Source organism: Erithacus rubecula (genome assembly GCF_903797595.1).
Source record: "Erithacus rubecula genome assembly, chromosome: 1".
Lineage (NCBI taxonomy): Eukaryota > Metazoa > Chordata > Aves > Passeriformes > Muscicapidae > Erithacus > Erithacus rubecula.
The window spans coordinates 36,470,314-36,614,492 of NC_136658.1; the positions used below are offsets into that span (position 1 = coordinate 36,470,314).

Sequence of the window (144,179 nt, forward strand, 5' to 3'; positions counted from 1 at the left end):
GCTACCTGTTACCTCATCACACACAAGTCGAAGTAAACTTGATGACTCAGTGTAGACTTTAATGAGAAACGTGCTGTTCATTTCTTGTGACCCTGTACAATGTTATTAATTCTTCTGTCCTCACAGCGGTTCAGTAATATGCATATGGATTTGAGATATGTGCACTGAATGTGAAAGCAACATTGTTTTCAGATGGAGTACAGTTGTGGGGATATTCAACAGGAACAGGCTGCTCCAAGCAGAAAACATACTGAAAGAATCAGCTCTAAAACCAATATGAGACAGAAAAGTGCGTCTTAATATAAAGAGACATTGTTTATAATTTGTATGGCTAAAAAGAGAATGGAAAGCAACATCTGTGTCCTCTTTGCTAATTTGGTTTTACAAATGTACTCCAGCAGCACACACCACAAAAGGGTCTTGTGGAATAAGAACTGGTGCAGATTAAAAGAAGAATAGATAAACACTCTTCCATAATTGCAAGATAGAAAGAAGGTAAAGATGAAAGTTCTTCCCTATAATTATCCCTTTCTGTCACTCCAACAAAGCTATTTATTGCTGATATACATGTTATTTACACAGAAAAAGGAAGGATTAAGGCATCAGATATTGTGAGAGACTAGATCGTTAATGGCTCACACAATCAGCAGGGTGCTTTGCTAGCACACACCCACCACCAGAGGCTACAGATGGGTGTTGAAAAAGATAAGGGAAGAGGCAAATCCTGCAAAGTGAGGTAGTGCTTTTCATCATGACTAAATCCTTACACAAGTGGCTCAGCTGTGAAAACTCCTCTCCAGAGAAGGACCAGGACATTCATCCTGAAGGTGTTCGTCTCTTCTGGTGGGCCAAAATTGACTCAGTGTGACAGGCAGCTGTAGTGCCTTGGAAGGTGTCAAAGGCTCCTGAAGTGTCCTGTGAGCCACAGCATTACTTCATCCAGTATAAAAACCCCTAGAGGAGGTAACTGGGCATTCCCACTGAGCCTGAACATAGTATAAAGCCACCAGATCTGGTGTTTTGTGGGATTCCTCCATACCCTGCTGGATCAAGACTTGGCACTAGCTGTATTTTGTTCATGAAAATGAATCTCAAAGAGTTGCTGTCAACCTTGGTAGCCTGGAAGAACCAAGATAGTATAGGGGCCTTATATCCCCAAGGCTTGGAGTTCTGGAATTTGTTTTTCTGCCTAGGGAAAGGCCATAGATTCCTGATGAACCAAGACCATAATTTCAACCAATGCTGTCTGGTTGTGTGGTCCACAGGTGGTGACTATGTACCTTTGCACTCTTACCCTTTCTTTCTTTCTTTTCTTAAGTGCTTTTATTTTTTTTTTTTTTCTGGTGCTTTTATACTGTTGTATTTCTAACCAAAAATGGTAACATTTTAAAATTTGCCAAGAACCTTGTTCTACCTTAATGTTTTAAAGTTTGTAAGTAAATTTTAACGTTCCTCCTGCTCCCTGGCACTCCTGGACACTCCTCTGCTGATACACTTCACCCAAGGCTGGTGACTCCTCTGACCTTAAATCTGCAGTCCAGAGAGCCAGCCCAGGGTGGAGCCTGAGGCAGCAGCTGCCCCTGACTCTGCTCAGTGCCCTGGGCTGAGCCATCCCCTCTCCTGAGCTGGCTGAAGGATGGGCATCCTGGTCTGCCATGCTCTGGTTGTAGGGAATTGAGTGCTGTGTTGGCACAAACTCCAAGAGCATAGAAATGAGATCTGAACACCATGGTCACCTTTATTGACTTCTCTTTATATTTAAAATGTGTTAGTGATGTGCTTAACTGGAAGCCATAGTACTTCTCCCTCCCTCCTCCCCAGAATCAACAAATAGCTCATGGCATTGGGGTTAAACAAAAGCATTGCCTTTGCTTTCCCTGTTGCTGCAGTAAATCCTGCTGTCACATTGCCATAGAAACAGCAGCTATCACAAATATCACTACAAGGTGGCATCACAGCAGCTCCAACAGCCAGGTCTTCACTCTGGGGCAGTGCTCTTATCTCTCATCCAGCCCTGTGTTTCCAGCTCTTCATGACATGCTGCAATTTTTGATGGACAAAGGGAAAATTAAGTTTTATTCTTGGGAGGAGAGAGTTTTATCAAGAGGATTAATTGTAAAACCCCACACTCATTAACTCTCAAATACTCAGGCAGAATTGGACAAGAGACAATGGAGAGTTGAGACTTTGGTGATGTAAATCCTTATGTTTACTCACATTCAAAAGACAGTGAAGAGAAAACTAATTAATCACAAGTTGATTTGAAATAACATGTAAACAACTTTGGCAGAAAGGACAGAGGTTTTTTCCCTCAATATTTATGAACCTAGAGGTACAGATGGGTAGTGGGTGAGATCTTTAAAAGACACACTATGTTAATTTTTATTCATCAGGGATTTTTGCATTCTCTGTAGCATAATTGGAAAGCATTTAATATTTCCCTTCAATCCTCCAGCTCCCCTATGGGCAAATATGTGTCACTTTCATTGAAAATCCGTTATAACTTCAGTATTGCCCAAATAAAGGACATTGAGCTGTGTTTAAACTAAAATGAGCAGGTTGCTCTGCTCTAGTGTAATGAAGAATATCTGTTGGGATAGGTTTGAAATCTCACCACTTTTCACTTACAAGAAAGTCTTGCAGTCACATCAGTACGTGTTTCATGCACTGAGTAGAAAGGACAACTCTAATTTTTTTTTTTTTTCCCAGGGAAAAGTAACATGAGTTTTCAAAGACACTGGCGTTTTTATTATCAAAATGCCTGTCTTTTATTTCATTTATTCTGCTTTTGCTAGCCACATGGTTAAAGTTAGGAAAACAAACAGCAGATACTTTCCAGTGAGGAATGTTTACATTAGGTCTAGCTTATCTGTGCAAAGAATAATCTATGAACTCTCCCTGGCCTTTTGGATAAGCAAACATAAACCTCATTTCCCTTTATTGTCCACTCCACGTAATAGCTAGCCTTTCCAGAGGGCTTCACAGAGGTTATTCAGTCCAGGATGGCTCCTGGGGATTTCCTTTAATCACTAAGGGGATCACTGTGTGCATTATTGAGCAGTGATATTGCAGTTGTGATGGTCTAAGGATAAAGCACACAAGTTTGTAGGGAGGGGTATCATATTGTACCAAGACTAATCAATATAGCTGGAAAAAGAGAAGTCTTCAAGAATGAGTCTTTCCTTATACCTCTGGAGGTAAAATGATGTGCTCCACAGGTTCATGCCTCCAACCCCACAATCCCAGCTCTTTTATTGTGAGCATTCATACAAATCCTCTGTGAGATAAGCCAGCTCAGGAAACTGGTAGAGAATTAGCCAACAAAGACAGTGGATTTTTTTGGGGTGGGTCAACAATCTGATTTGGCTCCTTGCAGAGTGACACTCAGTGCCATAGGTACAGAAGTAAGGGAGAAGATGAAAAAAAGAGACAGGACACCATTTTTGGTGACCATGAGATGTATAATTGTTGCAGCTGTCTCATTTCATGGAGGCAAGGCTCTGGTTTGGACATTCCAAAGGCCTTCTTTAACTCTGCTCATATGACATTCTCCAAAAAAACAGCAGTCAGCCCAACCAGCAGAAGGGTACACTTAAGCCTTCAGCAGCAGCCAGAAGGTGGATGATGCTGTTAACATCTCTCACCAGAGCCTTTGCAGCACTTCCCCCAGCCCCTGCTCCTTCTGGCATGTAGGCACTGGGATTGTGCCTTTCTCAGGGCACTCACAGAGCTGGTGCCAACACCAGCCTGGGTAAGATTCCTTCTTGCTGATTGTGCTTTATCTCTATGAAGACATGCAAGATGAAATAGCTTGAGCATTGTATTCTTAGTGTGAGGGTCTCTTCCCTAGAACACCAACGTTACTGAAATTGCTCACACTAATTTAAGTGAGATTTGGATCTGTTCTCACACAGGTTGGCATTCAGAGCATGCTGAGGAATCTTGTTCTGCTGTAAATGTTATAGGATGTACAATTTTGATACAAAAAGAACAAGGATGAAGTATTCACCACACTTATTTACTTCCAGTTATTTACTCAAACTATAAAAAAATTATCAATTCCTTCTTAAATTTATGCAGACTGGTAATGTATATCCTGACAAAGCCAGATAATAATTGTGTAGTTTTAAGAAGAAATATTTTTGAGGGTAATAAAGTTATGAACTAAGAGGCTTAGAGCCTGTGTATAGCTCTGAAGCCTCCTGTTCCATTCAATCCATAAAACTGCACTATGCTTTATAGTCTCCCACATGAACACGAGCTGACTGGGCTGAGGTGCTTGACTGTGTTATGAGCATGAAATGCCTCACTCTTATCTCATTTTTGGCTGCTTTCACATGCTGCAAACTTCATGGTGGTTCCTTTGAAAACTGCTCTGTTCCAGTGACTCATTTGGAAATTATGGGGGGCTAAATGTTCTGTTATGAAAGAGGGAAAAATAAAGATGCTTCACCCTTCTCTAATTTAAATAGGTTTGCACAGCTATTATCAGCAGTCAAGATTGTTTTTCAGCAAAGGCATGACTCCAGGATTTCACCTTCATATTTCTCTGTCAGAAAACTTCCAGAGAAATATCTTCCTTAGGAAATATTTATTTTGCTCACTCAGGTTTCCAGTGTGGGTTTTGTACTATAGAGAGACAGTCTGCTGTCTTCTTGGGCAAGAAGAAGTGATGGAGATATTCAGGGAGAAGCAGCACAAATTTCTTGTGTAGCCTTGAACGGGTCAGTCCTGCAGCCAGTTCTGGAATTCAGGTCTCTGTGATGGGTCTTTCATGGGTATAATCACACCCAGACCACACAGCCCCATCAGTCACAGATGCTGTGTGCTCCCATGCTGCAAGCCACACTGTAAGCCATGGAGCAAGCCATTGCCACCAAATTTTAGCCCTAGTGAAAGACCAGGTCTTGCTGGCCAGAGTGAGGCAGTAGGAGAAACTAATGGTGTACTCCTCCAAAGGCAGGGGTGTGTTGCATAAAAACCAGGCCAGTTCTTCTAAGCAAACAGTACCTCATACTATAGAGGAAGGCAACTCTTCTCCCCTGAGTCACTCACAATCTCAGGTGAAAGCAAATTTCTCATTCCAAATCATAATATTGGAGAAGTAGGTAAATTAGCAAAACCAGGTTTCTGAGATACAACAGAATACCTGCACTGAAACACAGCACCAAAGCATCACCAATCTCCAAGGGATGAAAACCCTGCTCCCTACTCTTCACTCTTCCTGCAGACAAATTTTGTAAATAGAGTGAAATATTCTCCTTGATCCCCATCTTTCTTATAGGCCACCCTTAAGTATTGAAAGGGTCCAATTTTTCTCTCCCTGGAACCTTCCATTCTCCAGGTTGAACAAACCAAACTCTCTCAGCCTGTCCTCACAGGAGAGGTGTTCCAGCCCTCTGGCCTTCAGATGCCCAGAGTCAAACCAGGTCAATCAGGGGATGCAGACTGATTATCTTGCCTTGGCCCCAACTCATTATCATACTCAATTTTTCGACCTTTCGGAATTTTTTCTGATTCACCCTGGGAAACTGAACTGCATCATGTCCTTGGAAAAGTCTGTATTGGGTCAATGGTCTGGAGAGAGATTGTAGCAGTGGGGTGCTCTGTGCATCCTGAAGAAAAGAGCACAGTTTTCCAACTTGAGTGAGTCAGCATGACAGTTTCTGATACAGACCTCCCCAGCACTCCTAAATCTGTACCCAGTATGGAGGAGGTTGGATGTCACCTCAGAGGACCCCTCAGAATTAGCACCCTTGTATGAGACAATTTAAAATATACATTTTCCTAGATTTCATCCCAAATTCTGTACCTTTGCTGAACTTTACAATTTAATCTTCTCTTGCACATCTCTTTCACCATTTCTGTGACCAAAAGCTGCTTAGTTACCTCTGCTGCAGGAGCTTTCGCACCTGATTTCCTCACATTTCCTACCAAAAAAAAAAAAAAAAATTTAAAGACTCTTAAGGAAAACTGATGCTTCCTAGATAATAAAATCTAGACATCCAGTGGTTTATTTCTTGTCCACAGATTCCTTTTAGGTTCTGCAGGACTTATAACAGCAAGAGACTCATTGCACTGCCTGCTGTAAATGTGTTACCAGCACTTCCACCTCTCCTACCACACCACCATATATTGCTCTAGGCAATCACCACCATGGAAGAGTACCTGCTAGGATTCAGGCCTGTATGGTGACATAATTCCTTTTTTTCTCCTGCATTTGAAGTTTGCACTTGCTTGCCTTAGTTTGTATGCCCAGGGATCCCCTTTTCCATCGGATATTCTGGGGAAGATAATATTCTCAGTGACACTGCACTACTTTCCTTCTGTTGATTTCTTTCCCATGCACTGAGGAGAATGTAATCTTGAGATGAGCATTTTACACATGCCCTTCATTTAAAGCATTGTTGGAGCAAAGAATGATGAAAACATCCATGTTCCTGTGCAGGGCACTGGAGCAGTGCAGAGGTGTGAGCTAGAGGAATGGTCCCAGACACAGCTGTGGCACAAGGCTCTTCACAGGGCACAACTGACTCTGACTTCTCCCTTGGCCCACAACTGGTAAGTAGCAGCCAGTCCAGATTGAAGAGAGTTAGGTGCCTGCTCTTTACCATTGCTTTGTTCTGTGGGCTGGTTCATGGAAAAAAAGGAGGAAGCATCATCAATATTCTCACGTGGATGTGAATTCAGCAGGAGCAGGGCTCGAGTGAAGATCCAGCTTTTCATCAAGAGCACAACACTCCCACCAGCTTAACCCCACAGGTAAAGTATGCAAGGGGAAAAAATGGAAATTTCATCTCACTTTCTTCCTAAATAAGTGGATAAAATTAATTTCTCTCTTTTCCTGCAGTATCATGTGATGGAAATACTTGCATTTTAAAAGTCTTTGCTTTGTTCAGTTTGGACTCCAAAATTCTAAAAAGTGTTACTTGGATTCTCCTCAGTCACAGAGGTTTGGCACTGGCTATGCTGGAGTGATGTCAATCAAAGTGGAAAAGTCATCTCACTTTATCATTGCTCCCTCCTTGATTGTCTTTCTCTGCAGTTTACTCATTTGCAATTACATAGAGATCTGCCACATGACTATTAGCTAGCATAACTAAGTTCAGCAGTTAATAATCACTTAAATTTCCTTGTTATGAAATTCCATGCAAAAAAAAAGAGAAGGTATAGCAAAAATTTATTTGGAAAAGCAAATGTTCCAGGTTGGTATATTCATTAACGACTGTCTAATAGTCAAATTCTTGGCACATTATTGTTGTAATTTTTCCCAGCAAGACACAGAAATTGGCAAAGCAATCATCAAAGCACACGAGCATATGTCTTAAGTAGATGTTTTGAGTTAATCATATGGCCAAGTACTTTGCAGAACTGGGAACTCTACATTACACAGTGACTACTTCCAGAGGTCTGGCCCACAGACAAGAAGGGCTGACAAAAGGAAAAGCAAACTTGAAATTATATGATAACTACTTCTGCTTCAGATATTATACTGCCTTAGCAATGTAATGAAACATGAATTTAAATAAAAAATAAAATTATTTTACTATTCAAGACCTATCCACAGACTTGTACTCAGCCCATAACCATGGAAGGACATCCATGAAAAACAGGCAGAGGCCACCTGGATAGAAAGAGTGTAGGAACAGGCAAAGGTGATTTCTGGGAGATGAGGACAAATGACATGTCAAGGCTGATGCCACTGGCAAACCATGAAGGGTGGCTGCTGTAAGAAGATGAGAGGCATGGATGAAGCAGAAGTACAATACTGGTAGAAGGAGAAGCTTTAAGCAACACAGAGGGGAAGAGTAAACATGAACAATTAACTACATGCAACCCTTCTGATTTGTCTTGCTATAAGCATGGCTTGGCTGAAATATGTTGTCATACTAGCAGTGATTGAGAGCACTCTGCCTCCATCCTCTTGCACAGCTCACCTAATCAGCATAATCTTCTCCACACCATTTGTGAGCACATATGAAGAGGCATTTTGCTCCATTTCCAGACACAGGGATACTTTTAAATTCTGGTCTTCTACCTATTGTTCCAAACTCATTATTTAGCCTATCAACCCAGACTGTGATGCTATTACCACAAGAGTTTTTGAAATGTTTTTCCAAATAAAAGACAGGCATGGACTTTTAAAAAACACTTGAAGGACTGTAGTTCCATGAAAGCTGGAGTCTCAAGATAACAGAGAGATAAGGCAATGATTGGAAGATTCTTCTGCTCTTTCTGATAGGAGTGTCAGGAAGACAGAAATTAGGCCTAAAATGGCTCTAATAACAATGTACTTTTCCAAGGAAACAAACATCATTTTCCACACCAAATTCGGGGTGTGCAGGTTTATAGTGGAAGTCAACTTTTTTTCATATGCAAACAAAGTATTCAGTAAATATCAGCATCTAATCATGCTATCTTGCAATAACAAAGTTCTTTCTATTATGGCTCCTATGGCAGACATGCATGATGAGAAAGAAATAAATTTGAAACAAATAATCACATCTAAAAAATATAATAGAAAGAGCGAGGACTGCTTCTGTTCAAATGTATTTTCTGTTTTGGGATGTATGAATTATGAATCATCACTGTACAGGGAAGTGACTTCTTCCACTCCAATAAAAAAAGAAGACTAAATTTAGAACAAAGTGGGCCCAGATTCTTATCCTAAACACACAAATTTAAGAGGAGAGTGTCTCCTCTGCCTTCAGCATAGTCTTTCTGCATTTAAGCAGATATTAATGAGATCAGCATGCCTTTGAGATACCTACAAGGAAAACATTCAAATAACAGAACATAATTTCCACACAGTTCCAGTAAGTGCATTATGTTGATAATTTAATGACTAATTGCAGAATCTATTATCTTGGAGATGAAAAGATTTTGGAAGATTTAAGATCAGATTTCAAGTTTAAGAGAAGCAAGAAACAAAAAAGAACAATAAACTAAATACTGGAAAACACATGCATGACTCAAAGTCTTGCAATAGAAACTACTGTAACTTCCATACACATTAACATGATTAAAAACAATGACATGATATGTGGGAAAGTTGAGCTCTGTATCAAATATGAATTAGAAAATTTCAGAGAAAACTGAAAATAAAAAGATAAAGAAGCACAAACTTTGTTTTGCCAAAACTGAACAGCAAATGCCTAGGAGACCACAGCAGTAACACAAGGAAAAAAGCAACATCTGGACAAGGCTTGGGAGGCCACCAGCTTCCAAAACCATCCATCAGAACTGCCAGGGGTGCAGAGTGTCTCAGGCACTCAAGTGTCTGAGGCAACCTACTCAGCAGCACACAGGTAAAGGAGCAGGGGGACAACAACCCAGGAGAACACGGAGAGTAAACTATTATGTTAGAGGTGGAAGAGCTTATAAACATTGTTATGGGGACCTGGCTTTGTGAGAAACCCATGGCTGCACAGTGGGACGAGGCAGTGGCTCTTGTTGGGTAAAATCTGCCTCTGAAGAAAAGGCCAGTTTGTTTGGAAGACTTGACTCAGGCACAAATAATGGAAAAGCCTTATAATGGCTTCCCTCAATGGACTGGATTTAGCCTCCTGTGCCTAGCCTAATGACTGGAAGCAGAAATAGAATATTTGGGCAAGAAATAGCATGCTGAGTTAATTTAGAGCTGTTTTTCAAATAAGCTTCTGGGCCAAAGGCTGGTTTTGGACTTGATCATCCTTGTGGGCTGCTTCCAGCTCAGGGTATTCTATGATTCTTGGTTTCATGCACATTTTGGTAAGTTTGGAATATTTTCCCTGTCTTTTATCTCAGTGTCTGAAATGTAAATGATCTTTCATTTTCCAGATTGTACATAATATCTTCAGGTGCCCAGGAGGCATAGAATCATGCAAATCCTTGGTTTATCTGTCAAAAAGAGTGTCCTGAGAGTAGTCACTGAAATGCTGGAAACTATGAGCCATTGGTGGTATTGGCATAGATACGCATAATGTAAACTGACAGCACAGACTCAAAACATTAATACCCAAACAAAATTAACACTGCACACTTGTAAGTACAAAGAAATGCCAAATAACTGCTTTGCAAATAATGATAAAATATTATGAGATAGAGAAAAGCAGATGATAAACACTTTAAAGAAAAGAAAAGTTGTGTTGATGCCTCTATTTCCTTCTCATCTTGTTGATGTGCACATCACTCTTCTGGTGATGTACACATCTTGTGCACACAGCTTATGGGCACAGCTTATTCCTTGTAATACATCAGAGTGTTAAATGGTGCCAGTGCTTTGGAATCAGGAAATCAAGGATGGTGGCAGACCTGTTGTGCAATGCTCACAAAGGAAGGACAGACACCAGCTAATTCAAAAGACCACAGAAGACTAGCACAGAGAAAGTGCATTTCATTTGAAATGAAGTTAGCATGCCCTTACCCAGTGGGACATGAAGGAGATTCCAGAATACTCTTACTACACCACCACCATTTTGTATAAGACCAACATTTACACATAGATAATAAGAACAGGAAAGGTTTTCTATACATGCAAATCTTGCCTCTGTCCCAGACTCCAGGGCATGATGTTAGTCATCCCTGCAGAAAACTCTAAACATTTAGGGCTATAATTAGACAAACAGGCAAAGGTGGGCCAAATGTGCCTTTTAAGAAAATCAATCTGTCATTCAGGTCAACCTGAGGCAGGATGGGAGGCACTGGAAGGGCAGAAGTGAGATCATAGGACAGAGGAGCACTGTGAAATCTGTGCAGAAAGGGAGACTGGGGGACCCTCAATACTCCCCACTCCTACAGAGACACTGACATGCTGGAAAGCACAAGATTCCTTCTGCTGCTTCTCTTCTTTCTACCCCAGCTCCTTTGTAGCCATTGATCCTTCCCACAGCCATGATCCTGCCTCCACAGGACCTTTCAGCCAGCACCTACTATCCTGCTCCTAGAGGCTGCTTGGAAACATCTGCTCCACAATCCACCCTGGGAAAGGAGAGGAAAAGCATCCTACTGTTACTGTCCACAATGAACAGGAGAAAAACAAAAGGAAAAGGAGAATATGAAAAAGTGTGAACATCTATAGTCTAAACTGTTGAGGAAGACAAAAAGAGCATGGGAAAATTAATCTGAATTCCATCTGCAAATGAGAAACTAAAAGCAGAGGTGAAGTCCCAAGAAAGCTGGTGGAGGAACCAGAAAAGCAATCCATCTGTCCTAGAAGTGATGCAGTATCCAGGTCAAATACTATTTTCTAGCATTTTATATTTAATACAAAGGAATTAAGAATGTATCTAATAACCAGCATTCAGCAGCTAGTTGTCAGGTTTTAAAAGCCTCTCTAATTTCCTTCTTTCATCAGATTTCCTACATCTAATGTTAGGAATTTACTGAGATCTGTTTTCCTTCCTATGCATCTCAGGCCATTTAGCTATCAAGTATAAGGACCTGTATTTTACTAAAATACCTGTAGTTACTGGGGCTTTTTTCCAATATTGTCTATTGTCTTTGTCTTATCCTTGTGCTTTTCTGTTCTCACTATGTGGAAGCAAAACCAAAATTAATATCCACAGCCAAATTGAGGTGCAATTCATGAAATACAAACCTAGAGAAGGATAAGCAGAAACTCCCTCTGCTGTCATGCATAGCACTAATTTCTCTGTTAAATAAGGCCTCTTTTCCCTGAGGATTGCTTTGTCCATTGATAATTTCTCAAAACAGCTCATTATTTTATCCAATGGATTATATTGTTGCTTTATAAAAGGCATTTATTATTTTTCATCTTAAGAATTATTTTTACAGCCTCAGTATAGAGACAAAATGTTTTGTTCTTGTTCTTCCTGAAGGGCTTGTATTTTAATCAATTCATGACATAATTATAGTGTTTTATATAAATACCAACACAAAATCTAGATCTTAACTAAAACATTCTCCATTTATGCAGTTGCTGCTTGTGCCAGCACCAGCTCCAACACAGTGCAGCCAGCCAGGCTCACCAGCCCCTGAATTACAGCTGCTTTTCCCTGGGCATCAGGCCACATATCTCTGCCTGGCAAACCCTTTTGTCACATAAAGCATGGATGGGGTTTTGAGCAGTCTGGTCTACTCAAAGGTGTCCCTCCCTGCCCATGACAGGGACCTGGAACTAGATGATCTTTATGGTCCCCTCCTACCCAAGTGATTCTATGAAAACAGCTTCTAAAATTCTGTCTTGTGAAGTGGTTGTAATTTGACAAGAATTCATTTTTTTTCCTATAGAATTTAGTTCAGCCTGCAAGATGTGGCATGCAGTAATATTGCTCCTCTAGAAGGATGCATGATGCTCTCCTGGAGAAGTCTGCCAAATCGTTTTGGATATTGGCAGCAAGCCAGATCTTTCTCCCAGTGCCAGGATGTAGATAAACAGGAACAGCAAGCAGCAATAGATCTCCTCTTTGCCATGAACAGGTACTATAAATTCTTAATCAGGTTACTAAGCCTCTTTACACTCTGGCAGAACCAATTGTGGACTTGGCTGTTTATTCTATTGCCAGAAGCAGGAAAGAGGAGCAAGATTCCACAGCAGTGATCTCATGATGCTCCCTCAGGATGCCCCAGGACAGCAGTTCTGATTGTGTAGCTGGCACTTTGGCCCTCTGCAATCTCAGCCCTACAGGAATGGGACTGGAAGAGCTTATCAGCAACACAGATTGAAATGTCAGGAAGAGTTCAGCTATTCTAAAATGGCATGGGTTGGAAAAATATAGAAATTATAAAATATAATTCAGGGTGAAAGGAAGTTCTTTTAAAAAGCTTCATGCTATCAAATTGTAAGAGAGAAAAGATCCTTAAATCCTTAAGATGGTCTGCAGCCTGACATTTTTCACTGCTCTGGGATTTCCAGATAGTTGTGATTAAAAATACCTTGGCTACCAGTATCTGGTTCCTCTTCTGGGATCCTGTCTTAGCAGAAAGTAAGACAACCTTCCAAGACATATTCTACCTGCCCAAATACAATTAATTTTTCTTAGAAGACTAACATCATCTGCATTTCATGCCTGCTTCAGGATAAGACTGCCCACTTCTAGGTGTTGGTTGGAATCCCAGGAGATATGGGAATTGTTCAGGAGATACAGGTTTCCCAAAGTACACCAACCTGTCATTTAGTTCCATCCCAGACTCAGAGACAAGGTAACAACAGACAACCAATTTGGGTTCCAGCTGCTGATATCAGGGAAAGGTTAATTTCACCTTTGAGTACTTCTTGATTTTGATAAGTATTAACTTACCAATAGCATGAGGGGTCATTTAAGATATATTAAAACCACTGGGGAATTAGAAGAGTTATTAAATTCTGTTGGTTTAGAGTATACCTGTGGTGTAATTTTAGCTTTAGCAGTAATAAATTTGGTATTTGTTTTTCATACTAAGATGTTTCCATTTACTTGGCAAAAGTGATGACAACACAAGTTCTGTCAAAATCTGTCACTGGATCACATGAGAAAGTAAATACTTACAATAATGATCTGGTTAAATTATCTCCTATCTCCTCCTTGGAGGTAATTTAGGATTAGTGAGTTCTAGTATTGTCAGAAAGAGCCTTTGTAGATTACCATATGGCTAAAAACATAATGAGCCTTACTAAAGTTCAGCAGAAGGTGTGTGTTTGTATGCAGTGACTAAGCATATGCAAGTAGGAGGCAATTACAGATGGCTGGAAATATGCTACTACTGCAGAACACATATGATGTTTTGTATTGCAGAGCAGAAAGCAGAAATGCTCTCAAGTACCAAGCTTGGCTACTGGTTAATACTGTGATTCTGAATTTGTGTTATTTAGGACCACAGCATCACACTCAGCAGCTGCAGATCAGCAACAAAAGGTTGCTCACTTCTGTTTCTTAGATTCAAAACAAGTTAATGAAATCATGGAAAGTATGCAGAAGTAAGGAGAATAGACAGAGAGGAAAACAGTGTGATACATCCAGTAAAAGCCCCATTAAAAACAAAGGTAGGAGTTAACTGTGGCACAGCCATGCTTGGAGCACTTAGGAAATGAAATCTCTTTACTACCTGTGCCAGAGTGGTTAACCTGCATTCTCTCCTCCATTTTGGGGTTGCTTTATTGATTTTTTGCTGTGCTACAGCTCCGAGATTGGTTTGGGCTGCTGCTGTAAAATGTTCATTTGAGGAGTGCTCATTCTCTTAGCTAAAGTATTTGTCCCCTTACCTAAGCAGTCACTGGTGCATTGAGATATCAGCCCTCACAGGATTTGCCAATTTTCACCCTAACTGGAGATGGAGGTGTCCTGGAGAGGCTTATCAAGGGATTACTTTGGAAGTGCTGAGTGGAAACTGTCATAAATGTGAGGTTTGTTGGAGAGGTCAGAGAAATAAACAGGTTGTAGTCCCTTCCCACCCACGCTAAGGAACAGAGATCTGGCATTGGATGACAGGTTTGTGTTTGGAAAAGAGGTATTTACAAAATAAACCCAAAACAACAACTTCAAAACCAAACCACAAACCACTCCCTATTCCACCCATTTATGTTTCAAACCAAAGAACAATCCTACTGATGTCTACCAACTGATTCAAGGTGGGCTGAAGGGAAAGAAACACCCTGATTTTAAGGGAAAATAGGTCCATAAAAGGAGAGAAGGCATGACTAGGACCCACGCTACTGATCCCATCAGCTTTGCACTAGGCAAGAGAAAAGACAAGTAACAAGGTGTTTTATAGATATGAAAATATATTTATATTCTAAATTTAAAAGTATTATACAATACATTGTATTGTATAATATTACAGTTTATTACACATAATTATGTTTTATATACGTGACATATGTAATTTATATAAATTAGAACTACTCATTTCTTCTTTCTTTATTTTTCCCTCTAAGGTCTGTTTAGCAATATTATTGTAGGGTCAGCAAAGCATAGAATTCTGCCTTTAAGCCTCAAAATTGCATCAATGAGTGCAATTGCACCTCAAAAGTCTGGGAGAATGAAAAGAAGCAAGCGTTTTCCACTTGGATACAGGAGCTGAGATACATTAGCATACTCTGGCCAGAATCTGCATGTGCAGCAAGACCCTAAGAAATAAGTAAAACAGAGGCTTCTTTAGGAAAAGTTACTCTAAAAGAGTTCACACTTCCTCTGTTAGCAAGTTAAGACCCATATACAGTGATGTAAAAGAGGCTCCTTTTTTCCTCCTCAGAGGAGGAAAATGAAAACTCATTTTTTGGTCCAAGTTGCTCTCTGGTGACTTGATGGGAAGCCTGGACTGCCTGTCCTCCTCATGGGCAGTGTGGATGGCCCCAAGAGCCAGAGATGTTTATTCTGGTGGAACTGCTCGTTGAAAACCTCTCAGCTTGATCTTAAACCAGCTAACAAAGGTGTAATTTGAGCAAGTTCTGGTCTACTCCTCAGGGGTCCATCATCTGCATTGCCTCTTCCTTCTCCAGTGAGCCTCAGGTATTTTCTTTCTCAAGGCTTCCATCTTCTGACTGTTGGTAACAATTAGCACTAGAACAACAGCTGGAAATGCATTTTACATCAAGGAGCTGATGGTCCCTTTTTCCCCCACGCCAGATCTATGGTGACTAAATTATTGACTCCTGGAAGAACAAATCTTACTGTGAAGAGGAAAAGTCAATGGTGCTAATTAGCAACAAAGTGGTATAATTGAATAAAAATGCTGGGAGAACTTTTGAATACACTGACCCTTGAGGCCAGAGTCACAGTCTTTAAATCCTAAGCAAATGAATGCATTAAAGAAGAATCACAGAAATTGTGATGAAATGGATCCATTTATGGACCTTTTTGCAAGGAAACTACAGTTACAATGCTAGTAAGATTTAAGAAACAGAAATTAAGATAGAGGAAACTTCCAATGGGCTTAGAAAGAAAACTTAACTCTTAAGAAATAATTTTCTATCAACTTCCAGAAAAATTCTTTCATGTTCTACTGAAGAAGCAGAGATACTTTTTAGACTGCATAAATTACTGTTTTTGTAAGCTCGATTCTATTTTGGTAAATAATATATCAATATCTGTGTTCCTAACTATAGCTGAAGAATGAAAAGCATGTTTTTGTTTTGTTTTCTAAAGCATCTCATTTTTTGTCTTTATAAGATAAAGCATGTTTATCAGCCTGATAGCAATCTTGACATTAGAATAAAGTTTATAAAAAATTTTATAACATTCATATTTACTGCTTTTTAAAATTATCTCAATTGCTTATAGTTTTTTTCCCACACTATCACTCAGTTTACTCAACTTAAAATGTTAACTATGACAGATTTATGAATGGATTAAGGTGGTATCTGATTTTTGCTATGATTTCTGTTTGCCTCAGGAACAATACTCAGTGAGTTGTTGCAAAGATACTTTTCAGGAAAATAAATACACCTGTCCTTATGATAGCAAGACAAGAAGAAAGTTACATTTCTTATTCAAATGGAGGACTATTCTCCTGACAGAAGAAAAGGTGTGAAGAGCTACTCTGTACTGTGAGTTTGCTTTTTGAACTGAATTAATAAACTAAAAATATGTAATAATATAAATATTGTGCAAAAATCAGTGGATAAAGGGAAAGGAGCACTACACATATTCTTGAGGTCCTACATGCTTCACACCAAACTTAGAACACTAAACATAAAACAAAACAGTGCAAAAGGGCTTTAGATGTCTGGACAGCAAGATAAGTATTCTTGGGAACTTTACTGTTTTCAAACTGACTTATTCCTGACTTTGCATAGTATAAGAATTATATCATGTTGGCAACAGATTAACAGGAAAGAAATAGATGGGAAGCTACTTTTCCTTGCTTTGTTTACTAGAAATTTGCTACCAAAAATAACTTTTAGAAATGTTTCTTCATGCAAAGCACTTTCTTTTACAAGTTCAGCAAACTATCTTGATGGTTATGTAACAATCATACTTATAATTTAATGTTTCCCTGGTGCAGCACTCTGCCTAGCAGGTGAATGGCTATTACAAAAAATGTTGGGTTTTTTTTCCCTTCTATTCAAATGAACTGAACACTGTGAGGGAAAAAATTAACACATCAAAACATTGCTTAGCTATTTTTTTTCATTAAAAATAACATATTTTAATAGATTGGGGAAAAAATTATTGCCCTGTTTAGGTGTCAGGGTTACAGGGCAGTTGAGGTTGGGAGTATCTTCTGGATGTCATCTGGTCCAACCCTGTTTCTCATGCAAGGCCACCTGAAGCCAGTTGCCCAGAACCATGACTGGGCAGCTTTTGAGCATCTCCATGAATGGAGACTTTACCATCAGGTGGGCAAATTGTTCCACTGCACAGCCATCCTCACATAGAAAAAGCATTCCAATGTAGCATATCCAGCATTTAGCACATTCTCATTTTAGCCTCAGTGCTGCTGCACAGAAAGCAGAACCATACACTGTGGGGTTTAAGCAGCATCTAGTGGCTAATCTTAGGTAGGCAGCCATCCTTCTTAGCTCTGTTTTCCCTTAATACATTTAGCATCACTACCTTTGAGCAAACGAAGAGAAAAAATCCACTGTACTAATCGTACCCTAAAAAACTGGAGCAAATTTTTCACTGGAGAAAGGCTAAAGTATCTTCAGTGAAAGAATAAAGGAATAATTTTCAAATGCATCTTACAAGGCAATTTGGTTTTTTATGCAAAATAGCATCATGCCATTCCAGTAAGAGGAGGTATCAAGTGCTCGCCCCACTTTTGCAGATGTTGTAAGATAGTTGGAGGCTGCCTTGTGCAGAGCAATCAAGAAATGTAGCTGAGTGTTGGGAAAGGTCATGGAGCAGATCATCCTGTGTGCATCATGAGGCACATGCAGGGCAAGCAGAGGATCAGGCCCAACAAGCATGGATTTAGGGAAGGCAGGTCCTGCTGGACCAACCTGATCTCCTTATATGCTGACCCACTAAGTAGATAAGGGAAAGGCTGTGGATATTGTCTGTCTGGGTTTTAATAAAGCCTTTGACACCATTTCCCACAGCATTCTCCTGGACAAGCTGGTTGCTCATGGCTTGGATAGGTGCAATGCTCCCTGGATAAAAACTGGCTGGATGGCCAAGGTCAGAGAGTGGTGATGGATGCAGTTACATCCAGCTGGCAGCTGGTCACAAGTGAGGTTCTCCAGGGGTCAGTACTGGGGCCATTCCTGTTTAGCATCTTGATCAGTGATGTGGGGAAAAATGCATTGAGTGCCCTCAGTCAGCTTGCAGGGGGCACCGAGTGTGGCTGTTGATCTGCTGGAGCACAGGAAGGGCCCGCAGAGGGAGCTGAACCAACTGGATTGATGGGTTGAGGCCAATTATACAAGGTTCAACGAGGCCAGGTGCTGGGTGCTGCACTTGGGTCACAGCTGAAAAGGCCCTGGAGGTGCTGGCAAACAGCAGCTGAATATGATCCAGAGTGTGCCCAGGTGTCCAAGAAGGCCAGTGGCACCCTGGCCTGTGTCAGCAGTGTGTGGCAGCAGGAGCAGGGCAGGGATTGTCCCCCTGCCCTGGGCACTGCTGAGAACACAGCTCCAATGCTGTGCTCAGCTCTGGCCCCTCACTGCCAGAAAGACACTGAGGGGCTGGAGCGTGTCCAGAGAAGGGACACGGAGCTGGGGAAGGGTCTGAGCAAAAAACTGATGGGGAGTGACTGAGGGAGCTGGGGGTGTTTAGCCTGGAGACAAGGACTGGTGGGAAAATATTTCTCTCTACAGCCACTTGAAAGGAGGTTATAGTGACTTGAGAGAATTTTTTCTCTCCCAGATAACAAGTAGTAGGACAAAAGGAAATAGCCTCCAATTGCACTAGGGAGGTTTATATTGGTTATTAAGAAACAGTTCCTCATGGGAAGGGCTGTCAAGCACTGGAACTGGCAACCCAGGCAAGTGATGGAATCACCATCCCTGAAAGTGTTCAGAAAATGTGTAGATTCTGTACTTAGGGACATGGATCACGGGTGGCCATGGCTGGGTCAATGGCTAGAGCTCCATGATCTTTTGCAGCTTAAACTCCATGATTGTATGATTAGGCAAAACGCCTTTTAGTAACTTTACTAAATGCTGCACCCTGTCAGGTAAGTGACCAGCAAGCAAATCCTTGTAGATCTTGAGGGAATGATTGAAATTACTGTTCTTGGTTGTGTTTTGTAACGTGCTGCAACTACAGCACTGCAACAGTTTCTATGAACAGCACTAGACTGCTTCAGTGGAGTCAGCTTGAATTTATGTGTTTGCCTTTCAGCAGTGATTTAAGTTATTCCAGCAAATACAGCCTTACAACTCTTCCCCTTTTTGGAAGGTTGTAAAAAGTTTCCCAAGGAACCTCTATAAATAAAACTGAAGACATGAACTGATGCATCTGATGAAGGACAAATTGCAAATGCTCTACACCTTTTATTGAAATAAAGCAAAACACATTTATCTGTTGATTCAAATAGGGGAAAACATCTTAGGGTTTTCAGCACTCAGTTCAAAATAAATTGTTCTAAGGTACTGAAAAAGTGGGAGAGGTGTTACAACAGGAGGTAAAAGTCAATTTGGGAAAAATCAATTTGCAAATTCTAATACCCATAGAAGCCACAGGAAGAATACATCACATTTCTCTGACCCAAACCATAATAAGATTGCCTGGGTCTGAACTCTCTCCTATTTGTTAGTCCAATCTTATTTTGTTTGTTCACACACCTTCTGCAGTGAAAAGAAGACCCTATGAAAGTAGTTTTCAGCTTAGACCTCCAATACTGACCTTTTGTATGTGAAGGTGATGTGGGTTAACTTTAGCCTTCAGTATTTTCCAGAAGCTGGAATGCCCGTTTTCCAATTCACAATTAAAAATTAATGTACTTACCCAAGTACTCCAGTCAGAAACCCTTAGCAGAAGGAAAATGCATACTTCACAAACAAATCTCAATTTTCCCCTGGCTTGCCTAGCACATCAGCATCCATGGCACTTAAACCTCCTTCAGTCAAAATGCAAAATTATCTTTACCCATCAGGAGATATACTGAAGAGAAATTGCCAGGAGCAACAAGGTCAGTTAGAACAGCGCTGGTGTACTACAACCAACATTTTCAAAGGCAAACAGAAAAACCCAGACTTGTTTTCTGTTTAGGTGCAAGCAAGGGAAAATGTCAATGATTCATGTGCTGCTGAGTGACATACCTTCAAGGACAGTTTCTGTCTAATGTGTAAGAACAGTCACTTGGAGCCATACAGTGGAACTTGCACCATTTCCCAGCTGGGGTTACAGTATGCAGTCTGTTGTAGTTTTACCTGGTTTTTTCGACTTACACAGTTTTGACTGTTTATAAGGTGGATGTTACATTGTACATCTTTTGTATTTCAATTTAACCAAGAGGTTTATTCTCTTAATTTCTAAAATCTGTACTCTAGTATTGCTAAAAAAAAAAACACAACCCCCAACAAAATCAAAAATCTCCCTTAAGCAATGCTGTATTTTACAGATATAGAAAATACATATCCCTTAAAAAAACCCAGCTGTGTGACTCAGTACATTGCATAAACAAGTAACATGGCACCTCAGAGGTCTCTCCTCCCCATTAGCCCTGACACCTCCATTACACTCCTTTCTCACACCACAAACATCTCCTTCCAACCTCAATAATCCCCTTGTCTGATACCCCCTACTTCTTCTGTAGTATTCAACAGAATTTCATATATCAGTACCTCTTCCATGAGAAAAGCTAAAGCAATTGTACATAATATATCAGAAAGTGTATCTTTTATTGTAGTACTAATATTTTAGTCATAATTTGAATGAATAAAAATAACATGAAAAGCTTCTACTCCATTTCAATAGCTATAGTTTATAGTCATAAACATCAGTGTTTCCATAAAAATCAGTGTGGATTCTGAACTTTTGGAGGTACTAAAGACCTGCCTGAATGCCTGTACACAGGTCATATAAATTTAAATATTCCTTAAGGAAATTTGGTTCAAATGACGCCAATCTCTTTCCAGGAGTCAGTTGGTGACATGGCCAGTTACATACATTTTGCATGTGTCACGTGGAAGCCACACCTAAAATAAGTACATCACACTGAGTATTGACTTGCTCTCAGCTTTAAAAATAAATGGCTTCAAAGCTGCTGTTGCAAGTTTGCATTAAAATGAGACTGAGTGCAATCCAGTGTTAGGTATAGTAATGAACAATATGCAATTCTAACACAAAGTATCAACTGTTTCGAGATGCTGTGAAACTCATAGATTCTCCCCGTCTCTGCAATTGCCTTGACCAGAATCTTAACTCTCTTGTAATGAAAGCATGAAAGATTAACAACAATATGGATTTTTGAATAAATTCTAAAGGACAGAGAAATGTTTTGACAAGATTTTATTGTGAAACATTGGATTTAGAAAAGGTACAAAATGTCAACGGTCAGATGTGTGCCAGTACAGCATTTCAATAATCTATACATGTGGACAGCTGAACAGCTTCACTGCAGAACGTGGATTTGGACAAACTACCTAAAAGGGGGTTGCAATATTCACAGGCTTAAAATACATAAATAACTTGAGCCAAAATGGCCATTACTGGTCAATGCTAATCAACATCTGGAAACAGGCTAAAAAGCACAATACATACAACAATCTCCTCTCAGATCCACGTTTAAAGAACATCAGTTTATTATGTCAATAATCTACAGCTCCAGGACACAATTCTCAGGACTGGGATTCAGTTGGCTAGTTAAGAACTTTAAAAAACTCATGTTAAAAATGAGATCATGTAAGAAAACCCACAGGTATTTAATTGGAACTAAACATCAGAAAACCCCTAAAAATTATTTTGACTGGGATTCATAAAGTCAGTTAATTCTAATACAGAATTTCTGTTTGTTTCTTTAAAATATCCTGATTGCGGCTTGAACTGATATCATTAAGTAATCTCAATTCCAATATTCCATTTTGCTATTTTAAAACTCATTTCACTGAATATGAGTCACCATCAAACTGTAAAAAAAAATGACCCAAATACTAATTCTGAATTAATAAAAGTCATAAATTTGTATACTAAAAAAATTAGTAACAACCCCAAAGATAGCAGCATTCTCTACCCTAGTTTAACACATTTAAAGATGAGCTTTTATAAACTTACAAAGTTGATTTTAGGGTATAAAAATACACATATGATATGAAACAAGATAGCTCAAGTTTTTCATATTTTTCAGTAGTCTGTTGCTGCTGGAACTCCTTTGAACTATTGAGAAGGTGCTCATAGTTCAGTACCTGGGTGAACAGCCAAGGGTCTAGAGACTTTTGTTCTTTAATTAAAAATGCATAGCTGTTTCTACACAAGCTTGCTGAAATATCAACAGCTACCCTGTTACCAGTCAGTATCCAGAGCTGACTTAAACCTTTACCCATGTAAATCTACTTCCTTTTATGCTGATTCATGACTTACCTTCATGAATAGATACCTTGGAGTATATTAAATTATTGTTTAATAGAAATTTCTGAATGTGACTAATGTCCATTAGGAGCAGAGCTAAACTTAAACTGATGTAATTTAGAATGAAAATCCACCCAGAACATTATAACACACCTTATGACATCACATCCATTCCCTTACTTAATTTCAAGACCATTGGCTACTCTTTTCTCAGTGTGCATCTTCAGTGGGGGATGTGAATGTTGAAAATCATTAAGAAGAATCACCATAAGTTACAACCAAGTACATTAAATCAGACAATGGGGAATAAAAGTACTTAAAACTTCGTGTGTATCACTAGATAGGGATGTAACATTGGAGTACAATGTCTGCTATGGAATTAAAATTAGTGCTGTGCCAAATGGGAAAAATGTATAAACAAACCACAAAACTCCAGCGTGGCAAAAAAAATATTTTGTTTTTTTTTGTTCAGGACGTGTTTGGCATGAGCAGCACTAATAAAATTCTACACCTCACAGACACAAGCTACAAAGGTTATTTAAAGCCAATACTCACTGTCCATCAATCAGCTAGCCAGCTCTTAATGCTGCCTTGAGCACTGCACTAGCCACTTTGATCTTTGTTTCAGATTCCTCTGTACACACATTTATATTTACATAAAACATTTATTAAACATGATTTTAAAACATAAAAACCTTATGTACAAAATACCAACATCCCTATAAATAAACAGTTGGAGAAAGGCACTTGCAAGAAAAGTCTACAGTAAATCTTACAAAAACCACACTGCCTCTGTTACTGTACAATAGATAATCTTTCAGTCAGTCCCTATCACAAGAATGTAAAACACTAATTACTTGTTATAACTAAGAATATAACCGTTACAGTTGTATTTACACATACATATATGCCTCTTTTTAGTTCCACTTGAGAGCACCATGATTTCCATTCCAAATTTATATTTTCATACAAAGTAAAAGAACAGTTGCCAGAAACCAGTGTTCAGTGTCACTGCAGATTCATAAACTTTTGGCTGACATCAGTGTAGTTTAAAAGACTCAGCTGCTACTTTGTAAAAAGTACACCTAGTTTGTTATTGCATGTTGTCCTATCAGAGAGAGCATTGCTATGTTCTCTATGCAATTGTTTAATACTATTGCTGGCAAAAGGTTTCCAATATCAAAAAAATAAAAACATTCTTCAAGCCAGTTGAAGTATTTCATCTGAACAGTAACTAAAAAAAGCTGCATATTAATTATAAAAACATGTAGGAAACATGCCAACTAATCTGGTGTGCAAAAATATTTTTTCCACTACACAGGATTTTAAGGGCTTCACAGAATTACTCAAATGTACATTGAGTAGCAAACCCCACGAAGAATCAGTTCCTCAAGGAGATGTGAGGATACTCCCACTTTTATCAAACTTTTTACCCTTTGACAATGCTGCAACCTGTTTGAGCAGTTCTCTGTTTTTGGCCTGCAATACAGATTAAAAAAGGTATGTTACTGAAATAGTATAATACTGAAATTTGCCTTTATGAACAAACTCTCAAAAATCACATGCTAAGAACATTCAGAGAAGGTAATGATCACTTTTCCAAGTACTGTATATGGTTTTTGATATGTGTGTTCTGTCTTCAACAGAGAAAGGAACCACACCCATATTGCAAAACTTAACATACCCACTATTGCATTGGGTGTCTCTTCAGTCTGTGATTTACCAGGCAAGTAATTCAGGATTTCTTCCTGATAAAGAATGCTTTAACAAGAGACATCTAGCTGCCAATGTATTAATGCTAAGTCCTTAAATCAGATTCATAGCCCATGACAACTCAAAAATTGTTGGAGAACAGACACAAAACACAAACTTTGAGAAAGCATGTGAGGCAAGGCTTTACCTTTTATAGCTAAAAGAGTGAGTTTAACTCATATGGAAACTGTCTGTTGACTGCAGAGCTGCTGTACAATACATCCAAAGTTAGGCATGGCAATGACCACTCATGAACTGGTATTACTGTATTGGAGTGAACCATGCTGAGCAAACATGCTGAGTGAGCAGCCTGAAGATATGATTCCATCTGAAGTATTTCCCAAGTATTGACAAGCAATTACGCACCTGCAGCTGTTCCACAGTTTCCTTGTGAGCTTTCTCCATACTGTTCATCTTTGTCCTCAAGTTAGACTCTTGGTACTGGAAGTCTGCCTTCAATTCTGTCAACTGAAAAACACATATCCTATGAAGATTCCTTGAGCTGCAACAGGATATATCTTCTAGTCAATATGTGAAGTTTTTAATGAAGGCTCAGGAACCTCAGGAAACACTGTATTTATTTACTACTGCAGTAACAACAGCTCAGCACTTGAGAAGCAGTTTGAAAAGTCTGTATACCTATTTTATATGCAGAAAGCAACAGTAGTCATATAACCATACTAGTTGCTCAGGATTTTGTATAAAAAAGGCTAAACCTCAACAAAAAGAATATTCAAATACAAGACCGGTGATTTATAATGTTTGCTGTTTTTCCAGCTGTGAGATGCTTCTCACAATCTTCAGTTACATGTCTCAGTTACATGGTGTGACAAGACTCAAAAAATCTTCCCTACAAAGACAACAAAAATGATTATTTTGTGTTCTTTTATGCTACATTTTGTCCTAAGCAGAAGGACAAGTATATACAATGTACACATTCCGTATTTACTAGGAAATGAAGCCTCCTTGCTAGCAAAGGTGCCTGCCATAACAAACCAGAGTATACCCTCCTGAAGTGACTAGCAAGACTGCTATAGTCAACCTTAGCACGTGTCAAATCTCACGTAATGAAACAGATACTGTTCAAAAAACAGTCAATCAAATGGTCAAGTGTAGGTATGTTGCTATAATGGTACATAACTCACTGAGCACACACTGCTGCTCAAGGTTTGCACCTACAGGACAAATCCACATAGCTCACACCAAATATAAAACTATGGTAGTGTGTTGCACCACAATGAAGTATGCAACTAGACAAGCAAACACACTACCTGTGAACATTCAGCAAACTGTGCTCCTCTCCTCATAATGAAGTCTCAGGGTAATGCTGTGGTTTCTCACTACCAGTTTATTTAGAAAGACAAACGAGGCTAGTACTCCAAACAATAAGCACTGATAATGACATGGCTGATACCCTGACTCATAACAGAAAGTGATCAATGAGTATTATCTGTAAAGCTGGTGTACTGAGCTGTTTTTGTGGCCATGCTATACAATTCAGAGGTTTTACTTTTGGAGCATTCAAAACTGTTCAAATGCTGTCCCTTCACAAATGTTGAGAAATCACCTTAACAGTAATCTCCCACAGGTATGGCTCAGGCTTTTCACCCAGTACATGTCCTCATGTACTATCTCCCAGTACAAACCCCCCAAAAACTACAGTATGTTCATTTGTTGTAATTTTTCAGCTAGGAAAACACTGTATAATGAGTTCAGCTTTCCTCCTCCCTTCAACACCTGAGAAAGTAAGTGACACTGTGAAAGTGAGGACTTCATGCCTGAAGGAGACTAAGTTGGAAGAACTCTTTAGTGCAATTGTTTTATCAGTAGGGATATGAAAATCAGTAGATGCTCTCCCTATGGAAACAGCACAAAAAAAGTTCACTGCAATGATTATGCAGAAGGAAGTGACATTTCCTTACCTACCACTTTTGTTATCTTTGCCCAGTAGATTAAAAATAAAAAGAGTAAGTGAACTTCCTACTGACTCATGATCATCTCCTGGCTTTATAAGAGAGATCAGGGCCTAATGTCCATCCTTTGAAGAAAATACCTAAAGAGAACCCATGACAGACTGTTCAGGTCTTTCACATTAAACACTTAAAGGCTTGAAATAGCAAGTGTTTCCAAGACTAGGTATATTTTAACAGTGACATAAATGAAAATAGGTTCAATATCCTTTCCAAAATACAACTGTGTAGAAATGAAGATACTCAGCTATGATTTAAAAGTGGAAGCATTTCCTTTCAGTATGAATGAATCTTAACCATCAATGTTAGGTAGGCCACCAGGCATTCACAATCAAAATCGTACTTGAAAATATAGTGAATTTGTTTGGAATATAATTCCATAACCTGCTCAATCCCAAACAGATATTCTGCAGCCACTGCTATGTGTCCTAAAAGCCTCTAGTTATTCAGATGGCAGAGAAATAAAATAAATGCAAATTAAAGTGTTTATTTCTTGTTATTTCTCTTTTCTTGTTAGTCATTAGTTTCTTTGAAAGCTGAATCTTCTGTAAGAGTTTTGCTGCAGCCACTTGGGCCTGACAATTTCACTTTTGTTGAATGAGAGCCACTTAATCCAAGTTTTTCTTCTAGTCTCTGACTACCCACAAAGACTTGACAACCCACAGCACACATGCTTACCAATCCTATAAAAACAAATTTCCATATTCAACAAATGTAAATTAGAACATTGACTTATTATGGCTAGAGTTCCTTAGTTTAAAATTAAATAAAAACTACATTAAACTCAGAATGGTTACTACTCTTTGCCAAGATTTAGTTAAGAGCATGTAAAACATGCAAACCACTGTCTGGCACTTTATCCATGACCTGGCATGCAGCCTGAGTAACAGGGTAACTTCTGCATGACTGAAGTGAGGTAAGATGAATTACTCTTTGACTAAGAAACAAAATATATTCATGATACAAGAGTCCAAAAGTTTTCCTTTAAGTGTTAAAATCTGATTAGCTGCTATATAAGACAATTGTATCTGATTTTTGCTTTATGACATTGTTTTGGCATTTTTAGGAGCCTACAAAAGAGAAAACAAAATTATAAAGTTCTTAGTAAGCAGGTGTAATTTTTACCTTTTTATCTTTCTCTAAAATAGTCTGATCTCTTTGCTGCAGAAGACGTTTAAGTGACATTACTTCTTCTTTCAGCTGACTTATAAGGACAAAGTTGTCAGTTCCTCCACTGTCAGCAGACTGATTTATAGAGCTACTAAAAATGAAAAACAATAGTTAGTTACAGCATCAAAGTAAAAAGGAAAAACACTTTCAATAATGTTCAAATTCAGTAATTAATAATTCCATAAACATCCTTAAGGACTAATGCAAAAAAAGTATGTACCTGACAGAAATGGATGCAACTGGCAAATTACCTTACTAATGGCACACATTACATACACCTGCAGAAATATAATTCAGTATTAGCTTTGAGGGGGAAAAAAACCTTTTGACTGAAGCAGCCACTTTTAACTTTTATTCTGATCATTTGGCCAGAGACAGAAAAAAGATTCAGTCTCTCACATTAAGGTTCAAAAGAATTCTCTAGATACTGGGTCAGCTTAAAGCAGCAGGTCCTACCCTGCATCTAATTGATAAAACAATTTCTGATGTGAAGGAACACCATTGTGCTGATAACTGTTACCTTGTACATAAGCTTTGTTTATTTTTTCCCCAAACAGCTTCAAAGCAGGAAAACAGAGCTAGTTTTCTGCTAATAAAGTAATTTAATTGACTGACAGCACTCAGATACCACCCTGTAATCCAACTGGCAGGACACAAGTTTCACATCCCTCATTCTTCAGACAAACAAAGAACAGCAACTGGCCACAAATCAGTGTTCTCTTTGGTTCAAATGGCTCAGCTTTACAAAAATGTAACTTTACCTATCTCCATTTGATGGCTTGGATTCCAGTTTGGGTTTTTTCTTTGGAGTTTCATTCTGAATAGCTGCAGAGGATTTATGGCTGAAATCAAACAAAATGTAAACCTAAAGCCTCATACTATGCAACCCTCTAATATCACCATTTGGTACATGTAAAAAAAACTAACTCATGCTCCTAGGTGGAATGCTAGAGACTAGCCAGAAATGCAAGAAAATAAGAAATTCTTTAAATGAAAACTGAAAGATAAATAAAAATAAAATTAATAAATAATATCATATTTACCTCTGTTTCCATAGTCCCTGATCTTGTTCTGGACTCAGATTGCTGATTCTGAAATATGTGAAATGCACTTAGTAACTGATCAAACACACCATTATTTGTAAGCTTATGTGAATGGTATCTGTACTTCAGAAAAATCCTTCCCCCCGTTTTTTTCTCCTAATGCAGTGAGCAATTATGAATTTTCAGTTGGACACTGAAGTTTCTGACCATACTTTAGTATGTCAAGATGCTATAAAAGTATTCCTTGGCTAAATATCTACATTATTACAAGTCACAGACAGTAGACCTCAAGACTGATAGCCAAAATTTCTGCTGTTACCTCACATTTTTTGTGAACCTTGTCTTGCTAATCTTGTACTCAGGAAGCTGGTCTAAAGCAGCTCTCCTGGGATTCTCATACTGCCATATGAACCCTGCCTGAAGTGGTGCTCATTAGGTGCCATAAGAGTAAAGCTAAGTTTTGGATCCCTGAAAATAATTGCTTCTTAGGTTGTAATCATATGCTTTCAATCATTTCAAAAGGAACAAATAAAGAACACTGATATAAGAATGGTAGAATGTAGAAGATTGCACTGAGTGGAATAGCTCAAAGAATCTGTATTTCTAGCTCATTGTCTCTATTGTCTGATCTTAACAATAACTGAAATGGACAGGTAAAAAGAATCATATTAATTGGACCAGAAGTAATGGACCCCTGGCACTCTACAGAAAGACAAAAAAGGTGGGAAACCAGGAACACTGTGATCTGTATCAATATGCATACTGTTGTAACTCTTGACTATATCAGAAACTCTGTTCTGCAGTAAAGAGCTTATTTTTTTATTTAATCCCTACTGCACCTGTGCCAAATGCATTAAATTAGATTTAACTTTCTGTAATTCAATTTTCAGAATAGATTTAAAAGACCAGGAACAGTACAATAAGTCTATGCATGACAAGAATAATTTTTTTCTTCGAACTCATAAAATGCTAAATCTTACTTTTGTCATTTCTAAAGTGAGAATATGGGCCTTTCTCTTTTACTCATTGCAAATATAATTTCATCTTATTTTTGCTTCTATCTTTAATTCACACTTAGGCAAGTTGCAGACAAGATGAAAAATTACAAACACTAGACACGTGAAGTTTAGAAAGAAAGTGTCTGTGATCAGGGTCATTACCATTGCAGACACAGTGTTTCCTATCAAACACAAAAAATAAGTAGGTCTGAAGTTACACTGCCACAAATCTATCAGTGAAAACAAGAATCATGACTACTATCACAGCAGCACAAAATCCCACATGAATTCTGGGGTTTATGACGAAATAAATTTGGTATGAACCTTAAGGTTGGTACACTGTTTATGCCATGGCCAGAGATGATGTGTTGCAAAAAGTTGCAGAAAATGGGACAAAACTATGTGAAATGTTGCTAGAGTGACAGTAACTGAACCCCCTGTCTGTATTACAGCCACTCCCAAACTGCCTACTTCAGCTAGGCTTGGTTATAAAAACTAGCAAATAGGTACAAACTGGTCCTACACTCAAGGTAATCCCACCCTGTTGCTTCTGCTTCTCCTCTTAATTGTGAGTATTTGTACACAAATAAGTCAGGGTGAAACAAGTCAGGATGAGGATTCTCACTGCTAACACACCTTTGGCAAATGCAGCTACCACACAGCAGCTGCTGTCTAGAAACCCAAATAGAATTTTACCTACAAGTAAACTGCTTCTGTAGCCATTCCATGAGCCTCTTCCCAAAACTTGTTACCATATTTAACACCAATTAGTTTGACAGTCACCAAGAATTCCTTTTTTTTTTATGAACCACCTTCATTCAAACTCTAAGAATCCAAGGATTTTGACAGACCATGAAGAACAATGCTCTGTTACTGCTTTTGACACCACGTTTTAAATAGTTTTTCTTACTATCTTACTAATACAAACAGAACATAGAAAATGAAGAGCTACAGTTCAATTTTTGAAATACTTACTTATGATGACTGCTGCTGTGACGATGATGATGGTGGTGATGGTGGTGGTGTTTTGAATGATGCTGGTCTTTCTCAGTAAGAGATGAGGATGAGGAGTTGGAATGTGAAGATCCCAGGCTCTTCCTCTGTTCTTTTGTCTTCTGTAACACTCTCTTGTAGGACAGTGTACAGAGCCAACACAACAACTTTCCATCAACCTTTTGAGAAATAATTCATGTTTTATTTCCAAGTACATTGCACTAGAGAGATGTACTCAATATTTGCAAGATTTTGTTTCACTTCATCCATTATCTTTGGGAAAAACAGACATCTTTGGTATGAAACATTGTTATTGTATCTCCAATATATGCAAGATTCTTTTAGTAAAGTGAATCTTATTCCACTTGTCATCAAAGTTATGCTACAAAGAGTCCTAGCAATTTCTGGACCTGCTCTACATTGCAGAAATAACACTAACTTTTTAAAAGGATGAGTGTTTTTTAGTATAGACACCATGTGCCTGCCCTCTTCCAATCTATCATAATGTAGGCAGAATCAAGATGTCCAGCCAACGTGTTATTTATACCAAGTAAATTCTTCTGTAAAAACAGCATTATTCTTGGGTTCAGTCATGAGGCTTTTGAGGTCATTTTCTCAGCACCTTCTGGAATGAGAAAGTGGCACTCACCAAAGCTATTTAACAGAACAGAACACAAAGGGCTGCTCTGAGCAGTCTACCTCTCTGGTGCTCTACTTAAAATCAAGGCAGGCAAATAAGAAGAGGTAAAGTGACAGACTGAAGTTATGAACATACTTGAGGTCCAATGGAAAAGAAAATAAAAATAAAATGACTATCAAAACACAAGAACTGCTGAGCTGTTTAACTTCTGTTCCCCAGCTACAACTGTCTGCTAACACTTGCCCCGTTATTTTTTTAGAGTGATTTTTCATTAAAAGTTAGCTCAGTAGCTAAAATAAAAATTGCAAGTTACAAAATCTAATTCAAATATTGTAAAGCACAGAAGAGCAACTTTAATATAGTATTAGAGAACTTAAGATACATTCCTGTTAATCTTTCTCTTCTGAAGGAGGAGCACTATTGTCAGCCTGAGCCAGGAGAGATGTGTTACAAAGCCTACCTTCCTTCTGCCCTCCTCTTTTCGGTCAAAAGCACACTGCTGTTTGCACTGCTCACAGGTCTGAGGTGGGCCGTACTTCTTCTCCGAGTTGGTGCAACGCTGGCATTTTGTGCCAATAAATGCTGCAATAATGTTACAATACTGACAAGGCTTGGGCTGAAAAAAAACCAAACAAACTTGAACAGAAGTCAATGCATTGTATTTTCAGTAATGAACATGGCTATTTCAATTAGCACAATGCTGTTTCAAATACCCTACCATAAAGAACCTTTTTCAACCAGTTTTATCTTCAGTACTAAACTTTTCCTCTAAGATGATGTTTCTTTAGGGGTTAAAACCAGCCTGGACTTACCATGAAAACCCAGGTACAATAAAAGAAACACACACATCCATCTGGTTACTAACCTCTACACCTACAGCTTTGTATTTATTAAAATATTTTAACATTTTCTCTCAATTTTACTATGCTACTTAAGAAATTACCTACAGAACTTTAAAAGAAGAGTAACCAAGTGTTTTTTTCAGCCCAAAAGTTTCTGATGGCATCCCTGTCCTTTCCACAGCTCAGGGATTCAATAACCCTACAGTTCCAAGATTAGTATCCTAATCCCTGCAACTCTGAAGGAAACTTAAAAAACAAAACAAACAAAAAAGCCCCAGCACCAAGCGAAAAACAAGTTCAGATCTATCTGATCTAGTTATTAGGTCAAAAGTTATTTAGGTTAAAAGTTAGCAACTTTTATAACATATGCTCAACTAGCCTAATACAGTGCTGAAAAATAAAATTGCTGTCAGTTTTCATAGGTTAGAAGTGGCTGATTATCTTCAGTTCTGTTTTTTGATAAACTACTGATAGAACCGTTGCTGGATCTATACTGCAACTCATTTTGCTGCATTTTAAGCTTTTGAAAGCATTTCTTCGTTCAGTTTATATACACATTCACAAAGTGCCTGACTACATGCCAACAGCTACTATGTTTCTCAAATAATATGGTTTATGTCAAGTGTAGGGAAGTTATGCTTCTTTGTTTCACAACAAGATTATCTTGATACCTCCTAAAAACTTGTATCTGTAGGGTGGCTCAGATACAATGTGTGCATTCACGTAATAGAAAAATTCATTTTTCCAACAGAACTGAAGCTAAAATACAAAAATGCAAAGTAATGAATGCAGATAAATACTCAAAATCTTTTGTACTTATTAGCTTAACATGATTAACATGCATTTTTAAGACTTACATAAAGTATGTGGCATTACTAGATTTTCTCATTTACGACTTGTTAGGAACAATGAGGGCTGATGGTCTTCCTGCCATGAAGTGTGTGCTTATGAGAATATGCAGGGAATAACTTAATGTGAGTGGCATGAAATAACATAGCTTTGTTACAAATATCTACAATGAAAATATTCTTAATTCTTAAACTATATGTAATCCAAATAAATTTCAATTTGGGAAAAGCAATGGTAACCCACAGAGGAAATCAAGAGATGTCAGCCTTTTCAATTACCTTTCTAGACAGCAGTCTCTAGTGTGGGTTGGTTGTTTTTTTTTTTTTTGTTTGTTTGTTTTTTTCTCAAAAGAAAATAAGAAGATTAGTTACAAGAGAACTTTGTTTTCAGTTTGAAGCACAAACGAGCTCAGCTTCAGCATTAAGAACCAAGTAACTACTCACCGTTCCAAACTGCTTCACGTTTTGGGCACATTTCTTGCATATTGTGTTGGTTTTGCTAAAGAGATAAAACGGCACAACATTGAATTATGCGACAAACACGCACTTTGACACCCTTCCCCACGCAATTACTTGCAAACAGAATCAGAGAAGAGCTGGGTTGGACGGGAGCTCCAGCCCAATCCCCCTGCCGAGGCAGAGCCACCCAGAGCAGGTGTCACAGAACGAGACCAGGCGGATCCCGAGTGCCTCCAGAGAGGGAGACCCCACAACCTCAGTGTAAATAAGCTCTTCCTCATGGGGAGGTGAAACTTCCTGTGTTTGAGTTTATGGCCACGGCTCCTCGTCCTGCCGCTGGGCACCGCCGGGAAGAGGCGGGCACCGTGCTCCCGGCCCCGGCGATATTTGCACGCACTGATGGGATCCCCTCTCAGCCCGCTGTGCTCCGGACCCGCCAGGCCCGGCTCCTGCGAAGGCCGTACCTCTCCTGCTGGAACTCGGAGCGGCAGTAGGTGCACTTCACGATGGGGTGGGCGATGCGGCACTCCTGCGGGGAAGCGCCGCGTTACTGCCCGGCCGAGCCCCGGCCCGCGCTCCGCCCCCGCCCGCCGCCCCGGCCCGCCGCCGCCGCACCTTGCACAGCTGCTGGCCCTGCGAGAGCTCCTCGAACGGGTACCGCTGGTTGCACTTGGTGCACGCATAAAGCGCCGGGGCGGCCGCCGCGCCCGCCGCCGCCATCCGGCGGGGCGGACACGGGCGGGCCGAGGGAGGGGAATGGGGAGGTGCCGCCGGGGCGAGGGACGGCGCGGCCGCCGGGGCCGCCGAGGAGGAGTCGCCGCCGCCGCCGCCCCGTCGCGGTGCCGCTGCCGCCGGTGCCGCCCTGGGCCCCGCGCGCCGCCCGCCCGCCCGCGTTCCCCTTGTGTCGGCGGCGGCGGCGTCACCCCGCGCGCGCCCCCCGCCCTTCCCTCCTTCCCTCCCTCCCTCCGCCCCGGGCCCGGGCTCGCGCTGCGCCCGCGCAGCCAATCGCCGCCCCGCGCCAAACCTGCCTTCGAACGCCGCCGCCCAATCGCCGCCCCCGCCGGCCCCGCCGCCGCCAATCCCGCCGCGGGCGCCCTGCGCTGCGCCGGGCGGCGGCCGCGCCCCTGCTCCGCCATTGGCCCAGGCGCGGGGGCTCCCTCTGACAAAGGCCGGCCTCTTCCGCCCTCCTCCCTCCGCGCGGGCCCACGCGCCGCCCCCCGCCCGCGCTCCTGGCTGCAGGGGCCCGCCCGCCGCCCGTGCCTCTCCATTGGCTGAGCGGCGCTCTTGCTCTTATTTTATTGGATAACTGCCGCGTCACTCAACTTTGAGAGGAAGAGGGGGCGGGACTTACGCCCGATCCTCCCTTCTCATTGGCAGGCTGGGCTGGCAGTCAGGCGAGCTGCCGCGCGGGTGCCATACCTTAAAGTGACATGAGCTGGCGCGGGCTCTCCAATGGCCGACATGGCGATGGCAGCGGCTGAGTGCGGCCATCGGTACATGGTGAGGCTCGGTGCGCGGCCCCGCGCTGCGGGGCAGGACGGGCTGGCGGCTTGTGAAAGGCGGGGGGTAGCGGCCGGGCAGTGCGGGGCTGGCGGCTTGTCGGGCCCCAACGTGCTGTGAGCCGTACGGGAGCTGGAGTGTCTGTTAAATGATGCATATATCTATTATATGTATATGCACATGTGTATGTATAGCTGCACATGTCTATCGGTATTTGTGTGCGTGTATGCGCGTATGTGTGTGTATATATTTATGTGTACGTATATGTTCGTGTATATATATGTATGTATGTATGTGTTTAAACCCGTGATGCACGCACACGTTTTCTAAAGCGCCAGGAACAAAAAGATCCTCTGCTGTCGAAGCCATCCTGCCCGCGTATACGGGTGCTGGGAGATGCTGTTCGTAAGCGAGCGGGAATAAGGTGTGGAATTTGTTTTGTTGTCGGAAATGGCCCGGGGCGCAGTGCCGGGCGGTGGATGGCTCGTCCGGCTGTTTCCCTTCTGTGTCCCATGGGAACAGCAGCTGTGGCAGATAGCGGTGCCCTCGGGCGCGGAGCACCTGGCTCCACAGGTATTTGCGGTGTCCCTGGAATGGCACAGGTATCCACCTACACGCCCGGGAGCGGAATTTCCGTGTCCGCTCCGCTGCCCGGGCCTGGGTGTGCCGGAGCAGCGGGACAGGGGGCTCACCTGGTGACAGGTGACACGGGCAAGGAGCCTGGGCTGGGCTCCGTGCAGGGAGACCGGCTGGAATTGTTTCTGGAGTAGGATGTCAGAATATTTGTTTTAGCCTTCAGTAGGTAAATGTAGGTTGCTTAATCAATTTAGTTAACCAGACAAAACTTTTGGGGAAAAAATTGCCCACTGTAGACTTTCTGTATGTGTTCAAAAAAAGAAATAAACCCTGACTTTGTATTTTCCTGAACTTTGAAAGTAGTTGCTTTTCATACATCTGACGCTCTACAGCAGATAGTTGACAATAATTACTGTATTGTGTCAACATTTTTTCCTCCCCATTTGATGTAATTACTTAAATTAAGTTTTTTAATGTCTGCTTTTAATAGAGATGTTATTGAAATGCAGAGTGCTCCTGACTCAGTCTATATCAGGGAGGCACAGCCAGCACCTGGCCAGTGGGTGACAGGAGCTGTCCTTCCTTCCCCACTTTCCTAGTACTGCAGTAATGGGGAAAGACAGGCTGCTAATTGAGATTGTCCCTCCAAAATTACTATGAAAGCTTGAGTAATTGGGTAATTGGATGTTTTATAATCATTACATTCAGTAATTCATTATTTTGGGGGGTTTTTTTCTCATTGTCTACATAATTTCCCTGTGTTTGCTTGTTTGTTTGGGATTTTTTGTTTTGGTTTGGTTTTGGGGTTTTTTGGGTTTGTTTTTTGTTTTGCTTTGTTTTTTTAAACCAAGTGCAAGACCACTTAAAGCATTGCCAGGTATCAGTCTTTTTCCTCTTTCTTTTTTGTTTGTGAGCACCTAGATGACAGCTTGCAATAGCACCCATTCTAATTTAATCCCTTTAAAAAAAACTTTCTGTATCAGTTGGTCTTTTTTCCCCCCACTATGTTCAGCCTTTGAGAGCTTTGGGAAGTCCCTGTGTGCTGGTGATGCATTAAGTTATCTTCAGTCTGTGTTTTTAATATTCCTTCTTTCTGCTTGAGTAGGCAGCTGCTAGGCAGTGGTGAAAGCCATGAATTTTGGAAGGCAATGTTCTCAGACCTGTGGAGATAAAATGTGCTCAGCTCACTGTTATGTAATAGGGTGCTCTTTCCAAGAGCTAGAACAAATTTAAATGGTTTTTAATGACTTGGGAGATAGGGGAGAAGAGCAGAGAATTGCTGTGATGTTTGAGCTTTGTGATGGGAAATTCTTTCATGCTGTTTCATAAACTTTCCCAAAGTATTCAGTCAAATTATTTAAAGTCGCTATTTATGAAACTGAATATAAGAACTCTTTTGCTTAAAAATAGATAAGAAAAATATACATGGTAGCAAGTTATTATTTAGACTGAAAAAAAACATGACTGCCTATGTAGTAGATGGTATTCCAAATTTTTTCAGTAGCTATTGGAAGCAGTTATCTGTACTGACTATTACACTATTCAAATTACTATTGCCATTACAAGTTATTATTACTGAGTCTTTAAATTACTGCCTATTCACTGCATCCAGGTGGAATTTAGAAGACCCATAACTAGTCAAAAACCTCAATTTGCTTTGCTTTATGTGACTTTGGTGCTCCAGGGTTTTAAGCACACCAGCTTTTTCTTTCAGTTAGTCTACTGTTGGCTAGAAAAATGTTATTAAAGTCAGTAAAAACAAACAGAAGAATTCATTTACTTTGGTGTTTCTGTGTAGTTAGTTTTAATTCTCAGACAAGACTTTACCTGTGAAGAGGATAGTGACATCTAGAAGGATTGTGATGCTGTCAGCCCTACTTTGGCTTCAACCTGATTCCCCTTTTTCTTCTGTCTGTTTTGTGATGTACCTTTGTTTTTGAATCAATAGCAGACACAGGATATTGATATTTGAATCAATAGTTACTGTTTGGGTTGCTGAGGCTTATGTTGCTGCTGTTCCTGTACTGCTGCTGCAGAAGTGTTGTGCTTTGCTTGGTTCATTTTTACTCCATCATTTGGTCTTGGTATCCTCTGCTCATTGATGCCATATCCTGTAATGGCATTTTTGATGTTAACAGGCTTTTGATCAGATGGAGCCACATGTTCTTAGACTTGGGAGGCTGCTGAGTGTAAAACTGTTTATGCATAAAACACCTGTTCAAAATAGTTTTATTAAAAGGTTCTTAGTTAGCGATTAGTGTTTTAATTCACTTTCTGTGGTGGCAAATGCGCGTGCAAATGCAGTTGTTTTGAGAAAAACCATTATGTTGTGTAGGACAAAGTTTTTTAAATGCAGACTGTAAAGCAGTCATAGAACTGTGCTTAGAAACACCAGTTGATACACTCAGAGTAGTTATGATCCTAGTTTTCTTGCCCAGAATGAATCACTGTAGGAAAGGTGATTAATAGAGAGCTGTGTATGGGCTTTAAATAATTTTTAAAGTTTCTTAAATTTTTTCCCCATATTTGGCTCCTCGTAATATATTTTGGGCTGTTTTGTAATTTGCTATGAGATACTTAATACTTTCTGTATTTTAGTTTTGGTCATAATATACTCCCAATTTGCCTGCAAAAGCATAAAAACACCCTGCCAAAATCAGCAATTTCTCATTTTACTTACTGGTGAGTGGGGAAGCTGTGGGAGCTTTGCATCTGCCTGCAGCCCACCTCTCTTAGGTTGCCTTCAAATTCTGTCACTGAAATGAGTAGTGATGGGTGCAGTTGAGAGAAGGTAAAAATAAGAATTTCATTTGATTTGTGTATACAGATTGTAAAGCTTAGTCCAGGTAGACAGTTTTAGAGTTGAAACCATAAACATTCTGCCATGTCTCCTTTATTTGGAAGAGCTTCTTCCCAACTAGGTGATCCCTTCAGGTCATTGCAACACCCAAAGCACAGCAGGTGTTTGCAAAATTGATTTTCCCAGACTGCTGGGAAATCCATGATCTCTGTAGCCACATTTTTCACAAGTGTCTGAAGCTGATTTAAGAGTACATTGCTGCTTAGAGGCAGAAGTACTTTCCTGACTCTGTTCTGCTGGTTTTCCTGTGCTGATACCCACAATCAGGTGTAGCATAAAATCATCTGGATGTGTCTTGTGAAGTTCCATCCACTAATGGAAAGATAAGGAGGATGAATTGGAGTGAGTGGAGTTGGAGGGATTGGGACTCTCACCTCCCTTTTCCAGTGTGTCCTGTGCTCCATGTGCAGTCAGTGAGCTCTTGTGTTGCATTAAGGAGTGTAAACCATGGTCCTGGGTGTGCCTTATCAGGTTTGGCCACCTTAATGCAGTATCTCATGTGCAGTAAATGCAACCAGTAATTAAAGTGGTTGTTTTCCAACTGATTGTGGATTGCCTTCTCCCAGTAAACGGTAGACAGAACAAGTAAATGGAAAACAAAAGTGTAAATCAGAAGCCAGTATGGGAAAGACATTCTTCTGTTTGATACTGTTTTTAATGGATAGGAAGTTGCATGTGAAAGTGACACACCCTAAGGCTATAAAGAAGGCAGTGCAGCTTTTGAGGTGAGTCTCCTGTAGCAGTACTTCTACACCTCATCTGATAGAATCTTACTTTATTTTTGCTGTTGTGACAAAGAAACAAATGTGCTGAATAACAGCTTTATTTTGTTTTCAGGATGATCTGCACAAAACTCAAAACTCCACATCAAGCACAGATGGACTCTCTTCAGCATCATTTATAGAATATCCAAAGCACAAGCCATTTATTGATTCGGATTTGCAGCGTTCCCCATGGAAACCAGTTATTCCATATCCTGAAAGCAACAGCAGAGGTAATAGTTCAGAAAAGTTGTTTTCTTACATGTCTCCAAATTGTGGTAAAATACTTCCATATCTATGAAGATTTCTTTATCCTTTTATCAATTCCCAGTGATGTCCAGGTCACCAGGTTTTGTAGGTCCTTGGCACTTCTCTTTCCAAAGGACAACTGATAATAAAAGTCATCTTACTGATGGAGAAAGGTGCTCCTCTCCAGTAGTAGAGAATTGTAAAATTTCTGAGTACTCTGTGAAATTGTACTGACATGTTTTCTTTGTCCCTTCTTCAGTCTTCCTCTCCTTCAGCCTTTCCTGAGTTGATAGCTAAGTTAGAAATAAGTAGACTTTAGTCCCCAGAATGGTTTGGAGCAAAGGAAGAGGTTTGGTCCTGTTAAAATTGGAAAGCTTGTCATGGATAAAGGTTGTGTTGTGACTGTTTATCATATCAGTGAAGACTTAAAGGATGCAGAGAAGGTTTCAGCAAAGTGCTGAACTGAGAGCTCACAACACCAGAAAGGAAGGCAATTTTACTCTCATTTATTGTTCTTGTTTCTAGGCTGTTCCTTGTCCCTCCTTTCCCACTCTGGTCCTGATGTTCATCTCCGTATAAACAGATTTGTCTTGCATGACTGGACATGAACAAAAAGCCTATTCTTGGTTAGTTTTTCTGTTGTTTTAGTGAATTAGCTTGTCATGTAGTGAGACTTACTCCAGAGCTGCCTTGGGGTACAGGCAGGGTGCATCATGAGGAGTTGGGAGACCAGAGCAGGACCAATCCTTTAAGAGCTCTTTGCCTCAGGGTCATTGCAGAAATGCTCACTTTAAGTGGCAAGGAGGCTCAAAGGTATGAACTACTTGATATAGTCTTCATTTTATGGAGAAGAGAGAAGTGTTTAGGATGAATCCTAATATTACCCAAACTAAATAAAAAATTAGGATGATAGCCTCAGGTCCCTGTTCCAGTAACACAATCTATGTCTGAGTTTCTAGGGACTTGTGTGTTAATGACCTCAAAGATGAAATCTCAGTTCTTGCAGCACTGTTTAAAATGCCATATATACTCTCAAGGCCATCAGCTTTGAGAGTGCTGTTGACACAAAACTAAAACAATCTTTACAGATGAAAAATTGGATGTGCAGGAAAGAGCTTCCTTATGAATTACTGATGCAGCTGTATTTTTGTAGAGTGTGCTGCATGTTGCATTAGCAATAACGTTTTGACTTCCAAGTTTTCACTTGGCAATTTTTTTTCCTAATGGTGACTCCTCCAACTCTGAAATAAGTATGGGTGGTGGAAGGCAATTGGATAAATTATATCCCTTTTTAAAAACTAGCAAATATTTTTGTTTTCAAAAAATGTTCAAATGAAGTGCAAGTGAATGTGAATATATGCTGAAAATTGAATCAAACGCATGGATGATCCAGTAAGTTTCTCTTTTTGCATAGCTTGTAAAGATGCAGAAATATTCTGGAGTGCATATTTTAGTAAATTTAAGGATATGGGAATTAATTTCAAATGGCACAATTGATTTGATTGTTCTTGAAGGTCCTTATTGCTCCTCCCGTTCCCCATATTAAATGAATTGTCTTGAAAAAGCCTGAAATTGAGTATAGTAAATTCTGTTTATTGTGGGCTTAATATCTTTGTGTTGTATATGTGTGTCAGCATGCACAGTTGGCTTTAATACTCTAACAGGAATGACTGAATGATATTTGTCCTGTTTGGTTTCACCTTTATCTATTCACTGCTTGATTTGCTTAATTTCTGTATTTTGTTATTATTATTGTGCATGTACAGAGATGTCGATGTAGCTTTTAACAATAATAATAACAAATTGTTTACTGTTTCAGCTATGCCCATTTCAAGTGAATCCTAGGAACAGTAATGTAAATAGAGAAGAAGGTGCAATTGGTGATTCTGATATTGCAAATAGGGCAAAATTATCAATAACTTCCTCTTAACTGTGACTGCCGTTGCTACTTCTTATGTACTTAACAGGTTTGCATTTTTGTGGTACTATCATGTGCTTTTATTTCAATATTTGATGATTTTTTTGTTTTTTTGGTTATCTGATGCACAAACCAATATGCAGTCTCAACTCTTCTAGTGCTCAAACATGCTTTATTACAGGTACATTCTTTCTCTGGAGTGGATTTAAGCACAAAGGAGTGGGCTAATGTGACCTTGCAGATTAGTCTGCTATATAAGCTGTGTGTACTGATGTTCTTGTGTTTAACCTCAGCAGCACTGTATAGGGGAAAGGGCTTGTGGTTATGGTTCCCTCTACAGAATTAAACAGCACAGCTGAGAGACCTAATACATCAGATTACCAGCAGATGGTTTAATTGCAAGGTGATGTGAGTTCTATTATAACTGCTTTTCTTTTTCTGGTGAAGAATATAGAAAGGCTTTGTTTAGTAACTACTGAAGCTGGGAATGCAGCAGAAAGGGAAAATGGTTCAGCACAAAGGAGATGGATGTTTTTAGGTGGAGGAGGGGAACACAAGTGCAAAACCAGAAGAATTAAAAGAGAAGTCCACTTATTTATAAGCATTTTTATAGCCCTTCTCATAGTTAACCTTTACTATGCTGTGTGGCCATTCATGGGAACACTGTGTTTGTATATTTTTTGTGGCAGGAATAATGTTAATGTGGAGAATTGCCACTGTTTTAATTATCTAGTTGTGACTTTTCATTTCCTTTTGATAAAGGGTCAGAGGATGCACTGCTTGTTCTCAATCAACACAACATTTATATGCCTTTTTCTGGGAAATGTGTCAGGTGAAGGGTATGCCCTGAGGGCATCTATTTGTTTGAGACTAGTTTTAGAATCTGTTATGGTTTAAAGGGAAACAGGTCTTAATTCCTGGAAGGACTCTTGGATGCTGGTAAGGAACACTCTGACCTTCTTACATAACATGCTTTTATAATAATGTTTCAAGTTCAGTGTTGTCTTGAAGTGGTGATTTGATGGACTCTAACTAAAGGTACTTGTTCAATTGCAGCAATACTTTCTGCTCTGAAGAATCTCCAGGAAAAAATTCATCAGCTGGAGTTGGACCGGTTTCAGGCGGAGGAGAACGTAAGACACCTCAGCAGGGAAACTGCAGACTATAAAAAAGTACTGAGTGAACAAATGCAGCGCAAAGAACATGACAAGACTGAAGTGTCAAAGAAAAACCAAGGTTGTTTGCAAACCATACATAGATGTAGTACATTGGTGTGGATGAAACTTGATTCCTATCAATGCTCAAACCAATTTTAATTTACTTTGTTCAGCATCTTTTAATTTGTAATGACATGGGGGGGGGGGGGTCACAAAGAAATAATTTTAAAATGTTCTTTGTTTAGGGATTTTTATACATATTAAAGTTCATTAGGCATATTATGTAAGTTTCTTACAGAGGTCCTTTTCTTGTTTGTTTTGAAATTGTCGTGAAAACAAAACAAAAAAAATCCCAGGAACAAGCAATGCATGATTTCTACTTTCTGCCTTTTGTTATCTTCAGAACTGTCTTCTCAGCTGGCATTTGCTGAGTCTCGATGCAGTCTTCTAGAGAAACAGCTGGCCTACATGAAAAAAATGATCCAGCATGCAGAAAGTGAGAAGTCACATCTCTTGGAGAAACAGGTCTGTTCCCAAAACTATCTCGGGGCAAAATCATAAAAGTCATTAATTATGCAATGATTTTTCCTAGTTACTGTGATTTTAATAACTTTAAATGTGGATGTCTACTTCAGCTGGCCTTCACATACTTTGGTATGGATAGCTTCCCTACTTCAATTTTCCAGTCTTCTTATGACCCTGGTGTTTCTGTGCACCTGTTTCTAAGGCAATAGCAAGCTCTGGTATTAATATGAATTGTTTGCTTCTGCATGATTGCCTTACTGCAGTAGCTCATCCTTATCTTCCAGTGTTACATCTGTGTGCCATTGGGGAAAAACCTCCCTTTTGTGTTCAGAGTCTTCAAGCCTTTGGGGATTTTCTTTACTAGCACTACTCTTGCTAATTTGGGGCTGAAATACTGATTCTGTAGAAATAGTAAAATTTCCAATTCCCATCATCAGTGATTGGGATTTGGCCTATATCTAAAATGATTTGAATTCTGTTTTATAGGCATAGGGGTCACCTAGAACTGTCTGTTCATTGGTCTCTGTGGTTATTCTATTTCAGTCTGTTAAATGTTTACTGAAGGGGGAAAAATAAAAAACCAACAAAACTAGAAATCTATTTCTAATTTCTTAATGATTTCTTTTTTTGTTGTTTTTTCAATGTTTAGGGTTGGGAGGAAGGAGAATACTCTGAGATGTGGAAGTAGTAGTTCCTTTGGACTGTTTATGGATGTCCTTTGTGCTCCAGACACAAGGCTTACTATGGATGTTCTTGTTTTCTTGTGCTTATAATTGTTTTCCTTTTCACTTTTCCCTTTCAAGGGCTCCTTGGAGCAAGATCGGCTTTTTGACCAATCACATGTTCAGTCTAAATTGAAGAAGCTGGATATACTGGAAAGGGAATATAGCAGACTAAATAGAATGCAGTCCATAGCACAGGTCTGTCATTTGTCTTGGCTGCTATATCAGATTTATTGTAATCTGTACTTTGTATCTATATGGCAGTAGCAGAGTTCAGCAAAACTTTGTGCTTTAGAGTAAGATAACAACTAAACTTAATTTTAATCTGAGATGTTATGAAGACTTGAAGTTATTGCTGAAAGTCTACATGTCCAGGTAAGCTTTGGGTCACTCTACACTGCAAGAGCTGGAGTTTTGTTATGCCTTAACAGTCTGATGGTGTTCCTCCTTTGTGCTGAGTTGATACCTAGGCATTGTAAGATTGCAGCCATTCCTAAGATCTTGATTTGCTTTTCATGCTACTGAATGCTAGCAGTTATTTTCTGTTAGTATCCAGATTCACCCTGACTTGTATGAATTTGATTTTTTTTTTTTTTAGCTCTCTTTATTAAGAAACACAATTGCTACCAGTTATTTTGTGTGCAGGCTTCTGTGGCCTTGTATTACAAGGCCTCTATCACTGGGTGACTCCCTGTTTGTTTGAGTCAGTCTGCCTTTTCAGGACAATATTTGAATCAGTAGCTTCTACAAACTCATCACGACTGTGTTTGGTCATATTATGTTGTGGTGGGTTCACCCTTCAATTTTTATAATTTTTGTAATTTTCTAGTGAGAAATAAAACTCAATCTCACCATGGGCTGCTGGGGAATCTCTGCTCTGGCACCTGCAGTACCTTCTCTCCCTCCCTGGTTGACCCTAGGGTCTGCAAGGCTTCTGATTACAAATATGCTCACTCCTTGCTTCTGGATGCCATTCCCCAGCAGGATTTTTTCCCTGTTAATCCCAGAGGTGCTACCACCATTGCTGTTGGGCTCAGCCTTGGCCAGCAGTAGGGTCTGTCTCAGAGCCAGCTGGCTTTAGCTCTGTTGACATGGGCAAGTTTCTGGCAGCTCCTCAGAGAAGGAAACCCCATGGCTGCCTTCCAATGCCTTACCACACAAACCCCATACATCTCTGTGTGCCCTTTGTGGTGTTGGCCTCTGATGTGCCATCCACATACCTCTCTCTGCTGCTGTAAGAGAGACCACAAGTCTCCTAAGCCTGGAAACTGCAGAGAGCTTAACCAGGGAGAGGTTTCCTTCTGCAGATTTCTTCCCTGTTCCCCCAGAAGGACCAGATAGTACATCATTAGATTGTGGGATTGTGGATAGCAGCTCTGGATTCTATTAAAATCATAGTCTTGCCACCCTGCACACCAGCCCTTACCTCAGGTGGTGAAGTAGATGGTTGTTTCTCCAAAGGTACATAAGGAGATGTTTGGTGGTAAATCTTCAGCTGCCTGGCTTGCTGCAGGACACTTAGATGTTACAACTCTTCTTGGAAGTCCCTGAGCCAAAGCAGCTGCCACAAGCTTTTTAAGATCTTGACACCTGTTGTGAGCTGCAGTTGTGGAGTACAAATGGTTGCATTGTTTACTTAGGCCAAACACTTTCAACGAAAAATTGGAGTCTCCTGGGTCTGTACTCTGAAAGTAGCAGTAGTTTCCTTCAGGGTAAGAGTTGAAATAACCAATTCAGCAACTGGCATTCCCTCTGAAAGGCTTTTACCAAGCTTTTGACTGGTAGTAGTTGGAGTTTGGTGAGACTGGGTTGTTAGCCTTTTTCTGCCTGGCTAGTGAAAATAATTTCTTGTGGTTCTTTTTCTGTTTTTTCTGGATCAAACCAGAGTTCTTTGATTCTTTAGGAATAAGTAGCTGTCACAATTAAATATGTTTTAGAGGAATTGGATGTTAAATTCACACAATTTTGAAGCAATTTTAGGACCTGAAATAAATCTGGATTTAACTGTGATGAGAAGTCATTTTTCTTGTGGTCATTATGAAGTCAAGAGCCATTTTCTGGTTGACAGGTCTGCCTGCCTCTGTGGTTATAGGCTGTGTTCATTGTGAGCATCTGTGTGATAGATATTACCTGAATATCTTCAAAGAGTGACTGCACTCTCTACTCAGAAGCATTACGTCTGTTCCCTCTTTGATCTCTGCTGTATTTGTGGCAAGACTGTAGGAACATTTTCAAGTTGAATTTGAAGCAAGAAATAAGAGACTCTTTCACACATGATAAGCTGAAATGGATTGAAAGTGGTGAGGTGTGGTGTGGCTTATGAGTGAGCAGTGATGTGTCTGCCTCTGAGTTCAGACACTGCCAGAGCACTAGTTGTGAGGGGTTCTCACTGAGATCATTTAATCTCCCCAGAGCCACTACCTGGCCATGTAAGTATTGTCTTCAAGTAATTCACTAAAGTCAGTAGTGGCTGTGAAAAGGAAATGCTGAGATTCCTATTTATGTGGAATACTTACCCTGTAATTGCTTTTGAAACATCTTTATTTCAACTGCAGTCCTGCAGTGCACTATCTGGACAGTTGCCTGAGAAGATCTGAACATCTCTGTGCCTGAAGATGGAGTAAAGAAATGTGGCTATTCCCTAAAAGTGCAGTTTGGGCTGTGGTCTTATGTGTAGTCAGATAGCCAGAGTGTGAATGTGTGTGTGGATGACATTTTCAACAACTGTAATTCATAGTAATTGATCTTAATGCTAACAGTGAGACTTAAAACTACACCACCCCACCCTCCCCTAATTCTATGGGGTGAGCAAAACACTGGAACAGATTGTCCACAGAGGTAGTAGATGCCCTGGAAACATTCAAGTAGATTTCCTGGAAACATTCAAGATGAGTTTGGACAAGGCTCTAGGCAACCACCTGGTTTAGTGGAAAGTGTCCCTTGGACTCAGGTGTGTAGTTTGTGTGGACTCTTGCTGTGTAGTTTGAGCTTCACACTGCAGCTGAACAGATACCTGAGGGAATACTCATTCATTTCAGAATAAAAGCCTTGGCCCAGCTTCATGTCTATCTTTAGTTTAAATAGAATATTTTCCTCAATATTTTCATACTAAAACTTCTGTCAGACTTAAGAGGTTAATAAAAGTTCTTTGAGACTGAGCACGTGGATATCAAGAGTTGTGCCAATAATTGTTAAAGGGCAGAAGATGATTTTAAGTTACCTGGAATATCTTTGTTTCAAATTAAAAAAAAAAAAAAATCATCAGAATGATTCTTTCATTCAAAAGAAAAGGTTGGTTCCTTTATGTAGTGCCTTTGTCCTCAATGTTTATCCAGGCTTTTAAACACTTTTGTATAGCAGCTCATAGATTATTCTTGCAGTTGGTGTTAAGTAAAGCACAGCTGAAATATTTAGTACCTCAGTGTAGTGGGTTTACAAACAAACAAATGTACAAATACAGCTGTCACTGTATATAGTGTGCTTTTCTGCCTCAAGTTTTATTAGTGGCTCTGTGAATTACCAGTCTTTGGGGGAAGAGAAGGGAAATTGTTTTGGGTACTGGAGCTCTGGATTGTTTTTCACTGCTGTATAAAGCCAGAAAGTTGTTAAATAACTTTCACATTGGGAATTTCAATGTATCTTGTTTAAACAATGTTTTCAACTTGTTGGAGGTTTACAAGGAAGTGTGTGCTTTCCCCTTTAACCTTTTCCTATGAAGAGGAGTTTCAAAAGAGTTCTTACATGCTTTTGTGATATAAAGATGAAATTTCTTCAGTTTTATTTAAAGGTGTCTCAAGGGTATCATACAACCTTTCTTCCTTCTTCTTTATTAGGAAGATGGCTAGATGTCCAAAAAGTCTTTTCTTATAAGAGTACAAGTTAGAGATTTTAGCAAAAATACCATTAGTGGTCTAAATAAAGTAAGTCTCTTGCTTTATGACATGTCTTTGGTAGGTCTTTTGTAGTACAGAATCTTGGAGGATAATGTACACAAAGCAACCTACTGTCTAGGGTGTTTTTGCAACTGAAGAGAAAGAGCCTTGTGTATTGCTCTCTGTGTATTTGACTGTGACTTAACTTCAGATACCATTGTGAAAGTAAGAACAGAAAAATCAATTTAAATGTTAAGCATAAGCTTGTGGCTTCTGTATTTATGCCTGTATAGGCAAAGCATCAGCAATCATTCTAATGCTCAAGTCTTCATTTATCCTCAGGTTGTAAGATGAACTCAGAGTTTTGTACAAGCTCTTAGTATTGTAGGCTTCAGGAAGAAAAAAAATATTGTTTCATTAGTAACGTTATTTTTATTCAACTTTGACTAGGAAAAAATGAAAGAGCTGGAACAGAAGCTTCATGAGGAAGAACATGCAAGGAAGCTTGTTCAGGAAAAAGCAGCTGAGGTAACCAACAGGAAATTTCTTTTGTACTGGTATGCACTGTAATTAGCTCTTCCTTTTATTCAGCTAAGCTTACTGAAAGTGCCCCCCATATGCCTCACAGAATAGTGAAATCCTGGTTTTAGTCTTTTTTTGTTTGTTTGTTTTTTGTTTTTCCTCCTGCCTGAGGTACCAAATGTTCTGAAGTTCTCTGAACTTTTTGGAAACCTTTTTCTATCACTACATGTGCACTGAAGCTTTGATTTCTTTACTAAAAGTTGGAAAAGGAGTAGAAATTCAGACTAATCAATAATTGAGTATGCATGGGAACCTCTCAATATATCAAAGTCAACAATTGGGCTCCCTTGTTCATAACTGTAATTAAAATATTGTAGAAGAAAGCAAAAAAGAGGAAACATACTCCTGATTATGAGCCCTTAAGGATGTTGGCTGGTCTTCTAACCCAAAAGTGTGGTGTTCATTAAGCATCAATTGTATGCTGGAGAATTACAGAGGTGTTAGGCTCTAACCTTTGCCATGAGTTTGGTATGATGGGGAAGGGGGTATCTCAAATTAATAATGAGAAGTTGTGCTGTGAATGCTTCTTCAGGACATGATTTCTAAAGCCATGCTGTATCTTCCTCTTGAACAGTGAAGTGAGTTAGGATTCTCACTGCCAGCAGGAAGTTCTGACCTTAACTCTTTCATTAGATGGTTTTGTGGTTAGTGTTCTTAATTGTGTTTTTTTGTTTAGAGGTTTTTTTACTGTCAAATTTAATGGAACAGAAGGGGTACTTGCCTATTAGCTATATGTCATGGAGTCAATTGATCATGGTTGGGTGGCTTGAGCTCCCCAATACCTTGCCAAGTGTAAAGCACAGCTGATGTTTGACACTTGCCTGCAAGGGACTAATGGACTAAGGGTAATTTACTAGGATTACTGATGAGTAGTGCTAGCAGAGGAAGTATTTAATGTTTAAGTTGGCCTTAGACTGCAAAAATATCCTAAAAATTTGCAGCCCTTGCTTCTGGAGAACTTGTTTTAACAATTCTTGCAGTTCTCTGCTTGCACTGTTTCTGATTATTTATTTATATAGTTTCAGTAACTCCCCTTATTCCCTCAATTGTAGCTTCAGACAGGTCTGGAAACCAACAGACTACTGATTCAAGCAGCATCACCACTGGTTTCTCCAAAAGCAAGACAACCCAGGAAAAAAGCAAAGCAACCAGAGAAGGTAAGATGTGGGGAAGAGAAGGACAATTACTGAAGAGTTAAATAAGGTAGTGTGCATGTGATCAGGGAGCAGGTTGCCTCTTTTACTACAAAGTAAGGGGAAAGTGAGTTTGCTGTAGCAGAGTTTTTGCTAAGTACTTGTCTCTTCTTTCTTTCCAGAAACGCTCTCTTGTGAGACATTCCACTGTGCAGCCGCATTACCGACTGTGTCTGGGTGATGTACCCTTTGTGGCTGGGAAGGTGAGCTGGTTAATTCCAAAGCTTGGAGCTCAGTAGCTGCAGCTTCTTAAGGGACTTTGGCTTGGTGCACTCCTGACACCCAGTGGTCAGATCATTTCATTTTCTTCCATGCTTTTCATGCAGATTGTCTTCAAAGTGCTTACTGATATTGACAACAAACTGAGCTGGTATTTCCAAAAATGGGCCTGCACTATGCTGCTTTACAAGATGTTCTTGTTGGTGCATATCAATTCAAACAAATTACATTCTTGTCAGCAAAACAAAAGTGGGCCTGTTTTTAAATGCTCTCCAGTATTACATTTAAAAGAAGTCTCTTTTCCTTTCAGTCTACCAGTCCCAGTCATTCGGTTGGTGCCAATGTGCAACACGTGCTACACCTGATGAAACATCACACGAAAGCTTTGTGTAACAAACATGTGGTAAATGACACTCCACTAGCAAAACCCACCAGTACTAGTCGTCCTGCCAGCAAAAGCAGAAGGTCATCCCTGCCAATGGACTCCTCCTCGTCTCAGGAAGAGCTCTCAGAAGTGTTGCTCACTTTACAAGATGAATTTGGACAGATGAATTTGTGAGTGGTGTATTTTCTTCTGCAGATTATGAATGCAGATGTTTAGTGTTTTTGCCTTGTTGCTTTGAACTTGAAAGGTTTTGCCTGAGAAAGTTCTTAGTTTGGGAAATGTTTAGAATCTAATCTTTGACTGCAGAGACTGTTAAACAGTCTGGACACCAGACCTGTGCTCATGTACAGCAGTATCAATTTCAGAAGAGGTAAGGGAGACATGTGGTCACAGCCCCAATGCAGTGAACTGTTGTGGTGTGGACCCAGCCAGGACCCTGCTGCCACTCGCACACCCCAACACCCATCCCTTTCCTGTGTTGGGATGGGCAGCATTCACCCCTTACACTGTACCATTTGCATCCTGCCCAAGCCCCACACTTTCCAGTATGTCCCAGTTAACCACGATCACCTTTCCAGTCTTTTGATGTAGGTACAGGCAGATATCATTCCTGTGGTCTATGGACTATCCCTTTACTAGTCCATTGAGTTAATTCAGTCCATGACTTTGGACTCAGCTGTTGTAACAGTCTTTCAGGGCAGGAAAGGGTGGTAGGTGGATAGCTGAATGGCTGAAGTGACTCAGGGATGCTGGTGGTGAGAGCTGACATGACTCAGCCATGTGCACTCACAGCCCAGAGAGCCTGGGCTGCATCCAAAGCAGCGTGGGCAGCAGGGGAGGGAGGGGATTCTGCCCTTCTGCTCTGCTCTGTGAGACCCCACCTGCAATGCTGGGTCCTGCTCTGGAATCCCCCAACATAGGAAGGATGTGGGCCTGCTTGAATGAGTCCAGAGGAGGCCAACAAAGACAGAGGGCTGGAGCACCTCTCCTTTGAGGGCATGCTGAGAGCTGGAGTTGTTCAGCCTGGAGAAGGCTACAGGGAGACATCATTGTGGCCTTTCAGGGCTCAGAGGCTAAAAGAGAGCTGGAGAGGGGCTTCTTACAAGGGTGTGTAGTGTTTGCATGGGGGTAATGGCTTTAAACTGAACATGAGAGCATTAGATTAGGTATTAGGAAGAAGTTCTTTACTGTGAGGATGGTGAGGCACTGGAACAGGGCATCAGGGAAGGTGTAGATGCCCATTCCTGGAAAGATTCAAGGTCAGGTTGGATGGGGCTCTGGGCAGCCTGTTCCAGTTGAAAGTGTACCTGGCTATGGTAGTGAGGTTTAGAACTCAATGATTTTTAAAGGTCCCTTCCAACCCTGTGACCTCTTGTTCTTTCACCTTCAACAGCCCCACATCAGAAGGGTCCTCTGAGAGACAAGGCAGGGTAGACAGATGCTTCACTTCCTGTGTCTCCAAGGTGCCCACCAGCACCCTTTTGTATGCCCTCACCCAAGACAGTCTCTGCCAAGGGTGTACAGAGCCTCTGGGCCAGTCACAGTGGCTTTTGCCACTCATTTTGTCTGGTTGGTTTCAGCCTCCAAGAACATCAGCTCTTGGGATGCCCTTGTCACTCCAGAAATAGAAATGGGTTCTGCCCCTGTACCACTTGATGGCATTAGGGTGTACTGTGCATCAGGGTCTGCTAACACCTTGTGCTCCCATGGGGCTGATGTGCCCAGGCCCTCTGATCCACACAGTCCAGTAAACCTGGCTGGAGACAGGGCTCCTCTAATACTGGTCCTAGGATTCTCCATTTCCTTTAAAAAAGAATTGGAATAGGAATTCCATAGGATCGGGAAAAAGATCAGCTCTGCCACTCTGTCTGGGAACTGCCCACTGGAGACTTAAACAGCAACTTTCCTGAAAGAATTCCTACAGAATTCCTACTTGTTCTTGGTTTTTTTCCTTCAATTCACATACCTGTGCCTCTAGGGTTGAGGTACAGGTTTTCCATCCCACTTCATATTCTCCCTGTTGTCCCAGAGGTGAAACTCGGGGTTCCCTGTGGTGTGCACCCTCTATATCCTGTCTTTTGTGCAGAGGGTAGGTTGCTCCGTTGTGGTTTAACCAGCAGCTCAGTGCCACGCAGCTGCTCTCTCACTGCCCCCAGACACAAATCCCCCGATCTGAGCCCCGCTCAGCACCGCGCTGGTTTTAACTCCCGCGGGACACTGTGAGTTCTCAAGGGCTGTTGGAGTTAGCCTGGAGCCGGAGGAAGGCGTGGGAGGTGTGCGCTCCCTGGGCTGGCTGGGCAGCAGGAAGGAGGGAGGTGCAATTGCACCGATTCCCCAGTCGGTGGCTCCCGCAGTGCGCGGAGGACACCCATTCCCCCGGGAATTCCGTGGCACCATAGCCCCGCATTGCGACCCGCCACTACTGAACAAGTACAGCGATGCCTAGAAAAGATTTGTATCCACACTCTGATCAGACCTGTCATTAGCCCCTCATGGCCCATGCTGGGTGCCAGAAAAGACTGTCTGGGTTTAACCCCAGCTGGCAGCTCAGCACCACACAGCTGCTTTCCAGTCCTGCTCTGGTGGGATGGAGAGGGAAATCAGGGAAAGGAACAGCCCATAGGCTGAAACAAGGACAGATTAGCAACTGAAATAAGGTAAAATATAATGATAATAGTAATGAAAAAGGGAAAGAAATACAAGGTAAAAAAGCATGTGATGCACAGTGCAGTTGTTCACCAGCCTGTCCCCAGCAGCAATTATCCTCTCATGATTGACTCCCCCTAGTTCATCTACTGGGCATGATGTTCTATGGTATGGAATATCCCTTTGCCCAGCTTGAATCACTATCCCAGGTATCTCCCTGTCCCAGCTTCTCGTGCCCCTGCTCACTGGCATAGCAGGAGACACTGAAAAGCCCTTGGCTTAGGGTAAATACTGCTGAGCAACAATGAAAACATCAGTGTTACCAACGTTATTTTTGTACTGAATCCAAAACTCAGCAGTGTAACAGCTACTAAAAATGAAAACGCCATCCTGGCCAAAAGGATCTGGACAAATAGTCCATTAAAGGAGAGCTTTGCTGGGTGTTTTGCTTGTCCTGGTTAACAGAACATGAATTGTTACTGTACTGCACAGCTGCAGTAGGTACAGATACACAAAATATTAACTGGATGAGTGCTGAGATCAAGCTCTCAAGGGGTTATTTGGTCATTTCGAATATACATTTTGAAGTTGGAAGCTGCTTAGATTATTGAGACTCAATGTTGCAGCAGCCTGCCACCATGATGTGCTACTGTAATAAGGCTGCAAACCAGCAAAACTGTTGTTATGGTTTGTTATGGTGTGTTGAACTTGCCTGGCTGCTGATGTATGGTTTCCTAGAAGTGTTATTTCTGAACTGGGTACAAGATGCAGAAGCCAATGGAGCCTGATGCAAGCCTTGTTCTGTCTGAATTGTGTGCTAGTGATCACCAGCAGCTGTCAAAGCTCATCGAGGAAGCCCCAACTGTTGCAGTGAGGGAAGATCTGGAGAGGGAACTTGAGGCACTGGTGGGAAGGATGGAAGCAAAGGCAGATCAAATCAGCAAAGTTCAGAAGCATCGTTTCAAGGTGAGTTTCTTTTGCCTGTGTTCATGCTCATGTAGAGTTGCTGACTTAAGCAGGGTTTTTATGTTACATCCTAATCTAGCAGCAATTGCATAAAGCAGAAATAACTAGAGCAGCATTGTCTAATTCTACCTTTGATGTCCCAAAGTTAGTCTGCATGCCTCCATCTATCCCAGTATATTTGCAGAAACATAGTTTCTGTCACCCTTCTGCCCATTCTTCACAGAGCTTTCACATCTGTTCTCACATTGCATTTTACACTCCTCCTGTCCCTTGAACATTGTTGATCTTTGCTTGGAGTAAAGGACCTATTTATGTTTTTATTTTTTTTTTAATACCGGTTTTGCTTATTTTATAACTTTCAGAATGTTTTGGATAGTGTAGCCTTTCCATTCAAAGCTATAAAACATACTGATTCCCTATTTTCTTTGTCTTCATTAATTTTAGTGAATTTCTTTCAAAGAACTCAACCCCATGTGTTTAATCTGGTTCAGTTCATACAAACCACGATTCACCCTCATCTGATGTAACTTATACACAAAACACATGCTGAGACCTGACATCCAGAATAGACCTGTGAAATGCTTGCTGTTAGAAGCATCACTCACTTTTGATATGATCTTCAGAGGAACCACTGCAGTGAAGCAGATGTGCTGTAGTTCCCAGGAGTAATGATGCTGCATTTGCTATTGGCAAAAGTTTTAGGAGCCAGGGCTTAGGAAAATTGTTGCATGCTGTCAGTTAGGAAGAGGGAGCACCACCACATACAGAGAGGGGAGCTATAGAAGCCACCATGTTGTGGTTTGGGTGTATGAATGTGTCTGAACCTCAGATTGTCCAGTTCCCCATTCAGTCTTTGCTGGGGAGTACTGACTCCATGCTGTGATTTTACAGAGCTGTGTGGATACCACCTTTTCACCCCACCAGAGCTCGGGTATTCCTTCAAACCTACATCCCTGACAGTGACTAGCTATTAAAATTACTAGTATGTATGTAAAAAACCTCTTGTTTTGTTTTTTTAATCACTGGATGGTAACAGTGATAAATCAACTTTTTTCATCTGCACCTTTTTATGTTACATTCCTGATTACAATGTTCCCCCATAATGAACTTCTGAGTTTTTAGAGAGATGGTAGATCACTGTAAGCTAAATACTGCTCTGAAGATGCAAATAGAACAATGCTTTGTAAGGAAAAGAACATATTTATTGTTCAGTGTGACTTGGAATCAACCATTTGCTTACCTGGGTGAAATAAGTGGTGGGATATTTCAGCTGATTGGAAGAATTGCTGAACATAAAACTGAAACAAGATCACTTCTTACTGTTTTCCTTTGGGCTTCTCTTTCAGCTAGAGAGACTTAAGAGAGAATGCAAGTCCAGAAACACTTCTGCTAAACAAATAAAAGACAGCAGGTTCCCTGTCAGTGAGGTTAAAGTAACCACTACAATAACCACAAAGGGAAAAAATGCAGGTCCTATCAAAGTGAAGCCTGGAGAGAAGAGTCGGAAAAATCTTCAATTGCTGAGAGACATGCAGACCATACAGACTTCACTACAGAAAGATGATATCAGCTGGGACTACTGACTCTTGTGTTCTTGAACCATGCTGGCCAAACTTACATCTGGATCTAAAGCAGCTGCCTTTCCTGCTGTGTGGAAGAGACTACTGTACACTAAGTGCACTTTTGAAATACAGGCTTACAGGCTCTTATTTTTCCATCCCTGCATTTGATTGTACATATTATGGTCTAGCTTAAATCACATCCCATTTTCAAGGTACATTGCCAGTGAATCTTAACAATAGGGCTCCCCTAGTTCCCTGTGTTATGGTTCCAGCAGTCCCTCTGTGTTGTTCCAGCACACCAAGCACTGCACATTTCCGTGGGTTGGTGTGTGTGTGATGTGCCATTTCATGCTGTGGATCTGGGAGGCCTCTCAGGATGCATCTTGTGTGAAAACAGTGCTGCAGCCCTGGCTGTTGAGGGCTTTTGTCAGTTCTGTTCTGTGTACAGCTGCAATGACCCCATCTCTGGGAGTGTCTGAGGAAGAACAGGTCAACCCCTTCAAAGGTGTTCTGTGGGGCTCTCTTCAAAAGGCATCCCTGGTTCTTGTTCTTGCATTTATCAGCATCAGTGGCAGTAGATGTTTGAGTACTCAGAAAAGGGGCAAAGTAACTTAGGAACTTATGTTTAATGATCAGGTGAAATTTTTATACAGCAGTCCTACTTTAGCAAAAAGCTGTAGGATAGAGGGTAATACCCTGTGTCTAGCTGACAGCTTTGGGTGGTGAAGGAGTGAGAGAGACCACAAGTGTTTTAAACTGCAAGTGCCTCAATTGTGCCATTTGGTCCTGGCATCTTGCTTTTAACTTGAAGTATGTGCTTTGATGAGCTATCAGCTTTGTTAGTAGTGCAATTGATTTTGTGCTCTGACTTGCATAGCTGATTAAATGTTATTTATTATGTTAATAATTTAAAGAATTTCCTATTAATGGAATGTATAGAATACCCAGATTACCTGTATATACAGTTGAAAAATTAATAAAGCCAGCTTGCCTGTTGAATGAATTGTGGGAAAGCTGCACTTCCTCTATATTAGCTGTGTGTTTGCTGCAGCACTGTGCCACAGCCAGTGGGCTTTTCATGCCAAGGTGACTTCTCCCTGGTCAGGGTGATGAGTGAGAGCTGCAGGTAAGGTTGCAGTCTTAGTCCACTCTTGCCTGTGGCTGAACAGGCAGGGAACTCTGCAGTTCAGCACAGGCAGAAGGGGTTGAGTTTGTTGCCTGTAGGTGATCCACCCAGCTTGTCTCCTTGCACAGAAGGCATGTAAGGTGTCAGCTGCTGTTAAATGTTGCTAACCAGGTGTAGTGGGAGTAACCACTTTAAGAGCAGTTCATGTCAGGGGTCCTGAAAAATGAGTAGCCAAAACTTACACTTGGTCATTTTGCTTGGGAAGGACCTTTGGAGACAAGCTTGCTCAAAGATGGGTTAACTTCAGCATGACCTCGGGCTCTCCTCATGCAGCTCCTTACTGCTGGAGGGCTCAGGAGTATTTTAGGTTCCATCCATGCTGCCTACTGTGAATGAATGAGGTGCCCAAGTTAGAACTAAACCCACAGGTTGACAGCATCAGGGACCATCCACTGAGGTGATAACAAATTATCTCAGTAAATTTAGGCATAAGTTACATGCAGAAATCTGAGTACTTCCTTTTACATGGAAGTTACTGTGCCAATGCACTGTAAGGTGCAGAAACTGGAAGGTTTTTTTTTTTAGTTGTGAACATATTTCAGAATACTTTGAGCGAAATACTTTCACAATTAAAAAAAAAACCTTCTGCATAGTGCATTAGACAGTAGCTTCTGTGAGAGAGTCGTCTAGCCTAGAAAGGAGGAGGCTCTGGGGAGACCACCTAGCACCTGAAAGGAAGGGTTATAAAGAGAGCTGGGGAGGGTATGTAGTGATAGGGCAAGGGGGAATGGCTTTAAACTGAAAGAGGGAAGGTTTAGATTAGTTACCAGGAAGAAGTTCTTTCCTGTGGGGGTGGTGAGACACTGGCACAGATTGCCCAGAGAAGTTGGGATGCTCCACCCCTGGCAGTGTTCAAGGCCAGGTTGGATGGGGCTTTGAAGAACCTGGTCTAATGGAAGGTGTCTCTGCCAATCAGTGGGGTTAGAACTGGATGAGGTTCAAAGGTCCCTTCTGTGATTCTGTTTTTATAATATTGAGCAGCTAAGCACTGTATGTGTATTAATACTGATCTCTGCAGGATAAATGAAACATGTCCAAAGATGAATCCTGGTTTTCTGTCATTCTAGACTCCAGAGTTTCAACATTAGCAACTTGAAAGACCCTCTACAGAAGAATGAAAAAAAATTGGATTTCACACACTGAACTTGCAGTGCTATTTATTTAATGTCTGCATGTCCTGCAAGTCCTTTGGAAAACCACATTGTTGAAAATAAGAGCACAGGAACTTTATCCATTTATCCATTTTTATTAATGTTAAGGAAACCAAACAGCCTTCATCAAGAAACAAAATATACACACAGAGTCAATTTGCTAATACAGAATAATGCTTTAAACCATCTTATAGTGATTGTATGTAACAGCAGACCTGCAAATCCAAGTCTTCAGACAGTATTTTGTGTGGATTCTTTGCACTGTTGAACAGTAACGTGTCAGGCCACCCTATAACAAACCTGGTGATGCTGTGCAGGCTGTTACTTATTCTGTCAGAAGGTGGCTGTGGATTTCTCTGTGAGCACAGTGTGGTGATGGCAGCAGTAGAGCAGGCAGAAGTGGGACTGCAGGAGGAAATGACTGCTAACAGCCTTGGAAGGAATGTGGCTTTTGAAAGGCTGTTTCTTAGGTGGAAATGGGTCTGATCTTACACTCCCTTCAAACACCCTTCTCTAGTGGAACAGCAGCTGAGTGAAGCAGCTGATAGGTATATTAAACAGGTGACCATGGTCTAAAAGAGAAACACAGGAACCAAGCAGGACCCCTTCTCCTCAGCAGAGAGGTGGAGAAGCAGCCTGAAGACCTTGCACATACTTAACTGCCTTTGCTCTAAGAGCCCTCTGTAACCCTGTGCTTACCTCTTTGGAAGAGCAAGGGGGCAGTCATGGTTTCACCAAGTGTGTGTTGTATTTCCTACAGTAAATTTTTGTATTAAAATTGAATTTCAGCTTGAGTGACACCAGTTCTTGAAGCAGACTATGAGGAAGAAGGTAGGGTTTAGAAACTGGATAAGCTGTTTGGTCTGCCAGGAAAACCTAAAGCGGCAGCTGCAATGCAGGCAGAAAGGCGTCTTTGGTTGATGCACAGTTGCTTCCATTAGTTAGCAGAAAGCTGAAATACCGTAAGTACACCACTATAACCCTGCACAGAAGCATTAAAATTGCTAATTATGCTTACCCAAGCAAAATGTAATGGCTGATCCCAGCAGTTCACACGTGCCCCTTGGTATTCCACTACCTTTTCCCCTGATGACTATGAGGCACTGGAGGCCAGAGGAGCTGTGGAAAGCCAAGGGGAGCCACAGTCTGCTCCCCCCTCTGAAATAAAGGTGCTTAAGTTGCATTCTGGCACACCCACTGTAAACCATAAGTGAGATTCTAAAGTTGCAGAGATGGCAGTAAACGTTGTCCTACAAAATCAAGTCCTGTAGTGTTGCTCCTCTACCGCAGTGTTTTATTGGGAGAAGCTGCCCTTCCTTTAAATAAGGCATCATTTACATGGCTTCCTATGATCTAGGTCGAGGTGCAGGGAATGACTTGTTTCAGACACTGCTGTTGCTTATTTCCAGGTGTGCTGGAAAAGGCCCTCATTCACTCTGCTGTGCAGGAGGGTGTGTGGTGGCACAGCTGCATCTGAGGCTCCAATACAAAGTCAGGTTTGGCCTTTCAAACTTCTGAGCAGATGTTTTTCCTCCATGGTGCTTCATGCTCATGCACAGACTCTTTCAAAGCCAAGTGATTTCCAGCACATCAGTGAACAAAGAGCAAGCTCCAGGCTTCTTACAGGTGGCAAGTGCAATTGGCTTGTATTGTAAGCTGGCCACTGAGAAGGGTACTTGCATAGGGGGCCTTGTCTGTGTTGGTTTTTGCTTTAAGCTTTTCCTAGATGCTACAGTACTAATAAATTACCCTGGAGAGAAATAAATAAATAGGTTGGCATGTCCCAGGCACCATGCTAGAAATCCAGGAGGTTTTGGAAAAGCTGCCCCCCATGTCCTGGGAAGATAGTCATCAAAAAAAGTCCATGTTATACAACTGTCTGTACGGGGGCGACGCACTGTGCGGGAGAGCCGGCTCGCTCCGAGGAGGAGGTGGAGCGGTTGGTGATTTCCCTCTGCAGCTCCTCCACTTTCTTCTGCAGCTCAGCCCGCTTGGCCAGAAGCTCCTTGTAGCGATTGTGAACGGGTTCCTGCAAGGAAATGTGTAGCAGAGCACTGGGGGAGCCTGAAGCACAAACTGCTGCTGACCTTACAGACAGCTGTGAGGGAAGGGGGTACACAAGTGTCATCAGTCTCCAGCCCGCAGGTACCTGGGTGGCTGCTCTGGCTCTTGGCTGTTCATTTGGATCCAACAGGCACAGTGCTGTGGCTGAACAAAACAGCCTCTGTGCATTTTGAAACATGACAATTGCCAAATGCTGATCTCTGACATTTCTGGGGGACTCTGGCCATGGCATCTCAGCCTGGACATAATTTCAGAGGCTAGGGAGGAAAAAACCCAGCCAGATTCTTCTAAATATTTTCACATAGTTCTGACTGTTTAACAGTCAGTACTGCAACGTGTTTGCTGGGTTCCTGTCTCTAGCACTGCAGATCTGCAAAACTTACCTGCAGGTGGGCATGTAGGGGCCTCCAGAGTAGGAGCATGGAGGCAACTGGGAATTTTTTGTCCCTTCCTACTAAAAAGTGATGTCAGCATTCAGGGTCGTGCTCAGACTGCTTGTCTGAGGTGCCTGCCTGGGCAAGGCAGCTTCCCTGCTGGCTGGGGTCAGATCCCTGTGCCTCAGGCAGCCAAAGCAAGCAGCAGGTCCACCAGTAATTTAAATACAAAAATTCCCAAAATTCCTATCTAGAACTCCACATCAAGAGAAGTCTTAACAGGTTCTATCTGTAAAGAGAATTCACATAATTTCCCCCACATTTTAAGTGAGAAATTTCCCAGATTGCTGAGAACCTTCAGCTCCTGCAGATTTCACAAGGTGGTGATGTCCAGCTGGGCACTTGCACTAGGCAGCTCCAGAATTGAGGCACTGTTTTCAGATTTAAGCAGTGGCAGCACCCTTACCTAGAGGTGTTGACTCTGAAGGAGCAGTACGGGTACGAGCAGCGAGGGAAGCAGGAGCAGGGAGAGGCGTACCTGAGGCTTCATCCTGGGGTTCCAGCGGATGTAGTAGCCCACCCACAGCTCCAGGTGGCGCATGCTGGCCACGGGATACAGGACGTGGTTGGAGTAGCTCACGTACAAGGGGTTAGTAAACTCCTCCAGCTGGCTGTTGATGTAAGACCAAAGTGATACAGTCTTTTTTGGAAGGCTCTGTAAGGGAAGGGGGTGGAGGAGGCTTTATTTGCCATACGAATCCCAGCTATCTACAAACTATAGCAGCACAGACATATGCCTGTCATTAATATGTAGCTGGTTGTTTTCTGTAGCTTAAAAAAATCCCCCAAACTGTTCTTTTGATGTGGTTCTTGTACTCAAAGCACATGGATGCAGGCAGGCACACATGCCCTGGCACAGAACAACCCCTCTGACCCACCCAGCTGTCAACACAGACCAGGAATCACCATTGCTACAGAGAGGGGACACCAGCATGTGAACTCCCAGTGCTTTAGTTCAGCTTCACTTCTCTGAAGTGCTCCTGGAGGACTTGCTGGAGTATTTAGTTGCAAAGGAAGAAAAAAAATATTTGACTTAGGCTGACCTAGTAGAGAAATTATGCCTGTGTATAGTCCCACTAAAACCAGTGCTGAAGTACTTTCTAGTTTAAGGCTGAAGCCTTTAAAAAAATCCCCAAACCCACATGCAAACAGATTTTCCTCCCTGGGAATGACAATTATTCCATCATTGTGGACTCCAGAGAAACGGGGACACTGATTTCACTATAGGAAAATGCTATCAAATTTATTTTTCAGCTAGTTTTTATGATTATTTTTTTTAACTGGTGTTCTATCAAATGTAATCACATCACATGATTACACAGCACTGCCCTCGTGTACCTCTGTGCTGTTAGGCTGCAGCCTTTGGTGACAGAATGCTTAATCTTCAGGTAGGTGAGACAGAATGAGTGCCACTGTTTTCCTTCTAATTCCAGACTGGGTCTGGATGTACACATCTCTGCACTCCCTGGGCAAACAAACCTTGGCCAGACTGCAGGGCAGAGCTGGCTTGTGGCAGGACAGAGAAGCACATCCTTAATAATAGCAGGAGAGTTGTCCTCCCCCGGGAAGATGCAAGCACAGCAAGAACACACATAAAGACCAGTTACTTGCTGTAACCTGTGTGTGCAGAACGACAGCACACACTAGGTAAAGCAACCTAAAGGAACCACTTCAAAGAAAAGGCATGACAAAAAGTACCCACAGAGAAGATTACAGTAAACTGAAGTTCAAAGCAAAACTGCATTTCCACTACCTGAGAGACACCAGGAGCTATTCAACCACTAGTGACTAACTGGAAGTAGACAGAGTGTTCAGAAGGGAGATGGTGTTGCTCTGAAACATGAAGCCTCCAACAGTTTATGCAAGGAGGAAAATCTCCCAAGTCCCAGCTGTTGAGAAGGGGGCTTGGCATTTCCCAGACTCACATCTACAACTATCTCTGAGTGAGGAACCTGCTTCTGTAGTGACATCTGGCCAGATGAAGCAATCAGGAACAGGCTTTTACCTCAGAGAGAAGCTGTCTTACCTCCTTCACTCTCTGCTGCTCACTGCTGCACAGGAAGGTTCCAAACAAACAGCTGTACAGGTGGTCCAGGATGGTGATCAGGAAGTACTCATTGAACTCAAATGCTGTAGGAAACTTCAGGCAGAAATAGAAAATCAGGTTGGGATTTTAAAACAGGAAAATGAACTTCCTCCCACACTGTGGTCTTGGTAAGGAGTTGGTCTCTTCATTTCTAGAATAGGATCTGTCCCTGTTCCCTGTCTGGCTGGATAATCAGGGTCATATTTGTTCCTTCCAGGAGCAAGAGTTTGCCTCTTGGAAAGCTGCTTTGCATATTCAGAGAGGAATTTTGAGCTAAAGCCAGAGGTCTGAGGGGTTAGAGCATTGTGTTTATGTATACTCAGTGCTGCTTCAAATTGAAGCTTGCTCTGCTATGCTTGTCCCTCACAACAAGCCATGCAGCCAGACTGTGAACAAAAGGCACACGTGAAATAAATACATTCAAAAAGTGGAAATTTCCCAGGGCCAAAGGGAAATACCTGGGTGCCCAATACAGCACTTCCCAAAGGGAACAACAGGGACACCTTGTGAGGAAGGTCAGCAGGAGCAAAAGGTCTAGGGGCACAGGCCATGTTTGTTGCTGAGTTCTGTGCAGAAACAATCTGACCTGAGACAGGGACAACTGAAGCTCCACAAAGGGTCAATATGAAAAAATGCAGTGAACTGCAAATATATGCAGGAGTGATGGAGAGGAGAGCAGGAGACATTCCTCCCTCACAACCACCCTCCTCTTTCCAGGCTGCCCAGTTGTGACATTATGACCTCATCACTGCAGGTCAGGATGCCCAGCTGTAGGAGCAATTCAAGGAGACCACAATGAAGGTGACTTTTGATGATGGTAAGGCCTCCTCTTCCCTCTGCATGGATGTAGTACAGTGTCACTTGTAGTGCCATCCTTCTCTAGCTTTTTTTACAGTGAACTGCCTGACCATAGCTGACTTCTGTATCACAGAAGATACAAAAAACCTTTCAGGTTCCATGGGAACCATATGCCTGGGGAAAAACCTCTCAGACATAGGGAATCTCTCCTGGACTGTACCTCTGCCATGCCTGGTCTGAAGTGAGGCACTGAGCTCTGTACCTCACATTATGAATTGGGAGCAGTACATTTGCCTTCAGAAGAAGTTAAAATGTTACAGGTTCAGCTTGGGCAGAGGCAACAGGGATCTGTTGCACCCACCATGCTAGTGACTTACATTAGCAAGTGCTTTCAGGCTCTTGGCTAAACAGACTCCCAAGAAGTTGGCTGCCAGAATCAAAGCAAGAGTAAAGGCCAGGAAGGAGAGCCTGCACACTGTAAGGCATTCCTGTGTGCAGACACTGTGCCATGTCTGGGTGCACTGGCTCTGTGGACACGAGTGCCCCCAGCAGTTTACCTGTCTAGTCATTTGCCAGACACAGTCGATGAACTGCAGGAAGACGGGAGAGCGATCCGCATCCGCGTGATTCTTGTCCCCGTGGCCAACTCTCTGAAACAGCAGGACAGAGAACACGAGTCACACAGGGCTTCATGGGGGAACTGCTGGGGTCTGCTCTCATCACCTAAGCCTTTACCAACAGCTTTACAAAACTTCAAATGGGCCCTGATATTCCTTTGTCCATATCAGTGGGTAAAGGAGTAAAGGACAGCTACTCTCTTTGTCTTTGAAGTGAGAATTCTTTATGGGGATATTTCCCTCCTAAGTTAAAACAAGAGTTGTTTGAGTAGAGGCTCCAGATGCTATGCTGGCACTGATTTCAGTTAATAGCTAAAGTTCAGAAGGGGAAAAAAAACGAGAATGCTTTTTGCTTCAGTTGCAGCTGTTGTCCTGGCTACTTCAGTAGTAGAGGGGGCTAGAGGCAAACACTACCTACAGGCACGGCATGCGGCAATAACCGTCACCAACACCTTGCTGCTTCCAGGAGCTGTACAAACACCAGCCCAGCCCATCTCCTGCCACCTCCAGACAGGCAGCAGTGACAGGATTCCCAGCAGCAGCCTCCAGCCCTGGCCCTGCTGTGTGGCCAGCACATGTGAGTACGGCTCTGCAGAACTAGCAGAGTACATTAATGGTTATATATTACCCGGGAGCCCCAAGTACTGCACAAAGATAGAGCAAGAGCATGTAAGTAACAGAGATCCCTAATACTGTTCTCCCCTCACCAAAGGAATTTGCTGTCAGTATCTTCCTTGTCTAGACAGTGAAGAAGCTAAGGAACTCATTGTTCAAATGCCAGATAACAAGTTTTGCTGCAGCAGAACCACAGTCACTTTAATGCCTCAGTTTCCCCACCTTCCTCAAAGCATTTGACCCACCACTGCAAGTGCTGTATACAGACTTTGCTCTAGCCCTTGCAAAATTAAAAACCAGTAGAGAACAGCTATGAGCAAAACACAACAGGAACAAAGACTAAAAGGATACTACTGAAAGGGTCTCATTTCCCATCAGTGCAAACCATAACAAACTGCTGTGTCACAATCCACAAAGCTGCCTCTCTGCCAACTGCAAGGGCACAGCCACAAACTACTCTTGGTCCAGGCTCAAACTGCTGCTCTTTCACCTAAATAATTAGAAGCCTCTCCAAAAATAAAGCATGTCTGAAGAAAATGTGAGGTCAAGGCTATAAACAAATTCCCCAACCTCTTCAATACCAAAGCATTTCTTAGATGATGGTGCTCAAGCAGTCTGAGAAAATGGACTGAATTGGAAACAAAGACAAAAAATACCCCAGTGGTCTCTGCCAGCTCCCAGCAGAAATGCCAGCACTGAACCCAAAGCACATTGCTAGTTTAAGCCCAAGCATGGGAATATGATATTATCAGTCAGACATCTGAGACATTTAAATACCACCTGTTCCTTGCATCTGACCAATACAGTTCCAAGGAGGTTAAGAGATGAATGGGATTATAAGCAGAAAACAGTATTCACCTCTCATCTGTGAGTTCACTCATAGGAAATGTTAAACTCCTCTGAAATCCTTCAAGAGGGACAGTAACTTTCTGTTCAGTGCCTTCCACGGGCCAGTGACTCACCAGCTGAAATCTGTGGCCAAAGCTCAGCCACTCCTTCTCCACGAGCACCTCAAAGCCCCTGATGGTTCTGTAGTAGCCATCCAGCATGAGCAGGGCCAGAGAGGTGAGCTGGGCTGTGCGGTCCCAGCCGTCACTGCAGTGCACAACCACGGATGTCTTCCCCGACTCCACTTTGTCAGCAATCCGGAGGGCTCCAGCAAGAATGAGCTAGGACAAGGGAAAAAACAAATTACTAAATCTCTTTGGAACAGAAACCAGAAATGAAAAATGGCTAGTGACAGCACAGGACAAACCAAGGGCTCTGCTTGCCTCAAGGAGAATGGTAAATCAGTTCCAACTACTTTATAACTAGGACAGCAAACTGGTGAACACATTTTCTGTTCCAGCAAGATCATGACACATCTAAACTGTACTTTAGGCACAACCCTAGAAGAGCCCTTGCACAAAGTTCAGTCCTTGGACAAGTCAAGATTCAAATGCAGGAGCATTTTGTGTCTGATAGGAGTGGCCATCACCTTGCAGCTTCTCCAGGAGCAGATCTACCCCTGTCTGCATCAGCAGAGCAACAATGTAAGCTGGATATTTTCAGAAAATTATTTTCAAATCATTTTTTAAAACCAGCACCTGGAGAAGCCAAAACATTCTGCCTCCTTATTCTGACTGTGCTTGGATTCCAGAAAGGCTGAGAGGGCCCAAACTCCCAGCATTTGCTCATCTGGACCAGGCAATAAAGAGTGCATGTCAAGGAGCCGACTCAAGAACTTGGAAACTCTGTAGCTCCTGAGTTCTAAGCAGAGCTTTCACAGTTACACACCATCCAGGAACATTCTTCTCTTCCAAAACACCATCTTTCAGTATTTCAGCCCTGTCTCTTGTCCCTCTTCTCATCTCCTTAAGATTCCTCACTCCAAGAAACTATGGTTTTAATTGCTTATAAAAGGAAAACAAATTCTAAGTCTTTAAATTTGCAAGAAATTGAAAATCCTGTGGTTAGCTCTGGATATCTTTCCCAGACTGGTAAGGACTTGTGCCACATGGATACCTTGATATGCTCCAGCCAGTGAGTTGACTCTAAATTAGACAGCCAGTGAGTCTCCTCGATATTGGGATACACAATTTCTTTCAGTTTCCTCAGTGACTCTCTCATAACATGAATATTGTGAATATCCAGGAACACTAGTTCTGCATTCTGATAGGCATCCTCGCTCTCATAGCCTCCTCCTTTAGCCTAAAGAACAAAATTCACATACAAATCATTGACAAAACCATATTTTGTAGTTTATCCCAGTCATTTGTCCTGAGCAAACAGCAGCTGACAAAATACCAGTGGCTGGTTATCTAAAGCAGGCAAAAACCATTGGCTTTATCTTACAGCTGGGAGCAAACATGTACAGGCACTCTCTCTTCTGCAATACCTAATGAATGCTATAATTTTTCCCAAAGAATATCACATTACAAGCCTTCTTTTCCTCTGTAATTATAATTTATCCCCATTCAAGCTGTTAACTCATTACATTCGCCAATCTATCATTTAAAAATTTACCATACTATTACAGAGGAGGATAACCCACACACTAATTGCATTTCCTAAGTAGTGGGAAAGGCAGATTAAAAAAAAAAAATCTTTACTGCAACAAAACAGCTCCACCATTAAAACAAAGCTTAAAGTGATGGCATGGAATACAATTTTTAGAAGGGTAGAATGATGGACCCTGGGAACTACTGCCCTGTCATCCCCACCTCTGTGCCTGGCAGGATCATTGAACAGATCCTTCTAGAAGATGTGCTAGGGCACATGGAGGATAGGGAGGTTATTCAGGATAGCCAGTACAGCTTCACCTTCTATGCTATGCCTTCTGTGATGGAGAGACTACAGAGTGGAGAAGGGAAGGGTTATGGGTGTCATCTACCTGGACTCCTGTAAAGCCTTTGCACAGTTCCCCACAACATCCTTCTCTCCAGACTGGAGATGGTGGGCAGACAGTTTGATGGATGAGAAGTTGGACAGTCACAGCCAAAGGGTAGGGGACAATTGCTCAATGCCCAGGCAGTGACAAGTGGTGTCCCTGAGGAGTCTGTATTGGGACCAGTGCTACTCAATATCTTCATCAGTGACACAAACAGAAGGATCAAGTGCACCCCCATCAGGTGTGCAGATGACACCAAGCTGAGGGGTACAGCTGACACTCCTGAAGGATGGCATGCCATCAAGAGGGAACTGGACAAGCTCAGGAAGTGAGTCCATGGGAACCCCATGAGGTTTAACAAGACTGGGTGACAGTGCTGCACCTGGGCTGGGGAAACCTCTTGTGTCAGCACAGGAGGATGAACTGATCAGAGCAGCCCTGCTGAGGAGTTGGGGGTGTGGGGGGATGAAAAGCTCCTCATGAGCTGCCAATGAGCACTCACAGCCCAGAAAGCCAAATGTGTCCTGGGCTGCATCCAAAACAGTGTGGCCAGCAGGGGAGGGATGGGATTCTGCCCCTCTGCTCTGTGAGACCCCACCTGCAGTGCTGCATCAGCTCTGTGGTCCCAGCACAGGAAAGACAGGGACCTGTTGGATCAAATCCATAAAGATGATCAGAGGTCTGGAGCACCTCTCCTGTGAGGAAAGGCTGAGAAGGGAAGGCCCTGGAGAGACCTTACAGTAGCCTTTCAGTACTTAAAGGAGGCTTATAAAAAACATGGGGACAGATGTTAGTTGGGCCTGTTGTAATAGGATGAGGGGTAATGGCTTGAAAGTAATAGAGGTAAATTCAGACTAGACATAAAGACAAAATTCTTCACAATAAGGGTGGTAAAACACTGGAGCAGTTTTTCCAGAACAGTGGTAGATGCCTCATTCTTAGAAACGTTCAAGCTCAGGTTGGACAGGGCTCTGAGCCCTGTTAGAGGAAGCAGTCTTTCAACCATGTGAATTGAAAAATGGTGAAACACAATGTCCAGAGTGCTAGAGTCTGACCTCAGTACTATTTCAATTTTTTTCCCTTCCAATCTCATTTCACATTGTAAATTAATATAAAGGATTGTTGGCAGTCACACTGATATCTTACAGGCATTTTACAGATATCAGTGCAGGTACAAAAGTCTGTATAGAGAATCAAATCATTCCATGCAGATTTCTTCTTCAGTGGAAAACCCTTTTGTGATCCTTAAGAATAATATTAAATGGTGGTGGGAAATATGCTCTAAATTATTACATTCCCAGTTTTAGACAGAGGAGAAAGTACCCAACCTTATTGGCTACAGCATTCACACTAGGCCTTGCATCAAATATGAAGATTTTATGGGACTGGGCATTGGAATCCATGATGGCTTGAAGGTACTTTTCATCCTCCTTGCTCCGCTTGCCACTCACTCCCACCATGGGCTGGCTACAGCGAGTGATCGTTGCTTGACTCTCCGGGTGAATCCATGACAAGACCTTCAGAAACAAATGGGAAATAAATAAAGGAAAAATTGGATTCATTAAACCAGTGAAGTGAGTTACCTATAATAGCTTGCTCTGGGGTACTATATCAGTGGGTTCCAAAAGGCTGGATTCTATTAAATCACAACTGAATGTAAGAAAGAACTCTTCTGTCCTTATTCATTCTGATGGCATTCCCAAAGTTTGAACAAACAAAAGGTGATCCAATTGTTTAAGTCTGACTTTTAAATATTATTCAGACTGCTTTTCTGGCTGTTGTGTCAGTACATGGGCTATGTCTTGCTTTATGTTACACCATGTAAAAGTTAAGCACTTTAGGAACAGACTGAATTTTCTACAGACTTGAAGAGTAAACCTCTATAAACTTAAGGAGTACCTTTTCGGTTACCTCTGAAATAATCGTCATAACAAAGTGCTTTGTCTTAATTTCATTAAATAAGTGCTCTCATCAAGACTATCACTGTTTATTTCTCTGTCCTGAAAATTGTCCCAGACAATTGTAAACAGCCAAGCAGGGCTGCCTTGTGTTTCCCATTCAGGAACTGAATTGAAACTTGGTCTGAGCTGTGCAAAATTATCTTATCTTCTAGTTTTGGTTTAGTCTACATCTCTTTCACAACAGTAGTTTCAGCAGATACTGTTGTTTTCTATGTCCTCAAACATGTTGTTGTCACTTTTATTATCCGCTGAACATTTATTTGCTCCCTGGAATCCACCCAGCCTGATCTTGGTATAACTTATTGCCCAAAGGTATGTGTAACAAAACCACATCAAAGTGGCTTCTTCTGTCCCACTCACTGGTATGCGTCCTCTGGATCTGAAGGATGCCACTCTCTTTAATTCCTCGTCGGGAATGTTTACAGGCACAGCTAGAATGGCAGGGTATGTATCACACAGCTCATAGCGCTCATTAATCTTGGTCAGCCTCCAGCTTTCATTGGGAATTCCCTAAAGAGGAAACTGCAGGTTAGCAAATGAGTTGCTCTGAGACCTCAGCACAGACAAATCCCCAGACCTGAAATTCAAGGCAACTTTTGTAAATGAAGGACATTTAGGGCTGGCACCTGGGAATGCATTATCTTGGTAACCTGCATTTCATGTCTCTCCCCAGAGAGGTGAATGTTTTACTCAAGTCACTGAGGAGCAGAGAAACTGGGCTTCAGACAGGGTCACCTATGTCAAAGGAACTGTGGAGGATACAGATGATACAGGTGGTCCTCCTGAGCCCATCTTTATGATACCTTCTGGTCTCACCACGGGCTTAGTGAGAGCCAGGAGCAGGACAGAATGGATAACCAACTCAGTCCCCTCATGGCACACAGCTCAAATATGTTGGGTGGAAACTGGGGATACGAAGTGGAGCTACCAGACAGGATGGAGGGGAGGGGTAGAAGGGAGAACAGGCAGTGAAACACCCCAAAAAATCAGCCTGATTTAGGTTTAGTTCACACCTGTGAAAACCTCTAAAACCACTAAAAACTTAACAACTGTATGTCTCTGTTTGCATGACTGTATGTGATGTGCAACTCCCATGTTTGTATCACACTAAGCATAACGTGATGGGCAAACTACTCAACAGCTTCCCAGACAACAATCTCCAAGTAACACCTGAAACACAAAACCCTGGCAACCTGCAGACTTGGTTTGGCTGATGTTGGGAGAGAACAGAGCAACAGGGAGTGGCTGGTGCAGCTGCCTGCAAGGAGAGATTTAAACAGACCCTGACTGCAGCAGGGGTGAGCCCTGACACAAAGCATCTCTGTGGGAAGGCACATCTGCTGCAGCAAACACGGCCAGGCTGTGAAGCACCGAGTGTGTTAGGGGAACATCAACTCTTCCCACAATACACGCCTCTGTTCTAAAGAACACTGCTTCATTTTAAAGGAGGGTGGTGGGACACTGATTACCACTGTCGTGGCTCCCACAGGAAATAAATGACACATCCAACACGAGTCAGACAAGCTGTGATAATTATGGCTGACCCACACAGACTGCAGCCGGCTCCCCATCCCAGCGGTGAGTCACGCTGTCAAAAGAGGTCATGGTTAGAAATCTGAGGAGAGGCCAGACCTTCTGGCTAATATCAGTCACACACCCTGCTTTGTGAAGCACTGCTGTCCTTTGGCTCTCCCTGAGAAGGAAATGTTACTACAAGGATCACCCCAAAAGCCCAAAGGAAAGCTATTTTTGGCACTGTCTGAAGCCAAAGAATTGGCAGAACCAGACATCAAACAGTGTGTATGCACAGTTCAAGCTTACTGATGGGCAAAACATGCTCAGAGGTCTACCTGCTGTACACAGCAAGGATGGAATCTGCTGGGCCCACCAGCTCTGCTGCCAGCCAGGAATAGCTAGACTCTTGCCAGTGACCAATCTGTTTACTACCTGGAAGGAGACTAATGGCCAATTAGTTCTCAGTCCTGTCCTAATAAGCACATGCAATGGATCCATAAGCAATTGGGAAAATTGCATCTCCCTCAAATCTGAATGAAAATTACACTGTTAGCACAATCTTGGCAAGAAAAATGAGAGCTAACAAGCAGCTACATGGAAGAAAAGCTCCTTTTCATTTTACCCAGCAACTCTACCAGTGATCATAGAGAAAACCAAGGAGCAGGGACTGGAAAGCACCCTCTTCACAGTGTGACTGGGCACTGTGGCTTCAGAACACACTGCTCGGGCTAGAACTGAGATCTAAAGCTCTCCAAAGCTCCTTCAGCTGCCACACTGACAGACTTGAAGGAAATCTTTCCTCTGCAATAGCCCAGACCAGAAAAATCCATGACAAGTCTCCAGAGAAGAAAAAAAGGCTGTGTGTCAGCATTCAAATTTCTTTTGACTCATGGGGAATGTCTGCTTTTCCCTGGCCCAGGAGCCTTGAATCACAGCACCACCCAGAACGCTTTGGATCCGGATCGTGACTTTCTCTAACGACTGGAAGCAAACCTAAATAAGCCAAGTGGGCTAGAAGAGAAGCTGAATTTGCATCTTCCCTGGACCTTTGCCATAATGCAGTGTAGCTTCTGCATTTATTCGTGCTCCTTCAGATTTGCCCTTTCTCCAGCTGGAATCAATAGAAAAAGCTAAACGTGATATAAAGCACACTGGTATTTCCTCATCTAAGATGCATTTCACTGCTTCCCAGTGAGTTGTAAGCACCCAAAAGCCTACTATAAAACCAGACTGTTACAGATGTAACTCAATAAGCCTCTGCAGGCTAAGGAGTGGCTCTGGGTGCTGCCTGCCTGTGCACCTGCAGGAGGAACTCAGGCATGCCTCACTAAAAGCAGTTTGTGATCATCCTGAAGCTGCCAGAGCACATGGCATGTCCACATTAGTGACCAGAGACTTCTGCACAGGTCTGTCTTCTTCAGGTAAATAAATGCTGCTAGCAGCCCCTGGTTCTAGGGGAAATCATATCTCTAGTGGCTGCCAGAGGGCAAACTAAGGAAGGCAGCAAAGTCACATGTACAGTCATAAATTAAATATACCCATGACCATTCTCTGTGAGTCCAGCTGATGAAATGCACCTCACATCTGTACTAATAAACTCATTTATCCTCCAAACAGGACATTTTGTCCAAAGTACCACTGGTGATCTTTGACTTGCATCACAGTACCTTTGTGTGTGGCTAAAATGCTCAAACACATTCACTCAAGAGATGGATGGTAACAGCCTGGTCTGTAGCTATGCCTGAAACTTGCCCCTGTGCTTGGAGACACTCCTTACAACTGTATCATCTAACCACAGAGACATAGCCTTTGTGTCCTCTCTACACACAAACTAGACTTGGCTTCCCTCTAGCTAGACATTCATGCTTTACTGTAATGACTTGAGTTTGGTTATCACTTGATGCTGTAGAAGATGGAGTTTGTTTTCAAGGAAAAATTGCTGAAGCCACGCCAGCACAGGATTGACACCACCACTTTGCAAAGCACAAGGTTAAGGTAAAGTACATGAGGATCCTTCACTGACAGGACAAAAATAATTTCCTTGCTGTAGTTACACACAGACATGCCCCTCTAAGGGATCAGGCAGATCCACTCTGAGCTTAAGACATGTAAGTGCACCTTGATCTGTAGCAGGCAACACAGGATACAGCTGCAGAGCCAAGTTGGTCCCTCTGCCATTCACTGAGCCCATGCTGTGTCCACTCAGCCCCAGAGAGCTGTGATCTGTTCTGCAGTAGAGACATACCCAGCATAAGCAGGTCCTCAGTTAAACCATAGGACATTTAACAGTTTAATCCTCACTTTGCTCCCTTAAGCTACACCAAACAATCCTCTGGAGGATGATGTTATCAAGCTCTACCTTTCCAACTCTGCTTGTATACTAATGGTGGGCACTTATTTTATCCTCAGAACAGGTCAGTTTTCTGAGTTATTAGTTTCTACATGTCTTCTCTGAAAGCAGCAACCAAACCCTATACTGTGGCTCCCCAGTAGATATGGCCAGAGCAAAGGATATTAGACAAGAATGACTTGTAGGGTAACATCACACAACTTCACAACCTCTTGTAATATTTTCCAAATGCTCCTCACCTTATTAAGGAAAATAAAGCTTTAAGTTACTCCAAAGGCATCTTAAGGACTTTTGGTTTCAAGTGAGTCTTATTCACTTTGCAATTCTGTTTTATATTCTGCCAGCCCATGTGTAATAAAAATCAGGGAGCAATTTCAGTTTTAAATTTCATTTGATACATGTGATTCCATTTACCAACTAAATCTCAAACCTCTCTGAGTTCCTTTTGTTCTCTACAGGTTGTTTATTACTCCCCATAGTTTTACACAATCACAGATTTTTAATAAGTTACATATTTCCATCCTTCCCAAGAATGCTAACAGGGAAGTTAGGGGTTTACTGAGTATCTGTCCTAATTGTGGCAATTGCTATCATCTTGACATATTTCTATTAATCTTAATAAAAAATAGGACAAATAAATAATACCACACTCAAACTTGCCATGTCTACCAGAGTGGACACAGATCTTACCACGGATCCTGGTCTAAAAGTCTTTTCTGGATGCCTGGTAGCTGGAGTTTACTTTTGTTCTGCTCCCCTCTCTGTGTGTGTCCCTGCTCCCACAGGGAAAAGACTGACCTGGCCTAAGGTACAGAAAGCTAATGCCTGGCCATCCTGCTGGGCTGCCCTAGGCCAACTCTTCCCCAACAGTTTTTGAACCAGTTCCAGAAGGTCCTGCTGACAGTGCATATGTCCTGCTTTTCTATTTCTGATCACAATTCATAGTCAGAGACAGGTAATCCCATTATCTGATTTGATGATGCCAGTTTTGCTTCACTGTTAACGAATCCCTGCTGCCATTTCAAGACATAATCCTGATTTACTGTAGTATTTGTTATTGCTTTAGCAGAACCTGGTTGGATTAAGAAAAAAGACTACGACATTCACACAGATAAATTGAACATCCATAGTTACAAATGCTGAAATTAAATAAACAGACCGAAATACCTAAAAGTTTTGGAGGGGACACAAAGCATCATGCTGCAGGAGCTAAATCAATCTAACAAAAGGGATGAAATTCTCCTCCTGGCCAGATCACAACATAAACATCTACTGCAGTATGGTTTGCCTTTTCCTCAGCAGCTGGTGTTGGTCACTTTTGGAGATAAGGAGCTGGAGCAGATGGATTGTGTGATCTGGAATGGTAGTGACTGTGGCCCATAATGGGTAAAAATCAGAAAGGCTGTGGCTGCAAAAATCCTGCTTTGGATTCACTTCTGCTGTTATTAATGTAAGGAAATGACCATGGGCTTCAGCATGTGGACATTGGTTTCTTGACATAGAAGCAGTCAGGTGAGTTTGTCCTTCCCACTCACAAACAACACAAAAGCAGCCACAGCACAAGTACACACTGCAGCAATGCCTAGATGTGTCATGTTTTACATGTTTTACACACATTTTCTTCACAGAAAGGCCATGAAGAGCTGCAAATCACAGGCATGCAAACACATGTATCCTTGCAACCAAATTCCTTGACAAATTTAAGATGCACCAAATCACAGTATAAAAACTGATATGCACAGAAAAGCTTCTATCATAAAAATCAACATACCACCATTTAGAAAGTGGCATAATCTACAATGAAATTATTTAAGGTCACCCTTTCTTCTTTCCAGGTGCTGTAAAACACTTTTTGTACTTCACCTGTTTTGACTGATGATTGGCTGAGTGTATGCTGTGCTTTCCAGTGAAGATTATTTTGATAGCACAGATATTCTTTGCTACTCCAAAATTCTCAGCCCTACAAAGAGGCATCTTGCTCAAACACCTTGGGTTGCAAATCCATCTCTATAAGCAGATCTTCCCATAAAATAGCTACCAAGAAGGAGGTAAATTCTAAACAAAGCAATAATCACTGCATTATCTGATCTCATGGTCAAGTTGTCCTTAAACACAAAGTGATTACAAACAACTGGAGTTTCTCGACCAGGATTTTAGATTGTGGCATCTCATTTCAAAACACACACCTTTTGCAATGAAGGCAGCATACAGTAAGATACAGTAAGATACATCTCACTTCCCATTAGCAGCCTAGAAGCCAGTGATCTATCTTAGGCAGCTATTTTAGGAGAGAACAAATCACCCCCAACAGCGAAGCGCTCGCTCCCATCTGTTAATGACAGGCCTAGATAACCAATTTAGAAGGCACGCCCAGCTTTTAGAAGACTAGAGCTAGAAAAATGAATCCTTAGGTTTTGGATTCCTGGAATCAGATGAGCAACTAGGCTGGGACAGAGGTCTGCTTTTGTTTGATTTGATGAGAAGGACCCAAATAAATCTCTAAATTGCGTGACTTAAAATTTCTTATTTTTACAATGGAAAATTGGTTTTATTCTAACGAATCTGGAAGATAAAAAAGCTTATTGTGTCCAGAGTAAATGTGTCACCAAATCATGCTCCTTCTTCTACTTCACAATTATATGACAGGAGTGATTTCTTTACAAAAATCAAAATTCTCCCATCTTTTACTCCAGAGACAACTACTCAAGTTTTTACCACAGTATTCCTAATCAACAGCCTGTCACTTCATAATCATTAATACCTTTACTCTGAACATACTGCAACTGTGTTCTAAACTGGTAAATCATAGTACTCTCTAGGTTGATCCCTATCCTGAGAAAGCATGCCTAAGATAGTGAAGGCATTCCACACTTAATTTTTTTTCCCCCAAGTTTCTGTTTAAGACAGGAAAACCTGGAAAGAATTAAAATGAATACAAGCAAGCCCTGAGGTGTGAAACTCAACAACGGGATGCCTGTACCTGGAACAAGCACCCTCCATTCCTCAATGCCTGATCACCAAGCCAGAGCATTAGTTTTTCTACCAGAGCCTAAAGTCAGCTCTCTGCCACCTGAGCTAATGTCCATCAGTGGATGCCTCTATGTCCAAAGCTGTACTATTCCCAACAAGCACTGCAGTGTGGAGAACATCCTAGCCAAGCCTGCTGCACAGCATTTGTCAGCAGAATCATTCTCTGCTCCATGTAACCTGTAATTATATTACTGCATAACCCTCTTTCCTGAAGAGCAGATGATGAGGAAGGATGTGGCACAATACCCACCTGTCTTCTGTACTCCCAGGTTGGGTCATACACTTTCCATCCATTTTCTGGGAAAACCTCTTTGTACTCAAAGGCAAAAAGTGGCTGAAAGAAAGAAAACTTACCATTAAGAGCCCACTCAGAGCCCATTTATAGGATGTTTGATATCTCAAAGTAATTAATGACTGACCCTTCTTCCCCACCGCATCATTTTTCTTTCAGGGCTTTATAAAAAAGATTAACACTCTCACTGTAGCAGGTAATTAGTACAACAATATACTTTCCAATATGTCCCTGATCTTGGCTCTTACCTAGTACTTCATGGATAAAAGGAGTTTGTTATTAAAGAGAGAAGATAAAAGTACTTAGGCAAGAATGCACTTACAGATTAACAACCAGATCCTTTCACCCAGCATTTGAAACAGCAATTGCAGTGTCATAACATTAGAGAACAGAGGGGGTTCATCCCAGATTTGGGGCAGTGCAATCACCATTAGCTGTAAACCTCTGATGGATGTCACTGTGACTTGAGTACTTTCCCTTTGAAAGAAGGCACTATAATAGACATTTCCTGTTTCCTATATGATCTAAACTCCTACAGAATTAAGTTTAAAACAGATTTGAAAAACAGCACGTCTCATCCTTCAGAAAATGCACCCCACAGGAATGCTGTATCAAGTAGATGGGACGGAACAAAACAGTTTACTGCTACTCTGTATCTTTTGGTAAAAGCTGAAGAGAAAACACTTACCAGATTATTAGAAACTGGAAAAGCATATTTCATTAGGTTCTCAAATATGGATCGTCTAGTTCTCCCTTCAGGCTTATGAGCAAACCGCAAGTTTCGAATATCCTAGGGGAAAAAAGAGGAAAATCAAGTTGCAAATTTCTGAACCACTTCAAAATCCAAGGAAAATCCAAAACCCAGAATTCAAAACAGGGTCATATGACCATGCTCTACCACTGATTTAATACTGTACTTTGAACAACGTTGTATTGCAACGTTGGGCTTGATTCAAGGATTGTCTACAGCCTCCAACAACAGCAGAGCAGCTGAGGGAGGGCAGAGCTGTGCCTGACCACAGCATCCTGCCTTTACATGAAGCTCTCCACCTGCTGAAAGTCTTGAGGAGAGCCCTGCTCAGGAAAAAGCTATGTTTGATCAGCAGGACTTTGTGAGACAGACCTCCTTGGCTCTCACTGAGCTCTCACGCCAAGCAGTGCCATAAGACCGCTGGAGGGGATGGCCTAACAAAGTGACTTCACAGAACTACTGCATGTAGGGGGCCCAAAAATAGCCAGCTGGGTGCAAAGCATCCAATGCCATCTCCCTTTAAAGCTTCCATCTCTCAGAACACTCAAGAGGATGTCTTGAAACCATGAACTCCTCCACTTTGCACAGCAGCACAGTTTAGAAAAAAGTTGTCATTCAGGACCTCCTTTCCATGACCATCTACAAAACCAAATTTGGAAAGTAAATAAAGCATCTCTAAGTTTTTCCAGCCAAGCCTGCAATTAAAATGCTTGCAGTAAAGAGTCTAAAACCCATCAACAGGAAATGAGCTATCGAGTTCAAGTACATGAAGATGGTAGAGCAAGTCAGAGAATGAGATAAACAGCTGAAGACTTTGTTTCCTCACAGGGATTACATGACAGGTCTCAGAACTTTTCAGGATGCATGAGATGGAACTATACCATTCTGTTATTGCACTAAGCTGCTGTGCATATCCTGGTGAAGCAGGCTGACATATATCAATATGCTACAAAGGGCCAAAACACTCATCCTATAGTTTGTGCCTGAGTTTCCCATATAGGGAAATGATACAGTTCACTCCAAACCTGACCAAGTGTGCTTATAGACAAAATGGCTGAGGATCAGGAATCCAGATCAAAACAGTGAAAAAATTAGCTTGACAGCACAAGCACCCCACCCTAAATCAGCCAGGGCAGATTATGACTGCCATAGCACAAGGGAGCAGCTGGGTGATTTGGTACAGATTGCTGTAACTGGTCTTGACTCAGCACACCCACAGCTTGACAGTCTGCTCAGCTTCCTGGTGCCTCAAATTCACAGCAGTGACCAGAGCAGTTTGGGATTCCTTTTCATTCTTCCATCTGCTCTTATCTAGCAAGTGGCATCCTTTCAGCATTGAGGGGCTCTGACAAGCTCTAAGCAGTCCAAAACCAACAAGGTTTTGAATCCAGCTCTTCCTATGTGCTTACTGAGGGAAGCAGAAGGTCCATGCTATCCAGAGATATGGATTTAGGAGGGAAATGGTGGCTTTTTTGTACTTTGTTGGTCTATAATAAGCAGACACAAGGAGGCAAATTGTTAATTTTTACTGCAGTTTCTATTTCTAGTTATTCCAAGGGCTCTTGAGAGAAGCATGTGAAATATGTACTGCCTTGATAAAAATGAAAGAACAGCCCTGATGAGGACTGAAGGCTACTCACCAGTCCCTCACAGCAAAGCATAGCAGCAGGTGGACATGAGCTAATGATTTAGAGGGAAATGTGATTCTTTCTTACTCTTGAAATGCAAATGAGTGAAAGGCCTACTGAATTCCACAGTAACTGGAGTCTACCTAGAATAAACCTGGTGGGCAACCCTGAGAACTGAGGATGCAGCCTACACTTCCAAGATGAAGAAAAGCCATTGCCCAGCACGAAGCCTGAAAAAAGGTTTGGACCTCTTCTCAAACGAGTGGAGCTGGAGAATACTGAAAATTACTTTTAAAATCACATGTTTTTTGATACCTGTGAAGTCATACTGACTGAAACATTTTGCAAAACTTCCTACAGCACTACAGAGAAAACCTTTAAAAATATTTGTTCCCCTTCCCCCATTATAAAACACAGATAAAAGTTTACCTTGCATACAATCTCCAGCCCATATGAATTTTCACCACGACTGGAAGCACCTCCAATTTTTTCCACTCTGTTGATTACACCTAAAGATGCATCTAGGACAAAAGGAGGGTCCTGTAGACAGTTGAAATTTGTGAGTTTAAAAAGGGGAGGGGGGAAAATCCCCAGCTCCTGCTCCCTTATGTCTATAATATTCCCAGACATATAGCCACATTTCACACAGCAATACTCTCAAACAACACCGAGGTCTGAAGACTGAAAAAGTAACCAAAGCAAATTATTTCAAAAGCTTACCCGTTCCATGCTTTTAAAATACAGTCTATAATTGGTAACAGTAAGGGTTCCTCTGATTGCTCCAGTGAAGGGGCAGATGTAAGTAACATCCTTAGCTTAAGGAAAAAAAAAAAAAAAAAAGTTGTTAATTTCATGGTTAATTTATGGGAGAAAAATTATGCTCAACATTTGTGGGCTCTACCTTGCAGAACATAGAATTAAAACAAGCTTAATCTGTGGTTCTAGACTAGAGCCAGCTTGCAAGTTTCAGTTCTGTGGAAAAGGTAAGAGTTTGGGTAGAGCTAGTACCATCACGCAGAATCTTACATTTGCACAAAACTGCTACCCCTGTCAACAGGCCAGTGTTTGGTGCAAACTGATTGCTCTTACTCCAGTAGCTGAGAGCATCATGTATGAAAAGAAGAGACCACTCTTGCCTGGATGCACACATTTGAAGCTGACAACAATCTGCATGAAAGCTAAGGATTGTGTCCTACAAGGTTTGTGCCACCAGGGGCAGAAGAAGGCAGTTGTGGTTTTTAGGATGCTTGGGTCCTTCTGTACACCTTTGCACATGGAGTGAGCCCTGGGATGAAGGTCCTCATGCTACAAGCCAGCAGAGCTACAGTGATTTGCAGGAGCCATGAATCTGTGTAACACCCAGCTGCTGGTGATCTTAGGTCTGAAGTCAGCTATCAAGTTACTCTGCACAATTCAATTATTTTTGAGCCTGAGTGACGGTGACTCAAAACAGTCCCCTTCTTAAAAAGCCTCAAATGTTTCTCACTTCCAGCAAAAGGCAAGAGGTGCTGCTGGCTTTCCACAGCAAACACCTCTCCTAACTGCCCTTCTGTTTAACATCAATTAAAAATGTCAAGATTTAAGTTGTTGCCTCCCCACCCCTGCTGCCTGTCACGCCTCCTGCCACTGAAGCAGTTGTCTGGCTGTGCCGTGGCAATGGTTTACACTATCACCAACAAGTAATGACATCCCTCAAAAACACAGAGGAGACCCACTGACCAGAGCTGCCAGATCCATGAAAAAACTCCCTGGATCATCCTAATAACCTCAAGGCTCCAAGCCGTAGGAGATGCATTTTACAAGGGCTGTGTCAGGAGGATGGCTCACTTCCCCACCCAGGAGACAGCCACCATGAACATGAGGTGTGAGGCTAGCAGGGTGTCAGAATGGGAACCTGTATTTCTTCCACCTTTATCCCATGAGATTTAGCCCAGAGAGGGAGAGAAAAGAAATCTGCCCTATTCCAGGGCACTGGTAACTCATATAACTAAATCATTCTCAAGTCAGCTCTGCTTCTGCACTGTCTTCATTGACTCTCAAGATGTGGATGTGGAAAAACATCCTTAAAATATCAGAAGTGACTAATTTGGAACAAAATATGTAGCACACAATATCAGGTTAAAAAGAAATAAAATATACATATCTATAAAAAACATGCTAGTAATTCCATTATTTATTATTTTTTATAAATTTACATGTTGTTTGAAGGATAATTAAACACAAAATGCTTATAGCCATTTCTAATTAAACCGAGTGTTTCATTAATGCCTGATTATTAATCACTTCTTTTCAAAGACTAGTTTGACAGAGGTTTGAAAGCAGACTCAGGAAGCATAACAAGGGTGAAGGCAGACTGCCTAGTTTTTCCACAGCAGTCCCCATTATTCAAAATGTAATTTTGAAATGCTTAAAAAAACCTCAGCAAAATCCACTAATAACAAAAGCGTGCATTTACATCTGAAAAGGAACAGGATTTCTGGGTAAAGAGGAAAGGTGCTAGAAACATTTTTTTTCCAGGTAAGGAACCCCAGGCACGATCTCAAACACTGGCCTTGCCAGCTTGTAAGCCACACCACCTCTCACATTTGCATTTTATTAGCCTGGTTTCCTAAGGAAACAATTTTACTTAATTACACTGCGCATGTGCAAACGAACCTACACACATGGCTTGTCTGACATTAACCCTGCCACAGCTGTATGATTTCAGCAGTCTCTGCTTGATAAACAGGGATCTCCAAGGCACTAAAGTGCTTCACTGTTTGTGAGAACCAATGCCAGGTATAATAGAGAGGTTGTAGTGGTGCTATCACCACGGGAAAGCCTAATGAGCTCAGCCTTGGGTATGTATAAGAGAATACATATGGGAGAAAGAAACTGGAAACCAGATTTACTAATTTCCCTGCTTGTGGAATTCCTGTCTTTTACAGGCCAATCTTACCCTAGATTATTGGGTTGGATGAAAATATTTTTTCTTCTCCTCCCTGTAAAATACAAGGAGAATTACATTTACCTTTCTTCACACTTTTAACAGGAAACAATTATTGCTGGTGAATAACAAAGATTTCCTTTTTGCTGCCTTTAGCTTCTTGCTGGAACAGGCAGCTGCTGTTCAGGTTACTCCAAAAGCCACCCAGTCTTACAGATTTATGTGGCTCATCACACCATTTGCCAACAGATAAAACACTGGCAATTCTGATCTCTTAAACCATTCCCTAGGAACCCTTCAAAATACTGCCTCACTGTCAGAGCTAATTGCATTTGTGGAGTGGGTTGGATATCAGTCTGCAGTGATTGGTTGGAGTTCAAAGTCCTTAGGAAAGAGGTAGAGAAAAGCCATTAATCATTTGAGGTGGGCTGTTTGGAGATTTTCTTGCTTGTTTTTATATTGCTGTTGATGGGTGCATTTTTTTTTTCATGAAGAATTTTCAGTTTTCTTTTTTTAATTTTTTATGTTTAGAACTGAAGTTGCACTCTACCATCTTAGAAGAAAGGTAACATGTTAAAAAAGAGAATGCAAAATCTTTCACAGAAAATTAATCAAAAGGCTTACTCAAGCCTTTAGAATGGAGAGCATCAGCAAATCTGACGCACGTCAAAAAGCCTGGATGAAAAAAGAAAACTCCAGCCCCCATCACAGTAAGTTCCCTGCAAAAGCACTTTCCTAGAGCCCATGACAGAGGTTTGACACATAATTGTGCTGTGTCAGCCTAGGAAGTTAACCTGTGGCAAGGACAAACTGGAACAGTGGATCCATGTCCTCTCAGGAGGCAGCAAATGCAGAGCTGTACAAACTCACCCCATCACTCATGGTAAGAGCACTGAATTGCCTTGTACTTGCTACATGCTAAAAGAAGACATAGTTACCTTGGCCCATGTGATGTGCAATAGCTCAATTAATGAAACAACCTGATCATGGTTCCCAAAACATCTGCAATTTGCTGCTGTTGGCCAGTGACCACCAAGATATTTTGCTCTATGGTTATGTGACTGTTTGTCAGCAAACAATAAGGGATTTCCCCCACGTACCCATGTCTTTAATGGTTTCCCCAGGCAGCAAAGGTGGCTCTTCCATTTCAGCCAATTTATTGGCCTCCCTCAGGACCTACGCAAAAGACACAAGTACAAACAGAAATTCATTATGTTTTCATAAACCAAGGAGTTTACACTTACAGGTCAACAGTATCAAGGACAACAAATATTCAAAGATCTTGAAGTACTGCCTAGGGTCTCCTGTGAGGTCAACACCAGCCTCTGTGCTCTGTGCTTTGGCAGCACACTCCCCAGGTGTCCTTTCATGCTCCAACCTTCTCTTGCCCAGGCCGCCTCAAAAGCCAAATTCTCTCACAGTTATGGACAGAGCCAAAGGAATCAGTTCCTTTCCCAATTGAAGTGCTCAGCAACTATCACGATGACATCAACTATTCAGCAGAGCAATTTCTAGTTTACACTGAGGAAAGTTGAAAAGGACACCTTGGTCACTTTACTGTGCTCAGTGAGAGTCCCACAACCGCAAAAGTCCTGACTCGACTCAGTTCCAAAGGTACTATTTGACAGGCATATATAGGAGGTATAGTTTTGATTTTTTTTTTTTTTTTTTTGGCTGCCAAATGACCCTTTCTTCACTTTCCTTAGGGTTCATATTATCCCACATGGGCATGACATCTCAGAACCTACAATTGCATTTGTACAAGGGCTTTCAAAAGAACAGCTGCCACCATTGGGAGACGGATATTTTAGGAAAGCATGGCTGTAACTAGGAAAGCATAACCTGAGGTCTAAACCTATTAGAACTAGGAGAAAAAAGCAAATATAAGTGATCAAGACTAAGACTAAGTCTATGTGGTCAAATGCAGATGGATTTAATCAGGTTGCCCATGCCTTGAACTGGACAAATGACCACAGCCTCAGCAGTACAGTTGCTCAACCTCTTAACAGACAGAGAGGTAAGTTAGTCCAGACTCTGCCTTATGCTGTAGCAACCACAAAACTTTGAGTTCAAGGTTGGTGCATGTCCCACCTGGTGAAGACAGGCAGAGGGAGCTCATTGCTGCTCACAGCTGAATGTGCAGGCTCGCTCAAAATGTTTTCTTTATCATAATGCATGGAAAGAAAAAAATAATTGCTTCAATTTGGTATCAGGAAATCCCTGCAAAGAAAATTCAAAGACATAGCCTAAAGTGGCATTCTAGAACCTGACACGTCTGTGGTCAACTTTCATGTAGGATCAAGCCAGAGGGAGAGCCTCAGGGAAGAAAAATTCCCTAAACTATGTGAAAAAAATTGGAAACAAACCCAAAGAAAGCCCTTGCTACAATAAGAGCACATTCCAGCATTTTCACACAACAGATTGATGCATAGATGAAAAGATTAACAAGATCAAAGCCTTCTTGAGAACAAGATGTACATTTTAAAAAATGCATTCAAAAGACTCTTAGGAAAAAAATCAATAACAAAAGCAAGTCCGGTCCCGGCTCCCTAACAGAAACCTCACAACTGCACCCACTTAGATCAGGTCTTACCAAGGCAGGCTGCAAGAACAGCTGGGCTGGGGTCCACAGGATAAATAAGAAGAGGTCACCATTAACAGAACTCTCACTGGCAGCAACATGGCAGGAAACTTCTCTACCCCCCCATCAGCAGTATCAGTAAAAATAAGGTTTTGCTGGTATAACGAGCAGAAATCGATGTTGAGGACATCTTGTCAGCACAGCTGTGTTGGCCAAAGATCACACACCCCATCAAAGCCCTGACTGAGGGCCTCCCTGACAAAAGCCTGTGATGTAGACCCGCTCTCAACTCCTGTGTGTCCAATTCTTTACTTGAGTAACAGCCCTGAAATTAGCAGGATAACATCTGGATTATGATAAATGAGATAGAGGCTTCTGGCTAATTAGCCCATAAGTGGTGGTCATCTTTCTGGCCTTTTACCTTGGAAGGACATGAGTGAAAATGCAGTCTGAGTTCAGAACATGATCACAGCTTCTCTGAGAAGGTCCGTACCCCACGCGGGCAGCAGCTGCTGCCAGGATCACTTTGGTCAGCAGCTGGACTGGCTGCTCTCCTGCAGATGTCAGCGGGAGCACGTCCAGCAGTGAACATTTAGAGGGCTGGGCTGTGTCTCAAGCCAAAACAAATATGAGGTAAGACACATAGAAAGCACTTGGTATGACAAACATCTGCTGAGGTGGCAGAGGTGGGCAGGGCTCAGGTGGGTTTTAAACCCTGTCCTGCAAGTGGGGGAGAGAAGGAGGGAACAGGCAAGCAGTATGAAAGACAAGGACCTCCATGTCAACACCACTCTCTAAAAACAAGGTTGAAAGTCTTTTCAATTTAAAAAGTGTCTCTTCTAAGTCTAATAAAATCCATCTGCTCACTCACACTTCTCTGAAATGTCCCCAGGATCAGAGGAAAGGATTAGCAACACAAACCTGAGTTCACTTCAACACAGGGCAGCAGATGGCTGGATTCCTGGAAGCACATCACTTCAAGGTCAGCCTCCTTGCCTTCCTTCTTATTTCTTTCTCTTATTTTTTTCTTTTTTTTTTTGCTACAGTCTTGAGGACTAAACTGATTTGCACCACCCCTCAAGTGACTTCAGCACAGTACCTACCTGAGGTAAAGTACTGAGCCCATGGTGATTTCAAAGTTGGTACAAGCAGATAAGCCCTGGACAACAGTCATCCTTCCCAGGAGGCTGAGACAGGCATGGTCAGAAAGTCCAAGACAAACACTTCTCTGTTGTGCCAGTTTATGCACTATCTGCTCAGCACTAGATTTCAAATGAGTCTCCAGTTGGGATAATGGGACTTGAAACCCATCCTGGCAGAAACCAAGGAATGAATGGTAGGCATTTTCCTGAAACCCATCCTCATCCATGGCTCCTTAAAACTGATTCAGAGAAATGCAATCTGTGTGGGGCTGAAAATGCAGGCAGCAGGCAGGAGATGACATCTGCAGCACCACTGAAGGACAGGGGCTGGCAGCAGGTAAGAAAAGTGGGTGGATAAGAGGAGTTTTGGAAACAGATCAAGGAGAAATAATGGTCTGGGACAATGCACATGAAGCTCTGAGATGACGTCAGTGCCATAAATGGGCCGTTTGCTCCTTATATGACTAAGGAGATGACATGAAAAGCCCTTCCATCTTACTGCTAATCCTCCTCTCCCCCTCAAAATCCAAAAATGGTTCATTAAACTGTGAGAAAAATCTTTTTTTGTACATTAGCCTATTTCCAAGACTCTAAAAATAACCCTTGGGTCCAAATTTAGCCCTCTGCAAACCTTACAAAATTAAATTAAGAGCACCAGTAAGGCGAGGAAGCAGGGAAGGGAGCCAGGGACACGACTGCAGCAGCCTGGCTGCAGGGGGGGGATGGCAGCTGCTAATACATAAATGCTACTGAGGCAGGTACCACATAAGCCTGCTGCTGAAATGTGCCACCTCCGTGTGCTTCAGCTTTTTAAATTGTTCAGTGGGAATAAAATCAAAGAATTTTTAGAGATGTGCAATGAAGAACATAACCAAAGCTGGGAGAATCATTATTACTTAGGAATAGGACAACAATGAAAGTCACACACAGCTCTTTCTGTCACAATCATCACTAAGATGGTTCCTGCAAGAAACAGACACAATAACCAAAAACCAGTGGAATACTCTGCCTTGCCTCTAAATTGAACAAGGTTTTCATTATCTTTTCCCCACAAAAATGTCATGCTTGGTAACTGAATCTCTGAAGTAATGAAGTCCTGTTACACTCCAGAACAGCTTTTATTTCTGTCTTCTTTTACCAAGTCACATTATGTACCCATCCCACCTGTCAGCAGCTCTCCCTCTAGAAGAAACAGCTCTCAAAGAGTCTGAGAAAGAGAGTACCTTAGAACCTAAACACCAGTCCTGGCTCAGCTCAGAGGGTGTGAGGACTTCGTGTCACCTCCTACCTTTGTCCTCTACTCAAGCAGCGACTTGTCAGAACAAATCCACACTGCTACATTCAACAACCACTTCTCTACTCCTCTCACCTTGTGTAAGCTCCAGCATGAAGGAGCTTCACCAGCTGAAGGTGCAGAGCTCTCTCATGCCCTCCCAACTACTGTCCCCAAGACAGGGAAACTGCTGTTTTGTTGAGGCAGCCTTCAGATCTGAGTGACAAAATCATCTCCTTTGCCTGCATGTACGGGGCCAGGGAAAGAGATTTAGGTCCTGCTAAAGAGGTAAGATTGCTGCAATTCAGGGTACTGCAGTTCTGGCAAGTCTCTCCAAACACATGTTCACACTGCCTCCTAGCACAGCAGCCAGCATGCTGCTACAAAAACCCCTCTCCTGGATGATGCTCCTGCACAGTCTGTGCACGCAGCTCATTCTGAGCATCTGCAGCCAAGCCGGGGAGCTACAGAGTTGAATTGCAAGCACACTCTATGCACAGGGTTTTACAGGTCTGTGCACCACTGAACACTGTTCCAGAAGGACCTGAGAAGGTAAGTGACACTCTGAATTCAGGGTTTGCTTTTTGACCATGACCAAAACAGCTGATGTGCTTCCCTGTTGTGCTGCCTGGTGAGGTGCTTGTCTACCAGTGATGCTGCACAGCCTGGCTGACAATCCCCACCCTGCACTGGCTGGATGCCCCCTCTACCCACCCTGCCAGTGCTGTCATTGCTTCTGTGTCTAGCTCAGTCAAGGTGTCCACTTTATGACTTTTATAATGGAAGTTTTTCCACAACCTGGATCATTTTGCCAGGGTGTGACTGCAGGAGTGAAGGCAAGCAAAACCTGGGCAAGAGAGAAGTTGCAGCTTGAACCAACCAGGGAGAGAATAATTTTATCCCTGGACACTGCACAAGCCTCCTGAAAACAAGGAGGGCACCTGAAGTTTCTCCTAGCCATTTACCAGCTATTCTCTTTTTATTTTCTCCTGAATATCTGAGTCCTCAAACCCACAAAGGTCAGATTGTTTTGGCTTTATGCAACTTAAGGGGAGACAGGTTTGTGTTACCAAATTGTTGTGTAACAGTTTTCCCAAGTCTGCAGAGTTTCTTCTATCCTGAATCACAATAAAAATGAGCAAAAGGAATCTTTTTTGGCTTAGACAATATTAAAATGTACCCTTTATACAGGTTTTTTTCTTTCCTCTGAGTTAATCTCTCCTTGGTAACCTCCTACACACACCAAGTCACTTTGCACATTTTGAACAGAGTTGTTGTGCATAAAGCCACAGCACTGGTACGACACGTTCAACCCAACAGCATTGCTCCTGTATCTCTGCTCTCCCCTAAACCATGTCTGCTCCATCCACTCAGAAGACAAGCTCTCCAAGCTGGGAACTGCTTTTGTGCCAGCTAAACAGCCTTTTTTTATGTTTCCTACAGCAGGAAGGTGGATGCTCAACTGGTCTCTTGACATAAACATCTATAGCCTGCCTGCATAAACATTACACACACAAAGTCCCCTTGCTTCTGCAACCCCTGAGCTCAGATTTGGCATGTCTCTGTCCACCTTGTGAGCATGCACTGGTCAGCAGCAACAGGTGAAAGATATGCTGCAGTGACAAGAATGTGCTTGTTGTACATGTACAAAAACATACAGAGAGAATGAGTGGAGTTTAACAGCCAAGCGAGAGGTTTAATTTCCTATGTGAAAATTTCTCTTTGATACTTCACATTTGAAGGACTAACTGGGAATATTCTGGTTGTAATCAACATATCTAAACTTTCCTTTGCTCCCCCTTTTTTTTTTAAATGTCTTTGTCTCAAGAAATGGAAAATGATTAAATGACCTCCTTAATCACCTTTTTTGCCACTTTGCAGGCAGGGTAGTCAGTAAGCTGCAGGAATATCCATCTCACCTGAAACCCCAGGCACTCTATACCAGTCAGTGGAAAGCTGGATATCCAGGAGATGCACCTTTAGGATAAGTACCCCTCTTCCCACAAAAATAAACTAGGGTAAAGGAATGTCAGTGCAGATCTGGAAGGGTAAATCCCAATTCTGGTCCTTCCTTGTGGTCAGCATAGCAAAACCCAATCTCCTGGACATCCACAAACAACTGAGCAGTCATATCCTATGCTCTTCAGAGAAGTGCAAATGCACTGTGTGCAGAGAAGTAGCAGAGAATCAGCCACCTCAGACACAAATACTGCATGGATTTAATTTAAAAAGGCATGATTCCAAAGTTTGTAGGACAGGTTGTCTTAGCTGAGGTATAAAAGACAGCTTTTGTGTCAGAGCTGGCTCTTGTCTGCTGCCACAAAGAACCACATAAGGCAAGTCAGCCTTCCTGCAAAGACTTAGCCATAGGATTACTTTTACACATGTGATTGATTTATTAACTTTGTTTGTAAATTAATAGCTTTAAATGCCTTTTGGGGGTCTCAAACCATGTTCACCTATTACTTCCCCTGAATTGCCCTACCACTCCATCCCCTTCCTCTTTCGTAGCTGTTCCATCAGTCAATCAATGAAGGACAGTGCTGCTATGGCAGGTGCATCAAGGTTTATCATTACTCCAATTATGGTGTAAAAATACCTGAAACAAAATAGATAGAGAAGCTCTTTCCATTCATGCCAGAAAAAAATCCCACAGTGGTCTAATTCTGTCCAGTTGACATTGACAGAAGCTGCAAAACTGACACAAATCTGTGCAAAAATAAGGTGAGTATGCTTCTTTAGGAAAGTTTTTTACAAGTGTATAGTTTTTTTCTCTAAATGAAACATTTCTTACAACAGGAAAAAGGGCACATTTTTCTTAGCATTTTACTGCTAAGGTGCTTCTGTCCTCTCAGTGCTCAATGACCAGGACTGTGGAACAGAAGCCATGCTTACTCGACTGCAAGCACTGCACTGCTTTGAGGAGAATTTCAGCTGCCATTTATGGCTATTTCAAGTGTATTTGGAGAAGATTTTTGTGCTAAGAATCCTACTGGAAATGCAATAAAACATAAATCAAGGAAGTAAATGGACTTTGTTGATTATTTTTGAATCGTTAAGAATATCACAGCAGAAATACTACGGGAAAGAACAGAAATATCTCTGCCTGACTGAGGCACAGGGACTTTTCTAAGGATTATGACCAGATGGCTTGAAAAAATATATTAGAGGCATTCAGAACTGCAAGATATTAATTGCAGGGAAATGCTTTATGTCTTATTCCTTTGGGATATTAAAAGTTCAAAGGGGAAAAGAGAAAACACCATGGACACATGGATCATTTCAGAAGAGTACACAAAGAATCTAATATACTGTCCAAAGACCACATCAAGCCCATTCAGCTCCTAAGACAGCACTTGGCCAAAGGCAATCCCCTAGCCTGGCTAAAGGAAAAAAAACCACAAGAAGTACTTAAGTTATCAAAAAATGTTCTGACAACAGATCACATATTACACTGCTCTAAAAACAGTGATAACATACAAAGTACACTGTAACTACCTTTTAATTACGCCTTCCCAACACAACTAAAAAACCAAATTACACACTCTGATTTCTACAAACCATGTATGTTTTGAGAAAGCATAAAAGTGCTTGAGAAATCACTTGCTTACTTACCACTGTCTTGGAAATGTTTAAAAAGAAGCTGAAGATTATTGTATTTAAAAAAAAGAATCACAGTCCCCAAAGTAATATAAAGGGACTCCTCTGGAGGAGGAAGCAGCCACCATGCAGTGCTTCCCTGGGGTTTTCTGCTTTGTTTTTTCCACGATGTTCTTCTCCACTCAGCCCAAATGTCCAGTGACGAAGAACAGCCTCTCTGGGTTCCCTGAGCTGGTGAATCTCCTGGGCCCTCTCTGCACACTGCAAGGCAAAGCTTAGAAGCTCAAAGGAACACATTGTTGAGGGCCACTCGTTCCACCACGGCTGGCTTGTCTCTTCAAGTTTGTATGGCTTGGTGCCTCAAGACAATTCTCTCATTAGGCTCCGACAGAAAGTCGTCATTGACTCAACTCAGCAACGCTCCCTGGCACAGAAGGTTGCAGATATTATCTATTCAGACAAGTCCAACATTTTTTAATACAGAACCTTCTTCACTGCCAAGGGTTCCACATACGTCTCAAACCACAACGCCTCTGTTCTCCATGGGCTGCTCAAAAACTTTGGACAGCACACTAGCTTGACTCTATCCTTTGTTTTTACTGAATTCTGTTTAGCAAACAACTTACATGCAAAAAGAAGATTAAAAGTTTCAAGGAAACCATTAAAGTAGTTCAGTGTATTTCATATCAACAGTTTTAAGTTAAGAAAAACACTCTGACCAAAAACAGTCGTAAATTCTACCAACTAAAATAAAGTCACAGAATACTACCTCTGTTACTAAGAATTTCACTTTTGACTTTGATACAGATAATTATATACTTATAATGAGCAAACAATCCTACAGAGCTGAACAAAGATGTTTCATTCCATGCAAAAACATCTACAGAAAATCAAATCTTGGCAGGCACTGCATGCAATCACAAATCCATGTACTCCCTTTAAATACCATGCTTGTTCATTCCTGCCTGATCTGTCCTTCACTTTACAAAACTGTAACTAACAAGGGCAGGGGGGGAAGCTGCCTCTTACCTGGTTTTACTCAACAAAAAGAAAATTCTTGCACTTTGTAACCAGGAGAAATATGGCACTCGATTAGGAAGAGATGAAAATATTTTTGAGAACATATGAAGGCCATTTGCTCATTCTCCTTAGCTTTCCATTCCTAATAGATGGCAATCATAAATGCTTCCAGAGATTTCTTTCACTGTGCATTACTACATATTCAAGCATTTAGGTACTTCTATATAAGAAAAATTAGCAATGTTTGCTGTCTTTGCTCTTTTCTAATTAGATGAGCACTTAGGGAGTATTATTTCCATGTAAAGGAGACAGAAAACTGACTGCATCTGGATTTTTCCCCTAATTTGCATGAAATCAATATTTTTTAACCCAAAGGTTGGCTACTTTGTGGGTTTGTTTTATTGAAAGGGAAAGGTACAGAAAAGGACCTACTGGGGAGAGGTTCAAGGAAGGGACCAAGATTTTCCATCTCTTGGGATATTTTAAAATGAAAATTAATATAACTCTTATGAAATATGCAGCATTTACTATAAACTGGAGTCCTTGAAAAATGTGGCAATGGGGCTAAATTCCAGTCATTGACAGGGCTGTCCTGGTATGACCATGGCTATGGACAAGAGCATCATTCATTCTCTAGAGCCAGTCCTTTGTGCCTTTGTTCATCAACAGCTTAATGCTCCAGAGAAAAGAAGCCCATTTCCTCCAGGCACACACACGCAATTTGTCAAAAACAGAATTTCAAGACAGTCAAAATATGTTTCCCTGTATGACTTCCTTACCTCTCTTCTGCTGCCCTTTAAGTCCCTCTGATAACACCTTTGATAACATAAAGCATTGCGTGTTCTTGCATTTGGCCCTTCCTGTGTACAAAGGGACCTATGGAAATACTACTGGCAGGTCAGGTGAAGGCCAGAGCCTGCATAGCAGCCACACACAAAAACTCCTGTACAGATAAACAAAAACATGAAGTGCATCTCCATGTCAGAATGGAACCATGCAAGGATGCAGAGAAATATATGGTCAAGTCTTCACACAGTGACAGTAAAAAGATGAACAGTTTATTCAATTTCACTGCTGCATCACCAGCTCACATCTAGCCAAGTGCTTTGTGACCACAGGTCAATTATCTTCACCATCTGGTGGCTTGTGCAATACAGTCTGTAACTTAATAGCAGTCACAGCCCAGTGCACTGGGAAGGAAAGCTCCCACCACGGAAGACATCTTTGCATTTGCTATGAACTAGGCTGCTTACAGGCAGTCCCATGCCAAGAGTCAAGGGCTAGTCTGAAATAGGAATATTTATCTCCATATATTATCACGGAGCTGACTGGCAGGGCAGAAAGTCTTGGACTTCATGGAGGAGCTTAGGCAGAGCTATTGTCATGATTTAGTGCTTCCAAGCTAGCATCACTCACTGACTGAAAAGTCCCTTAAAATCAAAATCTGAAAAACATTGCTTAAATGAGTACTTAGAGTTTAACATGTTATGTCACTCTCTAAACCCAGCTCTTGTTGAACATGTGTTACACATAACCAAAGCCTGACACACTTCCTGCATTGGCAGGGAGATAGTAATGGAAAAGCTCACTGAGGCTAGTTTTAGTGATTTACAGCAAAGGATGGAGGGGGGCGAATCACATCTTTCTTCAATATGTTTTTCTACTAACAATGTACGTGTTCTACATAAAACTAGTCTAAGCTACTTTGCACTAAAGCTAGAATAAAGCAAGACAAAGGTGGCAAAGTCAGTGACTGGCATTTCAATTAATCTTGCCCAATATCACCTGAGGGACAGGATTTACCTCAATTTTAGAAGTCTACATCTGGAGATACTACTCTGCACTCTCGCCATAGTCAGATGAGAAACACATTAAGTTCTCAAAACAGGTAAAACTGCACCTTTACTCGAGCCCAGTTAAAGCTGAGATCCACAGAAATCACTTGCTGCCCCTCAAAGTATGTTCCCAACATCTGCACCAAGGGCTTCTCTAGCTCAGCTCCACGACATTTTCACCTAACACGGGCATATCCTCAAAGCTGAGATAGATCAGATCATAAATGATCTATGTCCTTCCAGTGAGCACAAAGGAATTGTGGTTGGCTAGCCTGAATGCGGGCTTGCCCAAACACATTTAATCCAGGAAACCTAAGGAGACAGCAACAGTATCCATTTACTGTCTTGGAAGGAAATAGGCCTTCGTATACCTTTTGTCATGCACCAGTTACGTACCTTACAAAATAAACCACATGGGCTTGTCTACAGTCTCTGACCATACACATAATAGATAACAAATTAAGGTTACACAAGCCACTCTGTTTCTTCCCATTTCTAATCTTCAAATCCTGGGAATGCAATAACAATAATATTCTTATATCTCACGCATAAACCTACTGTAAATCCACCAATTCCTTAAATATGAAAGAAGAAAACCACTATGCAGGGAGCAAACAGTCATGAAGGATGGATCATATGCTTGTACAGTATTTTGTCTGGACTTCAGAGCAATAATAGGAATTGTGGATCTTACTGTTGCCCTCAAAGGGGAGAATGGTTTAGTGGTCACAACAGCAATGATAACAACAAAGATTTGAACCATTTTTTTGAAGGCTTCACAACTAAGCAGGTGACATATGGATCTGCTCTAGTTTCCTTCTTTCTAGGTGCAAGAAGCAATATAAAGAAAACAATACGAGTTTCTATCCTTTGGCTTAAGCTTTTGCTGTATATAGTCCAAAAGCAAACACAATAGGCCTTAACAAATTATCAGGCAAAGGTACTGTTCTTAAGAGAAGTGACAGCAGGCTCTGCTGGCCATACCCACTGCTTCTCAACTGCAAATGAACAGGATCCAACCCTTTTATAAGGGCTACTCCAAAGCTTTGAACATAGTAAACTTCAGGCAATAGTCTATAAAGAAGAAGCTACCTAAAAACGAAAATCTCTACTGATAAAAGAGCATCAGGAAGAAGACTTAAGTACTATAAAATGCACAGACATATCTTCTCATATGCACGGGAGAAAACACTGCCTACAGGACTTAGAGCAAGAAACTCACTGTATTTTATTAACCACCAACTTCCCAGATCTGTAACAGCTATTTATACACTCCAATCCCTTTGGCAAAGTTGGCTTTAAGGTGTTTTTAACATCTCAACTCAAATTACAAAGTATCTATGGATTTCCAACTCCATTTTCTTCCAAATACTTCACTTCTGTTCTTGCCTGACCTATAACTTATGTTAAAACATATGGCAGTGTATTTGCTAAAAATCCCTCCAAGATATATACCCTAAATCAATTCTAAACAGCTTCGGATTTGAGATGAGGAAGGGGGTGGAAGAAAAACCTAGGAGTGCTTTGTTGTTTTTCTGTTGGGGTTTTGGTTTGTTGGGTTTTTTTCCTTTTTATTCCCCTCTATGAAACTAACTGAAGCAGCCAAAAGTTATTTAGAGTTAGTTTATGAAGTGTAAAGTCTGTAAACTTTCTACTGGAAAGGCAATTTAATCTCAGTTCCAGATACTGACATGCTCAATATACCTTAAAAAAAACCCCCAAACCTTCATAAAGGTTATTATTAAATACTTTGGAGAAAGATTTAGGAAAAATACTGCACATGCATTCAGTAGTAATCCCCAGTGGTTGTCTCATTTACCTCATTACACATAAGTGCGCACACACACAGAGTGTTAATTGCACTCCAAAAGAAAACTGCAGGCACAGACTGCAAGAAATTAGGTGGGTCCTTCCCCTGGTTCCCTCCTCCCAATGGACGCCTACTATTCTTCTAAAAATTCCCCACAGAAAAAGAGAGTGCTAATTGTAGCTATCACAAAGTGGTTTTCCATCGTCACAGAAATTTAATTCCTAAATTTGAGCCAATGCACACGCAGAGGCTGAGACCAAATAGAGGTAGGAGTGATGATGAATCCATGTAGCAATTCACTCTAGCAGAAAAAATTGAAACACACAAGAAGATCATAATCCCATAACTGGCATATTCATATTAAAATCTTGAAAAGTTTATTTTCAGCCTCTTTAAGCTACAACACCTTCCTGCGAACATTGCATAGCCCAGGCACTTGCCACCCGTATCACAGAGTTACCACAAAATGCATCAGTTCCCTCTCCAGGGCTTGTAATCTTACATTCTTTCAGGAAAATCGTGGGACCTCTTTCTGTCCCACAGTAGTGAGATGCTTAGTTCAAATCTCAGTACTTGGTAACACTTGGGAGTTCCTGCTGTCTGATGCCAATGAAAGCTGCATAAGACACTCAGGCATGTAAGGAAAGAGCTAGAGCAGAAAACATGCTCATGCCACTGTATCAGTTAATGGTACTGCCTCATCTGCAAGGCCACATCTCAGAAAGTTCAAAGAAAATAGCAAAAACAACCAGGACCTTAAAAAAAATCTCTCACAGAACTGACTTTTAAAACTTGTGAAACTGTCACATGACAGAGATGTCAACTCGAAGAAAACCAGACAAAGAATGACAAGCCCTGGGAAAGAACATCCATTGTCCCTGACTTAAAACCTGAAAGAAATCAGCATTAGCTGACCACCACTCATAATAACTGTTCCCTTTGGCAGCTGGCACCAGGCTGCAAGAGGAAGCCCAGGGAGCAAACAATAACACACCAGCACTGACAGGGATGATTTGAGGACAGACACTGGGTCTGCAGCTGCACTGGCAATACCAACATGAGAGGCTGTACACAGGTACAGAGCAGAGCATCTAATCCCCAAGATCTGCTCTCCAGCACAGGACACTCTCAGGAATGAGTAGTGAAACAATGAATGCATAAGTTCCTCTAGCAGAATTAAGTCAACCTGTAGCAGTGGAAACTGTTCCTTTCTCCTTGTACTCTAATACAAGCAGGAGCATTGTAATGCACCTTCTCCAGATCTGCCTACCACTGACAAGCAGCCACTGGAGTGTAAAGGAATGGCCCAGCTTTACACCTACACACAGCTGCACCACCTCTGCAAGAGTAAGCTTTAGGAGAAGCACAGAAGGCATGTGCCAAATTGTGCTCACACAGATTGATGCAGGTGAAGAGCAAGAAGCCTTCTGCCAGCAGGAGCAGGTGCTCACACTTAGCCTGCAGTGACTTTATTGTAAATAAGTTATCCTCTGCTTTACCATCTCTCCTGAAACACTATTCTAAAATGAAAGAGGAGCAGCATTTGTGCCAACCAAGGCAGAATTTTAGATTGCTTAGAAATAAAAAAAGCGGGCAGGCTGTGAAGAAATCACTCCTGCATATTACAGGAACTGTGGCACAGCATGAAATTATGGGCTCCTAATGAACACATAGGCATCCTCTGCTCAAAAAAATTCTCTCATGCAGTTAAGTGAACGTTCCTCTGTGGACACTGTGTTTGATTGCTAGTGAGTACAGAGGCCCTGTTGAATAGGAAACCAGACAAGATGAGGAGAGCTGGAATCCCTGCCCAGACAGCTTCCAGTTCACACAGATACGGTGACAAAAGGGAGGAAAGAGTCACAAGAGACAATCAGAATTGCAAAGAAAATATGTTGAGCCATCTTAACCACCAGAAGGGAAAGATAACTTCAGTTCTATAAAGGAAATATTGGTTTATCCTCTACTTCTAAAGGTAGTCCTCAAGTGTCATCAAAACTGAAAATGCAATTCCACATATGCTAACTTCAGTAAAAAATTTAATAAGAAAATAAGTTTAATTTTTAGAGAATATTATATATATAATATTTTACAGTTAGAGATGTAGGAGAATTTGCAATCTTATTCATATCAATAAGCCACTTAGTCTCAGCTAAAATGATGTTTTCTGTACGTTAGAGTGACTGAATACCTTGACTCCACAGGGAAAAACTTCAGACATATTACAAATTTCCATACCCAGGCATGTTCAGAAGGCAACTTTTTTGTATCCATAGGTGAAAGGTGAAAACTATCATAGAATGCATAAACTACTGATTAATTTCCAAATCTTAGCTTAAAATTGGGTAATAAGCTGCCTTTAGAAATAAACAGTCATATTTTTGTCATGAACAGGTGGACTCTGTTATTAATTATGGATGACAGAGACACTACTCATGGGATGAAAAATCAGCACAGTTGTCAAAGGAATTAGCTTTGTACTCAGAGATTTTTATGCAATTTTACTGTGTTTACATTTTACAAATATTCTCAACCACAGCTGAGAAATGCTGAAGTTGTTACTGGAATGTACCAGTACCAACAGTTTTATACTCAGGGATTTTTTTTTTAAAGCTAAGATATATCAACAAGCACCCTAGCTTCATAAGAGAAACATACAGAGAGCTTTCAAAACTCCTGTGACACTGAACTAGAACTCTGAATTTATAATTAAATAATCTAACAGCAGACTTAAAAGAGCCCTGTTTGGACATTTTTATGTCAGAGCAATTCATTGTTACAGATTATTTTTATCAGCTTGGAGATTACAAGGACTCAGTGTTCGCAAACAAGCAGAAGGTCCCAAGACAACACCTCATGTGCATGTGTGTGTGTATATACACACACACACACACACATAACAGGAAGAAAAAGTATATACAACTGACAGGTTAAGGATTTCACTTAAAGCACCTAAAAGAAAATGGAGCAGCTTTGAAAATTCATCTCCAAGTGAGATTGCAGAGTCAGTTTCTTAAACAACTTTATAAAGAAAGACATCATATGGTAGAGATTAAACTTCAATTTCACCTGTTTGACTTCAGGTCCTTTCAGTAATTTGGATAAATAAATTCTGGCATTACTGAAACCTGACATTTTACCACAGCCAACTCTCAGAAGCAAGATATTCTCTGAAGGAGGTCACCTTTTTGTATTTTTTTCTTTCTTAAGACAAAACATACCCTTAAATCTGGAGAGAAGTTGTCTGCTGAGGTGGAGATGGAGTCAGACGACAAAGCAGAAGCAGATTTGGTGTGAGTGGAATGGTCCGACTGCGACGTGGAAGCGCTGTGAAGAGAAACACCAGAGTGTATCAAAACTGTGCTCAAGAAAGTTCAAAAGCTGACAGGTCCAACCACTTGATTACAGTCATATCAGGCATTTTTCACTATTCTTACCCTTTCCACTCACTCTCAGCCCTCAGCAGTGCTTTAAGAGAACCTGTTCTACTTGCCATTAGCAGGGATTACCAAAGCGTACACAACTCATTATTAAATAACTCAGCTCAGAGTGAGCCAGCACTAACACAACCATCAGCCTGTGCTGAGGAACACGCTCAGTGCCTGAAGCTGGGGGAGCAGCTGCAGTGGAGCTGCAGGTTGAGCTGTGTGTGGTGAGAGCCCGAGCCAAGAGGCCAGAACTGCCAACCCTCTGCACAGGGAAGAGCCTGGGGACCCTTCTGGACACACAGAGACACAGCAGCAGCCAGTGACCCCCAAACCTCCCTGCATTTAGACTCTCAGTGTATAAAAGCCCAGAGGTTCCTTTGTCTGGGGTCCCTCCTTGAAGACACCAGCTCCAGCTGATATTTTGCTAATTAGTTATTGTACCATGATTAAATTATTTGGAGGACTGGGATGTCTAAGACTCTACTATGGGAAACCTGGGGTCGAGACAGCATGGAAACTTGGTCTGTCTGTGAGTGTGGGGTGTGTAGCTGCAAAGGGGCTCTGGTCCCAGCTCAGGTGCTGAGAGAGTGACTGTCAGACTGGCTCCTGGATGGTTGGATGGGGAACTTTCCTTAGCACTGGATCAAATCCTAAATTACAGAAACCAAAGGCCTCCATTTCAGCCCTTCAGATGGGAGATATTAGTGTGCTGCAAGGGGATGAAAACAGACAGACTCCTGAACACACGCCAGCACAGCTCCAACCACAGCTGTACAGCGGTGGAAGAAATTCAGAATGAAAACTCTTTGCATTGCACACAACTCTTCTGCTTCAAGGATATGCACAAAGCTGAGGAGAATTAAAAAGACTCTCCCAGCATATGTCTCTGGTGACATAAAATGCAATTCACTAAATAACAAAGCAAAACAAAAATGTTCCTCTTCTACACAGTTTTTCTAAGCTGTAAACAATTAAAATAAGCTTATATTTTACAGCATTTTTATGCTGCAATCTCTTCTAGAACACTAATTGCTTAAAATTAGCATTCAAAATGAAGGCTTTTAAAACTCCAGATGACTGTAAAGAAAGATCCTATGTGGTACAACATTACTCCCTGAAGTCACTGCACAGAGAAAAATGCTACCTGTGCCAATTAATGCCCACAGTCTTACCAACCCCAGAAAGGTTTCAGCTGGGTGTAAAGATACTCCTGAAGATCAGCTATCAGACTTGGAAGCTCAGCCTTGGCTGAAGCAGAATACCAACAGGAGTACTACCATTACTACTTATATTAATTAGACATGTGACAACCTAGAAATAGCTGTATCTGAGCTTCCAAAGGGCCTGGAGATTTGGTAATTGTCTGGAAATTGTTTTGCTGCTGGTAAACAGCCACCAAAAGGCCAAAATGTTCCATTTTTATTTCTAGTCTTTGGAGTTTGGCAAAGTATTGCACAGGGAGTCTTAAAAACAAAAAGGACTACAGAAAAATTGGGCTCTTGCTGGGAGTTAGTCCTGTCTGTTCAAGAATTAAAGAGCACTGGCACCACTTTCATCCTGTGGAGTAGAAACTTCAAAATGGGACCTTTAGGAACAGTAAAAAGTTATTTAAAATAAATGACACTGGTGTGCCAATCGATTAGCACAATTCCACTGAATGCACTTGCTGTACAAGGTTCAAAAGCCATACAGGCAGCTTTCCAGTGTGCTCAAATCCCGTGGTGTTGCCAGGTAAACTCACATAATTCTGGATGGCCAGTGGCATTTGTGCATACAACTCCTTCCACAGCCACACTACACTCTCTGTTGAGGCAGAAAATTATCTTGCACTAAAACAGCAAGAACTGAATCTGCAAAGCCTCTCATTCTCGTGAGTGAAAAAGCCTCACACTAGCACTGTATTTGTGTACAGTTTCACATTACAACAAAATTGATATAAAGTTGCTGCTGCTGGGCTGCTCACATTCCCCTCTCCTCCCAACCCAGACTGCACACTGCTGCCATCTCCATTGTGCTGGACGGGCATCGTGGGATGCACGGTTCAATCTGCTGATCTGAGGGGCAGTAAACTATTAATAAACATGAAGAGAGTCTTCTGTTGGGTAGCAAGGCTGATTGGATTCATTACATGGCTATATAAATCATCAGATGCAGCACACAGAGAGGGGAGGAATCTGTATCTGGAGATGATGAGGAAGGCTGAGAACACTTTGCGCACAGCAGCCTGCAGGCATGCTAAATTAGGCTCAGCACTAAACCACATTTTTACATTACTTTACTTAAATGAGCTCAGACCCTTTATGTGTTCCCTTGAAAGTTCTTTCAGCCTGGTTTCTGCACGGTCAGTCTTCCTTTTCCAAGTGTTCACCCTCGTGTTTACACTCATTTAATTAACTTGATTTTTAAAAGCATGCTAAAAAAAACCAAAAACAAACCACTTAATTTAGTCATTCCACAGAGCAGCACCCATTTACTGTACAACAACCTATAAGGAGATGGTACTTGAGACTGTTCTTTAAGGTACTCAAAGGTACTTAGTTATCAATGAAGAGCAAGCAGATACTGCAGATGCCTTTATTGTTGGGTGACAAGCCTGACTCCTGTCCCTGGGACGCCACTGTGCCTTCTCCCACACTGGCTCCAGCCGGGGGAGCCAGAGGCTCAGGGTAAGCTCCAGAAGCCATGCCTTCTAGCTCCTTCCCCTTCCAGGGCCCACACTTTTGTGTGTTTTAAATGCATTTTAAAGGTCGGCAGCCCTGCTGAGTTTACAAATCCACAGGTGTAAGTACCTAAGCCAGGGCACACCAGCAGCTGACCTGGCCCTGTCCCATGCAGGACAGCTTACTCAACCAAGCAACCACTGCAAAATCACAGTAACCTATGGGCAGAAGGATTCAAAAATTTAACATCCTTCAGAGACAGAAAAGGGAGCTGGAAAGACTGGACAGGTTTAGTGGAGCATGCTAGTCTCTCTGTCCCAAAGCTAGGAAGACAAGATAGACCCAAACAACTCCCTAGAGCTGTCTGTCTAACCTGCTCCTATGGAGAGAGAGTGCTAACAAAATGATCAAAATTTCACTAGGTTTTCTACTGACACAACTTGTCTGCCTGTGTACAATCCCAGTGACTGCTTACTGCACAAGCAGCGATTATCTAATCATTGCAGACCAAAGATTTTCATGAAATTAATTAATTTGTTGATCACGCTTGGCTTCAAGTGGCTGATGAAGAAGGAAAGCATTTGCATTTTAGAAGTGGATTTTCAAAAGCCCCCTGCACCAATGTCCCTGTGCTCCTGCAGAAAACACCAGTGAAGCCTCCCTCCAGTGACAGCAGTGGGAGCTTTTGGGAAGCCACGCCTGCAGACACATTGAACAATACCCCTGGATTATGCAGCTCAGCAGAGTATGCATAGGTTGCATGTTTGGCTCGCTACCTCTGCTCTCCTCATCTGCTGTTTCCAGGGAGCTGAGATGGAAGGAAGGAGCAGACAGCAGAAAGGCCACTGGTTTGCAGCTCCCTCCTCTTATCCTTGTCAGGCAGCTGCACAGCTCCAGCTCCACTGCTTAGCAAACTAATTAATCTGATGTCCCTGCATGCACATAAGAAGTTTATTAGTTTCAGTGGTTTAGTCAATCTTAGCTGCCCTTTGCTGGCAATACAACAGCAAAGATCCTCAAACCACAGTTTCATAAGGCTTTGGGTAGGGGAGAGCAGGAGAGCATCCGGGGACCAGCACACAAACTCAGAGTGAGGACACCAGAGCTCCCTCCATGCTTTTCTGCCAGCCCTTCTGCATCATCTCAGGCAAATCATTTACTCATGTTTCTGTCACGGCTTCTGCACGTTACCCCAGCTTTTGCCAATGTAAAGCTAAAGCTGTCTCATGCAGCACTTTTGGCAGCCTGACAGGTTTGTCTGGCATCAGTTTAATGTGCTGAGGACCCCATTGAGGACATTCTGTTCTCACAGGGACAAACGCCCAATAGCTGGGTTTCACCAGTAAGGCAACACAGAACAGACCTGAGTGATGGCCAGGGTAGGAGGGGCAAATGTAAGCTGGGCTGGGGGGCACCTGACAAACATCTGAGAACACAGGTAGGTTTGGACAGATCTCAGCCACAAGTAAAAATCACTACAGTTGTGCCAGTAACTGCTAGCTGCAATATTACTTCAACATGCAAAATTACAATATTGTCTCTGAACCTCATTAGGGTTCTGGGAAACAACATACACTCAGATTCACAAAATACTTTGACCTCTGCCGACAAGAAAATAAATAAGCTCCTGTGGGGAACCAGGGAAGACCAAGGATCTCCTGGATCTTTTCTCTTCCCCATGCTTCAGGCCCAGGCAGCTCTTCATTGTCCTTGTTGATGGATGCCTGTGTTAAGTACCAAAAGAGACCCCTTCAACAGGTCAAAAGCACCTTCAGGGAAAGTACCTTACTCCTGTGACTGCCATCCCTATTTACACCTCTCCTCATTTCTTCCCCACGCAGAAGCAGGAAACAGGTCTAGGATGCAACTAACACTAATCTGTGTCTTTCATCTTGGTAATTAATTTTGTTATTTAAGTGCTTTTCCTTATAGCCAGATTTTGAACGATAAATGAGTTCAAATGTGAGCTGTTGGCACAATGTTCTTATACAATACCTGCACACAGTAGTAACCCTTTGGCTATAAGGAATGCATACATGCAACTACTAAGAGTATTACACTGGAAACCGAGCACAGTGACTCAACTCCTGATAAAGTGTTCATTGTTATTATTAGGACTATCCCACAATATGCCAGATGGTTTTCAAACATAATTCAGACTCAGACAGATGCCCTCCGGTGGTTCCTGTTCAGGCAATTGAAAGGTATTACTGCACCCGTAACAGAATTGAGGGTATGCCAGCATGCTGAGCTTAAATTGTCAACAAAGATGGAAAGAAGCTGCAAACAGAAGTGCTTGTGATGCACAAACTTGACCTGTTAAACTATGAACATACAGGGGAAATATTTTGGGTGAAACCGGTGATGAAGTCTTAAGCCACTTCAAAAAGTGTCATTAAGTGGCATTTGCCATTAATGATACAAGGCAATCTCCCTGTAATGTAAAAAATTCGATGTATAAGAAAGCCCAGGAAAAGAAACAAAACTCTAGTTGCAATTTGTTTCGGCAACTGTTACTCTAAGAGCTTGACTAAAAAGTTAATTCTTTCCTAGCATAGAGAAGCAACAGTTTTCCCTGGAAGTAGAAAGTCCAAGTCCAAGCCTCCGAAGAGGGTGACTTGACCTTGCGAGGATCTGAGCACGGTAATGAACCCAAGTCAGGTAGAAGATGAGCACAAAGATGCAAAGAAACTGCCAGAATCAAACCATGATGCCCTAAAACTTTAACCTGATGCAGACTTACGCCTACTGTCAGGAAATTAATAAAACATTCTTCATACTTGAAATCCATGACATTTTCTTTGCTGTCTCCACACTCCAAAGGAAAGAAAAGCTCCTACTAGATCTCTATGAAAAGCTTTCTGTGAATATCAGGCCTAAGGATGACCACTCCATAACACCTCTTCACTTAAGAAAATGTGACTCAAGAAAAAAGTTACAACAACCAATTTCATGTATCATTTTAAAACAAACAACAACTTCTGGCAAAATCTTAGAGAAAAGTCACAAAATGAATATGAGGTGTGATCTGGCTAAACCATCTCAGCCTGTAATTACTGAGAACAGTCATTTCTGAGCAAGTTCTTAGAAGTGTGCCTCATTCTGTTCAGCAAAAACATAAAGTATACATATAGTCCTTCTACTACACTTCTCATCAACAAGAACATAAATCATATACACTTTCCCAAAGACAAGTAAATCCTATGCAGAAAGGGGCTGGATACAATGAGGGAGGTGAAACGCTGGCACATGTTGCCCAGAGAAGTTGTGAATGTCTCATTTCTGAAAGTGTGCAAGGCCAGGTTGGATGGGGATTTGAGCAAACTGGTCTAGTGGAAGATGTCTCTGCTCATGGCAGGGGGGTTGTAACTAGAGGATCTTTAAGGTCCATTTCAACCCAAACCATTCTGTGGTTCTGTGACACTTGCTCAGACTGAAAAGTTAAAAAGAGACTTTTGTCTTGCTTCAAAATAAGGTACTGTCTAAAAAACAAGCAAACAAAAAACCAAAACAAAATAAACAAGAAGAACCAAACGAAACAAACAAACAAAAATAACCCAAAACAAACAAACAAACAAACAAACAAACAAACAAACAAACAAACAAACAAAACAAACAGAGACCATAAAAAGGAAGAAGAAAAGATTAAGTTCCGATCCCTAAAGTTCACCTCTTAATTCCAGAAGCAGGAATATGCATATGAATTTAACACCCAGAACTCTACAAAAAAATTCATGTAACAGAAGGGGAACACATTTCTGGAAAATATGCCCACTTTGAGTTGCAGTATATGCATAGGGCTTGAAGACACCCATTTTTTGTACCAATGTCTTAAAATATTAACCTGGCTCACTCCTATAAGTAACACAACCATAATCAGTAGTCAGTGATGATAAAGCCACCTTTCCAGCACCTTCTTTATGAATATTCTTTCCCTGTCAGTACAACAAGCAGCTGCTTCATTGCTCACAAAGATGTGCCAATTACTCAGACACTAATTGCCATGAGCTGTTCACACCATTTCTTCTGTATCAAACAGAATATTTTGTTTCAATAGGCACTGAACTGACACAGAAAACAGGTGACAAAATGTACCACTGAGCAATACAGTTTCAGACACAGAGGTCATAAATGAGAAAAACTGCAGAGGCCAAATTTCCATTTCCTCTCTTCCTGTTTTTTTAAAAGTTTCACATTATGTACATTCCTAAAAATTAATCAAAGTGAAAACTGCAAATTAACAATGACAAGTGGCAAATACAATCTAATTTGTAAGCTTTGGATGCCAAGAGAGCTGGGTCCAATTGATCTGAATTTACAGCAGGGACATGAATAGAAGCACTAGTAGTACTTGGGCAGTTCTCTTACAAGTATAATGCTGCAGAGTTATTCAGAGCTCCCTGCTCACTTCCCAAACCCAGACTGACAACACACCCTCCTCAATACTTCCAACAGTCCTGTTTCTTCAAGAGAAGAAAAAGGTAATACTGAAAAACCTCCTGGGTCACATCAGAGCAGATGGGAGGGAGACAAACAGGCGCTTGTTACCCATGAATATGACCCTGTCCCAGCTGGTACTGGCTGAACTGGCCCAGGACACCCAGCTGTTGCCCACATCAGACTCTCCCATTTGCAGTAGCTCTCTGTGGATCTGTGCTAAGTGGTCCCCACAGCCCCACATACTCTTAAGGGTCCTCAGAACACACCCCTCTCCAGGCAAGCTTTTGAAAGCTCAGTTGGCACCTTGCTGGAACCAGGGCCTGGCAGCAGGGGCTGGGCACTCTGTGCCAGCTGCCACTCTGCCATGGGGCCAGAACAGGCTCTGCTGCTGTGAATTAACACCATTTGAACACCATCCCTCCCAGGACAGGCACCATGTGTGCCCATTATGACAGGCAACATCTTTCCCAAAGAGCTTTCACTGACAGAGATTGGAGTGGTATCTCCAGTGAGCAATGACTGGATATTAATTATTCACAGCAAAATAAAAAGTCAAAACAGACTGATTCTACCTAGACAGCAAACACCTCAGGAAACTACCTATAGCATATTTAAGATGCAGCCTTACCTGTCTGAGCACTCAGTACCATCTTTTTAGGCACATGCAGGACAGACAGCTTTCAGTTTCAGGTGAGTTGACTGGAACTCACAACTTTTCTAAACATTTAAAGATCTGAGTTCAACCTCTGATGTGCAACAACTTCAGAGGGGAAGAACTAAAAGTCATAAACAAACATGCTTTTGAAGGAAAGAAAAGCACAGACTGCCAGGCTGCCTCCAGCATTCAGAGAAGGCAGACATTTAAATTATGTAATACTGTACCCTCCCTATTCAAAAGGACCATCAATGTCAAAGTTCACTGTCATCTAAAAGCAAAGCCATTTCAGCAAACAAATCATGGTGCATGTATGTGACAGACCTAAAACAGACCCCCCATCCCACTTGCCTGAATGAAAAAGTCACTTCTGTTGCCAAGAAAAGCTGGGTCTCAGACTGACTTCAGTGTTCCAAGGGAGGAGAATGACATTTTTTAAGAGTTGATCCTTCCAAGTAGCATCCTGAGCTGAATATACAGTATATCTTTTCCCATGAGCCATAAAGAGAATGTCCTATATTTTGACTGTGAACAAGCTTTTCTAGGAATGCAAATTTTGCTCTCAATAGTTACACAATGGACTACAGTGTCACAAGCACCATTCGTGCTCCATTAGTCATTCTTTTATTATTTTTTTAAACTGAAATTCACAAAAGGCCTACAGTGTGTGTTGAGCACTTGCTAAACAATAGGCTGATTGTTTAAAATATTTGCAAGATTCCAAGGATAAAGACCAATGCCAAAGACAAATCAATATGCATCATGCAATTAATAACAGCAAGGAGCTCACAGTGTCACGTTCTCGTGAGTCAACAATCCAGAAGGTAAAAACCAGGAAGGACAAGAGCTATGAGACCCCTGAACCAATGTTCTCTGATCAGCACAAGAAAGATAGCTACAAAATGATGTGTATTCATGAGAAGAACAAAAGGGAAGGTCAGTTTCTAATAAGCTCCCAGCTGGTATGGGATGATGCTCAGCTACAAGAGAAAAGAAGAAAAAAAAAAATTCAAGAAGTTGTTAGACTTATGCAGGGAACTGACATTTTTACTCCACTCCACCAATTTAATTTCAGCCCATATCCAGAGAGTGCAAAGTTAGTTCCTACCTTCTGAAAGCAGGCTGATAATCCGTCATTTTGGTCTGATTCCAGTTTCTAATGGAAATGTTTGGATTGCAAAATCCACCACAGCACGAGCACTTTTGCTTGCAGCAGCAGAAGTTTGGGCAGGGAGTGGCAGGCAAGGCAGGCATCCCACCTTCCCCAGGTGACACACAATGGAAAAGCAGCCCTGTCCATCTGGCTCTGCCCTAGGATTCGGGAGGAAGGTTTAACAGATCTCCTGGGGACAGGGCACACATCTGTGCTCCAAATCTTAGGGGTTTCCAATTACCAGCACAGGCATTGACAAGAAATCAAGACTGTAAGATGAAGAGAGGTTCAACTGTTTACTGCCAACATAAACAAGGTTGTCTGCTACAACAGTGCTCCCACTTGCTCTTGTCTGTGCCTTCCTACACACTGGGTTATTGCTCTGCTTTTTGGCATCTCTGGTATTGCTCAGTAGAAGCTAGAGCCTTTGTTTTCAATATCAGATGTTTTCAAGTATCAAATACAAATAAGTTTCAAATACTGTTGGAGTCAGTGAGTCAGGGGTCTCTCTGAATTCTTCGGAGAGAAATCAAAATGCAGGGATTGAATTAAAGGCTGTAGATGGATTGAAGTATATTAAGCCACTCACATATAAAATAGATGTTTAAGTAGAAGTAAGTTATTAAGTTTTAGTAAGAGCTGTAATGCCTTAGTAAGTGAAAGGTTTAGATTCCACAGTAGCAGTGTAAGTTCTAGTGAAGGTTAACAAACATAGATTTTTCACTGGAGGCTCCAGGACCATGGTTGTAGACACTACATAGACATAACAGAGCTATAGTAAGAATATTGCTTACATTTTTCAGATAGAACAAGATAGGTTGTATGTGTAGTCTTATATGTAACCTGGCATGCTAAGAAACTAGAATTCTAATAGGTTAAGGAAGGGTGGTCCGAGCTTGTGTCTTAGCTTGTTGGAAAAATCCTATATAAGAGTATGTATTGAAAAGAGCTGGTGCTTTTAGCTATGGGCTTCTGGCCTTTGGCTGTTGCCAGGGCTTTTAGCCATTCACTTATTGTCACTGCATTTGCCAATTGCTTTGCTACTACTTTTGCCATTGCTTTATGCTATTGCCTTTTGAGACTGATGTGTTTTGTAATAAATAACATTTTTAGCAACTATTAGCTGCTTTGCTTATTTAAGATAACCCAACAAAGTAGGAGCCAAGAGCTCCAGAGTTGGTGCCTTGGAGCACCAGAGGTAATAACCTCATCAAATACCTGCTACAGAGGGCAGGAATAAACTAGATGTGAAGATCTTGCCTGCCCTGAGAAAACTATTTCTAGGTCAGAAACATATGGCTGAGGTGGAGACATTCCAGCACCTGAGGCTTCAGATGGCTGAAGCAGCACTGCACAGGGACAGACAGAACACCATCAGGGGATGGCTGATTGACAAGACGTCTGGCATGGATCTCCCGGGCTGTGACAAACCAGAACCAGCCCTGACCTGCAGCCTCCTCCCCAGACAGCCCAGGCAGCTGCCTCAGCCAAGGGAATCTCCATGCTGCATGACTGCTCTGCCAAACAGCAACTCACCTTCACACCAGGTGTCTCCTGGTGCCACAAGAACATCCAGTGTCTCCCAGCCTGCCTGTGGAAAGCGCTGATTCCAGGGCTTAGGATGTCCTGCGGCAGAGAATTAAGACACCTGGGTGGGGCTGCTATCTCCTACATCAGAGGAAAACTTGGATTTCCCACTGCATCCCACAGCAGAAAGAGAGCTGGCAACACCTAACTGTCTCCACGAAGACTTTGAATAAAAACAAAAGCCATGACTGAAATCCTGCATACAATTCAAAATCACCCTTGCACTTAATCAATATTTACATCTACCTTACAAACACTGACATCCCTCCTTTAAAAACTTATCAAGCCAGAGAAAGACATACAAGTAAAACCTATCAGGATTTTGATGCAAATTCAGACATTCCCATGCCAAGTTCCAAAAATTAGTCCAGAATTGGAGAGCAAGGAGAAATTTAAAAAAAAATGAAAACACAGAACATCAAATTTTCATTTGCATGTTAATTTTAATTTTTATTTTTTAGGAAAAATCTATTAACTCGATCAAGGAAAGAAAGAGAAACAAGAATTATATTAATAAGTACTTACCTTAGGACAGATTTAAGAACTGAATAAAAAGACAGATATAACTTCTCTTTTACAATTTCCATTCTGGTGGTGTCTAAATTTCTAGTTATGTACTAAGAAGCAGTTGTGTTTAGATTAACCAAATATACATGTACTTCTCACAGTTCATGACTGCTGTCTCAGTCTTTCTTCAGCTTCCTTCCTATGTCTCTATTTAAGAAACACCTTAGTTAGAAGGTAACACATATTGTTAAACTTTCTGATTTTCTTTAAAACACATACCACACAACCCCCTCACCCCAATAAACCTAACACCCACAGGAATTAAAAATACCAGCCATTTACTAATCAATGACATCTCTTGTTCCATCCAAAAATCAAAAGGAGGAGGAAAGGATGTATAAATATAGCCAGTGTGGAGTCTTGTATCACCTAGCAAAACTGTAACACCTTGCTAAGCTTTCACAGACACTACACAGCTCTGTGCTCTGCCACATTCAGCTCAGAAGAAAAGACTGGGAACACCTTCATTCTGTTGGCAGTTCAGCCCCTGCATGAAATTGGTCCCTAGCAAAATCTCTAGGTTCAAGTCAGACAGATTCAATATTTTAAGGGCTTTATTTCCAGAAATCCCACCTAAGACAACACGTTTCCAGCAACACAGAGCACTTGTGTGAGAAGTGAAGACTGAGAAGGGATCTCCTCAGTATCTCCAAGGTGGGTGCTGAGAGGATGGTGCCAGACTCATTTTGGCAGTGCTGAGCAACAGGATGAGGAGCAATGGCCAGAAACTAAAATACAAGTTCCATCTCAACATGAGGATGAACTTCTACGGTACATGTTGAAAATAAAGGTCTTTTAAATTCTTCTACCTTGCAGTGAAATGAGGAATACAAACTATGCAAGCTCATCTGAGGATTTTCTGTTCATAAATTCTCACTAATCTGAAATGAGGGCTAATCTAAGATCACCCACAGCTGCTTCCTTCTGCCACTTCTGCTTCCTCAAGCAGAAATCAGTGCATGTGAAAATCCAAGTAACTCAAAAAGGAGTAGCATCAATGAGGTCAGAATGGTTTGTCTCTGGCTGGTGGATAACTCAGGATGGATAACATGGGTGTCTTTGCTTCTACTTAGCCAAGGGAAACCCAGCAGTGGAGTTTAGACAACTATTCAGCCTTCCCAGAGAGGACCCTTATCTTTGCACCACTGAATTACTTGTGGAGTGTATTGATTCTGCTGAGAGTAGAGAGGTTTTAGATACCTACTTCCCGTGGAGATACAGCAATCTGAACCAGTTCCTACCATGGTTTCCTGCAGATCAGCATCTCAGCTTTAATTTTAAATCCAAATTGTTTAACTGAACATAGCCTTTTGCTGACATCAGAGAAAGCAAAGGGAAAGAAGGAAATGGAAAAATGAGAGAATATAATGTATTTCTCCAACTTGAGAGAAGCCTTGTCCAGAACAATCTGCACATATTCATGACATCCTTCTCATCTAGATATTTCCTTCTGTTGAAAATCAAACTAACTTTTTTTTGCAAATGAAGAACTGCTGTGCCCTCCCTTCCTATCTCCATTTTTGCCTAAATGCAAAACTTGTCACAAGTTACTATTTTCACTCCTGTGTCAAACATGGCTAAAATTGTCTAAATGTTAGAAAAAGTAATAGTGGATAAACTAGACAGATATATTCACATACATGGAAAATAGGGCTCAGGAAACCAGACTACAAATCTCTGCTCTCTTTTCAGTTATGAATATATTTAGTTAACATGTAAAAAAGAGGAATGCTGTGATGTAAGAAATAGCTCCTTCCTTTTTTTGGAGTTAAGAACAACCCAAATTCAATGCTCTCTTTGCCCTTATCCAATGATGGGGAGGGAGTTCTGTGTAGGTGGTCACATCTGAATTACTCACTGTAGGCTCTACTTAGAGTCACTGTGGAGAAACTGAGATGACTCATTCTTCCTCATTGTCTACAAAAAAAAAAAAAAAAACACCAAAAAAAAAACAAACAAAAAAAAAAACAACCAAACCAAAAAAACCCCACCAACCCAGAGACTACCAGAATTCTGTATGAATCCAACCATATGAGAAGAATCTCATGCAGGATTGCAGGATGCCTGTATTTTTCTGTATGGAAGCAGATAGTGGAATCTGTGGAATCTAGAATCAGAGTATGTTTGAACAAAAAAAGGTGTTGTTCTGTGGTGCTGGAGACAATAGCAATCAGCAAAAGCTGGACCCAAGGTGGGAATACTGAAGACCCAAGACTGTTCTGCTGGCACACAAATCCTGAACACATCCACCCTTAGTGCCTCCATACCCTCCTTCTCACACCCGTGTTTAATGACTATTCTGTTAGCATGTTGCTTCACCTTTGAGGAAAAAGACTTGAGAAGTACTCCCTCATAAGATGTGGGGGTTCATTTTCAGTGTGGGAGTGAGATATCAATTCTAAGTCTGGAAGGCACAGCCTGAATTTTCAAGAACAGTCTGCTCCAAAAGTCAACTTTGGTAAAATATGAGCAGAAGATCCCACATTTTCCATTTCTTTTCCGAAAGATTCTACTTATAAGTGAGATGCTGATCAAGTTTGATTTGTTAAAGATATCATCTGATGGTTAAATCAACTGATTTTGACAGTCATCCTTCAGCAGTTCATCTCTGGTACCACAGGTCCCAGTGACTGGCCCTTACCTTCAGCATGTGCCCTCCACAGCAGGCAGACAATCTCCCAACTGCACCAAACTCATTCCCAGCCTTCAGCCCTTTCCTGGGCAGATTTAGCTGAATCTGCTCATGAAGGCAATCCTATTACCAATGTGTGCAATCTTTCTCCTCAAGAAGACCACTGAGCAGTGATATCAACTGAAGTCAGAAACAGGATTTATTAAAACAGCATTAAAAACAGCAGAAATGCTTTATTTTCACTAAAGACAGAAGGTACTGAGGCTGCAGTTCAGGTCAGTAATTCATACAGCAGTTCAACTTGTACCAGGGTAAAAATGCAACAGACACTTTGATCACAAAACACCAAGCTATGATCAGGAGTATATTCACTCCAGCAGTTATATTTTGTACAGAAAAAAAAAAAAAAAGTTGGGTTAACCTTTAGCCCTGTAATTCAGTACTGCCACTGTTCTTCATAGGCCATAAGCTTTGTAGTGAATTTTCAAGACCTTGGGATGTGTCACTTCTGTTTTGCCTTAGCTTTTCTTGGCCTGCTTGTAGCTTTGGTTTAACTGGTTTAGATATGACTACAGTTTCTGTAACTGGTCAGGTATGTATATCCCCTCTGTTTCAGTTTTGTTTGTGTGTGGTACAACCACAGTTTTGTAAATACAGCAGTAAAAAGCAGCTGTTCTCTATAGAATATTTACCACAAACATAGTAACTTCGTAGAGAGAAATACAACAGCCTGGTACCACAGCAGAGGACTGGAGAAATGGAGACACAGGATGTAGCATGGAAAAGTAGAGTCACAGGATGAGAAATGGGCACAGGCTTGGCACCTGAGACTACGGCCATAAACAAATCACCAATGGTCAACAAAGAAATGCAAACCTGGAGCTAGAATAAAATTGGCTTCAGAGAGAACAAAGAAATAGTGTATAATACCCATTAAAAAAAACCCCAACTATATACAGCAAAAACTGAGATGCAATGTGGAACTGCAGACCAACTAAGAAAAGAGATAGGTTTAAAGTTGTTTTCCAAACATACTGAAATGACCCCAGGTAGATCCTACAGGAAAGAAAGGAGGAAAGGAGGAAAGGAGGAAAGGAGGAAAGGAGGAAAGGAGGAAAGGAAGAAAGGAAGAAAGAAATCAACATGTTGAACCTCATATCTCTCCCAGGAAAAAACTCCAGATGCTGATAATTTGCTCTAACACCTACTACTACCAGAATAAAATCAGCAACCTCGCAACCCAGAGGAGCAGAAGACAGGTGAATGTAACACCAGGAAGAGGGATAGAAACCAAGAACCAAAGGTATGACAGTTTTAACTGCATTATTATTCTTCATTTTTTTGTAATAATTGAATCTGGACTAATAATGATTAACTTCCAAAAACTCAGTTATGCTAAGAATAAATTGTTTGCTCTATAAAAACTTTTCCTTTTTGGCCGCGAACAAGGTTTTGAGTGTAACACTTTGTCTGGACATGCAGTCTCCACATCACAGTAAATAAATCTAGATTAAATTGTTGTTTTATTCTAAACAGGTGTTGTCAGTCTTTCCAGAACAAAGAAAAAAAAAAACCATAAACCCTTGTTTTTCCAAATAGTTCAGCAGAAATATGATCACACACCCCCACCTGACCCAGATCAAATTTGAATCATTGGGTGACCCAGCATTAATGATTCTGGAGCTGTGGCCAGAAGACTACAGAAGCCAGATCCATAAAGTGGGAGCATTTGTACAGAGCTAACAAAATTACTAGAAAATCACCTTGAAGGGGTTATGGGCTCAAAAACTGCTAACACTTTCTCTTCATCAAATATATCAGGGTTTAGAAAGCAATGGCAAAGAATTCACGCAGCAGGAAAAGCAAGAGAGAAACAAAAAAAAGAGCTACCTTGAAATCACTGGAAAATTACTGAGTGAGAACATTCTCTGGCAAAAGTAACTACAGATGGTAGGAAAGGGAAAAGCAAATACTTGAAAAGTTCCACTGATTTTTTTGTTGTCTTTCACTGATTTTTTTTCAATTAGATCCCAGTTACTGGGGCAATAAAAAGCCAGATGTTTTTCAGTTGAAAATGAAGATGGGGTAATTACTGTGACAGCGTCTCTCCTGTCTCTTCCCTGGGTTATCCCGACACCTCTACAAACCAAGCACTCCACTCCCTTCCTGTCACACTCTTCCCTCATGGTGGAATGGCCTTCCCATGGACAAATAAAAGACTTTTTCATGTGCTGTATTACAACGACACTTGCACATAACACCCATACACCAAGGTGACCTCTGGACTGTTTCTTTAATTTCTAAGGAAGGCCTGTTGTTTGCTTTCCTTGACTAAGCTTTCTGGTAACACAGAATATCCTTAACAGGAAGGGACCCACAAGGATCACGGAGTCCAACTCCTGAGTCAACAAAAGCCCTTTGATGTATGGATCAAGTCTTTTTTTACACTGCTGAAACCCTCAGCACTGAAGAACCAGTAATTGTAAGGTCATCACAAAAAGATTAATGAGAAAGAAGATGTGGATAACTGATCTGCTAAGCCATTAAAGAGATATTACGACCTTTCCAAATGCAGTTCTTGCCTGTACACAAGGTGTAAAATAATTAGAAAAGGAAGGGAGATGATAAAACATCAGAAATAGGTAACAAAATATGTTCAAGACAGGTATTAACCTATCAGGAGTATAATCATGCGACAGATAGGAATTGTGTAATTTGACATTGTCAGGTCATCCACAATCTTAAAATTCAGGTTCTGTAATTGCTCCCATGCTGTAAATAGCCTGCAGTTAAGGAACTATGGGTACAACTCAGCGCTGTCTAGCAAACAGACTGCTAGTCAGCACAGCATTACCATCTCTCTTCAGAGAAGGCAGTGCTTGATGGGACCCAAGAGAGTCGTGTTCTGAGCCTAGCTTCACTCCTTGCCAGTTCTCAGATCTTGCCTCGTGTCTCCACTGCAGTTTCTCATCTCATCCTTACACTTTCTCACTCCGTGCCCAATCTCTCAGCAAGGAGTACTCAGTACTCAACTGCACTTCCAAGAGCTTAGTGGAATTACCCAACAGGCATTATTAAAAATAAAGTACTCCTGGCTTAGGCACAATCAAATAGCTGGTCCCCATCTCTTCAACACAGAGAGCATCACCATCGGTACAGCAGCCAGAAATACAATACTGCAAATTCCTGTGAGGCTTTTAAACACCGGTGTAGCCTTAATTACAATACAATGATCAGGCGAGTGTCAATCATATTTTATATTCTCAAATGGAAAATATGTTTAAACCAAATCTTTTTGTGATTAATACAAAGCATTTTACTGAACAGGCAGAACTGGGACCAAGAGATGTGCATGTGCCTGACAGAGGAAAACTTTTAAGCTGAAGGTCTTACACTGTGAGACAAGTAGGAATGGTTTCTGCTGAATGCAGGAGCAGAAATGTACATGGTAAAGATTGCAAGTAAAAATAATTTATGAATTCTTTAGAGGCAATGGCTTCTCTTCACTTCTATAAATTAAAAGCTCTGAAGTCTTATACAAGAAATGCTATTTTCATTATTTTTCTGTCCCAAACCCTGAGACCATAAAAAAGATTTTCCTCATTTTGCAAATCTATATGCAAGCAGAACTGCTATTTATCTTCACAATACACAGTACATCAGAAAAAACACTCCTGTCTCAGAATGGACTTCAGTTGCAAGTAAGTGTTAGAAATTATCACTCATTTGTTAAAATCAATGATAATGAGCCCATCTGGAGTCGCTAATTGGTTGTAGGCATAATGTCAAGTTCCTGAGATGCAAAACCAGTTCATTATCAACACTCAGCGAGCAATGTCTTTAATGGTAACAACTCTTGAGAAATCTTGCTTTGCACTTACAAGAAATCAAATGCAAGAAAGGCTCTCAAAGCCCATGAGGAAAATGACAGTTACATTTCACCGAACACCAGAACTGGCAAAAATCTTCCCTTTCAAACTCTAACTTCAATGACTCATCACAAAACAGCTCAATCAGCAAAGCTCATACATCTGGTAGCAATGTGGTGCTACAGCTAAAACCCTCCTCAGCCAGCAGCTCACAGACCCAACTCCTTCCAGCATCACTCTCACCCAAGGGGAAAGAATTCCTTCAACACAGCCTTAAATCAGACCAGGTATTGACAAGTCCTTATTTGAGACAAGGGGGAGTTCATACCTCATGGAGTTACTGGTTCAACAGACCTTGCTGCACTGATTTACACCAAGTTTATGCTTTCAGACTTATCCTTGCAAACAGAAAGACAAGGAGCATGATTGCTCTCATATGCTTCAGTAAAAGTGCACTGCATAGGATCCACCGTGTCTGCAGACCTCTGTGGATGATAAACACCAGAACAAAGGTGATAACAAGCAACCAAGAAAGCAGTAACATCAAACATTGCTACAGTCATGCTGGTGGGAAACATCTATCCACTGCCCTGTCTTTCTCTCATTTTATACTGATGTTGAAATATCACTGACATCTCCTATAGCAGTTTTTTAATAGTACAGTAACCTCCACACTTTTGCACAGGCAATGCAAATTTATCTTCAGCAGACCTAAGAGAAAGACTCTTAGATATCTTACCGGACATTGCTCAGACTGAACTGTGATAAGCTTTTCTGAGGAATACAGAGAGATGTATGCTCAGTCAGGAACTACAGAACATAACCACATAGGCTGCATGAACAAAATGCCTGATCACTTCTCACAGAAAGTAAATGCATGAAGCTTGCCACCTCTTTTTTCCCTGAAGTCACGTGTTCTGCTAAAGTCATGCACAACTCTATCTGGCTTTCCTTTCACAAAAGGAAAAGATTACAGTAGAATTTTGCTGACTGTTCCTTTGAATTGCAGAGGTCAGAGGGTCTGTACGCAAACTCAAATCTGCAAAAACAACAATACAACAAACCCACCCACAAATTCACTTTAAGAATGGTCTTGGAAGAAGTCTGAGTCACCAGAACAGCTGAACTGTGTTTATCATTCACTCACCTAGGATCCTCAGGTCATTCTAGAGCTATAAAAGCAGTTCATAAGACTGAGAAAAGGTCGCTCTTCTGGACATAACCATATTGCAGCTCATCAAACGTTTGAATCAACGCTTTACCTCACTCCTCCTTCTGTCTCACGGGTTGCTCCTGGACAGACACTGCAGACACACAAGCACTTCTTGCAAGCTGTTAGTCAAATACCACCACAGCTCTTTATGAGTAGCTGGCTCATGGTCATGTGTCTTCCATGTGAACAGGATGGAAGGGGAATGTCCATCCTAAGTACTGACCTTTGGAAACCACAGAGAGCTGCAGAACCCAGTGCTGTGCCACACAAAGCCAGTGCTGGGTGAGACAGCTGAGACTCCAAAGCAGAACAGCTGTCTCAGCACAGCTATGAAGGCAGCTGAGTTAATTAGCTGTGACCTGCTCATCCGAAACTAACTCGGTACTTTCACAGAGAGTCGGCGACTTTTTAGCCTGTACAAACAATTACATTGTAAGGCTCATTAGGAGTTTTCAAATGTTTTTCTAGTTGGCACAGAAAGTAGATAACATTTGTTAAATTATTCCTACATCTTCCTCAAGGACCACAGGCATTGCACACTACTAAGGTCTACTAAAATATCAAAGCAAGTTTCACTGCCAAATGCCCTTATTGCCATATCTCACGTGCTTTATTAAAAGACAAACCTATAATGTTCTTCAAGACACTTACACAAATGTGAGCAGCCTTATGTATAAGTAAACTCCATCAAGCATGTCTACTTGAGGAGCTGGATCTTAAGTACCTGTAGGAATAATAACACTTTTACCAGAAGCTGAGAGAACCCAAAGAAAGCACTGCTGTATTTATTTCATATTAGCACCTTTCCCAGTCTTCTAAATCTTGCATAAAACAGTTCAGTAACTACAGCTCAGTAAGGCTTCACATGGCTAGGTAATGGTGATTCTGGGATGAGTGACCTTTGAGTCATTTTTTGGGTTTTGTTTCTTTTAAATGAAATAGATTATCAAAACTGATGACAGCATCTTCATGATTCATTGCATTCCTCACATCATCCCCAAAGCTAACTTCTTTTTAAGGAAAATCATTTGGTGAAAATGTGTCATAGGTTACAATTTGAAGCTGGTCTAGCTGATAGATTGTGAAATCACAGAGATAAAACAAGTATATTGAAATGCATACAAATAGTCCAATTAGCTTCAGAGAATCATTCTGATGTATAAAATCAAACTGCAATACACCTTTAATGAAAAAACCTTGATGATAATCAATCTGTCCAATTCATAGACAATTATTTATTTGTGCATATGCATCACTAGATTGGCAAGGGAAGCTGATAATAAACATTCTGAAGGTCACCATGTATCTCTTATTACAAGAACCTAGTTTTATATTCTTGCAATTTTGCCCTAACCTTGAACCATTTCAACTAAAAAGTTTCACAGCATACACCAAATCAAGATGAGGGTATTTTTATTAATAATTACAGATGAAAAACATTAATTATTTTAAATACCTGTATCTTGTTTGGAGTACATTCCCCCCCCCCCCCCAACTGGCTAGCTTTCTTCTATGGGTTCTAGATGTTCAAGCAGAGACTTGAGATTCTGAAAGCTTTTGAATAAGCTTTTTTTACATCCCAAAAAAAATCTGTTAAGAGTCTGGGCCTTTCCAGAGCTTGGAGGACACAGCTTTGTGAATGCTCAACAGAAGCAGATTTATCATCTCAGTTTCCCCACGGTTCCATTTGTGCAGGACATGCTGTTGAGAGGCTCAACAGGAGCTTCCTTGTAGCCACTGGCTCTTCTGAGTTAAGCTCTCTTTAGTGTCCATAGGCCTCTTACAGTGAATGACCTCCAGATGGGTCCAAGTTGCCTGAGCTGATGCAGAGATAAAAAGAAGAATATATTGGGTCAGTTAGGTAAGGGAGAAAGAAGCCTGCAGGCATCTGGCAGGGCACTGGTAGAACTGCACAAGGAAACCAGTGCAGAGAGCAGGGAACAGAAGAATTTGATGAAGAAGGGTGACATGAGGGTCAGGAGTCATGAATGACTCAAGAGTGAAGAAATCTGAGTGCAAGCTGGGCGCTGCCTATCTGAGGAGCAGCTGGGTAATAGCCAAGCATGGGAGTTTTGAGATGCTGACAACAGAGTGGCCACCGGCATCTTGGGCTCTAAGAACAGAGGCAGAGCCAGGAGATCCAGGGAAGGATTCCCCTCTCCTCAGCTTTCAGTAGAGCATTTCTGGAATACTGCATCCAGGTATTAGCCCCACAGTGCAGAAAAGTCAGTAGGGAGCTAGAGGGAGCACAGAGAAGCACCACTGGGATAGCGGGGCTGGAGCACCCTACCTGTGTGGAGAGACTGGGGAGAGACTGCTTTGGGGGACCAAAAACCAGCCCCAGTGCCAGTGGAAGATGCACAGGAGATGCCAATGGGCTGTCCAGAGAAGCTCTGTGCACTTCACCTTTGTTGGCTTACAAGACCAAACTGGGTAAAAGCCAGAAGGAGCCTGACCTGATCTTGAAGCTGTGTCTGGAGCAGGAGGCTGGACTCAGGGATGCTGAATCTCTTCAACCTGAGTTATCCGCTGATCCTACAAACTGGGCACGGCAAGGGCAGCCAGAACAGGACAGAACAACCTTCAGCAGCCATCAGGATATTCTGCTCCTGGGTTCTATCACAACACCAGAGCTTCCCACACCATCAGCCCTATCAGCATCTCAGCCTGCCCTTGCGACTCTACTGCAACCTTCTCCATCAAACACAAGGCCCAAGCAGGCTGAGCTTTCAGTCACAAAATTCAAATTTCACTGGTAGCTCATGGACCGTGGGATGGACACAAAATTCTCCTTTCATCTTCGGTGGCTTAAGGACCTTGAATATTACCCACATGGCATACAAGCCATTCAGACTGCAAAGTTCACCTCTCAGAAAAAAACACGATGGCAAAGCCACAGGCGCCCAACACGCCGCAGGAAGAGGACAAGGCCTGGCGTGGGCACGGCAGGGAGCTGAATGGCAGATCCCGAATCCCTCCACCGCAGGTACCACGGGCAGGGGCACTGCTTTGCCTAGGCAGGGATTTACCCAGAGCCTGGCGCCGGTAGCATCTCCTGCTCTGCTAAAGGCCTGAGAGAGAGAGAGAGCGCGGCTGTACTGCAGCCGAGCAGAGCGCACGCCTGCTCCGTCACCCCAGCGCAGGGACCCCAGCAGAGAGACCCGACCCCGGGGAAACGCAGGAGGGAGCGGACAGCACCAGCTCCATCCCTGCGGCTTCCTTTCCCCTGGCGGCCCCTCCCCGCTCCCTCCCTCCGCCCCACGCCCCGCGGAGCGCCCGGCCGAGCCCCGCGGGCGGGGGCGATGGCTGCGCGGCGGGCGGTACCTGGACAGCGAGTCCCCGCTGGGCGGCCGCGCCGCCGCCGCCCGGCCGGCGCCGAGGCTCTCGCAGCTGGAGCTGCCCTCCATGGCGGGCGCTGTCCCGCGTCCCTCAGCGCCGCGGCCGGCGCCCCGCGGGCCGGCAGGCGGCCATGCTGGCCCGGCGTGCCGCGCGGGGGGCGGGCCGAGGCGGGGACAGCGCTGAGGGGCCGCGCCTCGGCCGGGGCGTGAGGGTGCGGGGCGCGCCGCGCTCTGCCTGTGCGTCCTCTTGGCACCGAGGGAAGGTGGCAGCTCCCGGGTTCCATCCCCGTAGTGTTAATAAGAGCAAAGAAGTGCTCTCTCTCTCTCAAGCATCCCTCTTGAAATAGCTCACCTGCGTTAGGCTTTCCAGGGGGGTTGTGTGCCCACAGTTAGAAGAGTTGTGCCCCTCACGTTTGTCATCGCCCGTGTGGCTCGGGAATCCTCGCTGAGGCTGTCCCTGGGCGGGGTGAGCGGGGCGGGAGGTGCCGGTCACAGCCACACAGTCAGGGCTGCGTGCAGTGTCCCACGGAAAGCTCCAGTGATCCATGGCCGTCTGTGTCCCCAGGCTTTGCAAGCACAGTTCGGGATCCAGGGTTCTGCAGGAAGAGCCCTGCTACGCCCAGTTCTTGAAGCGGAGAGTGGGAGAAAAGCTCTTGGCGTTGCTTGCAAAGGCTCAGGGACTGCATCTATTGCCTCCCAGATCAAGGGTGCAGATATCTTTCAAATGTTCAGCTGTTTTGGCAAGCATCTCACGAGGCAAAAAGAATGAACCATTGGGGATGTGTTAGGGGTGGGGTGGATTTCCAGAAAGACCTGCTTGTTGGTAAAGAGCGTCTGATGTCAAGAGCAGCCATCCAGGATCTTCCTGTTTTAAATATTGCCTCAAAACAGGATAAACCCTGTAACTTCTAAACATTTGTGTATTCTGTGGCTGCAGAATGGTTACCAAAACGTCATCCCCCTTCATGCTCCAAGGAGTAAATTAGTTGATGTGTTTCTCTGCTGTTTCCCATTTTGTTCCTGTCGTCAGAAGTCATGGAGGATGCTGAAGCAGGTTTGGAGCATCCCTACCTGAGACTGCATGATCCAGCTGTGAAGCTGCCTCAGTTGCTCTTTCCTTTAGTCTCTATCAGCTGCTGTTGAGAAAGGTTGATGTGGGATGGTTTTGAAGCTGGTTTAAACATTGAAGCAGAATTTATTTTTGTATTTTTCATTTGATCTTCTCAGTAAAAAGTTACCAGATTGGCAAATGAGTTTTGGAATGTTTCAGCCTGGAAAATTGAGTTTGTGGGGGCTTTTCTAAAATGAAAACTCTGTTTTATGATTAAAAGTGAGATCCTTGTTTGAAAAATAAGCTAACTGCTAGGGGTTTATTGCAGCGTCAAAATCCAAACAAAATGCCTCGAAGCCATTACAATTGGAAGATCCATAGACCTGTGCTGATTTTGTTCCAGCTATAAAATTATTATACATGTTCATCTTTTTTCCTCCCCTCTGGTTAGGGGCAATGAACGTTTCAGAAGCACAGTTTATTAATAAAAGCAGAGGTATGAATGGTGTGCTGTCTCTCTGCCTCTTCTGTTTATCTTTCCATCCAGCCTGTGTCCAGCGAGCAGGTGGTGTCCTCTGTGGGGCTGTGTGGGCAGGGGGTGCTGTGGCAGCAGTTCTTCAGCATCTTTGCTAAGCAGTCAGACAGTTCCTGGTAGCCTTTTCCCACTGGTACACTCTCTTCCCAGCCTTTCCAGGGATGGAGTTCCTGGTGGTAGTAACCCTTGGGAGAGGTCAGTGCTGTAGAGCCTAGCACAAAGCAGTGCATGTCTCCCTTTCAAATCTTACCAAATAGCCTTGTGGTGAATTGGTATTACTTCTATTCCCTCTGCTAAGCTTAGTTTGATAGAGGTGCAGTTGTTTTAAAAAAAAAGTCAAGTAGGAATAAAAACAATATATAAACCTCCATTGCTATGTGAAAGTATTAGAGTGCCTTCCTTTCTTCCTAATTTGCTATTGATGTGGCATCTCTAAGTAGTTTATTGATGAAGTGCTCTATTTGCTTTTCATTGCCCTGTTTTGTTCTTGGCCTTATCCCCAGGGCCTGTGAAACCCTTTAGAAATTCCCACTGGTGCTTTGTAAATGAGAACAAAGCTAATCACCTCCTGCATCTCTCCTGCTGCTGAAAGAAACTAGCAGTCTGCTCAGTGAGTCTTTCTGCTCAACAATGCCACACTTTCAAAGTCAGTCAGAATATTCTCTCTGTGAAATGTGTTACCTCAGGGCTCTTAAAAGTGAAGGAGAATTAAATAAAGGCCTGACATAACCAAAACCAATTAAGGGCAATTCACAAGACTGTTGTATAACTGATGCAAAATAAGTGTAGTTCAGTCTGTTAACCTACTTTTGCTTGCCACATCCCCTACCATTATCTTACAAGTATCATCATTTGGGTTTAGTTGGGTTTTTTTAATGAGGGAATGTTCTGTCGTTTTGTGATTTCAACGCAGGAAACAGTAAAATAAAATTAACATCATGGATAAGTAATAAAATTATCTTTGTTCATCTTCAATGCTGTGTAGCTGGCACAGCTGAGTGATATCTGAAAGAGAAAATTACAAGGAACTTCCTTGAATCAAAGGTGTAAAAGATTAATTCCAAGTAAAAGGCCAGCAGAGATCCTCTTATACTTGCTGAAATTGTATGTGTTTGTAGCATATACAAAGTGAAAAATACATAGCCCCAGGCTTTCTTAGGTATTTAGAGGCTGTCAAAGCTGTGGTGAGCACAGCACAAAGAGGACAATTTTATGTAAAACATGATTAAGTGAGGGGAAGTAAGACTTTTGCTTCAGTCCTTCTGGGTGAAAGTGAGATACTATTTGTATCCATTGTACTTAAACTGTGTGTCTGTTGAATTAAAGGCTTTCTAGCTCTGTAAGTACATGTGGTCCATACATCTGCTATATCAATGTGCCAGATGTTATGAATCCAGATGTTCTCATTTGTGGATTAGCTCCTCAGCTTTGCTGCTGCACAGCCAAACACAGGTCTGTTGTGTCTCACACTGTGAGCATGGGGCTCACCAAAGCTAGGGACAATCACACATCCTGGACATCCTGGCACAACCTTTTGCAGGGGTCTCATGGGGATGTTTGGCCATGGTCTGTGAATGCTTGACCAAATATCCCTGGAGCAGAGGAGGAATCATGCTTCTACAGTGGTCAAAGTGTAGAACCATCAAGCAGGATCTTGTACTCAAATAATCCACTCTGAGAAAGCTGAGCAGCTCCCCTGCTGCAGTCTTTGTCATAAGCTGTCCTTACATGGTACAGCTCATCAGATATTCCCCTTGCTCCCCCTCCTCCCATCACTCAAGTCATTCCATGTGAAAGGCCTATAAATAATAAGGGAGTCAGAGCCCTTACCCCTTCTGAAAATGATTGCCTCGTCCCTTTTACTCCAATCACAACATTAAAATCTTATCCATCCTAAAACTAGCTCACTTTGCTGCAGCTCTATGGATCTCCCATATTTTTGCCACTATACTCATATATTCCTGTGCCCTCTTAGACAGCATGTTAAATGGCTCATGGCAAAGGCAGCTTCACACACTGTGCCTTCTCTAGTCTAGTCCCCATCAATGAGTCCAAAAAATTTGCAGCATGACTCAGTCCCATAATTGTTCTGAAAACCACACAGCCAGAGACACCCTTGTCTCTCCTTTGATTCACTAAAATGGTTCTGAGATTTATTACATTTTCTTGTCTTCTTGATCTACAGCTTAAGGGCAGTGGGCAGCTGATGAAAGAGTCTCAGTGCCTTGGGAAGGGCGGATTGTCGCTGGTGAGATCCCACTGTGATGTATGATCATCAAATCACACTGGAGGTGGCATGTGTTCCTTTTGTCAAGCCCCATCAGCTGATAAAGTATGAGGTCAGAAACAGCAAGAGCTTTGGCACAGGCAGAGAGGTTGAAGAACAACTCGCTGTAGCTGTGATTTGGAGCTAGAGCTGCTTGTGGTTGCAAGAACATCTGTTACAAGATGGTCACAGGGTACATGCACAGATTTGGTCCTGCTGATGCATAATGCCTGTGCTGTTGAAGTTGGAAACTAGTCAAAACAAAGAGGGGGATTTAGGACTTACAGCTACACTCAAATTGTCACTGTGCTTCCAAGGTTACTCTACTCCTGGTTAACCTTATCAAAATGGTCACCTCAGCTCACACACAGCGTGGTTCTGTGCTGGCTGTGATGGCACCCTGGCAGTTGCACCCCCTCTGTGTTTGACAGAGGCAGAAGCTAATGATCAGTGACCCTTTAACACTGATTTTTGGTCACTTGTTTTTTATTTTTTATGCAGTCATGCACGTATTGATGATGCAAGGTGCTACAGACGTGGGACTCTGGACTCAGCCTGGACCTCATCCTGTACACTACAGCTTGTTACCTGTTTATGAAGCACTTTGGATGGGTACACTGTTTTGTTCTTCCTGCTGCTCTGTCTGTGTACTGATTTCTCGTCCTCACTCCCACCACCAGCTCCTGGCTGCCCACAGAACAGTCAGGCATTAAATATGCCACAGGCTAATGAGTACATCAGGTTCCATCCCAGTGTGTGCTCAGTGTGCACAGTTGCTGGAATCAGGCAATTCACCTGGGTTTTAATTGCCTGGTGCTTTTAATTCTCGGTGGGCTGTGCATCACTGCAGAGCTCCCTAGCCTGTGTTTGCTCAGCTTTGTGATGATACCAGCACAGACTGAGGCACAAACTGTAGTGCAGAGCAGACAGGGAGCCTGAGGGCTGTGGGCACCTGGAGAGCTGCAGGCCTCAGGCTATAGGGGCAGGACTTACACTGCATGCTGCAGAACACACAGATCAATTTTTTGTGTCGATTTAAATGGAGCATCTTTTCTCCTGAAGGACTAAATACATCACAGCATCTGTCTGGCTGTCTACAGGTTGGGGCTGTTGCACTCCAGCAGCTCCTTGGCATCTGTGTAAGGGTCTTCAATCTGGCAAACATGAAGTAAGAAACAATTACTCACAAGAGTTAAATTTGAAATTTCTGACACTTGTTAAACCACTACTGCTGGAAATAAATGCATTTCCACAGGTTATAGGGTGATCAGGCAGGAAGGAAGGATGTGGGGGTAATGATTGGTTTGTTATTGTCAGACAGGAGGGTGTCTCAAGTCTCAGCACTTGCAGTCTCTAAGATGGGAAAAGGTGTTCACATGGAGGAGAAAAGTTTCTGTACATCTTAGATCTCAAATTTGTGTTTTATAGTTCTGATTTATACACCAATTTGCAAGCAAACATTCATCTTAAATTAAGTAATTTTATGTCTACATTGTCTGAAATAGTACTGTCTGTATTGCCTATGTGTACACAGACTCCTTAAAGTGAGATTTTAATCTGCAGCTGCTATGTTTAATAACTACAATTAGGGAAACGGTTAAGAATACTTGATTTTATTGCCTTTATACTTCCTTTTCTCTTAAGGAAGATGCACATTTGTGGTATTGTTTTAATGAAACACAATCAAATGTTGATGGTAAGATTTGGGTATGATATTAAAAATGAGAAGGACACTTCTAGAATATAAAACACAGTAGAAATTAATTCCTTTTGTTTTCCCTTTTATTTACCTTGATGGCTCAAATTTCCATGTGGAATGCCCATACTTTCTTTTAAAAGCAACAGGGTGTTATGCTCTAATGATAAAAGGGCTGGGGAGTTGCAAGCTTAACAGTGAGTGCAATTAAAATGAAATATTTGAGAGGGTTTGATTGTCTGCTCTGTGTAAGTTACCTGTCTGCAGTGTGAGCTGTAGAAAATGTTCAGAAAGCTACTGAAGACACATTAAGCCCATGGATACAATGAGAGAAGAAGCTTATTACCATTTCCAATGGAACTCAAATTTGGAAAAGGCAGATCACAGGGCCTTAAGGGAGCCGGAGGAGAACAGGCTAAACATTGCAGAGATGAGGCAAGACTGCTCCAGAATGGACTGGTTCTGTTGTGAGCAGAAGCCAATTTGCTCCACCTGGCTCCATGGCCAGCATCCCACAGACCACTTTTTGTTTTAGCAATGTGGACCTACCCATGGAGTTGTTTCTCTCTGACTCCAGGACCATTGCACCCAGTATGAGGATGCTGGGCAATGCTTCTAGGTGCACCAGGCAGCTGGGAAGGGGAATGTGTGCTTCTCCCAAGGTGGTAGTGGGTGGCTAATCAGGGAAGTGCTCAACTGCAGGAGCCTGCAGTGTCCTACAAGTGGTCTCAGACTCTAATTTTGACAAAAGCTGAAAGCACTTGTTGCTGTTACTGTTCTCCTAGGCATGAACAGCACTGCCCTGCTCTTGAAGCTGGCTTTCGATCATGAAGGGAGCAGCCAGCTTTTATCCATTCTGCCACCTGTTTGATTGATGAATACATAAATCTGTTGTATTCATCAAAGTAATGTATGAAAGAAATATTTAGGATGCAATGCCACGTGTTCCAAAAGTTGGGAAATGTCTGGTTCTCAAATTTCCCAGTATAATCTAAAGTGATCCCTCTCAGACATCCCATCTCAGTGGTCGATGCAGGGAAGTTTCAGGACAAAAACCATAAAGGAACTGTGCAATTAAAAATCAGTTTTATGGCTGCACATAAGTGCAGGCTTCACAAACAACACCAAACATGCCACTTCTGGTCACAGTTCAGCATTTGGATATGAACTACTTTTACCCTGTGCTGAAAACATAAGTTCTTGCAGTTTTTAAAGGCCAAAATTAAGCATTAATTATCTTATATGAGTGTAATAAGTTACCTTACTGCTACCTACAGTGAGTCACATCTGAACCTTCAGTATGGGTAACTTGGAGACTTTGATGATCTTGATGCCCTCATTCTGCTTGTGCACGTCTGTCTGGTTGGGGTCTGGGATGTTTGAAAAGGATGCTGTTTCATGTGTTTGCCTCAAAAGATAAGGAGAAGGAACACAATCCAGTATCCTCTTTCCTGCCCTCGAAGTACAGGGGCCTCGGGTCCCTGCAGTTTGGGAGATTGAGAGGGACACACACTGCTGATGGTGAGTGTGTGAAGGAAGATGCTAGCCCTCATTTCTTAGCTGGGAAATTTTTGACCCTAACAAGGAAGGAGAAGTGAGTTTTGGTGCTGGATGTGTTTGCACTGCTGTGGAGGGAGAACAAAGAAGCCCAAGGCAACTGTTATTTTTTTTCCCCTGCTCAGGGATGGCATCTCTCAGTCTGTCATGGGGGCCCCAGGGTGGTGTGACAGGATGGTGACATGAAGCACAGTCCTCCACCATCTCCCAGCTGCAACTGCTCTGGCAGCTGAGCTGTGTCTCTGTGCAATGTCTGCTGCTGCTCTGCCAACAGGTTCAGCCCATCCTCAGTGGTGCTGACAGACAAGCTCAGGTGCTTCAGGAGCAGAGGCAGTTTGGAGGCTGATGCTTTGGCTGAGACACGTTTGCTTTGGCCAACTCTGCTACAAAAGCAACTGCAGAGAGCAGAGGTACTTTGTGGTGTTGGCAGTGCCTGAAGTCAGCAGGAATTCAGAATGAGCCCTGACTTGAACCATCAGCATGTGCTCATAGCTCCCTCAATGCTTCACTCTGGAGTGTTGCCAATGTGCTTTCCAACCTAAAGAAACTGAGAAGTTTAACAATCAATGTCTCAACCAAAGCAGAGAGGAATTTCCAAGTGAAAGATACTTTTTACCCCAAGGACATTCCCCGTGCAGAGTACGAATATGTGTTTCCAAAAAAATGGAGGTTTGATCCCTTCCCAGCAAAGGATCACAAGGGTCCATTGTAAAGGCGATGGACCAGTGTCCTGAGTAAGAGATGTTAATTCACTTTTGAAAAGGAAAAGAGGGAAAGGAGAGAAATGTCCTTGTTCTGCTCCAGCATTCTTCATGGATAAGATATAAAGCCTTTGGCTGTATGAACATGTTGCTCAATAGCCTGAATATCTCTTAGCTCAGTGCACATTGTAAAAATACTTGTACAATGTTCTAGGGAGCACATTCCCACTCTCATTAAACCTAACACAAACCCGAGCATATTTCAAATTTATACTATGATGACAGTGAAGATGAATAAAGTTATTTTCTTCACTGTGGGGCCTGTGCAGTCACAAATAATGCAGCTGTTTTAGGTGATGGGCAACCTAGGAAGTCAGGGCTGTGTTTGCTCAGAATGAGGTTTGCTGTTACAAAGAATTTTCCTTTATTTTCTAAGGATGATATAAATTGCTACTAGGCCCAATTAACTGTTTCAGTGATGACATCTTTCAGAGCAATAGGCTGGAACAGTAGAGGAGAAATATATAATGAGTGAGGTTTTCGCCTTTGCTCTGCCCTTTCTATAATGAATAAAATAAGAACGAATAGTGAAAAAGAATAATCCATGAAACTCCCAAATGCAGTTGGAAGAGATGTTCCCTCATGCAGAAAAGAGCCATCGGTCTGCCTTCTAAAGATGCTGTCAGAAGCACTGGACCTGGTATTTTGGGAGGATGATGCTGAAGGGCCTGGAGCCAGAGTGCAGCCCCAGCAGGGAGCAGAGTGGCTGCCCTGGGCAGAGCTCTGGTGCCTGAGAGCAGTTGCTGCAGGCTGTCAGCCACAGCTTAGCCCATGTCCCCAAAGCTGTCTAAGCTGCGCAGAATAGCTCGCTATCAGGAGCATGCCAAGGTGTCTTCAGACACCTTTAGCCCTGTTTGTGGCACTGCAAGTTTCTCTGTTCAGTAAAAATCTGATTTAATGTCATAATCTCTCTGAGAAAGACTCTCCATCTCTCCCCTTGCCAGCTAAGGCACTGAATTTACTTGAATCTTTAATTAAGCTTTCCTCCAGAAAGCACCTGCTTGCCTGAGAATCTCTCCAAGGGTGTTTCGGTTTCAGACTTGCCTTTTCCTAAAAGGTTATAAAGTTCCCTGTTTGGGGAACTTAAGAGCTCTAATTCTTGGTACAAGGCACATTTAACAGCAGTGACCACCCCTGGCTGCCCAGGAGAGCTGAGGAGAGGCCATGGGAAGCACCTCTGCTATTGACCACAGCCCAGTGTGGAGGGATGAACTGAAACCACCAGCCAAGGTGCTTGCCTTCTGTTTCCCAGAGAGGAATCCTGAGCCAGCTCTTTTGTCCACATCAGGGATTGTTCACCAGAATTTGAAATTGTGAACTTTATATCACTGTTTTCTACTGCAGAATGACGTGCTCTTCACCCATCTGATAAGAACCATCCAGCATCTTTGTGTATAAATCTCTTAGGTCATGCCTGCATTTCCCTTCTATTGTTTTAGGAGTCTCCTTCCGGTGTTTAAAGATGGGAAATATCTTCTTTAATATCGAGTGTCTTGGAGCTTTGAAGCTGTGCTGAACAACAAAGACAGACAAACATTTAATTCTCCCCTAATCCTTCAAATACCTTTACAAGCCCTTGGCGTTCACACGCTGTTAAGCCCCTCTCCTGTAGCAGCTGTACATCTTCTTTTAACTCTGCCTCTAAAGCCTGCAGCTCCAGCTGGGGTGCAACAGGAGCCCGTGGTACCGTCATCCTGTGGTGGCTGTCCTTCTGGGTGGTATGGAGAGGGATGGTTTTCCATAATAAAGCAATCATCTGGATTGAATTGCAGATACCTAATCCTCTCACAAGGTACTCCTGTTCAGTTCTGTGAAGTGAACAAAGACATCAACTTAGACATGCTCCGGGCTGGATTCGGGTATCTCTGAGAGCTTCTGATCATTCCTGTGATTAGCCAGCCTGGTCTGGGAACTTTAATACAAAAGTGCAAGCACAGGATCAAAATCTTTTTCTTCAGGAAAGGGAGCTGAAATAGAAGATTTCTTTAACTTCACTCCCCAGGAAAACATCTGAAGGAGCAGACATGGGACAAACCCATCTCTCTCAAGCCTCCTGCTGTTTTTTTATGGTGTAGAAGCAGAGTGGGATTTGAATAGCTGCCTTACAGGATGGGAAGTGGGCTGGGATGCATTGCTGTTCATATGAATTGGTAAGTATTAATTGACTTAAGCCCCACAAAACAAATTTTTTTACTCTTTTCTTCCTCAACATGGAAACTTTTCACTTGCTTTCAATAGTTTTGCTGCCTTTCTGTGAGGACCCACAAAAACATTTATTCTGTTCCTCTGGCTGAAGACAGATAAGCACACCAGCATCATTTCTGACAGCTGCCTAAGCAGGTCCTGAGGACTTTCAGACACCATACCCTCCTCAGATCATCCATCCTCATATTATCCTTCCTATTAAAAAATTCCACCTGGCATCTAACCTGAAGCCATGATTTCTTAGCCTGCAGAGATCATCATGGAAAATACCCATTGGTATTTTCCACTGGCAAAAATGATCTATTTGTTCAAAGATTATCTTTCCTGTTCCCACTCAAATCTCCTCTTCTTCAGGCTAAAGTACCTTAATTCTTCTCTATTTATTTTCTAGACTTCTGTTTATCTGCATTGCTTGCAAACAAACTGGACTGCATCATATTACCAGGGTGGCACTATTCTACAAGCTAAAATCTGAGTGCCAGACATCATCCTGTAGATCAATGAGAGCATGGGAGCTGGGCTTTGGGCTCCTTATCAAAAATCTTGCCTTTTATCAAAGGCTGTAAAAGCCTGGTGAAAGCATTCTCTGATGAAAGCTGAGATAATTTAATAAAAAGTAGCATTTCTGGAGCTAATCTGTCATCCAAGTGCACAGCTATGCTGTGCTGCAGTGTTGGTGGCCATTGGGAAATTTTTCTTTATTGCACACTCTCACTTGCTGAAAGCTAAAACCAATCTAATAGCAGGAGGCTTTGGAGGCACAGTAAAGTGTATTAAAAGACTCAATTCTAAATTTTGTGAAAGAAAACCAAAAGGGGAAGCCAAAATAGGCCACTACTGAGGGTTAAAAAGACAGATGTAACAAAAGAATATTTCTGAGGTTTTGTGCGGTTTTGTGCACTTGAGTCACTAATAAAAGGACTATATTCAATGTTGAGAAACTAATGAAATGTTCTTCAGGAAGGGTTTTTTTTTATTCCATTTTTAAAATGATTTACTTCTTTAAACAGCACTATCTTGTTATCTGTTGAAAGCTTCTCTTTGTAACCTTCCAAAGCACTCCAGATATTTTCTGTGAGAAGGTTTTAAACCTCCCAGTATAAACAGATGGTCTATTGGTATTTGTGTGTCAGAAGCTAGCAGTTTATATGGCAAAACACACTAGATTAAGTCTTTGGCATTGGAGGGAAAGTTAATGAATAAGATTATCATGTGATGGCTTTACTCTAGTAAGATACATACAATTAATCAAGACCTGTGTGGCTATAATAACACAAAGATGCCATGTAACTATGGGCAAACTCTTTGTTTACTGGATTTGTTACTCAAACAAAGGGAAAAGTTGGCTTTCAGGGAGGGTTATGCATGAAATCCTGATTTTAGTAGCACTAATGCAGTTAAGTTGCAGTTCCACATAGCCCTGCAGCTTTGATCAGGCTTTTGAAAACACACATGGGGTTCCTACCTCTGCTGTAGACATCCTGTGAGTCTGGTTATCCAACAGACCAAGGCTAACATGTTCACACTAAGGAAATCAGTGAGAGTACAACAGGTTTCTTTACACCAATTTTAACTTGCTGTGGAGTTAGGTTATTCATAGAGGTACTATGAGTAACATTAAGCTAGCTAGAAGTCTTGCTGGAGGACAAGTAATGTGGAAAAAAAGCACAATCCTTAAGAGAAGAAGGAACTCTGAAAAGGAATAAACATTCATTGGCAAAGCTGTTGTGTAGATTCACAAAGGGTTATATTGCCCAGTGCATGTATTCTTAGATATTCTTCAGTATTTACCTTCAAGACATTGCTAAATTTGAGGAATCAAATAATAAGGCATGTACATTCTGACACATTTCTCCTTTAAAACTGCATTTTGGAAAAAATCATCAGCCTCCTTCTCAAATAAATTTGAAGAGATGCAGCCAAATTACTGAGTCCCATATATGTTTCTCCTTGAAAAAGTCAGATGTCTTTCACTGATGGAAATTTCATTGGTATATGAATTATACTCATATATTGACCTGACTGTTATGTGTGCTCACTTGTTCATGAAATCAGCTCATGGAACTAACCCTATAGGCCACATCTACAAGAAGGAGCTTTCCATATTGTATCCTTAAACAATGCAACAATAATTTCTAATAAATATTTTGCAGCATCCGGTACTCTAGGACCTCTTCATGAACTATTAAATTTTAATTTTATTAAAATTTAATTTTTTAAAAGTTGTTTTAGGCCTCTAGATTTGAACTTTCCTGTTGTACTTAATGGCCAGGTATGCACAAAAGGTGATTTGAATACATTGCCTGGTTTTATTTTCAACATGACACTCCAATATAATGGTATCAAGGACAAACCCTGCCATTACATGATGTTCACGGACCTCCCCAACAACCAGGAGATTTACCTTTAATCTCAAATTGACATTGAGGAATAGGTTTTGCCATCAGATCTGTTAACTTCAACAGGAGTGCATGGAGGCACCTATGCTCAGCATTTCACCCAAACACTCAACAGCATCAGGGTTTTTTCCCATGTTCCTGGGCAAGAAGGATAAAACAGAGCAACTTGCCCTGTAAAACAAGGCAGACCAGTGAGCTGGAATGAAAACATGTCAGGCAGCCCTCCAGAAAAAATGTAGCTAGAGCATCTTTGTTGTCTGAAGCTGTGTACAGGAATGCACAGTTCTGGGGAGAGGGAGCTGCTCACCAGGCACATGGCAGTGCAGGCAAGCAGGGCTTTATCCCTGCTGCTCTGGGAGGCTCAGGCTGCCTCTGTTTGTCCTGAGTGGGCTGGAGCAGCTCACCCAGCCTTGGCACCCAGGCACACAGCACAGCAGCCACACGGAATCCACACCTGTCCACCCACAAAGGTGTCCCTTGCTGGGTGCTCACTCCTCAGCACGCAGGAGGCTGGGTCGTTACAGGAAAAACAATCATTTGAACTTCAGCTCTTTTAAAGGGGCTCCTTGCAATGAAAATGCCCATTTGCCAAATGCTACTTCATGTTGAGTTCCTTTTGTTTTGGCTTTGGCTTGGTTTTCTTTTGTTTTGCTTTGTTTTTGTTTGTTTGTTTTGTTTTTGTTTGGTTTGGCTTCTTTTCTGGTTGTTTAAAGACAAAATTTCTAAGTCCTAATCAACCTGCTTTTTTTTTCAGTTTGCCTGAACTTTTCTGGACCCAGAATGACTAATTTAAAAATTAGGATGAAGTAAGCTCTTGCCATGGTTGAAACTTTTATTGAGGCAGAGGAATGCTGCCCGTGTCATCCCTGTCACTGCAGCTGCCAGACCTCCCCGCTGCCGTGGGAGGGAGCAGCGCTCTTGGCTGTGCTGCCAGAGCTGGTAGTGGTTCCCACCAAGTGATTTGGATGCAGTGGGAAAGGTCAGCCCTTGCCCAGGCCTGGTGCAATTCCTGCTGTGCTGCATCTGGCCAGGCAGGGAAAATATTCACACCCCCTCCACGTGGCCTTGCTGGCTGCATCTCCCTGGGCACAGGAGACAGGCCTGGGGACATTTTCAGGCAGGAATGTGGCACAGGGTGACTCGTGTTTTATACTGTGTTATCCCTCTTGTCCTGCACCCACAGTGGGAATGGCTTTAGATCTGTAGGAGGGTGGTCATGGCCCCCAAGCACTGCCAAGGACCCAGAGTGGCACAGACAACCACACTCCAGGGACAGGGAGGGGTCCCAGGCTGTTTTTCAGCTCATTGACAAGTGTATCTTGTGCAGGTGGGAAGCAGCCCTGCCTGAGGCTCCCACATCCTGCCTTGCATTTTGCCATTACAGCTGAGATAGACAAAGACACACCTTTAGGGCATGAGTTTCTTGATCTATTTCAGATTTACCTTTGGGTGAGTGGGACTTATTTTCCCTCTTGAGTGCAAGGGAAACATTTTCTATCACCTGTGCTGGAAATGCTGAAGTGAAGAGAGCCACACACCTCCTGGGCACCTCCTCTCTTTAGTATGTCCACCCAGGATGGGGAGTATGGGCACAGCCACTGCAGTGGGACACTGGCACCTGCCAGCATCCTGCTCCATCTCTCCTGTGAAAGCACCAGGTGCCAGGGCAGACAAAGGAGCCATTTGTGGGTAGGAGTCAGATACAATGGAGGGAACAAGCAACATACACAAAAAAACCACTAGGACAGCAGCCAGTAGAGCTGTGAGGGGCAGCCAAGGGAGGTGCCTTCCTGCTTTCCCTGTAGGGCAAGGGGAGCACAGAGGGACTAAAAGGGTGGATGCTGCATGCCGGTCCCTCATCATCACCACCAGCAGTGAAGCAGTTAAGATGTAGGGAGCCCTTTTTTCCCCTACATCTCAAAATAGCACAAGGCAGCCTTTGAGCACAGGCAGTGATGTGCTGACATTTGTCCCTTGGAAACATCCCCTCCACCACCCCTTCTGCTCAGTTCAGGGGGCAGGAAGAGCCTCCCACTTGGAGATGGAGCCCAGAAAGCCTCTCGAGGAACAGGGCACTTCCTCAGGGCTGACCTTCTAAAAATAGCCTGCTAGGGATGAGTGCTTGTGTGAAACAGCCTGCAACCCAACGTGATGTTGTACAGGCTGGAATCTCTACAGGCTGGAATCTCTTTAGGCTAGAATGAAGTGCAATGTGAAGGAGGCAAGGAGGAAAGGAGAAGCCAGTTGTCTGATTTCTGGCTTCTCATTAGGGGTCTCTGATAGTGAGGGGAGTGGGACAAATATCTCCAGGGTATGATCCAGGGCAGGGCACGGGCGCGGGGACCTAGCCAGCCCTCTTGGCATAACTAACACAGCTCTCAGCTTTAATTTTTGCAGAATCCCAGTGCACATTTCTCTGCTGCAAGATCCCATCAACCCATTCACCAGGAACTAAAATAGCATTTTTTGTTAAGCATTATTTGTTAACCCTTTCTGGTAGTGAAACCATGTCTTTAATCAGTAGGAAAACATCACAGTTCTCTGGAAAAGATGCAGGCTGAGCTCCTGGAAGCTGCCAGATGTTCATTTTTATCACCCCCACCTTCTAAAATATCACCATAATTTTAATTTACTCAGATGAGTGAGCAGCTGACTAAACAGACATTCAATATAAAATTCATAGTAAGAAAAGAGACACTTGGGATAATTTTGATTGATTTACTTGGCAGAGTTTTGATAGCTACTGAAAAACATACTATTCATGTTTAGGTGAAAAATAAATGGAGTCAAATAAGTGTCACTGCATAGTACTAGGAGGTATATACAGCCACATGTAAAAATGCATAAACACAAACATTTCTGTACAGCAACTTTTCTTTTCAGTCTGTATAGAGAAACACTGATTTATAATATGGGGAAAATATAAAGCAGACATACATGCAACAAGGACATGACAGTTACATAGGTCCCACCTGCCTCCCAACAGCTGAAATAACAATAATAACAATAATTATAATAATAAAAGCCTTTTTCGGGGAAAAAGTTTGAAACCTGGAATGTTTTCATGTTGAGGTTTCCAGAGAGCTTCAGATGTGAAACATATCTGAAAGTGATTTAAAGGCTTGATTCAAAGCCCTGTGAAGGCAATGGAAAAACTCCATTGGTTTCAGTGAGCTTGGGGTCAGACCCAGCTATTTAACCATGATCCCATTCTGCCCTCCCCCAAAACCCAAAGTTGAAATCTGCAGATAAAAATAAACAATCATATCATACAAAACTTTGTATATAGAATACAAAAGGTAACAGTTGACTTTTTGTATAAAATACAACTTTTTGATAGTATATTTATTTCACATATGTATAAATATAACCCAAATAATATGATTTTTATTATTCCTACCAAAATATTATTACTTTTTGTTGTTGTTTTTACAAAAGTTTACAAAACAAATAATTCTTTATATTTACAACCCAATACTGTGAAGAGTGCCCAGTCAATGATGAAAAATAGACTTTAAGGGTAGTGCACTTAGCCATTGCAAAGAAAGGAAAAAAAAGACACTAGCTCCATTCAGATACAAGGTTTTTGATAAGAAATGATACTGGATTCAAGTTTTGGTTGCAAGAGTCTTTCACAAGCTCGCATTTCAAATGCATCAGGCATATTTAAACAGGACTAGAAATGGCCTCTACCCTTTTTGACTTTACTTAAGACAGGATGTAATTTTGCTCCCAGGGATGGCACTCACAGCCCAGTGCCTTTTGCACTCCAGGCTGAGGCCAACAGGACAACACTCAGCATTGAGTCCACCACTGCATGATATCATAGAACCATAGAATCATAGAATATCCTGAGTTGGAAGGGACCCACAGGAATCATTGAGTCCAACTCCTGACTCCTTGGGACTAGCTCCTCAGCTGAACAAATATTTTTTACATCATTTAAGGATCTGGAAATCAGTCTGGCCTTAATACAGAAACCAGCAGTGGCTTTTTCAGTGGTATGTGAGTTGAAGTTACCAGACTGCAGTGCCCATTGCTCATGGTGATACTGACTCAGCCTTGGCCTCAGTGGCATCCATGGCAGCCATCTGTTCCTACCAGAGTGCTGGCAGTCCCTGCTGACCTGCTCGTGAACAGCCAATCTTCCTTTCACTTCAAACTCATGCAGCTACTACTTCAGTCTGGTTTTGCACAATTTATAGGGGACAGATTTGTTAGCTTGCATCTGTATCTCTCCAAGCTTAGGTGGGACCTCAGTGGCCTGAGCTGAAACGCTCTTGAAAGGCTTGGAAAAACTTGTACTGACGTATCAAAGGGACTGCATGCACCCCGGCCAAAACTGGGGAGGAGAGGGAGCTTCTGGGCAGCTGAGTCACCAGGTTACACAATGCAGGGTGTGCAGTGATCACTAGCTGGGCTGGCAGAAGGGACTCTTCAGCAGGCTTTTTGTCCCTCCTATTTCTCTGGAAATGAACAGCCTCAGCTGGCATTCTAACCAAATGCCCATGTTACACCTTTTGTGGAGGTGCTGGTGCTCCTTTGTGTGGCGATGCTTCTTGAAACATCCCGAAAAATCGTGCCCATTTGAAATGACAGAGTGAAATGACTGGAAAAGCCTTATTAAAACCTCTTGCTAGAAGTAGGTCAGATAAGTGCAGAGGCTATTGTCAAACAGCCTGCTCATCCCAGTGCCACTAACAAGGATGAATAAAGCACTTGCATGGGCTGAGCAATGCCTCTTGGCACCAAGGCATGCAAACGTAGGCATTGTATTCCTTTGCCACATCTAGGTTTAGCTAATTCAGAAGAGGCTGTGAAACACATTGCACCACATCATTTGAAAGAACAGCATTTCCATTTGAATAGCAAGATCTATTCCCATCCATGAATCCTATCTGAATCATTGTGGAGATGCTTTATAGTGACATAGCATATCCTTCTGATGCCATTACTGACCAAGTATATAGCAAAAAATTTAATAGTCAAGACTATTCCCTGGCAGGTGTGGGACAGCCTGTCTCCTTACTGCTCTGCTCTGTTAGCCTTCAAGGCAGGGTTGAAACTGCTCATGGGAATGGTCCTTGCCCCAGGATATCTTCCCAGTGATGCACAGAAATTGCTCAGGGCAATATTAGCTGGTCCATCCCCAAACCCAGAACTGACTGAGCCCAGTGCCCAGAAATAATCCCCAGACCTGTTTCATGTACAAGCACAGATGTGGCTGATGGAGCCTCCTGCTGTGAGTTATAATTGATGTGCATGCTAGTTTCAGGGGCAGAGCCTCTGGTACTCCAGACAGAGGCTCTGGGGACCTGAGCCATCACCAGAACTCTTTCAACTCCCCCCATATGGCAAAGGAGAAAAGAGGATGGAACCAAAATGCTGTGCAATCAAAATGGCAGCTTCCCCCCAGGCAGGTAGATGATGGCATTTCGTCTGGGCTAAACCTGTTTCAGAGAAAAAGATCAGGCTGAACTACCTGATTGATATTCGCCATGATTTGAGAGGAAATCGAGGACAGTGGCTTAGCTGAGCCACTTCAGATACTTGCCCTCCTCTAAGCTGGACTGGGAGAATAGTCAGTCAAATCATGAGCACCCTTCTCACTCATTTCTATTGTCACTGGAGTCTTGGGGGAAGGGCAAGGTGGCAAAGTGAGGATCCTGAGCTTTGGTAGTAGTTCATCTCATGTTTCCCTCAATGCCCAGAATGACTGTGCTGCTGGCAGAGCAGCAGCATCCTCTTATATGCACTGCAAACACTGATGAAAGGGAGTGCACAAATGCTAGAGCACACTGAGTAACACGCTGGATGATCTGTTTCCTTCTTCCTTTGAATGAGACCACTGACCCTGCAGTGTGCTACAAAAGGTACAGGGTTTATAACAAAATCATTGGAAAAGCAAATGTAAGTTTGTACTGTGCAGAAGTAAACAGTTTTTGTAATGCCATGAGATTTACACAGGGCTTGATGCTGTCAGGGCTGAGCAGTCCCAAGGAAGTTAAGGGCTGTGAACACGATGACTGAAGAGCTGGGACCATTTGGGGTCTTACTTGCACTCAGAGAAATGATGTTCCACAGCCCATAGCACTGTCTGGTGCTTCCATGTATGGGAAGCTGAACACTTTTCTTTCTCAGAGCCGCTCTGAGAAGAACCAATGAGTTTGCAATGGGCTGGGCATAGGTGTGGGGAACAGACCCTTCACACATTTTCACTCCTTTGTGGCAGGCAGGAATATCACTTACACTGTCACTTCGGTTTTGTTCCTAGAGCTACTCTTCAAACAGGGCAGTTGCTCTATGTTGTACTTTAAAGGCCAGCCCAGTTACTGGAGTGTAAATCAATGAAGCAGGTTGTTGGCATCTAAAGGGAAAGCTAATGTCCTTGCTGCTTCTTCATCTGGTTCCCTCTTGGTACTGTCACTTACGAGTGGTTCCCTAAAATTTCATCGAGATTGATGTCTTTCATCCAGTCATCATTACCAGGTTCTGTTTTCAGTAAAGAATCTATAAAATCCGAGTCACTGTTGAGAGCAGGCCCTATACTGTCACCTTGCTGGTTCAGAAAGTCAAACCCTAGGTCATTACCATGGTCACTTCCTTGGTAAGCCCTGGAGGTTGGGTTGGTACTTGTGAAACCGGTTGATGGCAGGGATGACGGCGGTGTCATACTTGTTCCTGGCTGATTCAAGGTAGGCACAGTCTGTCCTCTCAGCTGGCTGGGTCTTATGCTGAGCCCTCGTAGTGAGCCAGCAGATTGTCCATTCAGAGTCTGGTGCATTTGGTTCAGAGGGGGCCTCATCTGGACTCCTGCTGTTAACTGGTTAGGAGGAGCCAGCGCACGCTGAGGAAAATGCTGGCTGCCTACATTGCGCTGCAGAGCCTGGTTAGGGTACGGAGTGCCCGTGGGGAAACGGACCCCTGCAGGCTTCAGTGCATCCTGCTGCTTCACTGCAGCCTCCTGTGGGGCCCAGTTCTGGGCACTGGCAGTAGCTGTGATCATCACATTGGCAGGCCGTTGAGCAGGGATGCCTGTCGCTCCGTGGGTCAGGCTTGGCCTTATTTGCTGAGAGCTGACCACTGTCCCCGTCCCAAAAGCCGCCCCGCTGCTCCCCTGTGTCATGGTTTGCTGCCGGGACACCATGGGGCTGTTCTGGCTGGGCAGAACTTGATTTTGGCTCCTGTGTGGCTGCATTTGGTTCATTCCTGAAGTCACGTTGTATGTGCTTGGTTGGTTGCAAGGAAGGTTCCCGTAGCAGCCCATGCTCCGAGCAGCAGGAACAGAAGGCATTCGGGTTCCAGCAGGGGTGGACATGAGGCTGGAGCTCTGGGGCATGATGCTGTGAGTTGAAATTGGGTTGGATAAGGGCATGTTGTTAGAGCTCATGCTCACAGCTGGTGAACCACCTGGAAAGGAGAAAACAGAAGTGTTACAGCAAGCATGAGTGCATCAATGTGTGGTGACATTCAAATGCCAACAGCTCAAAAATCCATTTTTCTATGGGCAGAGTTTCTTGAAGAAGACACTTTGCTCTGAAGAGGACTTAGAAGAACTTGCTCAAGGCCTTGAAGATGCCTATCCTCCAAAGGGTGATTTGGTCTGTACTAAACCACCTGTGGTCTTTCCATCCCTTCAGTTTTGGCACATGAGCCAAAACTGGTGCTCGTTGTTAGAGAAATATTGGAGCAGGGAAGGACAGACAGAACCACTGGGCAGGAGAGAAGACTTTCCTGCCTTCCTTTACAGAAGCACCAGACACATCAGGACAGGAGAACAAAGCCTCTCTAAGTGATCAGAGATCAAGAACTTCTCTTCCTTACAGGGCTTGGCTCATCCTGGCTCCCTCTGGAGGCAATGGGGAGTGAGAGACACTTTCACGAGCTCCTTTTCCATGTTTCTTAGACACCTACAGCAGCAGTACCCACCCTTTTTTTGGAATGTCTGTCCCAGATGCCAGCAGAAGCCAAGCCTTCATCTCACACATTTGCAGGGACAGGAGCTCAGCCCAGGCTGGGATGTGCCTGTCCTCCCATGTGGTGGCTGAGCAGGCATGAGGACATGACTTGGTGCTGTGCCTGGTGTGCCCCACACATGCCCCTTCTAAACTCTCTTCCCAGCTGGGCTGTGGCAATTTGCCCCTGCAGAAACAGACTTGCCTGTGAGGAACCACACGTGCCAGCACTTGCTGCACCTGAACATCCCCTTTAGTTCATCAGAAAACTGCAAGTTATGAGTTGGCATGAATTTATTACTCCTGGCTGATTCTGCCCTATGGAGGATTTTCCTTGACATCTGCCAATGGATGAGAAGATGATTTTCTTGCCTTCAGCAGCCAGAGCTCAGAACAAGCTCACTTCTTTGGCTACATAATCTCTATTTTGAATAGGTCATTTAAACCACGAAGGATGAGTGCTTATGCAGTGCAAGACTGAATTAATCCCTGAGAGACTGGTGGAAAAAGACCAATCACTTTGTAAACTCAGCCAGTGTGGATGGCACTGTGGAGAACCCTCTCTGCACACAATCCATAGTGTAATTCCCTTTGCTACTGTTGCTTCCAGTACAAACCCTACAAGAAGCACAGCTCCAAAAAGTCAGGCTCAAGGCAAAGGAAAGGAGATGTTTCTTCACACAATGTGTGGGTCAGCTGAGGAAATCTGTGCCACATAGCACAGTAGGAGCTAAATCCTCACACCTCTTTGGGTGGCCCCCAAAGTGTGAGAAAAGCTGTCAAATGAGCTTGCTACCGAGGTACCACTGCATTTCAGGAATTCTCTGAGCCTTTCCCAGAGGAGGAATGAGTAGATTTGCTATTTCATAGGGTGCAACTAATAGCAATTGTTGGGCATGAGACACTACCTTGGTTTGATCCTTTATACATATGGCAAAACCAGATGGAATTTGACTAACTTCAGTTTTATCACCAAATCTTATTATATATTGGTCTGTGCGATTAATTTTATTAGTTGGTCCATCATAAATTCCTTTCTACTACACAGGTGCTTCAAGACTGTGTCATGCTTGCAGCATTCTGCAAATACTTCAGTCTCAGTGTGTGGCAAATTTTCCAGTCCTTTGGTCCTTTGGAGCTCCTGTCAGAACTTGACAGTTTTTGATGTTTGATTTCAGAGCTGTGCATCATAGCTGGTCACAGTAATAGCTTTTGCACATCTCCAATGTGGATATAAAGTAAGCTCTATTTTTCCAGTTCAGCATCATCTCAGACAATGTTTGCATATCCATTTTCAATCACATGGCTGTTCACAATGATACCTGGAGACCTGTCAACCTTTTCCTTTTGAGCTATGTTAATTTTGTGTCACTCAGGTTTCTTAACCAAAATAGACAGTAAGAAATCAGATGATTTAATCTGAACAACTGTTCCCTTTAAGTTGTGGTTTCATTGAAAGAGATACCATGCAAGTTTGAAAAGATTCCTCTAATATCAGCCCATGTTGCTTGAAATCAATGACATCTTTCCCTTCCTAAATTCTTTATTATTTGTGCTGTATCTGTTCCCCAGTAGTTTTGCTGAGCTCTGCATTAGGCTACTAGGGCTGCAATTACCTACTTAGCCTTTTAATTCTTGTCATGGCATTAGCAGTCTCCCCTGATGTTTTGAGACTAAATAAAAAGTGACACCAAGAATATGGAGAACCTCTCAGCCAGCTCTTTTAAAACTCCTTTAGACAAATCATGCACATACATATTTTAAAAGTCTATGTTTAGGAACAGCTGTTTAATATACTGTTCCTGTTGAAATTTCATAATTATGTTCAGCTCCCACAGACTGGAACCAAAGAAAAAATTATATATGTCTGCCTTTTCTGCATTATTTTTATACATTTGCTATTTCCATTTAGTAATGGATGCAAAGGATTCTTTTTTTGTTAAGGACTTAAAAAATAACTCTTCAAAATCACTATTAACATTGAGTTTGACTCCACAACCAGAGTGCTAGTACCAAATCAATATAAACATAGACACCTAGAATAAGAAGCTCCCCCTATCCTGAAGGCAGCCTGTTCCACAAACAGCTCTAAGTCAGAGACACTTGGCTGTAGAGGATCTAATTATATTAAGAATTGTGTTTTCTAACTTAAGCACCTAAATTAAGTTCCTGAGCTGGACAGCCCCTGGGACAGGATATGCAATGGAGAGTCCACCTGGTTTTAGCCCAACAAGGACAATCCCATTCCCACAATCAGTGCTCAGCTGGCAACCACTGAGCACTAATTATGATTAGCCCCATCTTCAGCTTTGCTGGTAGGTTGTGCATTTTTGGAACTACTGTAATATGAAGACAGGCTGAGAGAGTTGTGGTTGTTAAATTGGGAGAAAAGAAGGCTCTGAGGTGACCTAGTACTTTCTAGTATCTGAAGGAGGCTACCAGAGAGAGAGAGGGACTTTTTACAAGGATATGCAGTGACAGGACTGGGGGAATGACTTCACATTGACAGGAGAGGTTTAGATTAGACATAGGGAAGAAATCTACTCAAGAGTGGTGAAACATTGGACTAGTGAAAGAGTTCTGAATGTCCTATCCCTGAAAGTATTCAAAGCCAGATTGGATGGGGCTCTGACTAACTTGGTCTAGTGGAAGGTGTCCCTGCCCATGGCATAAGGTTTGGAATTAGATGATGTTTAAGGTCCCTTCCCTTCCAACTCAAACCTTTCTGTGATTTTGTGATATTTTCGCAGGGGTGATAGGGATGGAGCCCTCATTTTTTGCTCCCTTGAGCCCATATTGAAGAGGAGGAATGGTACAGAATTCAGTGACATGTCAAAAGAATGAATTTCTGGAACAGCAAACTGGGGAGAGATGGTTCTCTCCCTCCAGCTGAACTACAAGAGAGTCACTTGTAAAGTCACTTCATTGCCACTAGGATGAAGCCCCTCCTGGGGTGACCAAGCCAGCTGTTGAGCAGACCCCAGGCTACTATCACACTGCTCCTGCAAATGCTACACTTTTTAAAGAGCACAAGTGTCTGGGAAGGGGTTGTGCTTGTTGCCAAAAGACGAAGCTTCCTCTTTCTTTGTTTTGCTATTTTTGTGCTTTTATTTTTAACACAAGTATTTTCCATTCTTATATTTTCCAGATGAGAAGAAATGCCTTCCCCAGAAGCACTGTGTACAGCAGCTGGGGACCCCAGGCTACAGCAATTCAGAGGAACAGCTTCCCTACCCAATTCACCTGCTCTTTTCCTGGGGGTTTCTTGCCATGGCATGGCACTGTGGGGAAAAGCACAGAGAAATAAAATACTTAACAAAGTCTCTCCAGCCTGTGTGATTTTATTTAGCTTTTTGTTTCTTCTTGCCTGATCTTAGCAAAGCTATTCCCAGAAAAAGGGAACAGTTTCCCTACTGTTCCTCCCTTATGCAAGAGTTTCCTAATCGCTCCATCTGGTAGCTTTGCTGGAAGCTCCCAGAGCAGCCCTTTCTCCCAGGCTTGCCTGAAAGGCTGCTGTGCTCCTGGGGCTCACTCAGCAGGGACTTGAGATTGGAATGGACAAGTGCTGCCATTCCCACATGTTTCAGACCGAGGAGATGGGACTCCAAATACCACAAGACTGGCAAAGAGTCCATCAGATTAACAACAAGAGCTGTCACATAACAATGGTGATCTACTCACTTTGGAGCCTTTCACACATGTGGCTGCACTCACTTCCATTTTCTCTCTCAGACTAGAAATTGATTGTTTTTACATAAAAGCCAAGAGTCTCAGTTAATCATTTGATTCCAGGAACAAACCTTTGAACAACACACCAAATCATAAGACTCCCCAGCAAAATGCTGGGGCTGCCAGAGAATTTATTTTGGGAGTACAGGAGGTACCAAGCCAGTGAGC

The 144,179-nt window shown here is 42.2% G+C and overlaps 4 protein-coding genes across 14 annotated transcripts in view; 1 reads left to right on the forward strand and 3 right to left on the reverse strand.

The window, feature by feature from the left end:
- Positions 1–21,302: 21,302 nt before the first annotated feature.
- On the reverse strand, positions 21,303–34,356 carry FAM76B (family with sequence similarity 76 member B; the record flags this gene model as incomplete). Of its 7 annotated transcripts, XR_013776063.1 has the most annotated exons (11): positions 21,303–23,852; positions 24,492–24,593; positions 27,221–27,356; positions 27,486–27,543; positions 28,027–28,107; positions 28,309–28,356; positions 30,282–30,478; positions 31,400–31,555; positions 33,074–33,128; positions 33,553–33,617; positions 34,117–34,356. XR_013776063.1 is itself a non-coding variant. In XM_079319238.1 (10 exons), the coding sequence occupies 10 exons, from the start codon at positions 34,354–34,356 to the stop codon at positions 23,763–23,765; spliced, it is 1,167 nt and encodes a 388-aa protein (XP_079175364.1). In that variant the 3' UTR covers positions 21,303–23,762. The 7 variants fall into 7 exon arrangements, 6 of the variants coding, with proteins under 6 accessions (XP_079175364.1, XP_079175363.1, XP_079175368.1 ...); XM_079319238.1 differs by lacking the exon at positions 27,486–27,543 and having other exon boundaries at positions 27,221–27,353; XM_079319237.1 differs by lacking the exon at positions 27,486–27,543 and having other exon boundaries at positions 34,117–34,264.
- Positions 34,357–34,465: 109 nt separating this feature from the next.
- CEP57 (centrosomal protein 57) lies at positions 34,466–54,942 on the forward strand. Its single transcript, XM_079319158.1, has 11 exons — positions 34,466–34,588; positions 38,862–39,018; positions 42,009–42,188; positions 42,513–42,634; positions 43,438–43,554; positions 47,679–47,756; positions 48,863–48,967; positions 49,126–49,206; positions 49,533–49,777; positions 53,075–53,219; positions 54,566–54,942. Exons 1-11 carry the CDS (start codon positions 34,541–34,543, stop codon positions 54,800–54,802), a joined length of 1,515 nt encoding a protein of 504 aa, XP_079175284.1. The 5' UTR covers positions 34,466–34,540; the 3' UTR covers positions 54,803–54,942.
- A 986-nt stretch (positions 54,943–55,928) lies between these two features.
- MTMR2 (myotubularin related protein 2) lies at positions 55,929–120,349 on the reverse strand. 5 transcript variants are annotated; one of them, XR_013776051.1, is made up of 16 exons: positions 119,844–120,132; positions 97,537–97,642; positions 82,155–82,230; positions 78,849–78,943; positions 78,558–78,668; positions 76,438–76,539; positions 75,708–75,791; positions 68,923–69,072; positions 67,930–68,118; positions 65,737–65,922; positions 64,695–64,901; positions 63,058–63,150; positions 61,643–61,756; positions 60,095–60,271; positions 58,137–59,147; positions 55,929–56,290 (listed from the first exon to the last, which is right to left on the reverse strand). XR_013776051.1 is itself a non-coding variant. In XM_079319116.1 (15 exons), exons 3-15 carry the CDS (start codon positions 82,198–82,200, stop codon positions 58,986–58,988), a joined length of 1,716 nt encoding a protein of 571 aa, XP_079175242.1. In that variant the 5' UTR covers positions 82,201–82,230; positions 97,537–97,642; positions 120,210–120,349; the 3' UTR covers positions 57,194–58,985. The 5 variants fall into 5 exon arrangements, 4 of the variants coding, with proteins under 4 accessions (XP_079175242.1, XP_079175243.1, XP_079175241.1 ...); XM_079319116.1 differs by lacking the exons at positions 55,929–56,290; positions 119,844–120,132 and adding an exon at positions 120,210–120,349 and having other exon boundaries at positions 57,194–59,147; XM_079319117.1 differs by lacking the exons at positions 55,929–56,290; positions 119,844–120,132 and adding an exon at positions 120,269–120,289 and having other exon boundaries at positions 57,194–59,147.
- A 14,682-nt stretch (positions 120,350–135,031) lies between these two features.
- The window catches only part of MAML2 (mastermind like transcriptional coactivator 2), a 205,390-nt gene continuing 196,242 nt past the window's right edge, over positions 135,032–144,179 (reverse strand). Inside the window, exons 4-5 of the mRNA XM_079297879.1 lie at positions 143,964–144,015; positions 135,032–139,737 (exon numbers count right to left, since the gene is read on the reverse strand). Coding sequence (XP_079154005.1) covers positions 138,755–139,737; positions 143,964–144,015 — 1,035 coding nt within the window. The 3' untranslated portion in view covers positions 135,032–138,754. The remainder of the gene's footprint in view (positions 139,738–143,963; positions 144,016–144,179) is intronic.

Excerpts from the sequence above, each read along its gene's own strand:
- MTMR2 (XM_079319115.1), bottom strand. The coding sequence starts at position 119,926 with ATGGAGGGCAGCTCCAGCTGCGAGAGCCTCGGCGCCGGCCGGGCGGCG. Across the intron at positions 78,944-82,154 it reads GGAAACCATTAAAGACATGG|CTAAGGATGTTACTTACATC; the intron begins GTACGTGGGGGA and ends TTTTTCCTTAAG. Across the intron at positions 69,073-75,707 it reads CCTGGGAGTACAGAAGACAG|GGAATTCCCAATGAAAGCTG; the intron begins GTGGGTATTGTG and ends TTTCCTCTTTAG.
- CEP57 (XM_079319158.1), top strand. The coding sequence starts at position 34,541 with ATGGCCGACATGGCGATGGCAGCGGCTGAGTGCGGCCATCGGTACATG. Across the intron at positions 34,589-38,861 it reads AGTGCGGCCATCGGTACATG|GATGATCTGCACAAAACTCA; the intron begins GTGAGGCTCGGT and ends TTTTGTTTTCAG. Across the intron at positions 42,635-43,437 it reads CACATCTCTTGGAGAAACAG|GGCTCCTTGGAGCAAGATCG; the intron begins GTCTGTTCCCAA and ends TTCCCTTTCAAG.